Source organism: Camelus ferus, chromosome 11 (genome assembly GCF_009834535.1).
Source record: "Camelus ferus isolate YT-003-E chromosome 11, BCGSAC_Cfer_1.0, whole genome shotgun sequence".
NCBI classification, from domain to species: domain Eukaryota; kingdom Metazoa; phylum Chordata; class Mammalia; order Artiodactyla; family Camelidae; genus Camelus; species Camelus ferus.
This window is the reverse complement of record NC_045706.1, coordinates 8,222,070-8,349,706: the sequence shown is the minus strand read 5'-3', so window position 1 is coordinate 8,349,706 and position 127,637 is coordinate 8,222,070. Positions and strand designations below refer to the sequence as shown.

The 127,637-nt window shown below is 40.8% G+C and overlaps 5 protein-coding genes across 7 annotated transcripts; 3 read left to right on the top strand and 2 right to left on the bottom strand.

The window, feature by feature from the left end:
• Positions 1 to 11,735: 11,735 nt before the first annotated feature.
• Positions 11,736 to 27,652, top strand: LOC116666949 (ATPase PAAT-like). Its single transcript, XM_032490722.1, has 6 exons — positions 11,736 to 12,275; positions 13,046 to 13,249; positions 14,065 to 14,137; positions 16,162 to 16,368; positions 22,490 to 22,944; positions 26,013 to 27,652. The coding sequence occupies exons 1-6, from the start codon at positions 11,893 to 11,895 to the stop codon at positions 26,245 to 26,247; spliced, it is 1,557 nt and encodes a 518-aa protein (XP_032346613.1). The 5' UTR covers positions 11,736 to 11,892; the 3' UTR covers positions 26,248 to 27,652.
• Positions 27,653 to 38,721: 11,069 nt separating this feature from the next.
• On the bottom strand, positions 38,722 to 56,385 carry C11H10orf88 (chromosome 11 C10orf88 homolog). Its single transcript, XM_032490723.1, has 6 exons — positions 56,036 to 56,385; positions 55,062 to 55,265; positions 54,175 to 54,247; positions 51,944 to 52,150; positions 45,370 to 45,824; positions 38,722 to 42,109 (listed from the first exon to the last, which is right to left on the bottom strand). Exons 1-6 carry the CDS (start codon positions 56,197 to 56,199, stop codon positions 41,875 to 41,877), a joined length of 1,338 nt encoding a protein of 445 aa, XP_032346614.1. The 5' UTR covers positions 56,200 to 56,385; the 3' UTR covers positions 38,722 to 41,874.
• An 11,754-nt stretch (positions 56,386 to 68,139) lies between these two features.
• On the top strand, positions 68,140 to 78,288 carry PSTK (phosphoseryl-tRNA kinase). Its single transcript, XM_014562596.2, has 6 exons — positions 68,140 to 68,419; positions 70,603 to 70,894; positions 71,139 to 71,337; positions 74,118 to 74,193; positions 74,734 to 74,827; positions 77,512 to 78,288. The coding sequence occupies exons 1-6, from the start codon at positions 68,210 to 68,212 to the stop codon at positions 77,709 to 77,711; spliced, it is 1,071 nt and encodes a 356-aa protein (XP_014418082.2). The 5' UTR covers positions 68,140 to 68,209; the 3' UTR covers positions 77,712 to 78,288.
• A 555-nt stretch (positions 78,289 to 78,843) lies between these two features.
• On the bottom strand, positions 78,844 to 92,728 carry IKZF5 (IKAROS family zinc finger 5). Of its 3 annotated transcripts, XM_032490720.1 has the most exons (6): positions 92,583 to 92,728; positions 90,907 to 91,055; positions 88,566 to 88,608; positions 86,054 to 86,242; positions 84,189 to 84,371; positions 78,844 to 82,911 (listed from the first exon to the last, which is right to left on the bottom strand). In XM_032490720.1, exons 4-6 carry the CDS (start codon positions 86,184 to 86,186, stop codon positions 81,968 to 81,970), a joined length of 1,260 nt encoding a protein of 419 aa, XP_032346611.1. In that variant the 5' UTR covers positions 86,187 to 86,242; positions 88,566 to 88,608; positions 90,907 to 91,055; positions 92,583 to 92,728; the 3' UTR covers positions 78,844 to 81,967. The 3 variants fall into 3 exon arrangements, with proteins under 3 accessions (XP_032346611.1, XP_014418098.1, XP_032346612.1); XM_014562612.2 differs by lacking the exon at positions 88,566 to 88,608; XM_032490721.1 differs by lacking the exons at positions 88,566 to 88,608; positions 90,907 to 91,055; positions 92,583 to 92,728 and having other exon boundaries at positions 86,058 to 86,191.
• A 145-nt stretch (positions 92,729 to 92,873) lies between these two features.
• Positions 92,874 to 121,408, top strand: ACADSB (acyl-CoA dehydrogenase short/branched chain). Its single transcript, XM_006188720.3, has 11 exons — positions 92,874 to 93,007; positions 104,794 to 104,953; positions 105,158 to 105,258; positions 107,540 to 107,746; positions 108,246 to 108,416; positions 109,124 to 109,249; positions 110,464 to 110,556; positions 113,034 to 113,123; positions 115,604 to 115,741; positions 117,777 to 117,876; positions 118,645 to 121,408. Exons 1-11 carry the CDS (start codon positions 92,966 to 92,968, stop codon positions 118,713 to 118,715), a joined length of 1,299 nt encoding a protein of 432 aa, XP_006188782.1. The 5' UTR covers positions 92,874 to 92,965; the 3' UTR covers positions 118,716 to 121,408.
• The last annotated feature ends 6,229 nt before the right edge of the window (positions 121,409 to 127,637 follow it).

Below are 127,637 nucleotides of genomic sequence, written 5' to 3'. Positions count from 1 at the left end.
AATCAAAAGCAAATTTGGGATTTCAATGAAGCAAAAAGACAGTGATGTGGGAAGGCTGATATCTAAAAATACTCATACATCTAGAAGTCCAATTATAGAAGACTGGTTATGTTTTAGCAACACATACTATTAAGTATGGACTTGCAGCCATCTACCAGGATTTGGATATAGGTTCACTGACTTCAGAATATTATCATACTTTACGGTTGACAAAAGGATTTGAAAAAGCAATTTGAATAGGATATCTGTTCTAAATCAGGTTTCTATAATTTCAAGGTTCTCACACCAGCAAAGCTAATTCCATTAGATGAGGGAATTACTTTAACCACAAAGGGTTATTCCTTGCTGCTCTGATCAAACCATGGGTGAGGCTTTGAACAGCAGGGGAGATACCACCAAAAATGGTGGCATAAGACTTCTGAAAATCTCTCCTCTATAAAAGTAATGAAAAATCTGGCAAAAATTTTTTTTGTCAGAATCAGGTTTTTCTGACTCTGGAAACTAAAAGCCTTCAGCAGCTCAGGAAACATTTATTCAAGAGGAACAACTGAATCTCAGTATGAACAGCAAGCTTTGTGGCATGGCTCCATCATTCATTCACTCTCCAGCTCTGTGGTGGCCTTATTTTCAACAGCCAAGATTCCAATGCAAGCCACCAGAGGGGGCAAAATAGAGGTAGAGCTCTTTCAAAGCCTCATTCCCAAACTGTCACTATCTGACTCTTCTGCTGGTTATCTGGAAGAACTCACTTGCTTTCAAAGCTATCTGCATTTGACCTAACTCAGAGTCCACTCTGCAAAGGCTTCTCCTCAGACAGCTTTTGGCAAAACTTTTGGCAAAAAGATTTAATACCCTGGTTCTCTGAGGCAGTGGGTAATATTTAGGGCAAATGACAGAATAGCCAAAAAGCTTAAAAGAAAAGCGTGTATTAGAGGTCCACAGGGGTTTTGACAGCTCTGAAACATCCTTGGGAGTCTAGAAGTCTACGCACATTTGGAGAACTGTGTGCACACCTAAACTTGTAAGCATGCTCAAGAAAGACATGAGATAGCCCTAGGCATTCAACCCTGGCTGACTCTGAGGCTCTTCCCAAGCAAGAAATGAAGACGAAGGCAGAGTTTTCAACTGTTTGGCTGATACTGCTGAAGGCATGCCCCAGCATGCACACAGGGCCCCTCATGAAAAACTGTAACCTTTGTCCAATCATTAGCTGACTACTAAGCTAATCAGTAGAGACTTCAGGGTCCACACAAAACAAAGAATACACTTTACAGAATTAGCTAAGAAAAGTCACTAAACAACAACTATAACAAGCAGCAACCATAGCGAACCTTGGAGAATGGGAAGATTCTGATTTCCAGAGTTGCCATGTTGTGTTGTTTTTAATGTGTAGTTTTCAATAAAAGAAAATAAAACATGCAAGAAACAAGGAATATGGCCCATAGAAAGAGAGAGGTGGGAAGCACTCAGTAAAAACTTTCCCTGAAGCCCAGACATCGGCCCTACTAGACAATGACTTTAAATTAGTTATTTTAAATAAGTCCAAAGGACACCATGTCTTAAGAACTAAAGGAAAGTATGAAATAATGTCTCCAACAGAGTGTCAATAAAAAGATAAAAATTCTAAAAATTGAAAAAAATTCACTGGAGGAGCTTAACAACAGATTTGAGGAGGCAGGAGAAAGAACCAGTGGACGTGAAGCTAGGTCAAGGGGGCAGGATATAGCTCTAGTGGTAGATTGCGTGCGTGAGGTCCCGGGTTCAATCCCCAGTACTTCCTCTAAACATAAATAAATAAAGAAACCTAACTACCTCCCCCTCGATTAATAAAAATAAATTTAAAAGTTTAAAAAAGAAGACAGGTCAATTGAGATCCAGTCTGAGGAACAGAAAGAGAAAAAAAATGAATAAAAGTGAAAATGGACCTTCCAGTTTCCATTCCAACATGTAAAGAGCTCGGGAATGATCATATCATCCTCAAAACAAGGAGAAAAATGGAAGATTAACAAGTCGTCTTAAGTCAACAGGAGAACTGAAGTCGCAGGGGAAATAGCCATCCCCAAAAGTTGACAGGTGAATGCAGAGAATCACAGGGGCCACCGTGGGGTGGAAGTGGCCTTGGGCAGAAGCACTATTACGGTAACTGAGGAACTGGAGGCTGAATGAGGACTAGCTGGAAGGGGAAAAAAACACTCCTGGGGGCACAGGAGTTTTTTGTTTGTGTTGACAGGGAGGAGCGAACACACTGTCATGTGTTTTACCTCTAGGAGCTCGATTAGGTTCTTACGGTGAAGACTGAAGAAAAAAACCCTCATGCCTTGGTCTCCAGTGACACCACAGTGGAGGCAGCTTTGTTACCGCTGGGAGATAGCAGAAGTCCTGAATTTCTACTCGGCTTCCTCTGATACCACCCCAGCAGTCAGGTGGAATGGTGCCTCATTTCCACCAGGTGAGGGTGGAAGTCCAGACTGCCCAGTGTCTCCACTGACACCACAGGGTTGGGTCAGGGGTGTTACAACCCATGGATAAAGTCTCCGCTCTTCTCAGCCTTCTCTGACACTAACGTCGAGAGAGCGGGGTTGGGGGCACCTCTTCACAGCCTGGTGAGACTGGAAGTCCGTATTCTCCACTTAGTCTGTGCTGTGGGGTGGCAATGAGGCTATAGTTTTTTTCTGTGATGTTTGGCTGGAATATTGCAGATATTTCTGTCCTTTCTAGGCTGCCTGCTTCCTGGTCTGTCGGCTAGAAAACAGCAAGCTTTTGTTGGGCTTTTTTGCCTGTACCCATTGGTGTTTCCAGGTTACCACCTCCTTCAGCTCCAAGCCTGGAGACAGCAGGCAAAACCAAATCTAGGGAATTCACCACCATATTGTTCCTTGGATCTCAAGGTTACTAGCTAGTCTGTTTTCTTCTCTCCATCTCTCAGGGTCTCATGTTTGTTTTATGTGTTCAGGGGTTTTAGTTGCAGTTACTGGGAAGCATGAGGAAAGGAACATCTTCTCCACCTTACCAGAAGCAGAAGTCTCTCATGTAGCAGATTTTGAAATCAGTCCTCTATTTTATGACTGCGGCCACTGTGCCAACCCTGCACATGCCAGACCTTGAGAGTGAATGACTCCTTTAATATTGCACCGCAGGCGCCTCGCGTGTGCCATCTTAGACGGGGCTCTGCCCACATTCCAACAGAACTTATCTTTCCAGCTTCATTTCCTCACATCCCATGTAATTTCACGCCTCTGAGCCTTGGCTAGCTGGCTCTTAAGTCTCTCACCTCCCCTATCTGCTAAAATACTAATCCTGCAAAGCTTCACTTAAGTGCCATCTCCTCTGTAAAAATCTTCACTGATGCCCATCTGCCAATCCTCCATGTTAATTGCTCCTTTTCTCCTGTATCCATGACCTTTACTTGTACCTCTGTGAAAATTTGAACTTCATTTGCCTTAAGTTTTTCCAGTTTCCTGCTTTAACTCTGAACAGACATTCGTCCTGAGTAAAGGAACTGACTATGTTCAGCCTCACTGAACACAATAATTTGAGTTGAATTAGCTGTGGATTTCCTTCTGCTTTTTATCTCACTAAAAAACGTCTTAAAAAATTTTTCCAAGTTTCTTTTCTATTCCTTCTTATTGAAGTAGCAACTATTCTGAGGGACAGGGCCTTGAATGAGCTTAAGAAGACAGGCTATGTTGACTTTTCCGGAAAGAGCTGACCACTTCATCTCTTGGTTTCCTTTTATTCCCGTGGCTACTTTACTGCGGAGTTACTTGATTAGTCTGTACATTGAAAATTTGCTTTTTTCAGGGTGTGAATTTCATGAGGAACTCTGGATCCCCAAGTATCAAAAAGAGAGCCTAGAACCCGTTAGGTGCTAGCACATGTCATGGACAATGACTCAATTACAGATTTTATCAATCTGGTAAGAATTTTCCCCATCTGAGCCTCTAAATTCAGATGAAACAATAAATTTGGGCACAGCAGTAAACCCTGACCAATATTATTTCATTTATTGATAAGAATATTTTATACATTGTTTGTCACCAGGGTTAAACTATTGGCCTTATTACTTCTAATGTGTTTTAGGAATATCTTTCTGAATTGCACTACAGAGGAGCAGGAGGCAACAGCTAAAAACTCTGTTTGGCAGGTGAGGAAACTGAAGCTCAGAGAGCAGGAACGACTCCCTTGGATCACCCAGCACACTGGCAGGGTAGGAACTAGGGCTTGGCTCTGTGGTCTTCCCCTCCAGTCCCCCCTCCTGGGCCCAATGCCCTTCCACCCCACCAGCTTTCTGAAACCCTTTGAAATGATGTGTCGTTTCCTGTTCCCAGCACCCCCCACTCTATTACCCAAAAGCTTTGCTTTTGGCTCTGAGCTGAAAGACAGCTAAGAAATCCAGCCGCACGTCATCAGGGAAAGGGGCGGGTTACTGTTATTGTTGTTTCATCCTAAGTGCTTTCTCACTGGCGAGTCACATGTCGTGACTGGTCAAGACTACTTACTAGGACTGAGGGAACCAGGGGCCACGTGCTCCAGGTGACCAAGGACAAGCGGCAGCTGCGTTCAGAATCAGTGAGCTGAACTTTGTGATGTGATTACAGGGGCTTGCTTTCTCTCTGTGGGAAATTCTTGGCAATTCACACTCACAAGGACTTTCACCCATCCTGTGACTAATACCTGGGTCAGGTGGTTGCAAACACCCTCATACCTGCAAACTGCATCTGTGTGGGCAGAAAGCAGCCCAGATCCCAGGCTACTGGGTGTAATCCTGTGAGCCCCCCTCACGTGGTCCAAGTCCCGTCTCTGTGCCCCTTCCACTGCTCTCTCTCTTCTCTGCTCCCGGGGTTCTCATTTTTACCTTCATATTCCTGCACAGCCAAGGACCTTGCTGTGGCCCTAGCAACTGCCCTGAGAAGAGTTGGGTTCTGCCTCAAAGAGAGGATCTTCCTAACTGAAATCCTATACTCTAAGAGAAATAAAGACTGCAGTGAATAACATGCATTCAGGCTTTATGGAGTGCTCAGGTTTGAAAACAGTTTCTGTGTCTTTGTAAAGCCCAAGCTGAAGACATCTATTTTTTGAGGAACTCAAGGGAAGAGAACATCTGATACATTCCAAGAAGAATTTAGCACCAGAAGAATTTTGTCACATTTGGAAACATCAGATTTCACTTTTTGCTTAGGCTGCTAGGAAACGTCCATCTGAGTTCTCAGATGCTTTTCCTCTTTCATTTCAGGCACCCAGCACAATGATAGTCCTCACTGGAATGTTTACAACCCTTTTTAATCTTCTTTTATTGCAATATAACACTGCAAGATAACTGCCTCAAGTTTCACACTTATATAAGTAAAGGGTATCTCCTACAAAGTAAAAAATACTGGAGGCATAGAAAATTTCTTCAGAATTACACATTTATTGAAAAGTGTACAAATATAAACTTATAAATACTTAAATACTATCTCAGCTCAAACACCAAACAATTCTACTACTGAAAAGTAAAGTATAGTGTTCAAAGATATCCATGCCCGGCATTCCCAGAGTGGAGTCCTCCTCTTTGTCACATGGTGGGAGGGAATCAAGCTCCTCACAGATCCTGCCTGCTTCACACCTCTGGATTGTGCCAGGAGACTCGCGGGGGCAAACTGCCAGCCAGGTGACTCCTGCTGCCAGGTCATTCTGAGGTAGAACCGCCGGGTGCTGGGCGAGTGCACACGCCAACCAGCCACGTCCCTGCGGATCGCATTCCTCTAAGTCAGGCTGCACGGTTTTACTGTTGATGTGATTGCTTTCACCCTCTTTTTCACAATGCTGAAGAAACCAAATACTCAGAGAATTGTACTTGATTTTTCCTTAGTTCATGTGTTACAATCGTCTTGTGGACTCCCTGGGAACGTCAGGGCTGGGACAAATTATACCATGTGCCCCCAGAACTAGATTATACCTCTCTCTACCTGTCTCCAAAATTCCTATCCAATCCTTCCTCACCCAACTTTATTATGACTGTAAAATCAGGTTACAAAGAATCACAGGGAAAAAATTCTAAACTAGGAAGTGGACTACCGCCTTCTCCCCTCATCAGTGTCTTCCCAGCTGGCTGCCCGCTCGGTGCAGGACGTGACAGGGAAGATGCCACAGTTGGCTGTGCCCTGCGCTCAGGGATCTGCCATCTAATGCAAAGGATTAACTCCTACAAAATGTGACAAGACTGATTCTATCAGATCAGTCTCTCACATCTTGGGAGGTTTTCTCCCCAACTCACACGATTCAAGAGACGTAGCAGGATCCCCATCCCATTTCACCTGCACGGACAACCGCTTTGCTCTGGAACGGTGAGAAGTGTTTTGAAAAGAGCTCCAAGTTAATTATGCATTGGCTGGCCTTCAGCCCCTAGTCAGGTGTCCCCCAGAATCTTCAAAGAATTCAGCTTCCCATCTCACGATTTCTAAGGCAACTGGAAAGGAGGAAAAAACTCACTGCTCAAGAAATCTCCACCTCGGGAAAGAGGAGATCCTTTGCAGACTGTCAGTTTCCTCATTCTACAGTGCCTAGGGACACGTCAGCCAATGTGCTGAATTAAACACCTGATAGATAACCTCAATTATTTATAGGGACAGCAAAGCATCACTGACACACAAAGCCACCCAGGCTGAGAATATTCTATTTATTAGCCCACAACCCCAAGCTAGAAGGAAAAAAAGCCAAGATTCTGCACTAACTTGCTTTTGCCTTTTCAAATTCTTATGTTTCTGACCTGAAGCAAAGCATGGCTGCTACAAGGAACGACCCTGCTGAAGCAGAATGCCCACATGTCCCACTGAAAGGGGTACTACTCGCTGGTAACCGTCATGACTCGTGACTTTGCAGTGGCCTATCAGAAACAATCAGCCCAGGGACAGCCACCAGGAAGATATCAATGCCAACTACAACTTGCATCCTAAGGCCAGCAGTCCCACGTTTACACAGGCAGACACCCCAGTGTCTGCTGGCTCGCTCTGTAAATGCTAAAGGTCATGTGTGATTAGCAGCATGCTTCTCTGGAGATCGCATGTGGAAGGTGGCACCCCACTCGAGGGGGGACCATCTACTTTCCTTGGTGCCAATTATGGTCTCCACTTGACAAACAAGATGCAGTGCCCAGCCTGGGGGGAAGGCCCACAAAGCCCTGACCCCACAACTCAATTCCAATGAGAACCACCATTGGACACTTTAGAAAGACCAGAAAACAAAGCATATCCCACTGCCAGTAAGTTAAGGCCTCCGTCTTGTCACCAGGGGGTGCAGCTATCTGGCCGTGTTGGGGAGTCTCCAAGGGCCTCTCCCTCATTTCCTGGGCCGAAATCAGAATTGCAAAAATATCCTCACTGGTCCTGAAGATTCCTTCTCCAACCCCTTCTCCCTGGACATGGCCGCTGCATGTGAAAACAGACGTCACAGTAATTACAGACAGATCTTATCATCAGCCACCGGAAGTGAAAAGGTGTGAAATCAAGGCAGGTGAGAAAGTCACCCTGGGTTGCTGCTTCCTCTCCCTGCTTCCTCCTTCAGCCACTCTGTCCCTCCCTCCACCTTCCACCTCTAAGCACCAGCAGCCACATGATGTCACCAAGCTGCCCAGCCCCCATAGCCAGCCCCTGCCCTGCACTGAGCTCTCCTGCCTGACTCCTCTGGTGAGGCCTTTTTGACCAATCACACCACCATCTTTAGTGCAAGGCAGTTTATCCCCTAGTGCTCCCTGCCTCTGGGGCTGGGTGTGTGCTGAGCTAGAGGGAGCAAATGGGGACCTGCAGCCCCGCAACCTAGGACAGCATGTGCACACTGGTGCATCTCTGCCCTGCCCTCCACAGCCTGGAAAACAATGTTGCCCTTTTGGGTGAGGGGCCAGACAGACCCTTGCTGCAGAGTCTGTGCCAGTTCTCATGCCCCAACATCTCATCCATAAACAAGATGACAGTTACATTAATGAGCAATGGAGGAATCCAAGACCAGGGAGTTTTTGGTGCAATGTATTTTTCCATAAGGTAAAAATTAATTCCTGTATGGATTTTTCCATTCAATGTTTTGTTTCTATTCATTTTAATTCAATGCTAAATGTTTATTGAACTTCTACTATGTGTCAACACTATTTTAAGGTTAGGGTAACAGTGGCACACACACAAAAAATCAGATGGCAGCCTTCTCTCTGTGTCTTTATGTGTTCCTTTCTCTGTGTGTGTCCCAATCTCTCCTTATAAGGCCATCAGTCATGTTGGATGATGGGCGACCCTAATGCCCTCATTTTAACTCAATTACCTCTTTAAAATCTCCAAATACATCACATTCTGAGTCACTGTGGGTTAAGACTTCAACAAGTGAATGCGGAGGACACAATTTAGCCCATAACAAACCTTCTCACTGGTAACTGATCCCCTTTGTCATCTGAAATCCGAAGTGGTTGTCAGGTGAAGTAGCTCTTTTTCTGTGGCTGTCCTGAGACTTTGTCTTGCAATTCCCCTGCCCAGATACTAGTCTTGAGAGGTAGGGCATTTAAATGCACCGTGTGCAGCGATAGGTAAAGCAAAACTTAGCATTTACCCAGTTCCCCCTTCCTTTCCCACATCACCACTTTCACATTCTTAAAGATAGTCCCATGCCCGTGCATTGGACATGTTGGCCCAGAATTTTAATTTTCTGCTCCTTCTGACAGGGTCTCTCCAAATGCCCTCAGAAGACACATTTCCAAGTCAGTTTAGAAGGAAAACTACAAGTAGACAAACCTGAATTCATCTACCTCAGTCACTCTATAACTTTAGCTAAGTGATTTTAACATCACTTGACTTCAGTTTTCTGGTCTGTAAAATGGGGCTATCACAGCCTACTTCATACCACGACATGAGGTTTATAATATTCTGAACATGAAGCGCCTAGCACAGGCCAGGCACACAAGTGTCCAGCAAATGTTAAATGTTCATTTCCTCCTCCCTTGTTCTTCCTATGCTTCTGATCTCCTATTTAAACAGCAAAAACGTTATGTATTGCCTCTAATAACATTACCATTCCAAAATATTTGGAAGTCTCTCTTCTCTTCTATTTCCTAGCTTGAGAGTCAAATGGATGTCACTTCAATAATATTTAACTACTATTAAAATAATGATACAGCTGCTCGCACAGTGTGGTCCCGAGGCCAGCAGCATCAGCAGCAGTCCCGGGAACTTGTTGGACACGCAAAGTCCCAGGCACCAGCTCAGACCTTCTGTCAGAAACTCAGAGGTGGGACCCAGCCATCTGTGTTTCATCAAGCAACCCTAGCTCACTGGAATGCAAGCTTATTTTAAGAACTACTGATCTGTGTTTAAGAACATGGACTCGGGGGGTTCAATCCCCAGTACCTCCACCAAAAGATAAACAAATAAACCTAATTACCACCCCCCCCCAAAATGTAATTAAGTTAAAAAAAAAAAAAAGAACATGGACTCGGGGTTGGGTATAGCTCAGTGGTAGTGCGCATGCTTAGCATACACGAGGTCCTGGGTTCACTCTCCAGCATTCCCATTAAAAAGAAAAAAAGAACACGGACTCTGGAGCCAGGGTGCTTAGATTTGATTCCTCCTCCATTTTTCACTACTATGTGACCGTGTGTTAAGTGACTTCTCTGGTCATCTACCCCAGAGGGTTGTTGACAGGATTAACTGGGGCACTGCTCACGGAGCCCTGAGCAAGTCTCTGTAGTGCCTCACACTGGGATCACCTGGGCACTTACAAAAAACGCTGGAGCCAGAATCCCACTCCAGGAGCTTATGAATGAATTATAAGGTGCTGCCTGGGAATCTGGGGTTTGAAAGCTCCACAGCTGAGTTTGGGAACACCAGTTCTGTGGTTTACAGCTTGCCGCTGGAACTGAACTAGCCGAGTTCTATCCCTGGCCCTTTGTCTTACCAGCTGTGTGGCTCTGGGCAGGTTCTCAAAACCCCCCTATGCTATCTCCCACTTAGTCACTGCCTCCACTGTTATCATGGAGGGTAATAACAACATTGCCTACTTCTTAGAGTCACTGTGAGGATTAAATATATGTAAGAGCCATTGCTGGTCACGCTGTCACCAGTCAGCAAGTATCAGCCATTAACATCACTGTTGTGACTGTTACGGCCACCTACAGGAGCAGCTGAATTCTTTCCATAGAGATTCCCCAACACAGCCAGAATTCACCCACCCTTGTTAGGTGGCAGCCTCTACTTACTGAAAACGGGAAAGATGATTCTCTGCTTTTATTTTCTGGTCTCCCTAGTGCCCACATGCAGTTCTCACTGGGACTGAGTTGTAGAATTAGGGCTTTTAACCCTCCTCCAGCTGGATTTGCCTGGTAGAGACCACAGCTGGCTCTGAGGAGTCAGCAGTGCCCTGCCCCCAGTAAGTGGGGCTCCACCTCCCACATGGGATCCCCACACAACCACTGTATGGCTGGGCCCCTCAAAATGACTGTCCTTTTGTTCTTAGAACAGCTCCTGCTCAACCAGTCCCTGCTTCAGCTACACCCTACTCACGTGACTATCTAATCCTCTTAATCCTAAGGCTTCATCAGTAACTACCTGCACGCTTGCCCCGGTCCCCACAGCTGGCTTCCCTGGTAACTGAGAAGCCAACCTGACATCGATTCCCTCCATAAATGGTAGCCTCCTTCTCACCTGAGTAGTGAGCACTGCTGCTGGGTTCTGCCTGCTGTCTGCCATACGCAGGGGGGTGTTGCTCCAGGACTTTGTTTCAGACTTGTAAGATTCCCTATCCAATAAACGGCTGCCATCTCTGTTGCTATCTCCTGGCTCTTTTTTTGGTTTCGCTCCTGGGCAATTACAAGGTTTGGAGGCCTGCACAGTGCACCATAGCCAACATGCAGCTAATGTTGAAGTGTATTTATCTCCTCACAAAGCCAAGAACCAGAATTCACTTCTTCTTGGAGCCCTTTGGGAGAAAAGCATTTATAATTTCTCTATGTAAAGAAAGGTAAGTTTAGTAGAAGATTCTTTAATTGCATTAAAAATATACTGTAATGAAACGTAACTTGTGATTTGTAACCACCACATATAAAGGTACAACCAATACATGAATGACAGGCCAAATTTACAGAATGCTGACATTACAATTTTATTTTAACATACTCTCCATTTTTTCCACAAGGTGGGGTGCACAGAAAGGGACAGAGAGGCATCATCTACCTCCCGATCCCGCGGGGCATCTAGAAAGTTCCAACGGCTCCCACTTCTCCGACTCACAGGGTAAAGGTCCTTCCAGTCCAGCTCAGCTTCTACTTCAGCACAGACCCGAGGCCGAACTCATACAGCTCTTTCCGGCGCAGGAGGGCAGACCCGGCACAGCGCACTCCCCCTCGGGCCCTGGTCTCTTTCCACCTTCCAGCCAGCGCGGCGGCCCCGGGACTGCGGCCTGGGCGCCCGAGCTCGCCAGTCCCCGCCGCGCAGCCCGGCGGCAGCTGAGAGGGGACAGCTTCCCGGACACCTCCCGCCACCGCCCCACGGCCGCTCGGGGACACCGTCCGAACCCCTTCCTGGGGAAGCCGAACTGCCGGCATCCACCCGACGCCCTCCGAGGAGGAAACGTGAGAGGGGAGCGGGGTGAGGAGTCAAAAGAAAAGCGGACTCCACCGCAGGCCGCCGCCGCGTCCAGGGTCCCGCGAACTCCAGAGGCAGCGAGGGTCGAAGGAGGCCCTTCAGGTCGCGTGGGTCACGACACCACACCTACCTCACGACCGACTCCGCTCACTGGACCAACTTTCCGGGTCTGCCTGGCAACGGGCATCCACACCACCTGCTACTTCTCTGCTGCCAACCTCGAAAAACCACCGGATTCCGCGCGCACCGACTGCTCAAGCGCACAGCCGAGCGGCTGTACGAGGTGCTGTCAGTGCGCATGCTCCGGCCTTTGGCTCTTCCCCCTCACGTTTTGAACCTTTTGACCGCTCTGGCCGCACGCGCATGCGTGTCTACGGTAGCAAGAAGAGGCAAGAAGCTGCAGGTTTGGAGCCTGGGAAGGCGGAAGTCGCTCTGCTCCTTCACCTTCCCTCTGTCTGGCGGAAACTCAAGCACTGGAAGAGGGGTTCCGGGCCTGGCCTGCCCTGGAGGTGGCCGAATGGAGACCGGGATCGTGGTCGGGCCACTGACCGGCCGCCCGTCGCTGGCCTCTTCCTGGGATGCCGCATGCGGAGCCCTGGCCCAGAGGCTCCATCTCACCCGGGCTGATCTCGGCGCCCGGGACGCCGACTGGGAGGAGCTGCTGGCGCCGCCTGACACGAGGTGCGCCGGGCCCGCGGGACTGGGGTTGTGCTCTGAGACAGCCCCGCTGCTGGGGGAGCCGGGAGCGGGTCGGGGGCCGGGAGGGGACAGGGTTTGGGCCCGGGCCCCCAGCTGGGGACGGGTCCGGGCCTGCGGCGAGGGCCAGGGGACAGGGCCCGAGTGTCCGGAGGGCGGGGGCGGGACCGCGGGAACCGGCGGCGACTCCAGTGAGTGTCGGGCGCTGGGGACTCGGGGCAGGTGACCAGGGAACTGGGCCTTTCACACACATCCCCTTGTGCCCGTCTCGTCGGCTTCTGAGGCCCTTGTCAGAAGCAGAATCGTCTCTCTTATATATAGGAAACACACAAAACCCTCCTATCTACCAAAATAGGCGTTTAAAAAAATTGTCGAACGTCTTCATCAGCTTAATCTTGAAAAGGACACACTTTTGGCCTTTATTCCATTCTGCACGCCCCCACCCTCCCATTCTGAACTATTTTGTTATTCACACTAGCTGCTTAGTAAATTTATTTAACTGGAGAGGCAATTACAGAGAGTTCTTAAAATGTAGAAGTCAAGGGGAAAATAGAATGGAGAGCCCTGATGTCTAAAACATCGTTTCTTTAGGAATTCTGTATTGAGCATTTGTTCAATGCGTTGCAAGGCGCTTGGACTCCGCCGAATGCACATGTAAATGAATTGGATAAAATGTCAACCCCTGTGGTCCAATAAGTGGGTTAGTAATAGTGTTCAGCGAACTGTGCGGTGTAATATCTTCATTTTCTTTGCAGCCAGGACCTGGTGGTTTTGAAAAGGAACCTGAACAGCCAAGATGAAAACCCCTGCTTCCTTTACCTGAGATGTGACCCTGGTGGAGGTGAAGAAATCGTTTCTATTGGCATTTTAAGTTCAGCAAGAAATATGGAAGTATACTTAGGAGAGGAGTACTGTGGAACCAGTAGGGGCAAGAATGTTTGTAATGTTCTGGACAACAGGTTTGTGACCTACGCATGTGCAGGTGTTCTTGTGAAGTACTGTTTTGTTTTCTTCAGCTTTTGCATATTTACTGATTCCCTGATATTAGTGTCAGACACAAGGGGAGAGTAGATAAAAACATACCAATGGACATAGAGGTTTAGCCCTTTAGGAATCTTAAAGACAGTCTGGATGAGCCTGGTTGTTTTTATAAATACAGAAATTGAGAGCTAAAGGAGGAGAGGAAAGTTGGTGGACGGTCATAGCTAGTTAGTGCAAGAGTTTTGTTGGTGTAAAGTGCTGATAAATGTTTCTAGTCTGTTTTCTTTAACTCACAGGCATCTGTTTTCCAAAAATGAATTTGCCAGTCAGTCTGGGACTTTGAACATTTTCTTGTAGGAAACCCATACAGATACCGCATGCGCCCAGACTGCACCATACCGGCACATTTAACCCATTATTAGACTTTCTGATTTTTTTTTCTAATTTTTTGTGATGATTCTGTCTGAATCTTTTTTTAATATGAATCAAAATATGAACTGTTTCATAGACTATGCATGTTGAATATAACAGACATGTTACTGAGCTTTGAAACATGCTCTGTGCTACGTGATTATACATTTGATACCTGATTTAATTCTCTTTGTAGCTAGTAAGTGGCAGATGCCATCTTTATACTGAGTGCAATTCGGAAGGAAGCCCCAACTCTTTTTGCCTCACCAGGAAGACTGACTCTAAGGAGCTGAATGTTGCCGTGGAAACCTTTATTTTTAAATGTAACTGTTAAAAGTGATAATGTATGAAATTTTTAATAAACTAACTCTTTTATTTTTAGTGAACATGAAAAGATTATTTTGTACAAAAATTACCTAGAATTGGAGTCTTCCACACATGCTTGTAAAATAAAGGTAAGTCGTTCCCACATTTTAACTAAATTGAAAACTACAGTTGCTCTTCTACTGTATGTACTTCTTTTCTGTTTGTTTGGTAATGTACTTAGTCCCATTTAGTCCCTGGTTTTAGTTCAGAGATACTTAGTACACATGTTAAAAAAAAACTCTTTTCTAAAAAATAATCAACATTCTTCTGTTAAAATCTGACCATTTATTAGCCATAATCATGTCATGTCCTATTGTTAACAGAGATGTATTGTACTTTTCAGCCTTGAGAAACTGAATTAAAAATTTTGTTTCTCTTTATATAAAAGTAAAGTGGCAAGAAAACCACAAGCAGTTTTGGTCCCCAAATATCTAAATAGTTAAAAAGACAGAACACAACTAGAGACGTTTCAGACAAGGGCACCACAAAGTTAAAGGGATTTGGACTTGTGTCTTCAGCATGAAAAGTATCGTTAAGGTGAACTTTAATGATGTCGTCAGGGTCTAGGGAAACGGTGCTGAGCTGGAAATCACAAGCCCTGACTGTTAAATGCGCTCTCTTGCTGACGAGCAGAGGAACCCTGGGCAAGTTTCTTCACCTGTTTGGACCTACTTCATGGGTAATACTAGGGGATGGAAGAAAATAAATCCTTGGATTGATTATTTTTATGTCTACAATTCTGTGCTGATTATTGTTTACAGAAGACCACAGAACTGATTGTCTCAAGATGATGTTTTAGGTGGATATAGTAATAGCTTCCAAAGCCATTTAAATAAAGTGACTCGTTATCCAAGAAACATTTGAGTGCCTGTTGATGCCAGATACTGTTCTGAGCACTAGGAGTTGGCATTTATGAAATAAATTGGAATGAAGGCCTCAACGTTGAGAATATTACAGTGGTCAAGACAGATAATAAGTCAATTCAGTGTGAATAATAGGTGCCACGTTCCCTAGTGAGAAAGGCTTTCAGGTTAAAAAGCAGAAGAGGGACAACATGGAGGTTGGAATGTGGGTGTATGCAACTCATGCGCTATTTCCTTCCGTGTTGCTGAGAGTCACGTCTTTGGGGCCACGCTGAGTTTTTACTGAATGGGTCTGTATTCACCTGCGTCTGTGTGATTTATGGGTTTGCTGTGTCTCTGAAGGTGAATGGTGTGTGTAACTGTGCTGTGGGAGAGCCAGGCCGTGCACAGAGTGTTTCATTTAGGGAAATCCTTGGGTCTGTGTGAGGGCTTCTCCTGGGGCAGCAGTGTGTGAAAGTTAAAAGTAATAGTTACTGCTGCATAGCTTTGAGCATTTACTCAATGATATATACTGGAAATTTTTAACACGTAATCCTCAAAACAACCATGTGAAATCATTTTACTCCTGACTCTGGTTGACATTTACCCAGGGGCATCAAGGCAGAGCCATCACTGAACTCAGGCCTGTCTGCTTCTCAATCCTGTTTTCTTTCCACTCTGCTCCTTTGTTGTCCCTCACCACACATGAAATGTCTTTTGGTTTAGAAGCGTGGACAAGCTGAGGCAGCATAAAGGATTGGAAAAATTCCTGGGATAGAAGCCAGGAAAACTAGGCTCAAAGCTTGACCTTCATTTAATCTTTTGAAAAGTTAGAAAATCATGCTGAATTCATCATTTCTATGGGTAAACTGTTGAGCTCTATTCTGTTATCTTGACTTTTCCTTATGGTTCTAAATTCCAAAATTCTGACTTATATTTAGTATTTCAGCAAACACTGTGAGTGAGATTCTGGACAGTCTTACATTAAATAATGCTATAGCAAGTTTCAGTATGTTAAGATCTCAGATTGGTATAGTTTATCTTTAATTCCTTTACACATAATACTTTATTTTAAAAGGACTTTTAAAACATTACATTATTCTTTGAGTCTTTTTCTGACTGTGAATATTCTAGAGGAAACCTAAAAATGTTCTTGAAGTTAATTTTTAGATCTTGAATGATTCACTCTTCGGAATTAACAAGAAGTGGCCTTAAATGATGATTGTTTTTAATATCATTATTAATTTTGCTGCACTTTTGTATTATAACAGTTGCTCTCCTTTGGGGAAAAGCAGTGTGTGTTCATCAGTAAAGTGGTGGTACACATGAGGCCAGTTTCCACAAATTCCTCCGCAAGCTCTCCTGCTCTAGGATCAAGGATAGACCTGGAGAGGGTCCAAACCATCATGGAGTCCATGGGGTCAAAGTTATCACCTGGAGCTCAGCAGTTGATGAATATGGTTAGATTTCAGCAGCAGGTGAGTAGAAATGGATTTCTTTTCTGATGCCATTAACATTTTTAAATGATGGCTTTTTAAAAGGACATGTGCTGACTTACATTTTTTTCTTTCAACTTATTACTGATTTGAGTGTTACCCTTACGGACTTATGTAAAAACAGCATTTTGTGGACCTACTATCTTTCAAAAGCAATATGTTTGTTACAGACCCCACAGTGTGTCATGAATTCTCTTGCTCATTCATTCAGCAAGTGCTTTTTAAGCACCTTCTCAGAGAATAAAGCACTGTTTTGGTTCCTTTAGGGGCTCAAAGGTCAGTCTGCAGCCTGTCCTTAAGGAGCTTCACGGTGGTGTTGGGTGAGGTAGGGCATCTAAGTGGGGGATGACGAGGGGGACTGGGAAAGCTCATTAGAGGAAGTAGCGTTTTATCTAAACCTTGAAAGAAGAAGGGAGGGTTTGGGCAAGTAGATTTGCAGGATGCCACTGGACAGGTAGAAAACAGCATGGATGAAATCTTCAGTGCTGGAAGGAATGGGCTGTAGGTAGGAAATGAACAGAAGTTCGTTTCTCTGGAGTGGAGAAGGGACGGGGGACTGGGGCGGGATCATAGAGGATTTTGAATGCTGTTTTAAACCTTGTAGGCGTTTTCAACCTAGGTTTGAATAAATTCTAATCCGTTTTTATGCACAGAATGAATCAGTAGGAAAGATGAGTCAGTAGAAGTGGAGGCCACACGAAGGAAAGCAGCTCTCTGTTATTTCCCTCGTCCAGATGAGGGTTAATAAGCCTAGACTTGGACAGAGTAACCTGATGCTGGATTGTGAGATGCGAAAACAGTGGGGCCATTGGGACTTGACGACTAACTTAATGTTGGTATTGTTGGAGAAAAATAGAGTCAAACATGAAACTAAGGTTTTGAAAGTGGTGATACCAATAGTATACCAAGGAGGGACCAAGAGAGGAGGTGACTTTGGGAGGAAAAGGAGTTTAATTTGGGGAGTACTGAGTTTTAGACGTGAATAAAACCTTCCCTGGGATGCTGCTGGGAGCATTTGGAAACACAGGCCAGGGTGGTGGAGTGGAGGGAGGTTTGGGAAGAGCACCCTTTGCGGGTGACAGGCAGGTGGTGAAGGGAGAGACTGGAGCAAAGACCCTAGACAGTAGGTACGTTTGGTAGGAACAGGGAGAGGGAACGAACCAGAGGAGCAGAGACAGCAGTGAATAGAGATTCTCCTTGTTTACAATCTAAATGATAATACTGCTCATATCACAGGATGAATGTGAAAGTTTAAAACAAATAGTACAAATGAAAACCTCATGTAACTTTTGTGAGATTTGCCAATATTAATTCAGTACAAGTGTCGTTGGAGCAGTGGGCAGACATAGGAGACCCAGGAGAGTTGATGATGATTGTGGAAACCATGGAAGGGAGAGTTTCAGAAAGGACAGGGTCCATGCTTTCCTTTCTCTGCCATTATCTCACCTCCTTACCTCAGGAGGTTGCTAACTGGTCCTCGTGCTCCACTGCGGTCCGTCTGCTCAGTGCACCCAGAATGATCTGACAGGGTAAATTGGACTCTTCCTTCCCCTGTGTAAACTCCTTGGCTGCTTCCCATCACACTCAGAATTAAGCCAGATCCTTACTCTGGCATCTGAGACCTGGGCCCTCCTTGTCCCCTCAGCCTCATTGCCTGCCACAGAGACGCCTTGCTCTAGGCATTCTGATGTGTGTGTTCCGCAGACAGCCAGATGTGCTCCTTCCTGGGGGCCTGTGCACTCTTACCTGTTCTCTTTGGCCAGAAACCTCTCCTCCTGACCTTAGTGAGTCTGCCTTTTTCTTGTTATTCCAGTCTCATCTTAAATATTCCCTTTTGAATGAGACATTCTCCAACCATCCAGTTTAAAATATTCGCATTTCACTCAATATCTGTATCATATTTTCATCAGCACTTTCTTCACTATTTTTGTTGTTGTTTATGTATTATTCTGTTTATCTTACTAAAATATAAGCTTTGTGGGAGCAGGAACCTGTCTGTCTTGTGTATGGCTCCTAATAAGTATACAGTATATATGCTCTTTGTATTATCAACCAAGTATTCCTCGGAGATCTTGAGGGGTTGATTTGAATAGTGATGAGGTAGAAAGCAGATTTTGAGGGATTAGATAGTAGATGGGTGGTTGGAATGTGCCGGCAGTCAGGGTGAAGTGGGTTGGTTTCAAGGATCATAGAGATAAGGAGCCTGCCCTTATCAGAATCCCTTGGAATGTTTATAAAGTATAGAACACTGGTCCTCACCCATGACCAGAAACCCTGGGGATGAGATCCAAGAATCAGTTCTTATAAACAGGCAATGCCAGGTGAGTCTTATGCATAGTACATTTTAAGAATAAATGTTTGAGGGGAATGATCCAGTGGAGATAGAAGGAGATTAAAAATTTAAAAACAGAGGAAATACTTGTGTGTGTGCAAGATTTAAGAAGCATTAGAGAGAGTTAATGAATTGAAATCAGTTTATGGGCTGATTTTTATCTTTTAAAAACGACCATGGGGGAAAAAATGACATGGATAAGTAGTTTTTCTTTTTTGCCATGTCTTTAAGTTTTTTCTTTTTGTTTAATTCCCAAAATGATATATTTTCTCTTCACGAGTTTCAGTCAGTTCACAAGTGCATTAGGTAAAATGCAAAAGTGCTTTCCCAGTCTCTTCCTGTTTCTCAGCTTGATGAGTATCCGTCGACTGAAATAAAAATGCACAATGTAAAAGCTGTGAGTTAAGTGTTTTTGGGGGGTCTTACTAAGGACTGTGGCCCTGGAGACAGCCTGTCAGAGAGCTCTGAGAGATTGCTTTGAAGAGGTAGGGGAGGAGCCAGGATATATATGAACTTATGTTTTGCTGGGAAAAGACATGTATAAGCGTCAAAAGAATTCTGTTAAATCACAGAGAACAGACAGCTCAAGTTAATGATTTTAGTGCTTTTCTATGTGTAGGAAGATGCAAGAATCTGACGTCATTTGACATTTTTTCTTAGATACGCACCTTAACTACCCAGGGGCCAGTATATCCAAAGCACAGAATGGTTCCTGTTTGTCTCCATTCTGAATTCTCTTAGGGTGCACTGTCAGTGGACGACTGCCCTGGCTGGAGAGTGACTTGATCCTTGTGGAACCGGAATGGCAGGCAACGTTTTTTTTATCAGTCCTTCTAGAATTTTAATCATGTGGAAACACATAGCAGTCCTCCTACCCAACACATGTATTCTAACCTGCTTCACTGCCCCCACCCCCACCTGTGCTAAATCATTACATATGGGGACACTTGGGGAGCACCCTGAGAAACAGGTGATCCAGTTAAATCTCCTTTAAACATGCTAATAAAGGACCTTTTTCTAGTGGGGAGGCTGTATTTATGGAACGATTCTTACAGGAGATACCTGGCTCTTTAGGATTGATTATTGTTAACAAACCTGGAATCCACGGAATGTCTTTCTGGAAAGGGTCATGTGAGCCCTGTAACCTTCCGTCGAGTATAAAGTAGGGACGTTTTGTGGTGAGAACTGCCCCTTCTGCGGAAGAGGGGTGAGCACACACTCACACTGTGGAGCCTTCGTGTGTCCCTCGGGGCAGGGCCTGTCCTGAAGGGGAAGGAGAGGACCTGGGAGCAGCTTCCTGGGCCCTCCCTGCTTCTCCTGTCCCTTGTGGCTCCTTGTTCTCTAGAAAGTTTTATTTAAGTGATTCCTTATTTACTTGTATTTGAAGTTCAAGTGTGCTGATTGATTTGTTTTTGCTTGAGCAATTCAGAGTAATTGAATAGGAATTCTGTATCAGAGGGCCTAGCAGTGTAGTTGTCATTTAATGTTACCTGAAGGAAAGACGTGCCCCATTTTCTCAAAGAAAATATATTTAGTTATTCAGGATTTACACTGTTTATTTTTCACCTTTGAAATAAAAATATCCTTTTTCCTTGCCCTTTCAAGGTGATACTTGTTCAAATTCTTTATAATTAAAAAGTTAAAGAAAATGCTTTCAGAATTCCTACAAGATGTTCAGAGATAAACACTTTTTTAGAAATCTGGGAGAATATATGCACATATATGAAATCAAGTGTACACATATATAAGTGTATGGACATGATTCTACCTAAATGCTTTCCTTTTTTTAGGCTGCTCTATTTTTTTTTTTTTCACATAACATATGACATGGACCCTAAACAAAGTATGTATGAATTATTTTATACATATTCCTCTGCCTACTTTTAAAAGGGTTTGATGTGCCTTGCAAGGCAACATATGACAGCTCGAGAAAATTAAGAATTGAATAAAGTCAAACAAAAGGAAGCAGAAGAATAGCCACCAGCACCTCAGGTTGGTTGATTTACTGCACTGCCATATAGATTTACCTGTGAATTTATTGATATTTAACACAAAGTGAAAAATAATTACCTTGAGAGCCTTCATCTCAGAAAAATGCCTAATTTTTATAATCAGTGAATTTCTTATAATAACCAAAATATTATGATAAATCAGAAAAAAACAGCAAATGCCTTAATTGCATTGGATTTTTCCAATTAAAATTTCTGCCAAATCAATTGTGATGTACAATTTTAAGGTTAATTTCACTATTTATGTGATTATTGTTTTGTAGAATTTTCAATTTTCTATCAAAGTTTTTTTTGCAGTACTAAAATTACACCACTACCAAAAATAATTGAGTTTTACCTTAATGATTGAGTAAAGCTCCTTTCCACCAAAGGAGAGTTTTCTAACTTTCAAATTTTGTAAATATAATTATACATAGTGATGTTCCCTTAGGAGTAATTTAAAGTTTATTTAAAAATTGCATTTAATAGACGATAGATTTCCTTATAAAGAGAGTTTCTCCAAAGTGCAGTCCAGTGGGAGAAGTTGCATGGTGGCTCTCCTGTCCCGCCCCGCCAACCTCCCTGGCTCTCACTATTCCCTTTCCTGCTGTATTTTCCCTGCAGTGTTTATCACTGTCTCCATCTGTGTGATGTATTGTCGGTCTTTGTTTTCTGTCTCTCCCTGCTCTCTAGATTATAGTATCCACAGATCAGCAATCAGCAATTTTCATTTGTTTTGTTCACTGTCTTATTTTTAGTATCGGAAATAGTACCTAACACAGAGTAGATTTATGGTAAATATTTGATAAATGAATGAGTTTTGGGCTGGCTTAATCCAAGAAAAATTTTTCAGAATATCTAGAAAATTTGTGAACCGTCTTCAGCTAATTTTGAATAATACTTTTGTCAGCCTCTCTCACCAGGTACTGAGCAACAGTGAGAATGAGATGCTGTCCCCTGACAAGTCTCTCTAGCAGAGCTCTATGTTCAGAATTGCTAACGGCTGTCTAGGCTGGGGGCAGATTTGCTTTTCTCCTGTCGAAATACTGGACAGCATAGCAAGAATGTGCCCTGTAGAGGAGACATGTGACCTCCTCTCAGAGGTGAGCCAGGGCTTCTCAGGAAGTCACGCAGCACAGCCGGCTGGGCTGAGGCCACAGAACATAATGGATTATCCTTACAAATTATTAAATCTGAGACAGACAATAGGTGGCTCATTTTAGTCACTGAAAAATGTCACAAGTGTACCCATAGATCATCAGACTCTATGTATGTAACTAGCTAGTGTAACTTCCATGAAAAATGAGTTGCAGAAGATATCCTTAGGTTGGCTTACCACATGTGAAAGTGGACAGGTGACTTTTAGTTGTATGAAAGGTATCAATTATCGTGACTCAGTTGAGAATACTGCATTTTATTACCGTAAATTAAGGAGGCCTTTGTAGTGGAAACATTAAAATATGCCCGTGCAACTTTACGAGGAGTGATATTTATTTCAATATTTTCCTTAGCAAAACTACAGTGAAATGATTAAAAGTCCTGGCTCTGGAGTTAGGTGGCCTGGGGTCCTGGTCCCGGTCCTGCCACTGACTGGTTGTGTACCTTGGCCAAGTCACCTTTAGTCTCGGTCTCCTCAACTTAACAGTGCGACGGTGACGGTAGCCGACTCCGTCTGGATATACTAGGGATCGAGTGAAGGAAGGCGCAGTGCCTGACTGTCAGTCACTCCGGAAGGAGCTGCCCTCATGATTAGTGTTAATATTTCCGTATTTCTCTTGCTTAGAATTGCGTTCCCATTGGAGAGCAGCTTCAGTCGGTTTTGGGAAATTCCGGATACAAGCATATGATTGGACTACACTCCTCATCTACCTCAGGAGCCTTCGCCAAGTCATCCTCCACACCTTTTCCTTTCAGAACTGGATTGACATCCGGAAACGTGACTGAAGACTTCAAAGCTTCCGTTGATAAAAGTGCACAGCCAGCTGGTGGAGGAGCCATCACAAACCTCCAGGAGTGTAAAATTGTGCCACAAAACCATTCTCTTCTTGAGAATGATCTTAAGAAAGCAGTATCTTCTTTCTTACCAAAGAAGGCGAGTGACAGCTCACATATACCCAACTCCGAGCTGCTGCCTCTCCTGCAGAATTTATGTAGCCAAGTGAGCCATCTCCGTGTGGGGCCTACCAGCAAGTGGCAGGAAGGCATCACCGCGCCCGCTGAAGGCACTGCTGGTGTCACGTAAGTACTCAGGGCAAGTGGGGCTCAGCTTTGCTGGGTGGGAGAGGCAGCTGGAGGAGAACAGGTTTTTTCAGAAACTACTGCCTGAAAATGTTTCCAGAGTAATTTTAGGAGCTTTTGCATTTTACCATTAAGACACTTAGAGGAAAGAAATGTTCTGCAGAGTAGAATGTGGAGGAGGTGTGTAAAACTGGAGGCGTGGAGGTGCGGAGCACATCTCAGGCTTTTTGTGGAAGGAGGGTGAGCATCAGGTAAGGGCTGGAGTAGAGTTACATGTGTGGATGGAGAGGAGCTGTGTAACCATATGTCCATGTTTGCCTGATTGTATGAAGTGAGCCTTGTACCAGTGTTTCTTTGTAGATATTGTGTGACGTAGGCCGATTTTGGAGGCATCTACACATTTTTGAGCTCTCAGTTATTTATAGCATATAGGCCCTTACCCCCTGATCGCATAACTTCAGTGTTTTGCCCGCCTGCTTTGAGTGAGGGGTGCCTAAGCGTTAGCATGTTCCCCGTCCTTATGTAGATGTACTGTGTCCAAACATTGCAGTAGACTGGAATTCAGGACTCTGTTCATAGTTCTGGATTAACTCTTTTTTCTTCCTGTTTAAATCTTTAGGCTTAGTTTTTTTCACATGAGTTTTTAAAATGAGGTAGTTTTATTGGTTGAAATTTTCTTAATGTCTCCAACAGCATTGAAATTTGAGGAGTTTAGTACATGATTGGAAAAAAAGGTGGTTCTTATTCTGCATGGAAATGGAAAGGCAGCAGTAGTCTTTAACTGTTCATAGTCTTTATCAATGTTAACTAACGGCTTTAGGATATGGAAGCAAACATAGAAAAACTAAAACAGATTTTAAAACTTCTTCTGGGTCTAGCTGAAGTGGAATATCCCTGTTCTGAAAATCCCTGGACATACTACAGCAAACATACAATGATTCCAAAAGGTGGAAAGAAGTCAGATTGCTTAGGGACTGTGGGGCTTAGCGTTCCTTAGTTTCTAGTTATCTGAGAGTGTCTTTTGTCATAGATGAGTATAGCATTTTGTCAAATAGTTTTTCTTTGGCAATTAATATGAACATACGCATTTTCTCCTATAGTCTGTTGATAGAGTGAATTACATTAGTTTCAAATATTGAACCCACGTTGCATACCTAGAATAAATACCACTTGGTCGTGGGCTATATAATTCTTTTTTATATAATGCTAGATTTGATTTATTAATATTTTGCTGAATATTCTTGCATCTTATTCATTAGAGATACTGTTCTGTATTTTTCTAACACTGTCTTTGTCTGGTTTCATATTAGGGCAATTATACTGGCCTCATAAAATGAGTTCTACATCTTAGAGGAGATATTGTAAAATTTGTGTTAATTCTTCTTAAAATGTCTGGTAGAATTCTCCAACAAAACCAGCTGGGCTTGGATATTTCTTTCCTTGGAACTTTTAAATTACAAATTCAGTTTCTAACACAGGAAAGTTGTCAGTTTTCCCCCATGGATATGCAGGCTTAAAGTAATGCATATTATATCCCAGCACAATACTTTGTAGACATAGACAAGGTTATTTTTAAAAATTATATGAAAAGCAAAAGAGGTAGAATAGCTAAAGCAACCTTTGGAAAAGAGGAATGAAATGGGAGGAATCGCTCTTCCCAATGTCAAGTCTTACACAGGGAGAGTCTCTATCTAAGCCTGTGTAGTGTGGGCAGAGGGAAAGAATCGTAGGTCAACGGAACATAATAAAGGGCCCAGAAATAGACCCACATAAATTTGCTCAACTGATTTTGACAAAGATGCAACAGCAATTCAATAAAAGAATAGTCTTAAACACATGGTGCTGGGGCAATTGGATATCCACTGGGTAAAAAGTAAAACATGACCTAAACTTAGTACCTTATGCAAAAATTAACTGACAATGGATCACGGACTTAAATGTAAAACATAAAGCTATAAAACTTTTCTAATAATATATAGGAGACAATCTTGGAGACCTAAAGACTTCTGAGATATGACACCAAAAGCAGGATAATTGAAAATTTGATATATTGGACACCATAAAAATGTTTATCTTCTGCCCTGTGAAAGAATCTCTTAAGAGGAATAAAATATAAGTTACAAAGTGGGACAGAATATTTGCAAATTACAAATGCAACAAATGGCTTATATCTAAAATATAAAGAGAACTGTCAAAACTCAACATTTTAAAAATCCAGTTAGGACATGGGGAAAAGACATAAAGAGACGTTTTACCCGAGAGGATGTTCCGATAGCAAATCAGCACGTGAAAAGATGATCAACATTGGTCTCGTGGCTGTTAAGGAAACACGTATTAAACCCACAAGATACCACTTTACAGTTACTCACGTGTCTGAAGTAAAAGTTTAAAAAATGGTAGGAATACCAGATACTGATCAGGATGTGGAGAAACTGGATCTTTCATACATCACTGGTGGGGACTAAAAATGGTACAGTCCCTCTAAAATGTATTTTGGCCGTTTCTAATAGCTGAAGATACAGTTACCATGTGAGTCAGCAATTGTATTCCTGGGCATTTATCCCAGAGAAATGAAAACTTCTGTCCACTCTAAAACCTGAGCACAGTTTTTCAGAGGAGGTTCCAGTAATTTGGTAAGGTTGTGTGAATGAAAAAAAACTGTTTAAATTGCACAGTTTCTTGGGGAAGTACGTGGAAGACATACATGGAGAACTTAAAAAAAAAATCAGCATGATCACTCTTGATTTTGAGCTCAGAATCAAAAAGACCTTTTCTAAAGACTTGGTCTTTGAGGCTAGAAATTCTTTCATCTTCATTTTTATATTCTCATTTCAATTGAATGCTTAAATACTTAAAGAATTGAAGAAATACGAATACTTTGGGCATTCAGGATTGTGGTCGTCTGTTGTGTATGTGTTTTAGAACCTGCAAACATGTTGTTAGAAGACCCACAGTGTGGAGACAATTTCAGCAATTTATGTTGGCTGCTGCTTGTACTATAGTTTGGTTGTTTTTGTTATAATATTAGGGATAATTGTTATATTGCTGTTTTTTAAATTTACTTTTAGAGTGGAAGAGCAATCCATTTGTCCACACTTGGAAAAGATTCTTTCTAAAAATATGGAACTGATGGAAAAGAAACTTGCAGACTACATTGATCAGCGCATATGTAAACTCCAGGAGCACACAGATAATAAGATTGCTTTGTTAATGGACTTGCTGCAAAACCCCAACTCCCCACCCTCTGGGATGCCTCTAAGACATTATGACTCTGGAGAAAGACTTTCAAATGGAGAAAGATAAGCACTCAACACATACTATGTACTACAGATATTTATTACATATTTATTACAAAGCCAAAACTCCCCCAAAAGTTGAAGCAACTATTTACTATCATTTGAGGATTAACATTTACTTACATAAAGTGACCTCAGCGTTCATTAACTATATTTGTTGTAAATAGTACTGTACACTAAGAGTTAACATGATAGGGTCGTAAGTTGTTTTTCTGTGCATATTTTTTCCCTTTTATAAGAAATTCACATACACTTCTGGGTTGCTTAAGTGTTCTGGATTTTTAAGGGTCTGATGCAGTTTATTTGTATTACATGTGTGTTTGACCGAAGTACTCTTAATGAAAAGACCTCGTGTTCGGGGGTATAAAAATGTTTAGAGTATTTTTATTGGTATTGTTTCTTTTTCTAATTGATTGTTTGTAATTGACTTGCAATCTTTAATGTCAGGTCACATTACATTTTTAATTGTTTATTTCAGATAAGAAATCAGACGTGATGTTTGGCATGTTTAAAACTGGTTTACATTGTGGCCATGAATTTTATGTTCTTTTACGTGGTAGCTGTGGATAGAAAAGTGAAAATCAGAACTGACCTATTCTTTCTTAGGTTATTACTTAAGATTTAGTGGTTGATGTAAAATGAGAGAAGTCATCTTGTTTTATCATAGTCAACCCAGAAAGTAGAAGGAACTCTCTCCTTTTCTAAGCTAATACAGGTTCTTCTCTCCAGAGCCCGTTTCTTTGTCCTTAAAGTGTGAAATGCTGGGTTCTACACTGAAGGGTTAAGGCATATGAATCAAGGAGACTGCAGTTCTCCCTGGCAGACTTAATTTTCAGAATTTATACCTATTGTATATGTGTTGTATGGTGATATATTTGCATCTAAAAAATAAATGCATCTGTTACCGACCCGGGCCCTTGGATTCTTTAATCAAGAGATTGGTAAGAGGCTAGAAGAGAATTTCAGGCAAGGCATTATTGGGGCTCATGCTGTGGCACAAGGGAACAGAAACAAGAAAGAGGTACCCTTGTTCGCTCCTGCAGAGGAGCTGCTTGGGTCCTTAAAAGGTAACAGCAGGGGCAGGTCGTGGGTTGGGCGGGAGGCGTGGCTTAGGTGGTCTGCCCACCCTCTTGGTGGTGCTGTGTGCTGGGATCAGGAGCAGCCCCCTGCTTTTACTCCAGACACCTCAGAAGTGGCAGCCGTTTTGTAGCCTATGGTTCATCCTTGCCCCAACTGGGCATGCGTGCAGCTATTTTCAGTCACTCATAGTTTGTATTCTGTTGCTTGAGGAGGCAGGAGACATTTGTCCAGTTGCAAGCAGTCTTGTAAAGGGTCCCAGGTCCCGGCCGACCTCACATCCACTCTGGAAACTAGTTGTCTTAAATGAATAAAAATATTTTCTTTTCATCTCATATTTGTTTAAGATGAAAAAGGATGGTTTACACTCATTTAATATTTTGATGAATTCAGTTCTTTAAAGTGAGAACTAGTATAACATTTGCTCATTTATGAATCACTCTGACCTCAGTGACACGAGGACCTGTGTATCACTTTAATCAGTCTTCTCCTAATCTGTTGCTAACATACATAGCCATTAGAGGTAGCATTTGTTTAAGCGCTCAGGAGAAATGTGTCTCACTTAAAGCCGAACACTTTCGTTAATAAATATACAGCTTTTGATGGTTGTGGTCTGTTCTTGATTCACAAACTGCCTTAATACAGTTATAACTAGAACACTTAAGCTATGTTTTATAAAGTGATTACAGTAAATATTCATGATTATAGTCGTAGAAATAATTCAGATAGGCTTTAATTCTTGATCTTCCATTTCTTAATTTTTCCACATTAATAAAGACCTAAGTTATATTTTATATATGTTAGGGATTCACAGGTATTGCTCCTATATTTATAAATTGCTATACATATATATATATATATATAATTGCTTTATAAAGATTTTTATTTCTTAAGAAAATGCTGGCTGAATTTGCTCAAACAGGAGAAGCAGACCTGAGGATGTACAAAATCTCTATTAAATTTTGTTTTGTAACTTTCATCTGCGTGTATGCGGCACGCCCAGGAAATCAAGTCTGGGAAATGGGGGTGGCCAGATGCACCTTCAGAGGGGTCAAGTGACCACTGCAGTTTGAGGTGGCTGCACGGGGTGTGTGGGCGATCAGAACATTAAATCAAGATACAGGTTATGTATTTTAATTTTCACATTGCCTCCCCTTTGAGTGTGAAGTTTAGTGTTTTAGGGCCTAGAATGTGGAACTAGACTAGCTGGGTACTAACTGTGGCCATTCCATTTACAAACTACGACCCGAGACAGCTCTCAGCCTCGCTGTGCGCCAGGGCTCACAGTCCTCAGCCAGCCATCACCTCACTGTCGTCACCCAGAAGCCGCTGACCTCTTTCCAACCGAGGTATTTCAGGTTGGCCAGGGACTTCAGCCACCCTTGTTAGGAGACCAAAGTCTCTGCTTACTGAAGGTGAGAAAAGATGGTTCCTGATACTTTTCCTTCTGGTCTTTCAGTGTCCGGGTGCAGTCCTCACTGGGACTGAGTGTCAGGCTCAGGGCTTTGTGGGTCTCTGTTTCCCACGTGAGATCCCCACGGCCACGCAGCAAAAAGTAAACTGTATTTAGCTCATCACAGAGTAAGCCACCAGGAATTTATTTCCCCAGAGTGAAGTTCGAGGGAGAAAAATATGTACGCTTTCCCTACACAGAGTTCATAAAGGGTAAAAATGTCTTAGGGCCTGAAGAACGATGGTTTTAAAAAAGAAACTAATTGAATGTGAACAAACATACTTCACAATGCAATCTAATGGTTGGTAACTCCACTTGCTGAGATACAAACCTTCTATTTTTCTTTCTTCTCTGTGGCTGATGAGTGATGTCCCTACAAAAATAGCATTTTATAGGTTTTTAACAAAAATAACACCTGTGTTATTTTAGTCAATGAGGTGTGATTGACAAAAATTGTATATATGTAAGTTTATACAACATGATGTTTTAATATAAGTATGCATTGTGAAATGATTACCAAAATCAAGCTGACTAATGTATCTACCACTCACATACCTACCATTTGTGTGTGTGTGTGTAGTGAGAACACGGGATCTACTCACTTGGCAAAATTCAAGTATACAATATGCATTACTATTAACTTCAGTCACCATGCTATACATCAGGTCTCCAGAACTTTTTCACCTTGTAACTGAGCATTTGTACCCTTTGACTGACGTCTCCCCATTTCCCTGGTAGTCACTGTTCTAACTCTCTGTTAACAATAAATTTGACTATTTTGGGTTCTACATATAAGTGAGATTATCCAGCATTTGTCATTCTGTGTCTAGTTTATTTCATTTAGCATAATGTTATCCAAGTTTATCCAGGTCACAAATGGCAGGATTTCCTTCCTGTTTAAGGGTGAATAATGTTCCATATTATGTATATATTACATATTATATATTCTTTTATATACAATCTATTATATATATAATATATATCACATTATTTTATCCATTCATCTGTTGACAGACACATAGGTTGTTTCCATATCTTGACTGCTTTGAGTAATGCTGCAATGAACTTGACAATGCAGATATTTCTTCAAGATTTTATTTTCTTTGGATATACACCCATAGTGGGATTGGTGTATCATATGGTAGTTCTATTTTTAATTTTTTGAGGAACATGTAGACAGTTTTCCCTAATGGTTGTACCAATTTACATTCCTACCAACATTGTACAAGAGTCCCTTGTTTTCCACATCTTGGCCAATGCTTGTTATCTTTTGACTTTCTGATAATAGCAGCACTAACAGGTGTGAGGCAATATCCCATGGTGGCTTTGATTTGCATTTCTCTGATGATGACTAATGTTGAGCACCCTTTCATGTAACTGTTAGCCATTGTATGTAGTATTTAGGAACGTGTCTATTCAGGTCCTTTGCCCGTTTTTTGATTGGGTTGCTGGGGGTTTTTTGCTATTAAATTGTATGAGTTTCTTGTATATTTTGAATATTGATCCCTTACAGAGTGTGTAGTTTGCAAATATTTTTCTCCCATTTCATAGGTTGCCTTTTAATTTTGGTTTGTTTTACTTTATGTGAATAATTTTTTTAGTCTGATACAGTCCTATTGTTTACTTTGCTTTTTTTTTTTTTACCTTTGCTTTGGGTGTCAAATCCAAAAAATGTCAAGACAAATGCCAAGGAACTTACCCCGTGTTTTCTTCTAGGCCTTTATAGTTCCAGGTCTTACATTCAACTCATTAATCCATTTTGAGTTGATTTCTGTGTATGTTGTAAGGTAAGGGTCCAGTTTCATTCTTTAGCAAGTAGATATCCAGTTTTCCCAAAACCATTTTTTGAAGAGACTATACATTCTCCATTGTTTAATCTGGCCTCTTTTGTCAAAAATTAATTGAAAAAAATATATGTTTATGTCCGGGCTATCTATTAGTTTCTTTGGTTTTTATGCTAATACGTTACTGTTTTGATTACAACAGCTTTGTAATATAATTTGAAATCAGGAAGTGTGATGCCTCCAGCTTTGTTCTTTCCCAAGATTACTTTGGGTTTTGGGGACTTTTGGGACTCTGTACAGATTTTAGAATTGTGTTTTCCATTTTTGTGAAAAATGCTGTTAGAATTTTAATAGGGTTTGAATTGAATCTGTATATTGTTTGGGGATAGTATAGACATTTTAACGTAATTAATTCTTCCAGTCTGTGAACATGGGAATATCTTCCATTTATTTATGTCTTCAGTTTCTTTCATCAGCTGGAAACTGCTGTCTTTGTTAGATGCTTAGTTCTATGTTTGTTCGCTGCGCCTCATCCCAGAGGGAGTAGCCGTTTCCTTCATTTCCTATTTATCTTTTTTACCCCTTTTTAGTAAGTAACCACGTGTTACTAGTGAACTCTTTAATTATTACAACTTCTGTCTTACCAGTACGCACTGCATTGCTTGGAAGCGACCCATCATCCTCTCAGGAGAAACATATTTTTACCTTATTTGTCTATAAATTAAGATCTTTCCTCTTCGACATCCCATTGAATCTTCAGAACAACCCTATCCAGTGGGTCCTACTGCCTGTTTCACAGACAAGGAAATGGGGGCTTGGAGGAGTTAGGTGCCACACACCAGGTTAACTGAGGTGGTGTCAGATCCAGACTTGCTGGCTCAGAGCCGCAGAAGATTCAGACGAGGGGGTGTTCACGTAGGAAGGTCGGATCCACCCTCAGTCTAGTGGGGACCCCTAGGAGATTTAAGCCGGAGCTCCATAGGGCAGGATGAAGGTCACATCCCTTAGTGTGGCCTCTCTCTCTCAGCAGAGTTTACTTTCCCAGCCTCACCTCCCTCTGCGTGTCCCACACGTCTGCACCTCTGAGCCTGGGCCGCACCTCTGAGCCTGGGCCGCTTCCTTTGGCTGCTGGGCCTCCCCTCCTCCTCTACCTGCTTAAATGAGGCGCTAATGCCTTCTCTTCAGGGAGCCTCCCCTGAGCCTCTCATCCCACCACCCCCACATTAATTACTCCTTCTGCTGTGTCTCCATGCCCTTTGCTCCTGCTTCTAATGAAACCTGAATTTTGTTTGACCTACAGGTTTCCAGGGTATGATTTCGCTCCCTTAACAGGTACTTGAGTTTAGGAACCAAAGCTTCTGTGTCTGTACACAGAGCCCTCGCTGAGCCCATCATTTTAGATCCAGGAGGTGCTCAGGTGAATCTACACTGAGATGACTTAAGTGGACTTTGTTGGTTCACTTTCATAGTCCTAAACATGCTTTAGTTTGCAACTGCTTTTCACATCCAATCCAACCCTGTTAGGCAGGGTTCTCCAAAGAAGCAGAGCCAGTAAGATATACATAGATATATAAGAGGAGATTTATTATGGGAATTGGCTCACACAATTATAGAGGCTGAGATATGTCACGATACACCTCCTGCAAGCTGGAGAACCAGGAAAGCCTGTAGGATATGATTTAGTCCAAGTCTGAAGACCTGAGAACCAGGGGAACCAGTAGTGTAACTCCCAGTCTGAGGCCAAAGGTCTAAGAACCAGGGGAGGGAGTATGAGGTGGCAGGGGTGCTAGTGTAAGTCCCAGAGTCCAAAAGCCCACGAAACAGGATCTCTGGTGTCTGAGGGCAGAAGATTGATGTCCCAGCTCAAGAACAGAGAGACTAAATTCGCTCCTCCTCTGTCTTTTTGTTCTATTCAGTTCCTAATGGACTGGACGATGCCCACATACATTGGTGAGGACAGAACTTTACTCACTCTGTTGATTCAAATGCTAATCTCTTCTGAAAACACCCTCACAGAAACACCCAGAAATAATGGTTTCCCAGCTATCTGGGCACCCCTTAGCTCAGTAAAGTTGACCCATAAAAGTAACCATCAAAGTCCACCCTTTGTCAATTGGCACCCATACGCATCTTCTTGAACCATACTTAATCTCCAGATAAAGATAGTAATAAGGTCATAATTACACCTAACATGATAACTATTCTGCTTACAACCAAAAACACAGTAGTTCCTTCTCCTGAAGGGGAGGTAAGTCCTTGAGTGATGTTTACTATTTTCCTGATAATCCTGTAACTTAAGTACTATGATGTAAAATTAAATACTAAATGCTGATATAAAGTCAATACATCTTATGGGAATAAGAGAGGAAAGAAAACAGGAAAGAGAAGAAATTTGCTGAATATATGTAAATACGCACAACGTATTCATAACAAATAAGGAGGAAATATTCATGACAAAGTCCTTGTTTCTGTAACTGATTGCATGGTAGCAGCTGGTATTTATAACTACTTTCTACTGCTCATTCTGTAGTCAGCGAACCTTGCTGATGTCACAGAAGCACGACGGGGGGCATGAAAGCCGACAGGCAGGCTGCATTCTTCACAGTGCTGGAGGCTGGGATAAGACACAGTGGTGGAGGTTGTAGTCCCGGTGACCTTGTCTCGATTACTACTGGGTATGGCCACAGCAACGGGGCTTCGGGGCTCTTAAGAATGTCATCTCAGCCTGTCCTCTGAGTGCCCAGAGGCAGAGACACGCACAGTCTGCAGTCTGCAGCGCTGTGCAATCAACCAGCTGAGGGTAAACTCAGTGAGGTCAGGCGACAGCAAAGCAGCACAGAGCCACTCGGCTGAGAACATTCCACTTGTGAGCTCGCAGCCCCAAACCAGGAGGGGAAGAAGCCAGGATTCTACCCTGCCTTTGTCTTCGCAAATCTTCCTGCCAGTTCCCGACCTCCCCCAGGGGGTGGCCACAGGGCAAGGACTGACCCTGCTCAATCCAGAGCCCCAGTGTCCCACTTAGAGGGTGTGAGCCACTCTGACCCACATCACTCACTTTAATGCGCTGGCTACTTTGTAGTAAAGACAAACGACAACACCCATCAGCACAAAGCGGTAGTCAGTAAGCCGCCACCAATGGCATTCATAACCTTGAGGTCAAACATCTTACACACACCTGGGCAGAGAGGCGCAGGCAAGCAGTGAATGTGGCTCCCCTCCCAACACAGCCACTTAGCAACCTTGATGTGCTTCCTTCAGGGGAGAAGTGAACCCAAACCACAGATCCTCATGCGTGTAAAACACAAATGAGTCTTTCTTGCGGGGGGGGGGGGGGGTGGGGTGGCTAAGCTGTCCCAGAGACGGAGAAAAGGGTTTATTTATGAGATGGGACTGAAATGCAAAATCCAGAGAGAAGGAAGGAAAGAAAGTGGGAAGAATTTTTTTCTCCCTTTCACACGCACAAACATGCAGCTGTAAATAACAAACCAGCCTGCACCTGAGCAAATGGTTTTATTCCCAAACACCTGGGTCTTCCTGAAATATTTACTGACAGAGTCAGTATTGACCCCTTGTTGTACATCAAGTTTAAAAATATTATTTTGTGGGAATGATTAAGGGAATGATTTTTTTTCAAAATATGCTGTGTAATGCGCAGACTACACAAACCCATTTTGTGAGTGATTACGTTTTAAGGGAAAAAAGTTTTTAATTCTCCCACTGACAACTGTCATGCCATCTCCCAGTTTAAGGAGATTCTAGGATCCCTTGTTCCTCATTCTGTTTCTCTAGGAGACCCGAGGCCTTTCTGCCCCTTTTTACTCCTAAATCTTCCCAGGAAATCAAGTTCATCTGGAATCAGCCATTTGCTTAATCTAACACAATGAAATTGGGGAACAGTGAGCCAGGAGAGAAGCTTAAACAATTCTACTGCTGAGCATACTTATTACAGTTAAACCATCCAGATCTGGATGAAGGCCACCTGGAAAAAATTTTTTTTTAAAAACCCAAAACTTTAGGGAACAGGATATTTCATCAAACCCGTAAGTTGAGAGAGAGGGATGGAATCACCCCTGTTAGGAGGAATTAAGATTCAAGATTGAAGAGCTCACTTCAGCAGCACAGCCACTGTCCAGCTCCAGCTGCTACACTATCAGGCCACAGGCATCGTGACATCAACTCTCTGGACACCGGCTCTTTCATGGAGTTCTGAATTCTGTTCCACGTGTAGGTATATTTTAGGCCCCATGAAATAGAAATACTATATGGATCACTTAATTCTAAGTCTTTACCTTTTCAAGTTTTATTTCCCTCACATTAAGTTTCAGGATTTGATTGGGAATCAAAAGAAGGTTTAAAATTTCAAATAAAAAATAAGAACAAAAGACAGAAACGTGGGGAGGTTAAAAACACTCTAACACTTAATGGTTCAGTTATAGAAGACTGGTTAGACTTTGTCTTAGCTACACAGTGAAATAATATGGAGTCATTTACTAGGATTCAAGCACATGCTCACCGGAAGATTTTCACACTTTATAGTTAGATAAAAGGATTACAAAAATGAAAGTTGAATAGGATACCTGTTCTAAGTCAGGTGTGTATGATTTAAGGCACTCAGACCCAGCCAGTCTAGGAATATGAGATGAGGAAGCTCCGGCTGTGGACAAGACGGCTTAGATCCGCTCCTCCCTGCTCTTCCTGCAAAGAGTAACTTCATCATTTCGGGAGGAGGAGGGAACAAAGGTCAAACAAAGGAGAACTCTGAAAGTTGGACAGGAACGCAAACTGGTTAGGGACCCTAGGCCCGGATAAGCAATACAGCATCAGGACAGAAGCGGGGGCCTGGTCCTACTGTTTTCCAACTCTGAATCTAGCCAACGAAGGTGGCTCTAGAGGGCTCATTTCCCCTGGATTTATAAGCCCAGGCTAGCCCAGCACGGGTGGCAAGGCAGACAGTGTGGGAGCCCCCTGACAGGAAGAAGCAAGGGGATGTGCTCTTCCCCCTCACTGGTCCTGACACTCCTCCCCTCCACTGAGAGGCAGTGGGGTGGCCAGTTGGCAGCCCAAAGGGGATCCCACCATATCAAGTGTCTTTGTCCTCACTGGCCAGAGGTTCCCTTCTCCCACATAGATGTAGCAGGTGGCTCTAGCCTGGGGAATCACCTTCTGCTCCATCAGGCAGCATGGTTGGGGGCCTAGGAGCCCCAGTAGCACCAGAGAAACTAAACAGATCAAAATAGCACAGTAAAGCCTCTGAATATTAAATTGTCATTGGAACCTTATCCCACAAAAGTAGACCAGGACTTGCATTCAAACCTAAGCAGGGTGACTATCTGATAAAATTAAAGATTTTTCAAAGACCTAGTCTCTTAACATAATAGCAAAAATATCCAGGATTCAATGGAAAATCACCTGTCAGACCAAGAACTAGAGAAGTAATATCTGAATGAGAAAAGACAATGAACTGATGCTAACAGCAAGATGAATGAAATGTTGGAATTATCCAAAAAGCATTTAAAGCAACCATCCTAAAAAGGCTTCAGCAATCAATAAGAAATCTTCTCGAAATAATGAAAATACAGAAATGTCAGTAAAGAAATGGAAGTTATAACAAAAGAACCAAATAGAAATTATACAACTAAAAAGTACATTAACAGAAACACACACACACACACACACACACACACACACACACACACACACACACACACTGGAATACTACTCAGCCATTAAAAAGAATAAAACAATACCATTTTCAGCAACATGGATGGACCTGAAGATCATCATACTAAGTGAAGTAAGCCAGAAAGAGAAATAAAAATGCCATATGATATCACTGATATGTGGAATCTTTAAAAAAGGACACAAGTGAACTTATTTACAAAACAGAGACAGACTCACAGACATAGAAACCAAACTTACGGTTACCAAGGAGAAAGGGGATGGGGAGGGATAAATTGGGAGCTTGGGATTTGCAGATACTAACTACTATATATAAAATAGATAAACAACAAGGTCCTACTGTATAGCACAGGGAACTATATTCAATACCTTGTAATAGCATATAATGGAAAAGAATATGACAAAGAATATATATACACACATATATACATAAGTATATATGTGTATCTGTATATATGTATATATATGTATATCACAGATATATCTGAATCACTATGCTGTACACCAGAAATTAACACAACACTGTACATTGACTATACCTTAATAATAACAATAAAAAAAGAACTACTGCTCAATATAATTGACTTTGCATGTGACTTCCCTATAGCCTACAATAGGATACAGAAGAGGGACTTTCAGCTGTATTGGCATAGTAATGATGCTAAGAAACACATATGTCACTCTTGCTATTTAAGAAGATAGAGGAGAAAGAGAGAGAGAAAAATTTAACATTTGCTGGACATCTCCTATATACCAGGCCTGTGTGAGGCAACTACTATAAACTTCATGTAAGAAAATGAAATAGACTGTGGTATCTCCAATTGTGGAGATGAGAAAACTGAGGCAAGAAAGATAAGAGCCACTCATCCAGAGTTATACAGTAGGAATAACTGGGATGGAAGGAGAATTCAGGTTTGTCTGTCCTTATGCTTTTTCCTTCAAGTCAGCTTGGTAATGTTCTCGGAGAGCACTTGGAGAGAAAAATGTCAAAATGGTAGAAAACTAAAATTCTGGGCTGCTGTCCTATACAGGGCATGAGACTGTCCTTAAGAGTGAGGACCTAGTGATGTAAGAAAAGGAAGGGGCAGCTAGGAAGATTTGCCTTCACTAGGGAGAGGTGGCCATGGAAGAGGAGTTGCTTCACCTTTCAGCAGCCTTGGATTTCAAATGTCAAAGGCGATCAGTTCTAAAGAAGCAGGTTTTCTACCAAATTCCACATGGGCACAGGGAACAGAAAGATGGAAACAAGGAGAAAGACAAGAGTCCTGGACTCCAGGCACATCCTGCCCGCTTACCTGATAGAGTGGTTGGCAGAGTGGTAAAGCTCCTCGAGTCTGTTGCTGCTTCTCTAGAGTGAATAGATGGTGAATAGATGTTGCATGGTTTGACATCCAATTTGGATGCCTTTTATGTCTTTTTCTTGCCTAATTGCTCAGGCTAGAATTCCCAGTTCTATTTTGAATAAAAATAAATGACACTCGGTATAGCATATCATCCTTTCAATATGCTGCTGAATTCATTCTGCTATTTCTTAAGGACTTCTGCATCAATGTTTGTAAGGGACGTTGGTCTGTTGTTTTCTGGTTGGGTCTTTGTCTAGCTTTGGAATCAGGGTAATCCTGGCCACATAGAATGAGTTAGGAAATGTTCCCTCCTCTTCAAGTTTGTCGACAAGTTCAAGAAAAATTGGTATCAGTTCTTTAAATGTTTGGTACAATTCACCAGTGAAGTCGTCAGGTCTAGGGCTTTTCTTTGTTGGGATGTTTTTAATTACTGATTTAATCATCTCACTAGTTATATGTCTATTCAGATTTTCTATTTCTCTGTAATTTAGTCTTGGTAGAGTTCTGTGTTTCTAGGAATTTGCCCACTTCTTCTAGATTATCCAATATTTTTGTCCTATAATCATTCACAGCACTCTCTTGTAATTTTTATTTCTGTACCACCAGTAGCAATATCCCTACTTTCATTTCTAATTTTAGTAACTTGAGTCTTCTTTTTTTCTTAGTCTAGCTAAAGGTTTCCAATTTTGTTGATCTTTTTGAAGAACCAACTTCTGGTTTCATAGAGTAATTACTGATAAGGAAGCATCTCTGTCATTTTGATATTTGTTTTCTATAGTTCTTTCAACTTTTCTATCCCTTATTTCCTGCATTACTGTCTTTTGTGTTCAGTCAATTTTTTGTACTGAAATGTTTAAATTTCTTTCTCATTTCCATTATGTATATTCTCTAGCTCTTTTCTTTGTGGTTACTATGGGGATTTATAATACTAAAGTTGTAATACCCTAATTTTGTGTTTACACCAGTTTAAATTCAATAACATACAAAAACTTTGCTCCTTTACAGCTTCATCCCCACCCCTTTTGGTTTTTGATGTTACAGAATTTTATCTCTATAAATTATGTGCCCCAATACACAAACTAATAATTCTTTTAAATGCATTCATCTCTTAAATTATGTAGAAAACAAGATCTGGAGTTCCAGGCCAAGTTTATGATAATACTGTTTATTAGAATGATAATCGTTTTTTCCCTTTAAGCATATTAGTCTCTTAAATCATGTATAAAACAAACAGTGCAATTACAAACCATTTTTACAATATTTTACAATAATATCAGCTTTTATAATTGTCTTTACCTTTATTGAGGTCTCTATTTATCCACATGGCTTCAAGTTACTGTATACTGTCCTTTTATTTCACTTTGCAGAACTTTCCTGAGCATTGCAGGGCAGGTGTAGTAGTAACAAACTCCCTCAGCTTCTGTTTATCTGGAAATGTGACAATTTCTTCCTCACTTCTGAAGGATAGTTTTGCTGGAAATAGGATTCTCAGTTGTCAAGTTGCTTTTGTTTTTAGTATTTTGAATATATTTCTTGTTTTCAGGCCTCCAAAGCTTCTGATGAGAAGTATTCTAAGAATCTTACTGATTGTCCCCTATATGTGTTGACTTTTTTTTTCTTTTTCTGCTTTGAAGATTCTATCTTTGGTTTTTGAAAGTGTAATTATAATGCATCTTTGCGTGGGTCTCTTTAATTTCAGCTTATTTGCAGTCTGTTAAGCTTCTTGGATGTCTAAATTCATGCCTTTCATCAAATGTGAGAAGTCTAGAGCCATTAATTCTTCAGTTATTCTCTCTGGCCCTTTGTCTCTCTCTTCTCCTTCTGGGATTCCCATGATGTATTTTTTGGTCTGTTTCATGGTATCTCACAGGTCCCTTAGGCTCCATTCACTTTTTTCCCAAATAGAATAATTTCCCTTGTCCTATTTTCAAGTTCATTAATTCTTTCTTTTTCCTGTTTGAATCTGTGTCTGAATTCCTCTAGTGAATTTTTCATTTGTTACTGTACTCTTCAGCTCCAGAATTTTTTTTGGTTCAATTTTAGGTTTTCTATCTTTTTGATATTTCCATTTTGTTTATACATCATTTTCTTCACTTTGTCCACATTGTCCTTTAATTCTTTGAATATCTCTTAAGACAATTGTTTAACGATATTAGTTTAGTATATCTGCCATCAAGTCTTTTCCAACACACACACACACAGGTTGACAGGCACATGGTAGATAAAGAGGCAGATATAATGTAATTCAGATCTTCAGAAGCAGAAGTTGGAAAGATTAATAAGATGAAAGTGAGAAATTAATGTTCATCTGAATTGTTTCTAATACTATAATCATATGTTACTTTTATTATTTTATAAAACATGTGTACTCATTATAATAAAACATTTCTATAACTATAGCCCTACTCACTAGGATTTTAAAGTGTACTTAAATTAATTTTTATAAAGAAGACTATTTGTTTTCTGGTTTACTTTTTAAAAAACATTTTCATTGTTTTCAACAGAAACCTGGACAGTTAATTCATTTGTGCTCTATTTGATAATAAACAGAATGTAATCTACAAAATATATGTGGCATTCTTAAAAGAAAGGGAGAATATTTCTTTTAAAGCACTAAGTTTCATTGTTTCTTAAACCAGTGGATTTTAACTGTACCACCATACTGACACATTAATAATGGCAAGCAAATTAGGAAAAGTATTTAAATTCTAATACATAGGTTTCAGTCTTTTAATTAATTAATGTGAACTCAGAAATAAAGGTTAACAGAATTTTGCTATCTTGTAATAGGTCAAATTCAAAGTCTTATTTCATATTAGTCTGAACTAAAGACTTTATCTCTCTAGAGAGATTTTACCATCTACAAACTGGACAATTCAGTTCAAGAATATTTTGTCATCTCTTTTCAACACTGAACCCTTTATACATTGTTTTGATGTGACCATATTTCTGTTTCAGATGTAATCAAGATGAGCCTTGTAAGATGAATCCTGTAAGGAGGTATTCTTAAATCAACATATTACAACTACTAGGAGCTGTAAAAACAAAGGGTTCAGCTTGCAGTGAGACACATTTCTCCTGAGTGACAAAAGAAATAATATCTTACAGCTATGGATGTTGTGAATGTCCCATAAATTAGAAAAGACTAGAAAAATAGGCAAATTCTCAAATGGCTATAGTGAAGTATGTTCCATTTACTGTGTCACCTTTGAAGTATGATACAAATGAACAAAAAGTATATAAATTAGCCCTCATTTTAAAGAATTGACCAAAATAGTGAATGAGTGTGAAACTCCTCTTCTCATAAAATAAAACATGTTAAGCAAAGATTAGTTGAAAATAAAAATTTCTATTTACTTAGACAAGTAGTTACCAGAGTGGATATACTTATTTTTTTAAATACAAATACATCACCCTTCTACACACACACAATAGTTATAATTTCTAAAATTTCTAAAAATAAGTCTGCCAGAGAGAACTACAATCTCCTTGATTCATATGCCTTAACCCTTCAATGCAGAACCACAGCATTTTACAATGTAAACATACAGAAAAGGGCTCTGAAAAGAGGGACCTGTATCAACTCAGAAAGGAAGAGAGAACCTGATACTTTCTGGGTTGACTGAGATAAAACAAGATGACTTCTCTCATTTTACATTGTCACTAAATCTAAAATAATTATTCTAACAAGGGAAAGGCTGGTTCTGATTTTTTACTTCTCTACCTACTGTTACGCTATACTGGAAAAATAATATTAAAAACCCCAGTGTAAACTAATTTTACATGTGCCAAATACAGCATCTTCTTCATTATCTGGGACAAATAATACAAAATGTAAATCACTGATTTGAATTAAAGGTTCTAAGTCTTAAATATCCAATTCTCCAAAAACAAGTAATTAGAAAAAGAAAAATTATCAAATATTCTAAGCATTATTTTTTATACTTGTAAGACTAAAGCCTTTGTATAAATAAAAAATATACTTCTATGAAATACACATACAACACAAACTAATGAACTGCATTAGAAATTCTTAAAATCTTAAACGCTTAGCCCAGAAGTATACATAAATTTCTGTAAGTGAAAAATATTGCAAACAAAAATAACTTATGACCCTATCATGATACAGTACTGGATTTATGAGTGCAGTAAAAATGAACACTGAGGTCACTTTTTGAAAAAAAATGGTGATTTTTCAAAGAACATCAAATACTTGATTTTTATAAAGTTTTTGGGGGGTTTTGACTTTGTAATAAATATGTAATAAATATCTGTAGTACATAGTACGTGCTGAGTGCTTATCTTTCTCCATTTGAAAGTCTTTCTCCAGAGTCATAATGTCTTAGAGGCATCCCAGAGGGTGGGGAGTTGGGGTGTTGCAGCAAGTCCATTAACAAAGCAATCTTATTATCAATGTGCTCCTGGAGTTTATATATTTGCTGATCAATGTAGTCCGTAAGCTTCTTTTCCATCAGTTCCATATTTTTAGAAAGGATCTTTTCTAAGTAGAAACAAACAGGTTGCTCTTCCATTCTAAACGTAAATTAAAAAAAAATAGTATAAAATTATCCCTAATATTATAACAAAAACAACCAAACTACAGTACAAGCAGCAGCCAACGTAAATTGCTGAAATTTGTCTCCACACTGTGCTTGGTCTCCTTACAACATGTTTCAGGTTCTAAAACACATACACAACAGACGACCACAATCTTGAATGCCCAAAGTATTCGCATTTCTTCAATTCTTTACTTAAGCATTCAATTGAAATGAGAATATAAAAATGAAGATGACAGAATTTCTAGCCTCAAAGAAAAACAAGTCTTTAGAAAAGTTCTTTTTGATTCTGAGCTCAAAATCAAGAGTGATCATGCTGATTTTTTTTTTTAAAGTCTCCATGTCTGTCTTCCAAGTAATTCCCCAAGCAAACATACAATTTAAATAGTTTTTCTCTTTTTTCATTCACACAACCTTATCAAATTACTGGAACCTCCACTGAACAACTGTGCTCAGGTTTTAGAGTGGACAGAAGTTTTCATTTCTCTGGGATAAATGCCCAGAGATACAATTGCTGACTCACATGGTAACTGTATCTTAGCTATTAGAAACGGCCAAAATACATTTTAGAGGGGCTGTACCATTTTTAGTCCCCACCAGTGATGTATGAAAGATCCAGTTTCTCCACATCCTGATCAGTATCTGGTATTCCTACCATTTTTTAAACTTTTACTTCAGACACGTGAGTAACTGTAAAGTGGTATCTTGTGGGTTTAATACGTGTTTCCTTAACAGCCACGAGACCAATGTTGATCATCTTTTCACGTGCTGATTTGCTATCGGAACATCCTCTCGGGTAAAACGTCTCTTTATGTCTTTTCCCCATGTCCTAACTGGATTTTTAAAATGTTGAGTTTTGACAGTTCTCTTTATATTTTAGATATAAGCCATTTGTTGCATTTGTAATTTGCAAATATTCTGTCCCACTTTGTAACTTGTATTTTATTCCTCTTAAGAGATTCTTTCACAGGGCAGAAGATAAACATTTTTATGGTGTCCAATATATCAAATTTTCAATTATCCTGCTTTTGGTGTCATATCTCAGAAGTCTTTAGGTCTCCAAGATTGTCTCCTATATATTATTAGAAAAGTTTTATAGCTTTATGTTTTACATTTAAGTCCATGATCCATTGTCAGTTAATTTTTGCATAAGGTACTAAGTTTAGGTCATGTTTTACTTTTTACCCAGTGGATATCCAATTGCCCCAGCACCATGTGTTTAAGACTATTCTTTTATTGAATTGCTGTTGCATCTTTGTCAAAATCAGTTGAGCAAATTTATGTGGGTCTATTTCTGGGCCCTTTATTATGTTCCGTTGACCTACGATTCTTTCCCTCTGCCCACACTACACAGGCTTAGATAGAGACTCTCCCTGTGTAAGACTTGACATTGGGAAGAGCGATTCCTCCCATTTCATTCCTCTTTTCCAAAGGTTGCTTTAGCTATTCTACCTCTTTTGCTTTTCATATAATTTTTAAAAATAACCTTGTCTATGTCTACAAAGTATTGTGCTGGGATATAATATGCATTACTTTAAGCCTGCATATCCATGGGGGAGAACTGACAACTTTCCTGTGTTAGAAACTGAATTTGTAATTTACAAGTTCCCAGGAAAGAAGTGGGAGGGTATAGCTTAGTGGTAGAGTGCATGAGGTCCTCCTTTCAATCCCCACTACCTCCATTTAAAAAATAAGTAAATCAACAAATGAATAAATAAACCTAGTTACCATTCCCCCAACCCCCCCAAAAAACCAAAAAAACCCACCCTAGTTGAAAAAATAATAACACCATTAAAAAAAAACTTCCCAGGAAAAAAATATCATGGCCCAGCTGGTTTCATTGGAGAATTCTACCAAACATTTTAAGAAGAGTTAACATAAAATATACACAATCTATTCTAAGATGTAGAACTTATTTTATGAGGCCATTATTACCCTAATATAAAACCAAAGACAATGTAAGGAAAATACTGACGAGTATCTCTAATAAATTAGATGCAAAAATATTCAGCAAAATGTTAAGTCAAATACAGCATTGTATAAAAAAGAATTATAGCCCATGAATAAGTGGGATTTATTCTAGGTATGCAGGGTGGGTTCAATATTTGAAATTAATATAATTCACTATATCAACAGACTATAGGATAAAATGCATATGTTCATATTAATTGCCAAAGAAAAAATACTTGACAAAATCCTGTACTCATCTATGACAAAAGACACTCTCAGATAACTAGAAACTAAGGAACGCTAAGCCCCACAGTCCCTAAGCAATCTGACTTCTTTCCACCTTTTGGAATCATTGTATGTTTGCTGTAGTATGTCCAGGGATTTTCAGAACAGGGATATTCCACTTCAGCTAGACCCAGAAGAAGTTTTAAAATCTGTTTTAGTTTTTCTATGTTTGCTTCCATATCCTAAAGCCGTTAGTTAACATTGATAAAGACTATGAACAGTTAAAGACTACTGCTGCCTTTCCATTTCCATGCAGAATAAGAACCACCTTTTTTTCCAATCATGTACTAAACTCCTCAAATTTCAATGCTGTTGGAGACATTAAGAAAATTTCAACCAATAAAACTACCTCATTTTAAAAACTCATGTGAAAAAAACTAAGCCTAAAGATTTAAACAGGAAGAAAAAAGAGTTAATCCAGAACTATGAACAGAGTCCTGAATTCCAGTCTACTGCAATGTTTGGACACAGTACATCTACATAAGGACGGGGAACATGCTAACGCTTAGGCACCCCTCACTCAAAGCAGGCGGGCAAAACACTGAAGTTATGCGATCAGGGGGTAAGGGCCTATATGCTATAAATAACTGAGAGCTCAAAAATGTGTAGATGCCTCCAAAATCGGCCTACGTCACACAATATCTACAAAGAAACACTGGTACAAGGCTCACTTCATACAATCAGGCAAACATGGACATATGGTTACACAGCTCCTCTCCATCCACACATGTAACTCTACTCCAGCCCTTACCTGATGCTCACCCTCCTTCCACAAAAAGCCTGAGATGTGCTCCGCACCTCCACGCCTCCAGTTTTACACACCTCCTCCACATTCTACCCTGCAGAACATTTCTTTCCTCTAAGTGTCTTAATGGTAAAATGCAAAAGCTCCTAAAATTACTCTGGAAACATTTTCAGGCAGTAGTTTCTGAAAAAACCTGTTCTCCTCCAGCTGCCTCTCCCACCCAGCAAAGCTGAGCCCCACTTGCCCTGAGTACTTACGTGACACCAGCAGTGCCTTCAGCGGGCGCGGTGATGCCTTCCTGCCACTTGCTGGTAGGCCCCACACGGAGATGGCTCACTTGGCTACATAAATTCTGCAGGAGAGGCAGCAGCTCGGAGTTGGGTATATGTGAGCTGTCACTCGCCTTCTTTGGTAAGAAAGAAGATACTGCTTTCTTAAGATCATTCTCAAGAAGAGAATGGTTTTGTGGCACAATTTTACACTCCTGGAGGTTTGTGATGGCTCCTCCACCAGCTGGCTGTGCACTTTTATCAACGGAAGCTTTGAAGTCTTCAGTCACGTTTCCGGATGTCAATCCAGTTCTGAAAGGAAAAGGTGTGGAGGATGACTTGGCGAAGGCTCCTGAGGTAGATGAGGAGTGTAGTCCAATCATATGCTTGTATCCGGAATTTCCCAAAACCGACTGAAGCTGCTCTCCAATGGGAACGCAATTCTAAGCAAGAGAAATACGGAAATATTAACACTAATCATGAGGGCAGCTCCTTCCGGAGTGACTGACAGTCAGGCACTGCGCCTTCCTTCACTCGATCCCTAGTATATCCAGACGGAGTCGGCTACCGTCACCGTCGCACTGTTAAGTTGAGGAGACCGAGACTAAAGGTGACTTGGCCAAGGTACACAACCAGTCAGTGGCAGGACCGGGACCAGGACCCCAGGCCACCTAACTCCAGAGCCAGGACTTTTAATCATTTCACTGTAGTTTTGCTAAGGAAAATATTGAAATAAATATCACTCCTCGTAAAGTTGCACGGGCATATTTTAATGTTTCCACTACAAAGGCCTCCTTAATTTACGGTAATAAAATGCAGTATTCTCAACTGAGTCACGATAATTGATACCTTTCATACAACTAAAAGTCACCTGTCCACTTTCACATGTGGTAAGCCAACCTAAGGATATCTTCTGCAACTCATTTTTCATGGAAGTTACACTAGCTAGTTACATACATAGAGTCTGATGATCTATGGGTACACTTGTGACATTTTTCAGTGACTAAAATGAGCCACCTATTGTCTGTCTCAGATTTAATAATTTGTAAGGATAATGTTCTGTGGCCTCAGCCCAGCCGGCTGTGCTGCGTGACTTCCTGAGAAGCCCTGGCTCACCTCTGAGAGGAGGTCACATGTCTCCTCTACAGGGCACATTCTTGCTATGCTGTCCAGTATTTCGACAGGAGAAAAGCAAATCTGCCCCCAGCCTAGACAGCCGTTAGCAATTCTGAACATAGAGCTCTGCTAGAGAGACTTGTCAGGGGACAGCATCTCATTCTCACTGTTGCTCAGTACCTGGTGAGAGAGGCTGACAAAAGTATTATTCAAAATTAGCTGAAGACGGTTCACAAATTTTCTAGATATTCTGAAAAATTTTTCTTGGATTAAGCCAGCCCAAAACTCATTCATTTATCAAATATTTACCATAAATCTACTCTGTGTTAGGTACTATTTCCGATACTAAAAATAAGACAGTGAACAAAACAAATGAAAATTGCTGATTGCTGATCTGTGGATACTATAATCTAGAGAGCAGGGAGAGACAGAAAACAAAGACCGACAATACATCACACAGATGGAGACAGTGATAAACACTGCAGGGAAAATACAGCAGGAAAGGGAATAGTGAGAGCCAGGGAGGTTGGCGGGGCGGGACAGGAGAGCCACCATGCAACTTCTCCCACTGGACTGCACTTTGGAGAAACTCTCTTTATAAGGAAATCTATCGTCTATTAAATGCAATTTTTAAATAAACTTTAAATTACTCCTAAGGGAACATCACTATGTATAATTATATTTACAAAATTTGAAAGTTAGAAAACTCTCCTTTGGTGGAAAGGAGCTTTACTCAATCATTAAGGTAAAACTCAATTATTTTTGGTAGTGGTGTAATTTTAGTACTGCAAAAAAAACTTTGATAGAAAATTGAAAATTCTACAAAACAATAATCACATAAATAGTGAAATTAACCTTAAAATTGTACATCACAATTGATTTGGCAGAAATTTTAATTGGAAAAATCCAATGCAATTAAGGCATTTGCTGTTTTTTTCTGATTTATCATAATATTTTGGTTATTATAAGAAATTCACTGATTATAAAAATTAGGCATTTTTCTGAGATGAAGGCTCTCAAGGTAATTATTTTTCACTTTGTGTTAAATATCAATAAATTCACAGGTAAATCTATATGGCAGTGCAGTAAATCAACCAACCTGAGGTGCTGGTGGCTATTCTTCTGCTTCCTTTTGTTTGACTTTATTCAATTCTTAATTTTCTCGAGCTGTCATATGTTGCCTTGCAAGGCACATCAAACCCTTTTAAAAGTAGGCAGAGGAATATGTATAAAATAATTCATACATACTTTGTTTAGGGTCCATGTCATATGTTATGTGAAAAAAAAAAAAATAGAGCAGCCTAAAAAAAGGAAAGCATTTAGGTAGAATCATGTCCATACACTTATATATGTGTACACTTGATTTCATATATGTGCATATATTCTCCCAGATTTCTAAAAAAGTGTTTATCTCTGAACATCTTGTAGGAATTCTGAAAGCATTTTCTTTAACTTTTTAATTATAAAGAATTTGAACAAGTATCACCTTGAAAGGGCAAGGAAAAAGGATATTTTTATTTCAAAGGTGAAAAATAAACAGTGTAAATCCTGAATAACTAAATATATTTTCTTTGAGAAAATGGGGCACGTCTTTCCTTCAGGTAACATTAAATGACAACTACACTGCTAGGCCCTCTGATACAGAATTCCTATTCAATTACTCTGAATTGCTCAAGCAAAAACAAATCAATCAGCACACTTGAACTTCAAATACAAGTAAATAAGGAATCACTTAAATAAAACTTTCTAGAGAACAAGGAGCCACAAGGGACAGGAGAAGCAGGGAGGGCCCAGGAAGCTGCTCCCAGGTCCTCTCCTTCCCCTTCAGGACAGGCCCTGCCCCGAGGGACACACGAAGGCTCCACAGTGTGAGTGTGTGCTCACCCCTCTTCCGCAGAAGGGGCAGTTCTCACCACAAAACGTCCCTACTTTATACTCGACGGAAGGTTACAGGGCTCACATGACCCTTTCCAGAAAGACATTCCGTGGATTCCAGGTTTGTTAACAATAATCAATCCTAAAGAGCCAGGTATCTCCTGTAAGAATCGTTCCATAAATACAGCCTCCCCACTAGAAAAAGGTCCTTTATTAGCATGTTTAAAGGAGATTTAACTGGATCACCTGTTTCTCAGGGTGCTCCCCAAGTGTCCCCATATGTAATGATTTAGCACAGGTGGGGATGGGGGCAGTGAAGCAGGTTAGAATACATGTGTTGGGTAGGAGGACTGCTATGTGTTTCCACATGATTAAAATTCTAGAAGGACTGATAAAAAAAACGTTGCCTGCCATTCCGGTTCCACAAGGATCAAGTCACTCTCCAGCCAGGGCAGTCGTCCACTGACAGTGCACCCTAAGAGAATTCAGAATGGAGACAAACAGGAACCATTCTGTGCTTTGGATATACTGGCCCCTGGGTAGTTAAGGTGCGTATCTAAGAAAAAATGTCAAATGACGTCAGATTCTTGCATCTTCCTACACATAGAAAAGCACTAAAATCATTAACTTGAGCTGTCTGTTCTCTGTGATTTAACAGAATTCTTTTGACGCTTATACATGTCTTTTCCCAGCAAAACATAAGTTCATATATATCCTGGCTCCTCCCCTACCTCTTCAAAGCAATCTCTCAGAGCTCTCTGACAGGCTGTCTCCAGGGCCACAGTCCTTAGTAAGACCCCCCAAAAACACTTAACTCACAGCTTTTACATTGTGCATTTTTATTTCAGTCGACGGATACTCATCAAGCTGAGAAACAGGAAGAGACTGGGAAAGCACTTTTGCATTTTACCTAATGCACTTGTGAACTGACTGAAACTCGTGAAGAGAAAATATATCATTTTGGGAATTAAACAAAAAGAAAAAACTTAAAGACATGGCAAAAAAGAAAAACTACTTATCCATGTCATTTTTTCCCCCATGGTCGTTTTTAAAAGATAAAAATCAGCCCATAAACTGATTTCAATTCATTAACTCTCTCTAATGCTTCTTAAATCTTGCACACACACAAGTATTTCCTCTGTTTTTAAATTTTTAATCTCCTTCTATCTCCACTGGATCATTCCCCTCAAACATTTATTCTTAAAATGTACTATGCATAAGACTCACCTGGCATTGCCTGTTTATAAGAACTGATTCTTGGATCTCATCCCCAGGGTTTCTGGTCATGGGTGAGGACCAGTGTTCTATACTTTATAAACATTCCAAGGGATTCTGATAAGGGCAGGCTCCTTATCTCTATGATCCTTGAAACCAACCCACTTCACCCTGACTGCCGGCACATTCCAACCACCCATCTACTATCTAATCCCTCAAAATCTGCTTTCTACCTCATCACTATTCAAATCAACCCCTCAAGATCTCCGAGGAATACTTGGTTGATAATACAAAGAGCATATATACTGTATACTTATTAGGAGCCATACACAAGACAGACAGGTTCCTGCTCCCACAAAGCTTATATTTTAGTAAGATAAACAGAATAATACATAAACAACAACAAAAATAGTGAAGAAAGTGCTGATGAAAATATGATACAGATATTGAGTGAAATGCGAATATTTTAAACTGGATGGTTGGAGAATGTCTCATTCAAAAGGGAATATTTAAGATGAGACTGGAATAACAAGAAAAAGGCAGACTCACTAAGGTCAGGAGGAGAGGTTTCTGGCCAAAGAGAACAGGTAAGAGTGCACAGGCCCCCAGGAAGGAGCACATCTGGCTGTCTGCGGAACACACACATCAGAATGCCTAGAGCAAGGCGTCTCTGTGGCAGGCAATGAGGCTGAGGGGACAAGGAGGGCCCAGGTCTCAGATGCCAGAGTAAGGATCTGGCTTAATTCTGAGTGTGATGGGAAGCAGCCAAGGAGTTTACACAGGGGAAGGAAGAGTCCAATTTACCCTGTCAGATCATTCTGGGTGCACTGAGCAGACGGACCGCAGTGGAGCACGAGGACCAGTTAGCAACCTCCTGAGGTAAGGAGGTAAGATGATGGCAGCAGAGAAAGGAAAGCATGGACCCTGTCCTTTCTGAAACTCTCCCTTCCATGGTTTCCACAATCATCATCAACTCCTTTGGGTCTCCTATGTCTGCCCACTGCTCCAATGACACTTGTACTGAATTAATATTGGCAAATCTCACAAAAGTCACATGAGGTTTTCATTTGTACTATTTGTTTTAAACTTTCACATTCATCCTGTGATATGAGCAGTATTATCATTTAGATTGTAAACAAGGAGAATCTCTATTCACTGCTGTCTCTGCTCCTCTGGTTCATTCTCTCTCCCTGTATGCTTACCAAACGTATCTACATCTAGGGTCTTTGCTCCACTCTCTCCCTTCACCACCTGCCTGTCACCCACGAGGGGTGCTCTTCCCAAACCTCCCTCCATTCCACCACCCCGGCCAGTGTTTCCAAATGCTCCCAGCAGCATCCCAGGGAAGGTTTTATTCACATCTAAAATTCAGTACTCCCCAAATTAAACTCCTTTTCCTCCCAAAGTCACCTCCTTTCTTGGGTCCCTCCTTGGTATACTATTGGCATCACCACTTTCAAAACCTTAGTTTCATGTTTGACTCTATTTTTCTCCAACAATACCAACATTAAGTTAGTCGTCAAGTCCCAATGGCCCCACTGTTTTCGCATCTCACAATCCAGCATCAGGTTACTCTGTCCAAGTCTAGGCTTATTAACCCTCATCTGGACGAGGGAAATAACAGAGAGCTGCTTTCCTTCGTGTGGCCTCCACTTCTACTGACTCATCTTTCCTACTGATTCATTCTGTGCATAAAAACGGATTAGAATTTATTCAAACCTAGGTTGAAAACGCCTACAAGGTTTAAAACAGCATTCAAAATCCTCTATGATCCCGCCCCAGTCCCCCGTCCCTTCTCCACTCCAGAGAAACGAACTTCTGTTCATTTCCTACCTACAGCCCATTCCTTCCAGCACTGAAGATTTCATCCATGCTGTTTTCTACCTGTCCAGTGGCATCCTGCAAATCTACTTGCCCAAACCCTCCCTTCTTCTTTCAAGGTTTAGATAAAACGCTACTTCCTCTAATGAGCTTTCCCAGTCCCCCTCGTCATCCCCCACTTAGATGCCCTACCTCACCCAACACCACCGTGAAGCTCCTTAAGGACAGGCTGCAGACTGACCTTTGAGCCCCTAAAGGAACCAAAACAGTGCTTTATTCTCTGAGAAGGTGCTTAAAAAGCACTTGCTGAATGAATGAGCAAGAGAATTCATGACACACTGTGGGGTCTGTAACAAACATATTGCTTTTGAAAGATAGTAGGTCCACAAAATGCTGTTTTTACATAAGTCCGTAAGGGTAACACTCAAATCAGTAATAAGTTGAAAGAAAAAAATGTAAGTCAGCACATGTCCTTTTAAAAAGCCATCATTTAAAAATGTTAATGGCATCAGAAAAGAAATCCATTTCTACTCACCTGCTGCTGAAATCTAACCATATTCATCAACTGCTGAGCTCCAGGTGATAACTTTGACCCCATGGACTCCATGATGGTTTGGACCCTCTCCAGGTCTATCCTTGATCCTAGAGCAGGAGAGCTTGCGGAGGAATTTGTGGAAACTGGCCTCATGTGTACCACCACTTTACTGATGAACACACACTGCTTTTCCCCAAAGGAGAGCAACTGTTATAATACAAAAGTGCAGCAAAATTAATAATGATATTAAAAACAATCATCATTTAAGGCCACTTCTTGTTAATTTCGAAGAGTGAATCATTCAAGATCTAAAAATTAACTTCAAGAACATTTTTAGGTTTCCTCTAGAATATTCACAGTCAGAAAAAGACTCAAAGAATAATGTAATGTTTTAAAAGTCCTTTTAAAATAAAGTATTATGTGTAAAGGAATTAAAGATAAACTATACCAATCTGAGATCTTAACATACTGAAACTTGCTATAGCATTATTTAATGTAAGACTGTCCAGAATCTCACTCACAGTGTTTGCTGAAATACTAAATATAAGTCAGAATTTTGGAATTTAGAACCATAAGGAAAAGTCAAGATAACAGAATAGAGCTCAACAGTTTACCCATAGAAATGATGAATTCAGCATGATTTTCTAACTTTTCAAAAGATTAAATGAAGGTCAAGCTTTGAGCCTAGTTTTCCTGGCTTCTATCCCAGGAATTTTTCCAATCCTTTATGCTGCCTCAGCTTGTCCACGCTTCTAAACCAAAAGACATTTCATGTGTGGTGAGGGACAACAAAGGAGCAGAGTGGAAAGAAAACAGGATTGAGAAGCAGACAGGCCTGAGTTCAGTGATGGCTCTGCCTTGATGCCCCTGGGTAAATGTCAACCAGAGTCAGGAGTAAAATGATTTCACATGGTTGTTTTGAGGATTACGTGTTAAAAATTTCCAGTATATATCATTGAGTAAATGCTCAAAGCTATGCAGCAGTAACTATTACTTTTAACTTTCACACACTGCTGCCCCAGGAGAAGCCCTCACACAGACCCAAGGATTTCCCTAAATGAAACACTCTGTGCACGGCCTGGCTCTCCCACAGCACAGTTACACACACCATTCACCTTCAGAGACACAGCAAACCCATAAATCACACAGACGCAGGTGAATACAGACCCATTCAGTAAAAACTCAGCGTGGCCCCAAAGACGTGACTCTCAGCAACACGGAAGGAAATAGCGCATGAGTTGCATACACCCACATTCCAACCTCCATGTTGTCCCTCTTCTGCTTTTTAACCTGAAAGCCTTTCTCACTAGGGAACGTGGCACCTATTATTCACACTGAATTGACTTATTATCTGTCTTGACCACTGTAATATTCTCAACGTTGAGGCCTTCATTCCAATTTATTTCATAAATGCCAACTCCTAGTGCTCAGAACAGTATCTGGCATCAACAGGCACTCAAATGTTTCTTGGATAACGAGTCACTTTATTTAAATGGCTTTGGAAGCTATTACTATATCCACCTAAAACATCATCTTGAGACAATCAGTTCTGTGGTCTTCTGTAAACAATAATCAGCACAGAATTGTAGAAATAAAAATAATCAATCCAAGGATTTATTTTCTTCCATCCCCTAGTATTACCCATGAAGTAGGTCCAAACAGGTGAAGAAACTTGCCCAGGGTTCCTCTGCTCGTCAGCAAGAGAGCGCATTTAACAGTCAGGGCTTGTGATTTCCAGCTCAGCACCGTTTCCCTAGACCCTGACGACATCATTAAAGTTCACCTTAACGATACTTTTCATGCTGAAGACACAAGTCCAAATCCCTTTAACTTTGTGGTGCCCTTGTCTGAAACGTCTCTAGTTGTGTTCTGTCTTTTTAACTATTTAGATATTTGGGGACCAAAACTGCTTGTGGTTTTCTTGCCACTTTACTTTTATATAAAGAGAAACAAAATTTTTAATTCAGTTTCTCAAGGCTGAAAAGTACAATACATCTCTGTTAACAATAGGACATGACATGATTATGGCTAATAAATGGTCAGATTTTAACAGAAGAATGTTGATTATTTTTTAGAAAAGAGTTTTTTTTTAACATGTGTACTAAGTATCTCTGAACTAAAACCAGGGACTAAATGGGACTAAGTACATTACCAAACAAACAGAAAAGAAGTACATACAGTAGAAGAGCAACTGTAGTTTTCAATTTAGTTAAAATGTGGGAACGACTTACCTTTATTTTACAAGCATGTGTGGAAGACTCCAATTCTAGGTAATTTTTGTACAAAATAATCTTTTCATGTTCACTAAAAATAAAAGAGTTAGTTTATTAAAAATTTCATACATTATCACTTTTAACAGTTACATTTAAAAATAAAGGTTTCCACGGCAACATTCAGCTCCTTAGAGTCAGTCTTCCTGGTGAGGCAAAAAGAGTTGGGGCTTCCTTCCGAATTGCACTCAGTATAAAGATGGCATCTGCCACTTACTAGCTACAAAGAGAATTAAATCAGGTATCAAATGTATAATCACGTACCACAGAGCATGTTTCAAAGCTCAGTAACATGTCTGTTATATTCAACATGCATAGTCTATGAAACAGTTCATATTTCGATTCATATTAAAAAAAGATTCAGACAGAATCATCACAAAAAATCAGAAAAAAAATCAGAAAGTCTAATAATGGGTTAAATGTGCCGGTATGGTGCAGTCTGGGCGCATGCGGTATCTGTATGGGTTTCCTACAAGAAAATGTTCAAAGTCCCAGACTGACTGGCAAATTCATTTTTGGAAAACAGATGCCTGTGAGTTAAAGAAAACAGACTAGAAACATTTATCAGCACTTTACACCAACAAAACTCTTGCACTAACTAGCTATGACCGTCCACCAACTTTCCTCTCCTCCTTTAGCTCTCAATTTCTGTATTTATAAAAACAACCAGGCTCATCCAGACTGTCTTTAAGATTCCTAAAGGGCTAAACCTCTATGTCCATTGGTATGTTTTTATCTACTCTCCCCTTGTGTCTGACACTAATATCAGGGAATCAGTAAATATGCAAAAGCTGAAGAAAACAAAACAGTACTTCACAAGAACACCTGCACATGCGTAGGTCACAAACCTGTTGTCCAGAACATTACAAACATTCTTGCCCCTACTGGTTCCACAGTACTCCTCTCCTAAGTATACTTCCATATTTCTTGCTGAACTTAAAATGCCAATAGAAACGATTTCTTCACCTCCACCAGGGTCACATCTCAGGTAAAGGAAGCAGGGGTTTTCATCTTGGCTGTTCAGGTTCCTTTTCAAAACCACCAGGTCCTGGCTGCAAAGAAAATGAAGATATTACACCGCACAGTTCGCTGAACACTATTACTAACCCACTTATTGGACCACAGGGGTTGACATTTTATCCAATTCATTTACATGTGCATTCGGCGGAGTCCAAGCGCCTTGCAACGCATTGAACAAATGCTCAATACAGAATTCCTAAAGAAACGATGTTTTAGACATCAGGGCTCTCCATTCTATTTTCCCCTTGACTTCTACATTTTAAGAACTCTCTGTAATTGCCTCTCCAGTTAAATAAATTTACTAAGCAGCTAGTGTGAGTAACAAAATAGTTCAGAATGGGAGGGTGGGGGCGTGCAGAATGGAATAAAGGCCAAAAGTGTGTCCTTTTCAAGATTAAGCTGATGAAGACGTTCGACAATTTTTTTAAACGCCTATTTTGGTAGATAGGAGGGTTTTGTGTGTTTCCTATATATAAGAGAGACGATTCTGCTTCTGACAAGGGCCTCAGAAGCCGACGAGACGGGCACAAGGGGATGTGTGTGAAAGGCCCAGTTCCCTGGTCACCTGCCCCGAGTCCCCAGCGCCCGACACTCACTGGAGTCGCCGCCGGTTCCCGCGGTCCCGCCCCCGCCCTCCGGACACTCGGGCCCTGTCCCCTGGCCCTCGCCGCAGGCCCGGACCCGTCCCCAGCTGGGGGCCCGGGCCCAAATCCTGTCCCCTCCCGGCCCCCGACCCGCTCCCGGCTCCCCCAGCAGCGGGGCTGTCTCAGAGCACAACCCCAGTCCCGCGGGCCCGGCGCACCTCGTGTCAGGCGGCGCCAGCAGCTCCTCCCAGTCGGCGTCCCGGGCGCCGAGATCAGCCCAGGTGAGATGCAGCCTCTGGGCCAGGGCTCCGCATGCGGCATCCCAGGAAGAGGCCAGCGACGGGCGGCCGGTCAGCGGCCCGTCCACGGTTCCGGTCTCCATTCGGCCACCTCCAGGGCAGGCCAGGCCCGGAACCCCTCTTCCAGTGCTTGAGTTTCCGCCAGACAGACGGAAGGTGAAGAAGTTTGAGCCTTCTCGGGCTCCAGGCCCAAACTTAAGAGCTGCGGCTTCTCGCCTTGGTATGGAGAGACTAGGTGCCGCAGACACGCATGCGCATACCGGCCCGATTTGGCAAAAGGGTTCAAAACGTGAGGGGAAGAGCCAAAGGCCGGAGCATGCGCACTGACAGCACCTCGTCCAGCCGCTCGGCTGTGCGCAGGCGCGGTGGGTGCTCGCGGGAACCCGGTGGATTTTCGAGATTGGCAGCAGAGAAATAGCAGGTGGTGTGGATGCCCGTTGCGGGTACGACCGGGAGAGTTGGTCCAGTGAGCGGAGTCGGTCGTGAGGTGGGTTTGGTGTCGTGGTCCACGCGACCTAAAGGGCCTCCTCCCGACCCTCGCTGTCCCTGGAGTGCGCGAGTCTCGGGACGCGGCCGCGGCTTGCAGTTAAATCGTTTTCTCTTTTGACTCCTCCCCCCTCTCCCCTCTCACGTTCCCTCCTCGGAGGGTGTCGGGTGGATGCCGGCAGTTCGGCTTCTCCAGGAAGGGGTCGGACGGTGTCCCCGAGCGGCCGTGGAGCGGTGGCGGGAGGTGTCCGGGAAGCTGTGGGTGCCCGTGACGTCCCCTCTCAGGTGCCGCCGGGCTGCGCGGCGGGAACCGGCGAGCTCGGGCGCCCAGGCCGCAGTCCCGGGGCCGCCGCGCCGTCTGCCCTCCTGCCCCGGGAAGAGCGGGGTGAGCGCAGCCTCCGGTCTGTGCTGAAGTAGAAGCTGAGCTGGCCTGGAAGACCTTTACCCTGTGAGTCGAAGAAGTGGGAGCCGTTGGAACTTCCTAGATGCCCCGCGGGATCGGGAGGTAGATCCCCGACCCCACCACCCATCCTCCTTTGAAAAGGCTTGTGCCGATGATTTTTCCATCTTTTGTAAGAAAAAAGGTAGTTAGAAAAGTGGAATGTCAGAGTTCGGGATTTGCAGAGACATACAACTGTATATAAAATAGATAAACAGCAAGGTACTTGTCTATTCAATACCTTGAAATAGCATCTAATGAAAAAGAATATGAAAAGGAATATATATATACATACATATATATGAATGAATCATTATGCTGTACACCAGAAATTAACACAACATTGTAAACCGACTATACTTCAATTTTAAAAAAGTGCAATATCAAAAGTTTCGAAAGCCTTGATTGTAAAGGTTCTAATTTGCAAAGATTTTTTTGAATACTCCAGACTCATTCTCAGTTCTCTCCATCATTGGTACTGCTTTCCTATAGGTCCTGCTTCCTGTGGTCATAAATTAACTTTCATTCACGTTAACATCTTTAGACAGCCCAAGGAAAATAGGCTCTTCTTCAGAAACACCCATCTGCACTTTAAGGAGTGAGCTCAATATTATCAGCAGGATTTTGACTTTCTTGAATAGGGCTGAATGACCAGCAGCCAGTAAACTAGACTTCTGTGGTCTCCCCCTTTCTTTCACACAGCCAGTAAATCACCAGGGCCTGGCTTTCTTAAAGGAAACCTATCTTTCTTCGTTTCTGCTGCTTCTGTTCTCAAGCAGTAGCTTTCATCTGAACAGTTCCAGGAGCTTCTTTACAGTCATTAGCCTTCATTCTCAGTCACTTCCATTCCTTCCTCCCCACTGCCCTGTGCTCCCTCTGGTGCTTGTTTCTTGACTGAGCACAGCCTTTTGTACCTTGGCTCCTGCTTACCTCCCTGCCCTCCACCTCCCCCATCTTTGCACCCTCTTTTCCCACCAGCTAGAATGCCTGTTCTTTCGGAACAGGGAAAATCCTGTTCATTCAAAGCCAAGCAGATCTCCACTCTGCTACAGCATCAAACTCATTCCTCTGGACTACACTTACACTTCTTAGGTATGTCAAAGAAAAACTAGAACTGGACAGGAAAAACATTTTGTTCAGAACTATACAGTAGAGGAAAAGACCTTAGTATACACCCAGGCTCCATTCTGAATACAGCATGGCCGAGTGGGAATTTGTAGCCAAGGAGCAGGGTGGGGGTCAGTGGATAGAAAATTGCTAATGAGAAACATCAAGGGTCAAGAGGATTGTGGCTAAACCAACCTAAAAGAATTCTTGCTGATGACAGGCCAGGGTTATCAGACATCACCTAGGGGATGATGGAGGGTGAGGAAGCTGATTAGATATCAAGGGTGATCAGACTTGAAGGAGGGGCATCTTGCTAAACTGACTTAGCAGTGTTCTTGTTAAAACTAGATTTTACAAGGAAGTACACAAATGAGCCTAGGAGAAGTTTCAGGAGCCTGAATAACGTTAGACCAAGCAGGAATCTTTGTCAGGTATTAATGATTCCCTTATGATTTCACACTTTATCAGTATACATATTTGTGTTCCCTACTATCTGTAGGCTTGCTGAGATTAGTAATTATTTTATGCCTGGTAATTATTTTATTTATAGCTTTGTTGTATGGAATTGATAGATTGGTGAGAGTTGGTGGCATCTTTATCACAAAATAAGAGACAAATAAAATAGATAACAACAAGGACCTAATGTAACAGGGAACTACATTCAATATCTTGTAATAACTTACAATGAAAAAGAATATGAAAAAGAATATATGTATAAATGAATCACTATGCTGTACACCATAAACTAACACAACATTATAAATCTATTATACTTCAATTTAAAAAAAACTTAGAAAACAAGAGATACAGAAAAAGGCAAAACTAAAAAGTAGTAAGTTCAAGCTTATGCTTTTTTTCTTCAAGGCTAGGGTGGTGGTGGTTCAGAGCTGACCTCAATTTTAATATGATAAATTACTCTTGTGAATTGTAATTGATTTTTTTTGCTCCATTTTCCTCCTTGATACAAATCATAAAATATATGTTGGAAACTTCCCAACAATATTGTGAGGGTGAACTATGCAATTTTTTTAGTCACTTAAAGTTTATTACAACTTAATATGCAAGAGCTCCATATGCTCTTTAGGAGCATATTTCAAATCTGTTTTCAGAATATGAGCCAGTAATATTTGAAAGGTATGTTTTATAAAGAAGTGACTTGTGGCATTAATTTTCTTGGGCCCATTCATTTAGCAATATGACAATTTCGATGCTGACAATCTTAATTTTAAGTAGAATGAGTTCTTACCCTATTTGCCCTGCCTTTTACCCAGGAGTATACTTCCTAGCAAGGTGGTTATGGAACTTAACTTTCCTCCCAGCTAGCAGCACTTGAGTTGTACCTCCTCTCCTCGCTTCCCTTTCTTTCTGGTCCTGGCAAGCCCCATGGTTGCCTGGAATTCCTTCTCACCCTGCCTCAGTGCTGGGCCTGCAATTAAGAAGTGGGAGAGAAAGTAACATCCCTCCTTGTTTTCCTCAGCTTCATTCCTAGCTGCTCTCCAGCCCCACCTCATTTATAACCTCTGTCCTGGTTAGCAGCATTGTTGGACAGGAAACAGTTTTCAATACAGCCTGGCTTCAACCTTTCTGAAGAAATGACGAAATGATGGGAAAGCTCTTTGATTTATAGCTGAATCTGTGCCCACATCCCTGATTATCATCTAGGTGACAACTTCTTATCCTAAAGCTATTTTGCAGTAAAGGTTAACTTGGTAAGTGTAGGAGGTTCAAAACTTGCTCACGTTCCAAAGACCTGGCTCCTGACCAGCTCCTAGTCATATCCTCTAAGCTGCTGGAATATCCTGCTTGATAAAATTTTCTTTATAACAAGGGACCTTGGGTTGCAGTAACAATGTGATATATGATGAGGGCCACACTCTGTTATTTTGGTCTCTTAAGAGGCTAAAGATTAAGTAACTCATGTCAGCACATGGGTGCTCCATGCCTACATGACTGACCCCCAATAAAAACCCTGGACACCAAGACTCAAATGAGCTTCCTTGGTTGGCAGTTCTCTGTACGTGTTGTCACGCATCCTTGCTGGGAAAATTAAATGTTGTCCACGCAACTCCACTAGGAGAGGACAACTGGAAGCTTGCACCTGGTCTCTCTTGGATTCTGCCCCATGAGCCTTTGCTTTGCTAATGTTAATCAGTATCCTTGCCTGTGTAAGAATCTGTTATAAGGCACACACAGGTAGCAACAAGACACGAGAAGAATTGGATGGCCGTTCTTCCATTAGTAACAGTGGTTAATTCTAAGTGGCGAGAGTAGTTGAGTTTTATTAGGGGAGGGTGTGTGCAGCTTTTAAAAAAAAAAGCCCTACCCTACTGCTACGTGCGTTTCTTCCCTGTCTCTGGCCACCGTCACTACCCTAGAGTCTTAGTAAAGAGGACAATTAAAATTAGGGAATAAGATTTCTTTAAAAATACAAATATAGGTATTAGGGGTAAGGGAGGTAGGAGGCACGTGACCATGTCTTATTGCTAACTGCATGCCTTTGATCCTTCAAAACACTTTGGTTTCAGAACCTCTTTACATCCTTAAACTATTCGGAATTGCAAAGAGCTTTTGTTTATATAGGTTTTATCTTCCAAGTTAAAAAAAAATTAACAGCCTTATTCTGCTTGGATCTACAGTAATGTACACTAATGTGAATGAATCCAGTAAAAAGAATGGACTGAAAAGGTAACCAGCATGAATAACATGGTATCTATAGAAAAATCCACTCCAGCTGCAGAATGCCTGGTTTAAAAGAACTTTCATAATGGACCCATTTTGTGGGATTGTTTTCTCCTGCATTCTTGGGGACTTAGATTGTTTACCTAGAGTTTTAAAGTCTAGGTGAACCAATTCTTGGTAAGTTAACAATGAAACAGGGTAGCAACCAAGCTAAATCAACTATAGGATGTGTTTTGTTACTTTTTGCTATGTTTTTGTGACACTTGTACATTCTGAAGAACTGAGCAAAAATTTTACAGAATATTTCACAACTCATTTTGAATATTGTGGGGTTTTTTCTTAATAAAAATTACCCATCTTTGTGTAAAATTGTGGAATTTTGAGGTATGTTTATTAAAGTCCCTCCAGGAATATGCTGTACTGTTAGACTGCAGGTTAAGGGGAAGCTGTAGAATCTTTTCTACCAGTTTTACCTTTGATAGTTGTGCTTTTATATACAACATAATGTGAACAGGCAATGTAAATTTTTTTAATTTATAGTTATATTAATCTCTGTGCTGTGTACATTTTCTCACTTTCTCTCAAGTAAATTATGAGTTTTTAAACAGATGTCTTTATTTATGTGTGAATCCCCAGCATTTAACACAATATTTGGTACACAAATATCAAGTGAACATTAAATGGATAACTTCACAGTGTTAAATACAAGGCTCATTTATTAGACTGTTGAAGGATTTGATTGTTTTAAACATCTTTATAATGATTTTAAACATATAACACAATGATGGAAGTAAGGAAACAGAAATTCATTGGAAATCTCTAGGAATTGCTTTCTTCTGAGAAAATTGTTCTGGAAGCTTAAGAAACCAAGCAATTGGTGGGAGGGTAACAGCTCGGTAGTAGGTGCATGCTGAGTATGCCCAAGGTCCTGGGTTCAATCCCCAGTATGTATGTATGTATGTGTGTATGTGTAAATAAATAAGCATGATCCAACAATAAAAAGAAAACAAATAAAGGAAACCAAGCAATTGACATCTGTTTCATCATTGTCGCTATTGGCCAGAGGTTGGTAGCATTCAGATCCTCTCTGTCTTAGCAGGACTTCTTGTAGCTTTGATCTTTCCTTGGACACTTCGGCCGTTCTTAGGGTGAGCAAGGTGGGTGACCGTTCTGGGTCTGAGCGCTCACTTTCAGCGCATCAGGGCATTTACTTTGCTTCCTGCCTCACAACCAGGAGCAAAATCATCTTTGGGAATCAGAAAAACACTAGACAGTGTAAAATTTGTTCAAGACTTGGTAACATTTGATTATCTGGCTCATGTTTTAGGCTATCTTTGTTAGGTTTTTTTAAAGAAGATTAGAAGAAAAAACTGGTGCTGGTGACTTGATTCAACTGGAAATGACATTGATGGTGAGTATAGAAAAGGAGCCGATAAATTTATAATTTTACACTGGCCTGAATTTTAGAGGAGGAGTTACTGAAATGGGTAAGAACAAGACCTCACTGGAGAGTAAATTAAGGAAGTTCATTTTCACAGGCCTGTGAGTGGGTGGCAGCCAAGGAGACCAGCGTTTATAAATATAAATTTCTGCTAGGCTACTTGCTTAATCCTCTCAGCAAGTAGAAGTGAGATTTTGGAGAGGCTGTGAGCAATGTCATGCTGGCAAAACTGTGTCTGGGTTAAGGTAAAGCAGTTCAGGTTCCTTTTAAAAGTGAAAATCTATCTGCTCTCTTAGCGCAGCAGGCAGCGTGTCAGTCTCATAAAATTGAAAATCTGTTTGTGACTAGAAAGGGGTTCCAGAAGGCTTGGCTGTGGAATTAGTGAAGAGAAGATGGGTAAAGTGGTGAGGAATGAGGTTTTATGGCCATTGTTGTGATTAAGAAATTCTGGGCTTTGGCAGCTAGACTGTTGGCCATTTCTGTTAGTGATTAAAGACCTTAAGTGCTGAGTTAAAGTTACCAGAGGAGAAAGGCTACTTCTGAAGATACTGGGGACATCAGACGGTTGAATCTCAGATTTTCTAAGTCCCCTTTTGAGGACTTCATTCATTATACAGATCAGGAAACTTAAAGCCAGAGTTGTCGCACATTGCTCTTTCTACTCAACTCGCTTCCAGGTGAATCCAGTTCCCCGTAAGGAGAGCAGGTCTGGAACAAGCAGCTGGATCAAAGTAAACTGAAAGCTCTCATGAGAACAGAATGAACAGCCTCCAACATGGGAAGATTTAGCCAAGGCTAAATTGGAACTGGATGCTGGGTCCCTTCTGCAGCCCATGTGGTAGGCAGGAGACCTAGGCGAGGCCAGCGTCCCACACAATTGCCTGTGCCCCTGAGTGGCAGAGCTGATAGGAGAGGACCAGTAAGCTGAGGTTAGTCAAGCGGTCTCACCCCAAGTTCAAAGCAGAGTGACTGCTCTAGCATGATTACTGCCCAGCCTCCTCTTCTGAGGACCAGAAGGGTCAGAATGATGACAGCTGAGACTGTACTTGGTGACACTGCCCACGTGACTGAACCAATCTAATGTAATAGTGACTTAAATCGAGTTTAACACTAAGTCCTAAACAGGAGTGACCTGAGTGCCTTCAGGTTATGTGTTTATATGTGAGGGAAAATGATCATGAATGTCTCTTGAGATTGGTTCACTTGACTGCATAAATTCTGGAGAGAAGGCAGCAACTCAGAGTCAGGTATATGTGAGTTGTCACTTGCTTTCTTTGGTAAGAAAGAAGTTACTGCATTCTAAGATCATTCTCAAGAAGAGAATAATTTTGCAGCACAGTTTTAAACTCTGGAAGGTTTGTAATACTTCCGCCACTGAACTACAGCCAGGCGTAGCTTCCTTCCCTATGGTGAAGTGGATAGTCCTGGGGCTGAGGGAAGAAGGGAGTGTGTGGAGCAGGACATAGTTCCCATACCCAAGTGGTCTGGGCCCCATTATTAGACCCAAATCCACCACCTGGACTCTGTCAAATACTCTTTTATCTCTGGGACTAAATGCAATGGTGCCATGTTGACACCCTGCTAATTTAAGAGAACCACATATTTAGTAAATATCTCATATTATTGTCCTTTTCTGGGCCTCAGGTGAGACTGAGGTCTGTGAAGAAAGCTTTACAAATTCAAGGTTATACCCTAATTATGGCTGGATGCCAACATCACATGCTTATTTTTGAACCTGTTCTTAAAAAAGCATATCTTTTTAGATAGTGGACACCTAAACTTGAAGTTACAATAGTTCATTTTGAAATTCTGAAATATAAAACAATATGAAATTTTTTAAAATCATTTTTTTCCAAAATACGTTGTTTAAAAAGATAACTGGTCCCAGATAACTGGTGAGTTCTACCAAACATTCAAAGAGGAAATTATAGCAATTATTTTCAGTCTCTGAGAAGATAGAAACAGAGGGAATATTCCCCAACTCATTCTATGAGACCAGCATTACCCTAATACCAAAATCAGACAGATATTATGAGAAAAGAACAAAAAAAGACCAATATTTCTCATGAAAACTTATGCAAAAATCCAGGTTCCTTTTAACAAAATATTAGCAAAATGAATCCAACAATGTATAAAAAGAGTTAGACACCATGACCAAGAGGGATTTATTCCAGGCATGTAAAGCTGGTTCAATATTTGAAAATTGAGTAATGTAATTCATCATACCAACAGGTTAAAGAAGAAAAATCACATAATTGTACTGTAGTTACAGAAAAAGCATTTGATAAAATCCAATACCCATTCATGATAAAAAAAAAAAAAAAACCTCTTAGCAAACTAGGAATAGGGGGAACTTCAACTTGATAAAGAACATCTACCAAAAACCTACAGCTACCATCATACTTAACGGTGAGAACCTAGAAGACTTCCCACAAAGATCAGGAACAAAGCAAGGATATCTCCTCTCACCACTCCTTTGCAGCATCTTACTGGAAGCTCTAGCTAATGCAGTAAGACAAAGGATATGAAAGGTACACAGATTAAGGAGGAAGAAATTAAACTGGTTTTGTTTTTGATGACATGACTGCCTATGTAGAAAATACAAAAGAATCAACCAAAACTAACTGGAACTAATAAGTGATTATGGCAAGGTTGCAGGATGCAAGGTTAACATACAAAGTCAACTGCTTTCCTAACATTAGCAATGAACAAGTGAAATTTTAAATTTAAAACACAATATGCTTTACATTACACCCTAAAAATGAAATACTTGGTATAAACCTAACAAAAATTGTCAAGATCTATTTGAGGAAAACTACAAAACTGATGAATGAAATCAAAGAATAAATAAATGAAAAGAGATATTCTATGTTAATGGATAGACAGCCTTAATATTGTCAAGATGTCACTTCTTCCCAACTTGAACTACAGGTTCAACACAATCTCAATCAAAAGCCCAGAAAGTGCTTTTGTAAATATCAACAATATTATTTTTAGGTTTATATGGAGAGGCAAAAGACCCAAAATAGCTAACACAATATTGAAGAGAAAGAGCAGTCAGAAGACTGACACTACCCAACTTAACTGTAATGCTACAGCAATCAAGGCAGTGTGGTAGGGAAAAGAACAGACGAGTAGATCAATGGACAAAATGGCCGAGAAATAGACCCACACAAATATAGTCAACTGATCTTTGATAAAGAAGCAAAGGCAATGCAATGGAGGGAAAAAGTCTTCAACAAATGGAGGTGGAACAAACTGGATACCATATGTTTAAAATATATATAGATAGATACAGGATTTTTATCTTTCACAAAAATTAATTCAAATTTAATCACAGACAAATGCTAAATGTATAACTATAAAACTTACAGACGATAACATTTAAAAAATCTAGATAACTTCAGGCTTGGTGATGACATTTAAGATAGAACTTTAAAGACATGATCCATGAAAGAAGTAACTGGTAAGCTGGACTTCATTAAAAGGAAAAATTTCCACTCTGCCAAAGGTAATTCCAAGAGAACAAGAAGAAAAGCCACAGACTGGGAGAAAATATTTACAAAAGATATATAAAGAACTATTATCCAAAAATACAAACACTCTTACAACTCAACTGTAAGAAAATGAACCCAGTTTAAAAGTGGGCCAAAGATCTGAACAAAAACATCACCAAAGAAGAGTCAGCCCTCACTATCTGTGGGGTAATTGATTCCAGGACCCCTGTGCATACCAAAATCTGCAGATGCACAAGTCCTTTATCTAAAATGACATACTATATTTGCATATAACTTATGAACAACTCCTGTATACTTTAAATCATCTCTAGATTACTTATAATACTTCATACGGTTAAATGCTATGTAAATAGTTGTAAATACAATGTGAAAGCTATACAAATAATTGCCAGCAGGAGCAAATTCAAGTTTTGCTTTTGAAACTTTTCTGGAATTTTTTTCCAAATATTTTAAATCTGCAGTTGGTTGAATCTGCAAGTGTGGAACCCACAGATACAGCAGGCTGACTGTGTACAGATGACAAGTAAACATAGGAAAAGATGCTCAACATCATGTATTATTAGGGAAGTGAAAACCACAGTAACATGAGATACCACTACCCACCTATCAGAATATTTAAAACCTAAAGCTGACACCACCAAGTGCTGACAAGAATATGAAACAACAGATATTCTCATTCCCTGCTGGTGGCAATGCAAAATGGTACAGCGACTTTGGAAGGCAGTCTGGCAGCGTCTTACAAAACTAAACATACTCTTACCATAAGATCCAGTAATCACGCTCCTTGGTATTTACCCAAATAAGTCAAGAACTTATGTCCATGCAAAAATCTGCATTCATGTTTATAGTAACTATTCACAATTGCCAAAACTTCAAAGCAATCAAGTCACCTTTCAATAGGTGAATGGATAAATAAACTGTGATTCATCAAGGCAATGGAATATCCTTCAGTGCTAAAAAGAAACAAGCTATCAAGCTATAAAAAGACATAAATGAAAGAAGCAAGTCTGAAAAGGCTGTATGATTTCAACGATATGACATTCTGGAAAAGGCAAAACAATGGAGGCAGCAAAAACATCAGCAGTCTCCAGGTAGGGAGAGAACAGATTTTTTTTTTTTAGGGCAGTGAAACTATTCTGTATGACACTATAATGGTAGATACATGTCATCATACATTTGCCAAAACTCATGGAATGTTAACACCAAGAGTAAACCCAGTATAAACTATGGCCTTTGGGAGATAATGATGAGTAGTTCATTGGTTGTAACAAATGTACCACACTGGATGTTGCCAGTGGAAGAGACTGTGGGGTTGGGGGGCAGAGGTATATGTAAACACTCTGTACTTTCTACTCAGTTTTGCTGTGAACTTGAAACTGCTCTTAAAAAAATAGCCTACAAGTAAACAAACAAAATAATCATGTTTAAACAAGAAAAAAAAAAGGTTGCCTAGGAAAGGGGGAGGAAATCAGTGTGAGTGTACATGAGTGATGAAAAAGAATAATAAATTAAGGAGAGGTATCTCGCACTGGGCCTATGATAATAAAATGACATGAAATGAAAAGTATGTTTAACTCAATGCTCACTTTCAATCCAAGAGAAAGAAAACAGATAATGTACTGTGTACCTGCTGCGTAACCACATCCCCACAAAAGGAATTCGTTTTATACTTCTCCACAACTTAGTATTTCTTTTTAACACTAAAACACCTAGTGTGCGCTGCATGAATGCGCTGGAATTGAAGTCTAGGGTCGTTCCTTTCCTGCCCTTACTCCCTCAGGCTTGCTGCCGGCAAAGTATGTTACTGCGCGCTAACGGGGCGTTTGCCGTTCCACCCATCACATCTGAGTGGGGCAGAGGAGCGCAGTTGTTGGACTGTCAGCTTCGCCTCCTCTGATTACCCGTAACTGACCTTCCAAAGACCGCTGGAGGAAGAGGCTCAAAGTCTCTCTTGCGATTTTCCTGGGCAGGGGACTTCATCATTATAAAAACAAACAAACAAACAAACAAAAACAAAAAACAAAACAAAACAAAAAAACAAAAATACCAACCCAACCCAAACAAAACCGAGACGCAGATCCTAATGGTTTGCAAGTGTCGGCAGGAAAGCTGATTCTAATTGAAGATTAAGTCCAAGTCTCTGACCCTCTAGGAAACGTCCAGGTTTTAGGAAACGCATCGCCGTGGACTCCCCAGCCTAGAGGACTCGTCTCATAGGAAGCTCAGCATCAGCGGTTCTGGTGACCAAGGGGACGACCTCAAAAACCACGACCACGCCAGGTTTTTGGATTGGAAGACTCTCCCCCATTCCTCCATTGCGGCACCAGGCGGCGCAACAGAGCGGTGGGAGATTCTGCGCGTGCGCCACAGGCGGACAGTTCCGGAGACACCGTTCCCAGCCGTCGCGTGTCTCCCTCAGCGGCATGAAGGCCGGCGAGGACGCCAGAGGAGTTCGCAGCGAGGGGCCGCGGAAGCTGGGCCTCTGCGTCCTCTGTGGACTGCCCGCAGCAGGAAAATCCACCTTGGCGCGTGCCCTCAGCCACCGGTTACGGCAGGAGCGGGGCTGGGCCGTGGGCCTCGTCGCCTATGATGACGTCATGCCGGACGCGTTCTTCGAGGAGGCGAACCCATTGGTCAGTGCGGAGGGGGCGGGGCCTAGATTGTAGGCGCAAAGGGAAACGTGCCAGCTCCGCTGTAGAAGCGCTGAATAACACCCAGTGTGGGACGTGGGTCCCTGATCGAGGAGAGACAGCTGTTCGAGGAGAGTGGAGCTGGTTTAACGCAGAATGAGTCGATTAGAAATATAAAACAAGTACAAACAACCACCAGTATAGGGTTCCGTTCTGAAGTCAGCGTGCAAAGTGGAACCCCCCCTCCCCCCGCCTCCAGTCAAATATCCTCTTAAAAGTCCTTTGGGAAGATTGTTCTGAAAAGAGGGGCAGAATCTTCAAAAATTCCTAAACAGTCAGTTAAACATCCAGCCAGACGAATCTAGGTTTTGTGGAGCTTTAAGTCATGCGGTTTAGGGGACCCTTTTTAAGAAAAAGAATATAGGGCGCGGGGAGATACAGCTCAATGGTAGAGCGTATGTTTACCAAGTACGAGGTCCTAGGTTCAATTCCCAGTATCTCCATTTTGAAAAAAATAAGTAAATAAACCTACTTACCTACCCCCACCGCCCCCCCCCCCAAAAAAGGATACAAAACTGTAAGTAGCAGAGTACTTACTAGGGTCCCTCCCATGACAATAGATCCTGTACAAATGAAGGGCTTGGCCTCTGAAGCTTATGTTCATTCATCTCAGGGTAAACCTGCCTCTGCCAGCAAAGGAAAAGATGGCTGTTTCTCAGTAGACCACCAGATAAGGTAAATAGGCTTTGACTGAGGGATCCACTTGGTGTTCCAAGTACATACTTCTCTTTAAGCCCCCAGATCACCCTCAGTGGAGTGAGATGCATCCCCTTGGAGAAGCTAGTGAAAACAGACTTCTGGGGGAAGAATAGATTCACGTTGCCCATCTCATGCTCACTCTAGAGAAAATACTCTTTGATTGATGTATTCTGAAGGTTTTAGTTATTTTTGTCATTTAGTGCCAAATATAGATGAATTCACATAAATAAAATACAAATATGTGATTCCATTCTATAAGTACATATGCAAAAATACAGTACATTTGGTGTGTGGAAAAATTTTGAACTTTGCCAGCAAAGTTATGTATTTCCCCATTCTTAGTAAATGGTGAGGGTCCTGGTGGCACCGGCTTTACTTGGGTGATAGTATTTTCACCACCCTGGAGAAAGCTGGAAGTGGTTGATAGGGATTGTTGTATTTGCTGGCTTTTCCCCTCACTTTTCTTACTATATTTTTTCCACTCTCCCCCTACAGACCAAGGCCATGGGATCCATCCGATCACTCTTAGTAGGATATCTCACCTTTTAGGAAGTGATCTGTGTTTCCTTTTGAGGGGGTTTTGTTATTGTATTTGTTGTATGTGCTGTAATCTCAGTTATGTATTGAGGCATGGACAGGAAGGACAGGGGTCCTGATCGCCTGTCCTTGTGTTTTCTCTCCAACCTTGACCTCATAACTGTATTAGTGTTCTCCACAGCCCTTGAGCAATGCGAGATTACTTGTAATTTCAAGCTATTTATTCTCTTCCCCTCCACCTGCTTCCTCTATCTTTCCCTATCCCGTTCCAATCCTGTTGTTGACCCAGGGCCCTGTCCGCTGATCCTCTTTCTGTCCACTTATACTCTTTCTGTCCACAACTTTTCTCATTTCAAGGGCAAATGAGCATTGCTGTATCTTAGCCAGACTATTTTGTTTTGGCAGGATATTGACTTTGGTTTCTCCTTTCTCCTGGATGGTAACAGCTTTTCATTCTTTCATCTATTCACTTACTCAGTCATTTCATAAACGTTCCTGGAGTAACTATTAGGTGCCAGACCCCCTGCTGCAGACTGGGTATACAAGAGACTGTTGATCTAGTGAGAACATAGAGATGCCTAAACAATGTAAACCCTGGTAGAGTGGAGGCCCAATATTCACAGAACAGGATGTCATGATAGACAAGGGAGGATCTGAGCTGCTTTCTGCATGGTTGAGTCTGAGAAGAGTTCACAGAGGACTGACATCACTGAGCAGCTTTCCAGGCAGAGGGAATGGTGTATACAAAGACATGGAGGAGGAGGAAACAAGTTGTGTCTAGAGAACTCCAAATGGTTCTGAAACTATCATATTGGGCAGGGTGGCAGTTAGCCATGACCACCCTACTGGCCAAAGCCAAATATAAAGTGCAGTTCTGTGATCTTTTGCAGCCATCCCAGTGGAAATTGCTTCGACAGGAACTGTTAAAGTACCTGGAGAACTTCTTGCTGGCCGTCATTAACGGGTGTCAGATGTCTGCCCCACCCAACAGGACTGAAGCCATGTGGGAAGATTTTATAACCTCCTTGAAGGATCAAGATCTCATATCTTCTGCAGCACCTGAGGCCCCGTCACACTACCTCTTAACGAAGACTGCTGTTTCCAGACCTTTGTTTCTGATTTTAGATGACAACTTTTATTATCAAAGTATGAGATATGAAGTCTATCAGCTGGCTCGGAAATGTAATCAAAACATTTTTTTTCTTATACATGGAGACATTTGTTCACATACCAAAATCACTACTGTCTTTAGTGAGAATTTAATTGGAGTAGGAGGTTTATGTGGATTTACTTAATGTTCAGAGCTACATGTTCAGTATTACGAATGGTCTTTCCTGCTCCAGGCGGGATAATTTGTCTAATATGTTTATTTCACATTTTGGGAAAAATAGTTCGCTACTCATTTTTGGTTTTGAATTGTTTTCAGATTCATTAGGTTTTTGCCAGGTCTTTTTAGACTGTTCTCTGGAGACCTGTTTACAGAGGAATGGCCAGAGACCCCAGCCACTGCCTGCCGAGACCATCCACCTGATGGGAAGTAAGATAGAAAGGCCCAACCCTGAGAAAAACGCTTGGGAACACAACAGCCTCACACTTCAGAGTCCAGCCTGTTCTTCAGAGGCCAGGTATCCTACTCAAGGTGTCTTTCACCGGGTTCCTGGCTGCGCCAGGTGCTGTGCCGAATGCTTTACCTGTGTCCACTTGGTTGACCTTCACACCAGCCCTGGAGAGAGATTACTATTTCCCCTTGTATAGAAGAGGAAACTGAGCGAGGAAGTTTAGTTTGCCCAGAGTCAGTGGGACTGTAAGTGACAGATGAGATGTGAACCTAGGTTTGTTTGCAAATGTGTACTGTTGTTAAAATTCTTCTGTTTCCCAGAGGTTGGAGCAGGGAGTTCAGAGTAGGACACATCTCTGGTACTCTTGCTAAAGGAGCGTTGTCCAAATAGGTTGCCCAGTAACTTTCTTGTAGAAGGGAAAGCTATAGAGTTGGGACCAAGTCCTAACTTTGCCTTAAACTTCGCTCTGGTTACCCTGCTTGTAGCCATGGGCTTGTGGCTATGGGGTCTAATGCATTTCATTCATGAAATAGGTCTTGAGAGTTCTGGAGTTCTGGAAAGTTCTAGTTCAGCACATTTATTTTTTGTTTTTTGGTCTTTTTTGTGAGGAGAGGGAGTAATTAGGCTTATTTATTTGATGGTGATACTGGGGATTGAACCCAGGACCTTGTGCGTGCTAGACACACATTCTACCACTGAGCTATACCCTCCCCCCACCTCAGCACATTTCTAATAGAAATCTCACTGATGATGGATGTGTTCTGTTTGCACCACCCGGTATGGTAGCTGTTAGCCACATGTGACTGATCCTCGAGCACTTGAAATATAGCCAGCGCAACTTACCACCGACCTGAGTTTTAAATCTTATTTAAATTACTTACATAGCCGCATGTGGCTAGTGGATGCCGTAGAGGACAGTGCCATTCTAGAGCAATTGCCCCACAGTTCCTTGGTTCCTGCCTAACTGTTGTTCAGAAGGGATCAGCAGTTTTTAAAAGGCTAATTTTTTAAGTTCATTCCTCAAAATGTTTAGTTCCCAGGATACAGGTTCCATGCATCTTATAAGAGGTACTTTAACATACTAAAGAAAAAAAAGAAACAAATTGAAATAACTATTGTTTATAGGGTATAGGAAGGAAGCTACTGCTGAGGTTTCTAATTGTAACTTCTCATAATATCTTGAAACTTTGAGCAGGCAGGTACGCAGCCAACTGATTGCTGCTCTTTCTGGAATACTTAACATGTTTGGCTGTGGAAGTGAATGGCTGGTTGAGGCATTGAGATCCTCCACGGGAGCCACATAAGGTTCTCATCAAAGCCTTCAGACCAGTGAGGGCCAGCGCTTGCAGGGAGCCTCGGGTGTGAGCTTTGCCAGTGCCGACCCTGAGCATAATCTGCAGTTTTGTCTTGGGTCTTAAGGACTTGGTCACCTGTCCTCCCATATCCAAACAGTCACAGCATAACAGTGAAGGGGTAGTCTGAAGTCTGGTGGCCCCGTGTTGGAAGTTGAAAGATGATGTGACAAATATACCCTTCCCAGCTTCCGTGAAGTAATGCTGCTAACACCACCGGCACCATGGCTGCTGCCGCTACCGCTGCAACCGCTGCGGCTACTACTGGCAGCAGCTGCTGAGCAGATAATATGTCCTGGGCATGTTCTGAACACTTTATAACCTCATTCAGTCCTCGCAACAATCCTCTGAGGGGAGATAGAATTACCCCCCTTTTATGATAGGATACCGGAGGCCCAGGTAAGTCAAGTAACAAATCCAGGTAGTAAGTGGCAGAGCCAAGATTTGGACCCAGGGCAGCCTGCCTCACTCTAGAACCTGGGCTCTTTTCTGTGTGAGAAAAATCATCTTAAGGTTGAGAGTCAACTCAGTGAGTTCACTGGCTTTAATTTTTTTCAGGGCTACCGCCTGTATTCTGTGTGAAATTCTAACTCCTTAACACAGCTTACACAGTCTACCCTGATGAACCCCCCCAGCCTCACATCCCACCACTCTCTCCTTGCTCCTTTTCAACCAGACTGGCCTCCTCTGTTCCCTGAACACAAGAAGCTGCTTCTTGTCTCAGGGCCCTTGTGTTTGCTGCCCGCTCTACCTTCCCACATATTTAAGCCTGGCTGGCTTCCTGACTGTCCTGACTCAAGTGAAGAATGTTAACTAGACTGCCCTGTCACTCTCTTATGTCATCATTTTGTTTACTGTCTTCACTCACCAATCTACTTGTCGCTGTCTGAAATTATTCTTCTTTGCTTATTTGATTAATTCTCTGTCTCTTTCCATTACATGATCAGGCTTAGAGAGGATAGGGATCTTGCTACACCCCCAGCTTAGCACACAGTTGCACGTACATAGTTGTGCAATATTTTACACATATGAAGATATGCAGTAAATATTTGTTAAATGAATGAATGAATTCCACCTCAACCCTCGATGACCCCTTGTCCAGTGGGGAATGTTGTAAATTCACATCCAGTAAATGAGCAGAAGCCAGAAGATAAAGACTGAGCGTCCTTTAGGGAACATAAAGTTCTAGGAGGCTGAAGTTCAGCACTTACTGAGGGAAGAGAGAGGATGTCTTTTCAAAGCTTACTGATATGAGTCTGAGGAAATGAATATTTCTTCCATGAGGGGATTTTTGAGGGGCTTATTATTTGTTTTGAGCTTTTACACTTGAATTTTGCAAGTAGAAGTTGGCTTCCAAGTCACTTTGTTTTTCCCCTTCTGTTTAGGATTCTGGATATAACACTTTTATTCCTCTAGAATTATATTCATAAACACAAATTCTTTAAAAACAAATGTGTAATATTAGGATTTATTTTATCCTACCTTCTCTTGTAGCCTGAAGTTGACTGATTTATTGCTTACTGCTTTGGAAAATCCAATAAAATACGTGGAGGACAATGTGGAACAAAAGGTAAGTCATCCAGTTTAGATGTAGTATAAATGAGAAGGAACTTTCTGTAGAAGATCTTTTTGAGCTGAGTGTAAAATATGAGTAACATATGAGAGATGCTTTGTCACTGCCTCGACGTCTCACCAGCATTCAGCCTCTACCCTGGATGCAGTGGTGCTCGGTGGCAGCTTGCACTGGCTGGTTAAAGCCGGTTGCTAAATTTTAGGAAGTGTTGGAGAGCCTGTTGACATTATGTTGGCAGCTTGTAGTGGGCAAGGATGGGAATATTTACACTGTAGAAATTGGCAAGCACTATAGATAGGTATCGAATTTTGTTTTTCTCTGAGAGCCCGTTCTTAGACATTTGCCAGCATACTGCCTACGTGGAACCCAAGTTACAACAGGATGTATTTTATTTGGACCATCTCCCAGAGAAGAATAACTGAAACAGAAAAGCCACTTTCACTTTTCTTTTAGTCTCTTCACATATGCATCACCTACACTTTAGCCATTTCTTTTATAAAATAGGTAACTGTTCCAATAACCATGTCTATTACCTAGGAAACAGACAGAATTATTTGTTCAACTAATATTCTTCATCAAGTCGATCAGACACTCCGAAGAGCTGTCTCTCAGACAATGAAGGAAGCAAAAGGTATGGTGGGTAGTTAAGATTCTGTTCACTGCTACTCTTGTTCCTGGGACGCGGGTTGTTTATTTGCTTTCACTCATAAAATTTACATTAGGTTTTCAGTTAAAATATTGCAACTTGGTTATATAGCACTAGAACTTCTACCTCTGGAACCAGGTATTCATCCATTCAGTAGGTTTTTATTGAGTGGCTACTCTGTACTAGTCTTTATTCTAGATACTGGGGAGCGGGGAGGGAGTAGAACGTCATAGTGAGGAAACAGACAAATAAATAAACATGTGGACATATGCTGTTGCCCTGAAGAAGAATGAAGCAGGGGAGGGCAGTGTAGAGTGATGGGAGGGCTTATTTGTTAAAGGGCAATCAGGAAGACTTCTCAGAGGAAATGCCATTTAAGCAGAGATGTTAAATGAAATGAAACAGCAAGCCATGCTGCTGTCTGGAGGGTCACTCCAGGCCATGGACACATCAAGTGCAAAAGCCCACAGGTAAAGTTGTCTGGTATGTTCTAGAACAGAAAAGAAGCCAGTGAGTCTGGGGGGGTAAAGTAAGCAGTGCGAGAGGCAGTCAGAGGCCAGATGTAAATGCAGCAGGGCATCTGAACAAGCACAGCGCACTGCCAGTCTGAACTTGGATGTGGTAATTAGAGTTTTATAAAACAATTTAAGTTTTAAACATTGAACTCCTTGCTATATTTAAAATTTGATTCAAAAAATAACAGCTTAACATTTCTTGAACTCCTTTTATATGCTCAATGCCTTGTAAATATTGTTTATATTCTTTAGAATCCTACAAGGTAAGTGTAATTTTACAGATGGGAAAATGGAGGGAATCAAGTAACTTGCCCCAGGCTGAACAGCTGCTAAATACTTGGGGCTCAGACTTAAGTCTGATTCTAGTCTGTGCTTTCTGTTGTGCTCCCCAGCATCACCAATATTTATTATTGCTACCTTTTCAAAAACTTCGAACATCAGGAAAAGAAACAATGCCCTAACCATATTGTGCTTTTCAACCTTTACCATGATCTGTAAATAGATTTTGTTCTGTAACCTAACGTGTAGCCCAGTACTTGAACGTAGTCGTGCACAGAAACAAGTTGTGCAAAACTCCCACGTGTTTAATGAACTCTACTGTGTTCTCTGTGATCCCATCTTAGAAAAACACTGGTTGCAACTTGCGATTCCCTTATGAGTTACAATCTATAGCCTGAAGAATAGGATTGGAACAAAAATGGTTTCATAATCAGAATTTTAAAAATAGGTGTAGGAAACATGAAAGGAAAAGGGAAGAGAGCTCTGCTCAAATCGCTCTTGACTCTTCCTACCCATTAAAAAAAATTTTTTGAGTGGAGGTGATACTAGATTCTAGAACTGCACTTAAATTAAAAATTCTGTTCTCCTTCCATCAAGGAAGTGCAACAACAACCTGCAGAATGGAAGATACTCGCAAGCCATGTATCTCATAAGGGACCTGTATCCAAAATATATAAAGGACTCTCACCATCAATAATAAAGACAAATAACCCAATTTTAAAAGTGGGCAAAGAATCTGGAGTATCTCCAGGGGAGATATACAAATGGCCAATCACCACATGAAAACATGGTTGGCATCATTAGTCATCCAGGGAACGCAAATGTAAACTACAGTGAAATACCCTTGCGCACCCACTAGGCCAGCTAGAACCCAGAAAGTCCAAGTGTTAGTGAGGATGTGCAGAAATCAGAACCCACATGCACTGCTGACGGGGATGTAAAACAGCGCAGTTGCCTTGCAAAACAGCCTTAGCAGTTCCTCAGATGATTAACTATAGTTACTTTGAGACCTAGAAATAAAAATACATATTCATATAAAAATTTGTACAAAAATGCTTATAGCAATTATTCCTAGTAGCCAAAAAGTAGAAGCAACCCAAATGTCTATCAGCTGACAAATGGATAAAAACAAAATGTGGTCTATCCATACAATGGATTATTCAGCCATAGAAACAAAGTACTGTGTGGATGAACCTTGAAAACACATGCAAAGTGAAAGAAGCCAGGCATGAAAGGCCATATGTCATGAGTCCAGTCATGTGAAATGTCCAGAACAGGGGAATCTAGGAGACACAAAATAGATCAGTGGTTGCGTAGGGACTGGGGCAGGGAGAGGGGGAATGGAGCAGGTGATAGCTAAAGGGTACAGGTTTTTGAGATGATAAGAATGTTCTCAAATTGTGGTAATCATTGAGAATATCTGTGAATATACTGAAACCACTGAATTGTTGTTGAAACAGATAAATTGTATATAATGTGAATTCTCTAAGTGTTCAACAAAAAAACTTGGTTCTCAGTCACACAACCCACATGGCTAGTGACTGCTGGATTAAATGGGGCAGATATAGAACATTTCCATCATTGTAGAAAGTAATGCTGGACAACTGTTCTAACTTCAGCTTCAAATCCAAACTATCATTTTCTAGCACTGCTTTTTTGCCTGACAGCCTGTTAATTCAATAAGATTGTTAAGTCAACTATTTTATGTCAACAAAAAAATCCCTTTCCAGTTTGTCTTTTCTGCTCACTTATTACACCAACTCAATTGTGATTGATTATGATTTGTCTGAAGTAATCAGATTAATTTCCTGGTGTTATCAGACAGTCCAGCTTGATTTAATTTACACAAATAATTTGGGAATATCTTTATTTTAGATGAACAACTGCTTCCTTACAAGTTGAAGCTTCTAGCAGAAGAACTTAACAAGCTGAAAGCGGAGTTTTTGGAAGACCTAAGACAAGGAAACAAAAAGTACCTGTGCTTTCGTGAAACCATTGACTTATCAGATGTTATTTCTTTTTTTCATTATGAAAAAGATAACATTGTACAGAAATATTTTTCAAAGCAGCATTAAAACTTCTGAATTTCCAATCAAATACATATTTTGGTTAAGATTTTGCAAACTAATGAGAACAATGCTGTAGCACTGGATGTTTGCTAGGCCAATGAAGTGAATTGCCAAGACCTATTTAAAAAAAAAATTATTCCAAAAGATCCATTTGTCATAACAGAAATTACTTCAGTCAGTCACTTGTCAGATGTGACATGCATAATTAAGCATCAGAAGCAGCCTTCCTCATTTATGTGCCAGAACACCTGGAGGGTGGGTGCGGGGCAGGGGTCACATCCTAAATAAAGAGAAGCAGCTAGGAAGGAGACAAGATGCTGATAATGGAACTGTTTTTGTTTTTAACTATGCAACAGATCTCATGAGTGAGGCATTCCACAAATCCAAACCAATGTAGCCATAAGACCTTTTTAAAAAAATTAGTATCTTACAAACTGGAAAATTACTAAAAAACTCATTATGGACTTACCATATGATCCAGCAATCCCATTCCTGGGTATATATCCAGAGGGAACCTTAATTCAAAAAGACACATGCACCCCAACGTTCATAGCAGCACTATGTACAATAGCCAAGACATGGAAACAACCTAAATGTCCATCGACACATGACTGGATAAAGAAGCTGTGGTATATTTATACAATGGGATACTACTCAGCCATAAAAAATAATAAAGTAATGCCATTTGCAGCAACATGGATGAACCTGGACAATGTCATTCTAAGTGAAGTGGGCCAGAAAGAGAAAGAAATCACTTATATGTGAAATCTTTAAAAAAAAAAAAAAAAAAAGACAAACTTATTTACAAAATAGAAACAGACTCACAGACATAGAAAACAAACTTATGGTTACGGGGGGGAGGGGAGGAAGGGGGTGAGAATTCAAGATTTGCAGATACTAGTATATATAAAATGGATAAACGAGTTTATACTGTATAGCACAGGGACCCATATTCAATATCTTGTAACTTATGGTGAAAAAGAATATGAAAACAAACATACGTATGTTTCTATATGACTGAAGTATTGTGTTGTACCCCAGAAATTGACACATTGTAAACTGATTATACTTCAATTAAAAAAATATATATATATATAAAACTAATTGGATCCTAGTTTTAAAAAAAAAATCGAGATCATTAGAAAGTGTTATTTTTTATTCACATATTACAAAAGCAAAGCTTCATTCACAATATGATCTACATACTAGTTATTTCAGCATTGAACTGCTTTCTGGAATCCCTAAACAATATAGTGTGTTTTGCAACCATACTCAAGTTTTATGTTTTACATACAAAATATGTTCTTTACATCAAAGTACATATTAACAAAAACAAGTTCTAGAAATCATATACCCTCTAAGACTATTTAATGAAAAGTCCTTAGCAGGGAATTTTTTAAAAAATAGTACATCCATTTGATAAATATTTTTGTAGAACTTAAATGAGGTTTATCTCTGAACATTTTTTTTTAAAGTAATATTCCCTTTGTCAGACAATTCTGCAGATGAATGGCAAACACTTATTTCTAAAATGAAATAGCACTGGAATATATCCAGTGAAATTTTTTTCAAAGTAAAAGTCTAGCCTTTACTTAAACTTCAAGAAGTTGTAGCTCCATACTATATTAGTAAAATCTGAAATAAAATTATTCCCTGTTAATCTCTTCACAGTTTCTTAAAAAAATATTAGTGGAGATAAATTATCTACCAACTTTAAAAATCTAAACTTATGTTCACTGAACAAAAATAAATTTAGTTTCAGAACATTGCCTGTTAACAACAAAGTATTATAAATAGTACATGTTAAACTTTTATCAACTCATTTCTATAAAATATTTGATTAAAAATAAAATGGGAGAAACATACTCAATACTTAATGGAAGATAACTAACATCTTTCCAATACAGAATTTAACTCACAGAAAATTTAAATAAAATCCTAAATATTTTTAAAAATAGAACACTAAAAAAGTTTTTAAGGTAGATTTGCTTCAAAAACTTTAGTGCATTTAGAATTAACTGTAGCTTTCAAGCACTGATACCTTTGGAATACCAACTGTGCTCTTTTAAGTCATAGGAATTTTAAAATTATACATTCTAGTCTGTAATTACAAAATTATTTAAACTAAAATGCACTTTCAAAACACCTATCTTTAGTTGTTGGGAAAAAATGTATTTGTCACTATTTGGCCCAGAATATACAGCTAATAAACTGATTTTAACATGAGAGTTCTTCCTTTTTGTTTAATGAAAACCTTCGTTTTCTATTTTGTGGTATTGCTTTTATTTGAATAAAATAGAAGAAAAAAAATAACTGCAAAAGCTTCCAAATGACAGCAGCCTGTTTCTGTCTGGCAATAAATATACACTTGGACCAAATTACACATTTGGGAATGGCTGCAGTAAAACTAACCTGAGCAGCAAGCACTCTAGGCGACAGAGCAGAACAGACTGCAGGCTTTACATTCACAACCTCAGACCCACTAGGAGAGGGTTGTAGTTGTTTGGAGAAACTCCTTGATGCTGCTCTTTGAACAATGCAGTGGAGGCCAGTTTAGACTGGATATTAAACCACAAGAATTCATTTTAATGGCTTTCTAGCATTTGGAAGGGAGGGCAGAAGTTCCACTAACTTGGCACTTGGGGGGTTTTGTGGACATTTACCATCAGTATTTCCCTTTCATTTACTGTAAGTGCAGAGGTCCTTCTTAGTTAATGCTTAATGGTTAGACTATTCTCTTTTAAAAAGCCAATTAGTAACACTTTCAAGATTTGAACCAAATTAAAAAAACAAAATTTTTGCAAAGTACACAGAAACCAACAGTTAGTAACAATATATTTTATTGTTTGACCAAGCTGTCCTCGGAGTAAGCTAGTTATTACACAATATAAAAACAGCCTCCTAGTCAAAATTATTTATCTAGATTTATATAGCAAGTTTTATTTTTTTAAACAAATTATATATCATGTTTAACTGCATTTTTATATCTGTTTTTATGCTTTTTATCCTCTTCTACTAAGGCGACGATCCAATCAGTTTCCATACAGTTTCCTTGTTATACATGAAAGGCTAGTAAAACTGCAAATAGGCATTACAACTTGAATTCACAGAAAATATTTTAAATAGCCAGTTTTGAAGAGGAGACCAGAATTCATTTGGACATATGTTCTCATTTTTGTAAATGCTACTTCACCGTCACCTTTTCCCATGTATTTCTATAGCTATCTTTTCTTGAAAGTTATGGGCAATAAATGGGATAGAAGGCAGGAAAAGGAAGCCTCAGATTTTTTTGTAAAGACTACATTTGCTAGGATGGATGACTTCCACTGTACCTCTTTGGTCATCAAAGGAATAGAAGAAATAAGATTCTCCATAGTTATCAACCTCATGTGTTACACAGAATGAAGATTCAGATGAAAGATTCAAAGTAAAAGAAAAAAGGCATCTTCATAGATAATCCTAATAGTTCTAGAGTTCTCACATATTTACCTGTGGTTTTTAAAATAAATTACAAGTATAATAAAAAGAATCTAAAAGAAAATTGATGTGTCTTTAAACTAGAAATTGAATAAGCAGGTATTTTAAATTCCACTTTCAATTTAAAGTCTTAAGTTTTTTTTTCAGAACTTCTACCTCATATTTTTATAACTTTAATTTTAAAAGAATTAAATGTTCTCCATTTCCCCTTGTGGAAAAAAGAAAGATTTACTATACTGAAATTGCTCTACTGTTATCAGTTGAAATTAAACTACTGATTCAGCTAAGCTATGTTAACTAAATAGTTTTCCATTAAGGGCAATTTTAAAAGCAATTCTACTAAACACTGAAATAAGCTGTAACAGATTTTTTTGTAAGAGAAAGTAATTTATTCTACCATTTTGAAATTATGGCAAAAATAACATCTAGCTGCAATGTAGATACTGAAATATGAAATACCAAGAGTATCTATCGGTCTGGAAGTTTTCATGGATCATAAATGCAAAATTATGACTGCACTCCAATTCTCAAATGTCTAAATGAAAGGAAAAAAAGACACCAATGGGTCCAACTGTTCTAATACATAAATGACCTTGACCAGGCTTTTATGGGGAAAAAGAAATTTTGTTTCCACTGTCAAATTTATACTCTATAATGTATAAACTTCAAATTAGCAGACACCTTATTAAGGATGAGTCCCCCACCCCTCTCCCCCAGAAAAACAACGGTAAACTACAAAACACAAAAAGGCAAAACCAAGTAAAGCTAAATGTGATTGTTTTCAATCAGTGTTGGTTATGCTGCCCTCTTGCAAAATGACAGGCAAAATCATACTTGTTTTTACATTTGCATCCACATATGTTACACTGAAAAGGATTTTCATACCCATGACATCCCATATGAATAGTGTAAAGGATATTGTCGGCAAAGTACATGTCACAGTGCTGGCAGTGGTGCAGAAGCTGCGGGTCCTGGACTGGCAGGGTTGGAGCTGGAGTGCTTGGCTGGCTGTTTCCTATGCTAGGAGTACTCGTGTGGGCACTGGGCTCACTGCTTGGACCTGCCACCGGACTATAGTTCCTCTGACTGTGTGATGGCCGAGGTTCAGGGCTTGTGGGAGAGGAGCTCTGAGGAATACTTGTAGACACGGCGGAAACGACTGCCTGGGCAGAGGGCTGCTGCATCATGAAGGGCTTCTCATCAGGGCAGGGAACTACATCAGGCGACGCGGGGTTTTGGTTTTCAGGTGGCAAACTGGACAGCTGTCCTGCTAGAGTTGAGAGCTGGTTTAGAGGGTTTTCAACCATGAGTTCCTGGGGGTCCCTTGGCAGGCCACCCGCTGGTGTGGTTTTTGCCATGCTTTCGTAGGAGTCCGTCTGGATATTCGGGATTTCATGGGTAAAATCGTTCAGGTAGTCTGGCTTCTGAACCACCATGGAAGGCGGGCTGAGGTTGATCAGCGCTCTTCTGCTGTAGCCCAGATTGCTGGTTTTTTTCTGCAAAACCCCCCACATTTTCTTGCTGCTTAAGGAAGACCTAGTACCTTTAATTGGTACCATTTTATGCTTGCGCCTTCGATGGTGGGACAGGTTACTTCGGTCACTGCAGCGGAAGGAACACAGTTCACATTTGTATGGTTTTTCTCCTGTATGGGAACGCATATGGGCTTCCAGATGACGCTCATAAGCAGATGCAAATGGACATAAGTGACATCTATGAGGTTTCTCACCTGTTTCAAAAGAAAAATGGGGGAGAAACTTCAAGAGTTGCTCATTTATGAAAGGTTTCATGTTTTGTCCATTCATTAGATTTAGAAGTTGATCAAAATAAAATGCTTTTCCGAAATGCATGTTTGCACAAACGATTATTAAACTTTGTTAAGAAACTTGCAAACTTAAAGCTTAAGAACTCATCAGGAACATTCTGAGATGTACAGATATATTCCATTAGTCAATACAGTATAAAAACTGTTATGGCTTCAACTGGAATTTGGAGAAAGAAGATACAGCACAACTGACAATAATACTCCCTGCATAATGGTATTATCAAAGTTATACCCCAGAGTTATATGGTCACGTACACATCTACACATGAACACTTATTCACAAGCACACAAATACTTCTCAGGAAAAAAAATACAAAAACCCTTTTTTTAAAAAAAGTCCTTATATTAGACAGAAAGCTCAAAGTTGAAACAGGCTTCCTAGTTCAAGTATAAGTTATGCAAAATGTCCTCTCACAATGGCCAGTACTTCACTTCTGCCTTCCTCCTCTCCTCTTCAGTTGCCAGAGGGACAATTTTAGTGCACTCAGTTGGAGATGGCCCAAATATGTAAAATAAACAATGGGAATATGAGATTTGGAGTCATTCATTCATTCATTCAACAAATAAGTACTGAGTACCTACTATGTGTCAGATGCTCTGCTAGGCTCTGGGGGCACAGATGGCCCTGACACAATCCCTGTCCTCAAGGTTTTCAGGTCACCAGAACACAGCACGGGAAGCACTGTGACGAGGCAGCACAGGAAGCTGTGCGGCAGGCAGGAGGGACACCTGACCTGGCCTTGGGCCAGGGCAGGGCGTAGTTAGGAAGGTTGCAGAGGAATGGCTAAGGTGAGATCTGAGGGTTAGCAGCGTAGTCTGCAACTGTATAGAAAAATTCCCTGGTCTGCAACTAAAACATACTCAGTAAGGATAAAGATAAAAACATTTTATCGCTTCATACTGTCTTCAGCATTGACTTACCCAACCCGAGAAGCAGACAGATGTCGAGATTATTTAGATCAAGAAGGAAGATGGCTAAGGAAGGGGAAGCTCTACAAGGGGCCCCAATTCTTTGTATGCTGTTGTGCTACTGCTTTGTAAAAGTGGAGTCACTTGTCCATTTAGTCAAACCTTAACACCAATCTTCACTTTTAAATTATCACAACTATTTATATTACTTGCCCTCCTTGGCCCCTTTCCTGCCCACAAAGAAATGCCTTCTCCAGCCGCCTCTCTGTTACCTGTGTGGATTCTAATGTGTTCAATGAGCCGGGCGGTTCCTTTGCTGGCATAGTTGCAGTACCGACACTTGAGCTTCCCATCAAAGGTCCTTTCAAACCCGTCTACTAACATTCCTGAGTTTTCATCCAGGGAAACTTCAACAGATGGGTGATCAAGTCCATTTTGATCACCATCTGTTCCAGCTATAAACAAAGTATAGCAAAAGAAATTATGCATCTCAGAGTCAACTCAATTTAGCAATTTAGTCTTGAATGGTAGAAAATCTTTCATAAATTGACAGTTCACTTAGCACAAAAGTTAAATTCATAAAATTACAGACTTTCCGAACTGAGCTTAATTTTATAAAAACACAGCATTATATTCTGTTTTTCAAAGCCTTTTATAGGGGGATCTCAAATTACTAGCATATAAATTATATCACTCCTTAACATGCTTTTGAGGAAGAAAACAGGATCTTATCTTTATTTGACAGGTAAGGAGACAAAGGGGAAAAAATAGTGATGGCAGACACACTTATTTAAGATTCCAGCCACTTCTACAAATATAATGGGCAATCATGATAATCTTCCCAAATCCTAACTCTATTTAATCTAAAGCAATTATTGTTGAGTTTTGTACTATTCCACTCAGCTTACACATGTTCCGGATTCTGGGTTGCATTTAGGATCTTAAAATTCTAATTAAGCACATAAAGGAGAATATTGTATCTGATACCTCTGAATGCTAGAACTGTAAGAATTTCAGAGCACAGAAATGTTTGGCTGTTTGCTTTTAATCTAATCCACTCTGTCTTTGTATAGATAAAGAAACTGAAGAGGCAAGTACTCATGACCTGGAAAACCAACAGATGGTGGGGACTACAGCCCTGGCCTCTTGAATCTCAGTCCAGGAATCTGCATACCAGAGTATTTGGAGGGAAATTTTTATTCCTACAGTTTGATGGGAAAAGCACTTCTACTCCATCCTCAGGAGGTAGCAGTGTAGGCTTACAAGGAGTATAAGGTCTTAGATCAGCTAGGTCAAGAGTTAGCAAACTTTTCCTTTAAGGGTCTGAGAGGCTTTGTGGGCCACGTGGTCTGTATAACAGCTACTCAACTCTGCTGCTGTCATTCAGAAACAGCTATGGGGAAAACGGAAATACACATGGCTGTTTTAATAAAACTTTATTTATGGATGTGGAAATCTGGATTTCATGTAATCTCCATGTGTCAATGACATCCTTCTTTTGGTGTTTTCCCAACCATTTTTAAATGTAGAAATGACTCTTTGTTTGCAGGTCATATAAAAACAGCAGTCTAGATGGGGTCTGTGGGCTGCAGTTTGCTTCCTAAGTTCAGGAACAGATTCCAGCCTGCGTGTGGTAAGCAAACTAGACAGTCTGTCTGCAGCAGGCTCAAGTAGGTCACTGCTTTTCTCTATTCTAGTTTCTCTCCCTAGGTGAGTAAACATGGTCAGCCCTCTGCATTTTAAAAGAAGAAAGGAAACAAAAAGCCCTGTTTTGTCTCAGATCTAATTCAGATCCTAAAGGCCAAATCCCTGGTGTGATAAAGCTGGACCCACTTTGGGATCCTTGTGTCTACCATTAGCTAACAGAATCTGGAGGACAGGAAGGGTGTTTAGAATCCCTAACCTTCCCACAAGACCACAATGCCTCTCTGGACCACGTGAGGCCCTTAGGGAGCTTTACTCTCCCTCAGCAAAAGCCTGGCATGTTTTAAAGAGAAAAAAAACTGCCCGTATCTTTCTAGGAAAAATGGTACGATTCACATTAGTGAATAGTGAGCTTCACACTATGGATAATTAAACACAAACATTAATGCATTTATAAAAAGTTGATTATTTAACAGTATTAAGTTGAGTCTACCTCCCTGAAGAGCCTCTGCTTCTTTGTCCCCACTAACTGATCCGGAAATCATGTTCACGTGATGCGTCTGCTGAGTCAGGTACTCCTGGAAATCCTTCACAAAGTCCAAAGGTTCTGGTTTCTTTTCACCCATCTTTGTTTTTTATTTTTTTTTGTTTTGTTTTTTTCAGAGTTTACAGTTCGTTATGCCTACAGTGGAAAAAATGAAATTATTTTACACTATTTAGGAAAATACAGTACGTATTAAAACAACATGACAAAGATTATTATGTGCCAGGCACTACAAGGGGACACGGTCCCTGCCTTTAAATATCTTATAATTTTCCTGGTGAATTAAAGACGACATACATAAACTGGTGAACAATAATATTTAAATGTGTACTCGTGAGGGCTTCACAACCCTGACTTCTGAAACTGCTGGGCCACAGGGTATGCACACAGTCAGCTTTAGATAATGCCAAAGAGTTTTTCAAAGTGATTATACCAATCTACACTTCCACCAGTTGGTGAACAAGAGCTCTGTTGCTCCACATCCTCACCAACACTCAGGTATTTTTTTGCCTTTTCCATTTTAGCCATCCTGGGTGATGGTGGTATCACACTGGTTTTAGTTTGTATTTCTTAATAACTAATTAAGCTGTGTACTTTTAATGTTAATTAGCCACTTACATACCCTCCATTTCATACCCAGTGATGTATCTGTTCAAGTCTTCTGCTCATTTTTCTATTACGTTGTCCATCATGTTCCAATTAATATAAAAGTTCTTTATAAATATTCTGGATATAAGTTCTTTATCAGCTATGTGTATTTTAAGTATCTTCTCCCACTCTTTAGCTGCCTTTTCACTTTTGTAATGGTAAATTCTGATGAACAGAATTTCTTAATAAAAATTTACCCATTTTCCCCCTCACATTTAGAGTTGTCCGTGTCCTTGCCTATCTTACTAGAAGACGTTCTCCTGTATTTTCTTCTAAAAGCTTTATAATTTTTTAATCTTCCATATTTTTATCTGAAATTGAGCTTTGTGTATGGTGAGTTAAGAGTTAAAATATACTTTTTTCCAAGGAGATAGCTAACTGTCCAAGCAATATGCATTTGATAAACCAGACCTTTTCCACCAGACTTTCTATCACCTTTCTAAATCAGGTGATTATATATGTGATTCTATTTCTGGATTGTCTGTTCTGTTTCAATGGTCTACTTTCGTGCATCCTCACACTAACACCACCAGTGTCAATAATAAAAATCTTAGTATCTCAGTAATCTAATCCTGCCAGTTATGTTTTTCTTCTTCAAGAATGTTTAGACTACTTTGGGTCCTTTTCAACCTAAATTTTTCAGTGGCAAGAACTGTGGGGTTGTGGAAATGAGAGGAAAGCACATTTTCCAATTAACATAAGCTTGATCAATGTTTTAAGAACCCAAACTTCTACTTTAATTGACTTTCCTAGAAATCTAATGGAAATAGACCAACCCTTGACCGTGTAGCTACTATAAATTGTTGTACTACGTAATGCAGCAAGAGCCTGAGGAGCTCAGAAGGAGCGCAGGGCTGGTGCTGGTTTCCCTGGTTTGCTGGTCCCAGACTGATAGAGATATATATGGCTTATGGTATGTTCTCAGATAAGGGTAGCTATTTCTGCAGCTAAAAGTGGTTATAACTGGGATTGTGAAACTCCTCAGTGTCCCAGATTCTAAGGTTTTTCCTTTTTTCTATCACTGACTGAACACCTTATGTCATTTTATGTAGCTGTTCCTTAGTTGCAATGAAAGGAACATGATCCACCTTAGTCTCATTCATGTATCCCAATCTGCAATTTCCCAAATCAATTTGTGATTTCCCAAATTCATCTCTTATTTTACTCTTTTAGAATTCCTCTTTAAATCACTTGGTCTAGCCTGGCTCAGCTTTCTCAATTTTAAAAATTATTGCTGGTTTCTAAACAAGTTTGTTTCAGTTGTTTTTTCCCATTTTACCATATTTACTTGAAGTGCTTCTCTATGTTTCCTAATCATTGTATTAATATTTGTTTTGTGACTTGTGTAGTTGATTCTGCTGTTTGTCCTTTAAAATATGCTCTTTGGTTAGGAAAAAAGTGAGCCAATCAGCAATTATCAAGAATAAAATAAAAAAATCAAGAACAATCTATAACATTATATTTTAAACCAAAAAAAAAAAAAAAAAAAAAAAACCCCAAACCCTCAAAACATACAGGGATGGGGAGCAACATATAAGAATACATAAAAAGGTAAGAAATATAGCCGATAAAGATGTAGAATGTACTCCAGGAAGACAGAGGAAAACAAAGAAGAGAAATGCTTTTTTAAAAAAGTGATCAAGAAATTTCTAGAATTAAAGATCCCTTTCAATCTAGTCTGTAAGGGATCACAGAGTGCAAAATAGAATATATAATAATAAAAATAAACTTAGACATATTACTGTGAAATTTAACAATCTCAAAGACAGAGGATAATATAAAACTTTCTAGAGAGAAAAGCCAACCCACTCACATTAGAAAAACAATCAAGTAACGAGTATCAGTGGCAACACCGGCTGCAAGAAAACAACAGAGTAATTATTTATTCAAACTTAGAATGTTTGGGTAAAGGATAGCTTCCAAAAATCTACATCACAATGGAGAAAATTTAGATGCATTCCCTTTAGAATCAAGACAAAAATGCTATTCAACACAGTATTGCAGGTAGACGTCCCACCTATAATATAAAAAGGAAAAAAGTAATAAAAGGTAAAAGGATTGGGAGATATAGAAAAAAAAAAAAGTAGGATCTGGGAAGTTGTTTTTTAAATTATAAAAGCTGTAAGGCCCTACAGACTATCTGTGTTCTAAAAGCTGTAATTTAGAAAGAAGTCCTGGTATTTCATTGCAACTGAGCATCACTTAATCAGTTCAAATGAAAACTGACATTGTCACTGTAAAATATCTGAATATACTTCGATAGGCTTCAATAAGCAAGATAAATCTTACCAAATCCTGATTAGAAAGCAAAACACTGCTACAGTACATGTGACTAAGCAGAAAAAAATTCACAAGATTACCATTAAGCAGAAGAAACTGGTATTTTTATACATGCATCTCAAGTTTTAAGAACACAAATGAACCTAATCACAGAGGACGACTGGCATATTTTGACAGTCTTGGCTGTTATCACACTGTCACATTATAAATTTCACTGTGTTCTCTGCTATAAATTTTGTGTTGATTTTCAATCATAACGCGTGATGGACTTGAAAAAAAACAAACGATGCCAATGAAAAAAGAAAAGATAACACTGTAAACATGAGAGAAATTCTATTCTTAGAGTTTTAAATATATTGGTATGGTTTATAACTGCAAACATTCTGCAATGATTTAAAAATTGTCATTCCATCCCTAAGCATTTTTATGTCCACTTCACCTACATCACCTCTGTCCTACCCCCATTCCCCCACTTCCACACATAGCATTACAGGCCCTTGCAGAGCTCTAGTCTACAGAACAGATGAGCATGAATGAAAGATGCCTAAATCTGAATGGAGTCTCTGGTTCAAAACCCAGCTTTCTCCATCTCAAGTCAGTATTTCTAAGGACAATAAACAGAAAAATAATTAACTCGGAAACCACAGAAGACTTCTCAATATAAAAAAATTAAGATTCTGTATCCAAACCATCTTCCTGTCTTTAATAAAGTAATCAGCCTCAGGACTGAACGTTCAATCTAAGAACTCCACAAATTAACTGACTTCTGGAGATGCCACTGAGACACTGATATATTCTGCAAAAGTTTTTAAATTTAACATAAAAATCTACTTTAGGAAGCAGCCAACTATAATGCTCTCATTTCCATACTTTATGATTATCACTTTTTATGATACAGCAGAATTTCTGAGCCCTCCCTGTGATTACTCTGATTAAAGTTGAGCTTGGTTTAGTATGGTATTCCACGGGGTATATATACATGTCTATACAGAAACTGGCTAGAATGCACCTAAATTATTTTTATGCCAACAGCTCTCCCAAATTATCCATTACAAAGCTCACAAATTAGGTTCTTTCAAAACAATCAGAGGCTACCCATGCAAATGAAGGAAAGCATCACTTGAGAAATAAGCTCTGATATCCGAAAAGGATACAAAAACCTCTTTATCTTCAACCTTCCTTGGTTTCTGATATTCAAGTCCTCGGATCTTCTGTAGTCTCATAAATGGGAAGTGGCTGATGAATACATACACCCCCTCTCTTAACCAGGAGCTAACAACTTAAAATAGAGGCATCATGATGCAAATTAGAAGACAACCATATCTATGAAACAGAGGTACTATAAGAACCAGAAGAGGCTCTTTAAGCTACCTTCCTCCCTAAGTTTATCTTTTTTATAAGGTATGGGAGATTTTGAGACCAACATGATTAGGGAATAGTAGGATCTACTTTATTCACCTACCATTTCTGAGAAGGGTTATTAAACATCAAGTAGTTGACTTAGCAACTAACTTCATTATACAGTTAGTTAGCTTGGGGTTTCGGCAGTCCTACACACATAAAGTGATTGCAGTTCAATAGATGTGTTTACTTTTATAGCATAATTATGGTCACTAAATGATTTACTTAGCCACAGAACACATATCAATGGAGAAGTCTGATAAATACAGCTTGGTTTGTACAGAGAATAACAAGCACCTTCAAAAAGAATTAGAACACATTTCCTCTGATTACAGGACTGTCAAAAACCAAATTCTTTGAAGGCAAAAAGCAACATTATGAGGCTTGGAGAAGTCAGAAAACATAATATAAAAGTAAAACAACATAAATAAATACAAGTTAGAAGAAATAAATGAGGAGTTACACAATCTAACCTTTTCACCCCAAATCAGTTCCTCCTTTTTCTTGCCACTCCAACATTGATGAAATGTAGAGTAATAGAAATTTACTCTGGAGACACACCAAGGGGCTCCAAAAGGCCATGGAGGGAATTTCAACTAAAATTGAAAAGCCATACAGCAGTCTGCAAAGAAAAACACACCACGAATCAAAACCTTCGTGACAAAAAATTAGCATCTACAAGTTTAACAAGCTAATAAACCAACTTGCGCCAATCTTACCATTAACAGGAAAGAAAATTATGCTAACAGATAATCAGTGAACAAAGCAGCAGGTTCACTTCAGCAAAAGCTCCTAAAATAATCACCAAAGAGTAACACACACTGGTGTGACTATCTTCCCCCAACCCAGGTGGATTTCTTAAGATTTCATTTTTGACAAAAATTTTAATGTCTTTCTAAATTCAAGTTATTAATTTCAAGTGTCCATAGTACACTTCTAAATGGCTCAGGCTTAGTATTGCTGAACAGCAATAGTTGCATAAAAACAATGTTGAGCCTATCCCCAAAGGGAAACATTTGTGGGAAAGGGTTTAAAAAAGAAAACCCACCACGCACGCCCAGTACGGGCGCATCTGATCCCTATCTTTATTATGCTCTCTATTGCAACCCAAAACACTTAGGGTTTTCTGGGAAACACGTTGGGCCCCTAGAGACCAAAACCACCAAACGTCTCAATTCGCTGTAACGAGTTCCCAAGATTATATTACCCTGTAGCTAGGATAAATGCACGACATAAGTTAAAATTAAAGGGAATTTTAAAAATTGTTAGTCCAGACGTTTAAAAAGTTGCTCTAAAGAAGTTGTGTTTCTTCTAAACTGAAGTTGTTTAGATCTCACAATGTAAAGCTCTTTTATTTCTTCCCCCACTTATCACTCTTCTTTTGGGTCTGAACGGCACACTAAGCGGACACTAAACGGGCCACGTGGTTAGTGGCAGCTGGAACTGGTTTCACTTCAATTCAGATTCACAGTTAACGAGCACTTACTGGGTGCGTCGCTTGGCTACTCACACTCCGGACAGTTTATTAAAAGACTTAAATCCTTCACGAATCTGAACAGTTCTTGGCTGTAAAGTACCCCCCCGAAACCTCACATCTCCCCCAAATTAAGACTGCACAAGCAGTACAAACGGATCCAGGAAGGATCGTTAGATAAAAGCCAGAGGTTTTAAAAGTCCTCCCAATGAGCAGTCCGGGAACTGGCGTCGGGGCGGCATTCTCAACAGGATTTGGAGACATTCCTCACCAAGATTCGGAACACCTAGGAGACCCTCGCCTAGCCTGATCCCCTGGCTCCGGGCCCAGATGAAGACGCAAAGCTCGGGGACCCCTCTCACAACCACCTGTCAGAGCGAAAGGCAACTCCCTACCAGGGAGCCTCCTAGGACCTCCCCGACGGCGACGCCCCCGCAGGCACCGCTCCCTCAGGGTTCCCGTGGCTGGACACCGTACCCTCCGCGCTCTGGCCAGGAAGGTCCTGGGTCATGACCCTGCCGACCGACCGACCACGCCCGACCCTCCGCTAGGGCTGAGTCCCGGGCGGAGTCAGCCGGCCCGTCGCGAACACCCGGCTCTCACCTCCCGCCGCTCCTTCTTAAACCCTCTGCTCAGCCGTGTCACCGCCATCCGAGCGGGTAACTTGCGACTTACCACCTGACAGCCGCACCGAGTAACCCCCACCGCCTTGTTCAACGCCGCTGCTGTAGCCGTCGCCGTGGCCGCCTTCGTCACCGCCGCCGCCGCCATGTTTGTTGTGTCTCCTGCTCCCTTCCCGCCCCACTGCCTTTCCCAACTCTCGCGTGAGCAGGGCGTAAGGCGAAAGCGGGGAGCGGGCTGCATGTCTCTCTTGGGGTTCCGTAGGTACGAGGGGGCGGGACAAGGGGGGTGTTTTGTGGGGTGGAGGTGGAGTGGGCGGGGCTGTCATCTCGCCCCGCCCCACCCCGCCCCGTCGCTTCTCAGGCGTTGGCCTGCGGCCCAGAGGCTTCCAGTAACAAGAGCGCGGCGTCTGTGGCGACACCTGTTCTGGGGCGCTAATGGAGGGACCTGCGGTTCGGCTGCTGCGCTGCAGCGTGCTGGTGAGTGCGTTCGCGGAGGGCGTCCTGGGGGTGCCGGACGACCTTGGCCCCGGCGGAGGAGTCTTTTCCTAACGAGACCCGGGCGTCCGCTCCACGTCCTGGCAGGCGCTTACTTCCCTCCGTCGGATCGCTCTTAGACCCTTCACCGCGGACGGGCCACGATCCCGACCTGTCTACAGGTCTCTGGCCTAACCGGCCTTAGTTTCTGTATGGAGGCCTGGGAGTGGCGTGGCAGCTGGTGAGCAGGGAGCTGGGGGCTGGTCTAGAAGCTTTTTTGGTGGAGAAGTCAGTCACCTTCCGTGCAGAGCCACAGCTGCAAGATACCCTTTACAGGCCGTTGGGCCCTAGGAGCCACCGAGTCTCGAATCTGGAGGCATTTTGTAGCGAGAGATGTCACCTCTCCCATACTGTCTTTCCCCAATGATTACATTTCACCGCCCAGCCGCCCCTCCAAAAGATTGTTAAAACAGTCTTACTCTGCGCAGTGTTTCCCTGGCCTCCCTTTTGCGACCCTTCTCCAAAGTTAGGAAGGGACTTCGGAGTTGGTAGGACTTAGCCGCGGGAAAGAGGGTTTCCTCCGCGCCTTATCTCATGGCTGGGATTTGAGCATCTTGCGTGGACAGGCTCACCACGGCACAGGGGAACCCATTCCTATTCCACTTCCTAGAACTTGAACTGAAACCTGCTTGCCAGGAGTATCCAGAAGTTGTACTTAGTTTTGCTCTCCTTACCTACACAACCTGTTGATTCTTGGCCAGCTCTTGAGTCAGGTTTTCATTACATCGAACATTCACCCCTTGCTCTTTCTAGAACTCCACAGATTTGGATACACTCCCGTTTGTTGATACACTTTGTTGGGAACTTTCCCACTGCTGGCTGTTTACTTTTTATATTTCTTGACATTTGTCTTAAATGAGTTAAAGGTTCGCAGCTGCTTCAGTCTGATGCCCAGAGGCAGGGCTCTTTTTGTTTCATTAGAGATAATTAATGTTATTTGGTTGTTGTACAATCTTGGGGTATTAAGGGAATTTGTAAAATTATAATAGTGTATTAGCCCGAAGAAATAGATTTTTATGGTTATTGCTTAACACTATTTCATAATTGCTGTGTAAGGATTTAGCAAAGTTCACCGCATTTCACAATTTGAGTCTTTGCTTTTAGAGCCAGCATTTATTCACCACACACTGTGTGGCAGGTGTGATCCTTTTGCTCTACTGTACCATCTCCTTTAAGTCTCACAGCCATCGTAAAAAGTAGTTTAATCTTTCAGATGCAGAGGCTGATGCTGAAAAAGATGAAGTGACTTACTCCAAGTCACTCGCCTAGAAGGTGATAGAGCTGGTGTTCTAACTCTGGTCTGAGTCTAAAACGTAACCTTTATGCACTACTGCCTCCCCTTCCTCAGAGATCTCGCAGACCTATTTTGTTTGGATTTGTTGGTTTTATTATGGCTTTCCATCCTGCAAGTAATTTTTAGAGCTCTTTTACATAAGTTAGCAAATGAGATCCACAGAATGTTGCCTGTAGCATGGTGATTTAGAACGTGGGTTCTGTAGACGATTGCTCGGGTTTGATCCCAGGCTCTGACACTTCCTAGTCTTACACTCTTAGGCTGGTTACTTAACCACTTTGGGTCTCAGTTTCTTGATCTGTAAAATGGGGAGAATAAGAATATCTATACCACAGGGTTGTTGTGAGGATTAAATTAATTCGTATATCCGTGTGAGGCACTTAAAATAGTGCCCAGCATAGACTCAGCTGTCGTGAAGTTGTGCCTGAGGTATTGCCAACGCTAAATAAATAGCTTGGACAGATGCTCTTATATAGGAGGTGGGGTTTGAACTGAACGGCTTAGGTTGAGGTAAAGCAGCAGAGGGGTGTAGATTCCAGGCCGAAGAGATGTGTGAGCAAAGGTGTAGAGTTAGGAATATACGCTGCTTGTTTTAGGAATATTTATGCCAGGATAGCTGATGAGGTGAGTTTGCAGAGGCATGGAAGGAATACAATTGGCAAGACCTTAGGTCTTTGCTTTTTCCTGTAGCAGTGAGTGTAGCCCAAACAGAGTTGCCCACAGTCACGGATAAGAGCCCTTTTTGTTTACTAAATACAAGCATTTATAACACTTTCGTTACCAAGCCCCTTGCAGATTCTTGAACAGCAGTACTGTAGAAAGTGTCCACAAGACTCTTGAGCAAGCAAAGCTTTTTATTAAAAGAGATACCTTGTGCACAAGGGAGAAGGCGGGGTGGGGGGGGGAGTGCCAGCTCTCCAAGAAGAAGGGGTGAGTTGCTTTTATAACAAAAGGACCAAAGGGTTTGTCTCAGGATCACTGATCATTTCTAGAAATCATCAAACTTTGATCAGCAGGTGGCTCCATGGAGGCTCCTGGGAATAGGGAGTGTTTCTGTGAGGGAAAAGAAAGGTAGGAGAAGTTTTTGCAAGAAAGCACAGGAGCAGACAGGGTTAAATTTATAGTAGAGCTTCTAGTCTTGTGCAAATAAGTGGACCCCTTAGTGTAACAGAGGTAAAATGAATTATTTATTCCTGCGAACCTGTTTTTATCCTCCTGGACTCAGGCCCCAGCGCCTTACCATTCACCGTCCTTTTCCGAAAAGGCTGTGCTCTTACCTTCCTCTCTCATTATCACTCATCAGTACAGAAATGACAGCATTTCTTTGCAAATGCAAATTTATCTGTTTACCATCCTTCTTTCCCTCTGGTACCTGGAAGACCAGCTGTGAAGATCTTCTCTGGCAGCCTTAAGATTTTTTCTTCTTTCAGGATCCTTAAATACTAGCCCTTAAATCACACTGTCTTGATTACTTTTTTCCTAAGTGCTAGACCAGGGTTTCTCAATTTTGGCACTACTGACATTGGAGGCCAAATAATTCACAGCTGTGGGAGACTGTCTTGTGCATTGTAGGATGTTTGGCACCCCGATTTGTGACAACCAAGAGTTTCCCAGACATTGTCGAATGTCCCCTTGAGGCAAAATTGGCCCAGTTGAGTACCGCTGGTGTAGACCTGTACTGATGTGTGCTCCAGGAGGCTGGGAAAAGGTGCCTGTTCTCCTTACAACCTGGTAGAAAACGCTCTCTCAACCTATTTGCCACATCCAATTTGTTGACTGTAGAAACTGATCTTCAGGATTCCCCCAGGAGTCATTGAGATTCTGAGGTGCTGTTTGCCAAAGGGCTTTACAAGATAAATAGTCAGTAGCTTGCAGAAAGAACTCAAAAGCACAGATCCCACTTAGACCATTTCAGAAGTTCACCTGTGGGGTGACAAGGCCCTCAGCTAGGGTGATACCGCTGATGGTTAGAGAGGATGATGTACTAATAAAGGAAGATTTGAGAAGAGTTGGTAATTACCTTGAGGTGGAGGAATTACATGGACTCCACATTTTCATTTCCACTGACTGGGTCAGTGATGGGCAAAGATGGGAATGTCTGGAGGAAAAGCAGTTTAGGGGGGACAGAAGGAAAATTATTAATTTTGTTTTAGACTTTAGACTTTAAAAAGTGTCAGTAAAACTTACTACTGGAGAGTTTTGGAAGCCGGGCAGGAAGATGATCTGGAAACCAGCAGAAGAATAAGAACTAGAGATACAGGTGATCGCCAAAGCCACAAATGAGAATGGGACACCTGAGGGAGTGAAGGTACAAAAGAGTGCAAGTCTCAGCCTTTAGAGCACATTACAGAACATTCTGGGTGAATGCTGAGTGAAGGCAAAGCAACAGGAGAATAAGTGGAGGATATCACAGGAGACTTCATGACAAACATGCTTTATTCAGAATTGGGGCAAAAGAAGGGAAGCGATGTTTAAGTCCAGTCAGAAAAAAAGTACAAGCAGAGTTTGTGCCATGTAGAGTAAAGGGAACAACCCAAGGAAAGCAGAGGCACGTGTTTTTGAGAAGTGCAAGATACAGCCCAGTAAGCCTGGGCCAGTTTATGGAGATACTGGATTGTAAACTGATGGATGGTGTAGACTCAGTCCACCGTCCATTTAACAGTGGGGAACTGCATTATGTTCCAGTGCTCCCTTCACCTGGCCCCTGCAGGCATTGGAATACGCAAATCCTGGTCTGGAACTAGGTGTCCTGACTTCTATTTTAACTGTTCTTTCTGCTACCAATCTGATTTCCCTGAAAAGGGGGGTGAGTCAGAGAAATTCCCAGTACCTGGTGATGTGTTGGACCCAGGTAATTAGCACAATTGAAAAAGTAGTAAATTCATTAATAATCTCATCTTTTAAGATTTCTCTGGAAACAGAGGGAATTTAGTCTCTGGTTTTATTTTTTGTTTACTGATAGTTTGGGAAAGAACTTGCTGAGTTGGCCAACGTCATACAGAAGGCAAACAGGTCTTCTTTATTTGGTCCCCACCAAAGGGTGAGAAAACCTGCAACCCCACCAAGGGGTACAAAAAACCTGCGACCTGTGAACAGAGCACTCACTGGTAACTCTTGTTCAGGGGTGCAAAACCCGTGATCTGAAAAGGGAGTGCCGCCCGCCACTCCCTCCTATGGATGCAATGAGGCCATGTGCCCTGAGGGCAATCAGGGAGGGCCAGGCTGCAAATTTTTAAAGGGGAACTCCCGGAGTCCCCTAATTTGGGCCCCCTTTTGCAGTTCCAACATCCTGGAACCAGACCAACACCAGGTAGAGAGGTGGAATTGGGCTCAAAGAGCCATGGAGGGGAAGCTCACCCAATCAGATTGCCAGTTACTTGCCACGTGGTCTTAATTTGGATGTCTGAGTGGTCACCTTGGTGGATCTTCTCGAGTCCGAAGAGATAGAAGAGATAGAGCGATAGAGGAGAGAATGAGAAAAGATCAAGGGGAGAAAAGCCTTGGGCTCGGTGGGCTCTTTCATGGCTAGGGTGTGGTTAGCCTTGGGGCTGTCATGGCATCTGTGGGTGTGTTATTTGATCACAGTGTTACAACGAGCATATAATGAAGCTCAAGGTCTACTAGAAATTAAACCTCTTAATCCTCAAGGCCAACTGGGAGGTGAATCTTCCACCATTTTGGTTGCTGTCATTCCTTGAGTGGCGGTGCCCTGCCCCCTTCCCTCTTGTCTCAAATTGGCCCCACAAAGTTCTAATGTTGTGATATATAATGATGTTAAAAAACACAAAATTCAGCTGAGTAAATTTGAAGATCTAACTGGCTTTATTATCCATTGGGCAGTCTAGTAAACAGAAGGTCATTCCTAGGAGTTGGACAAAATGGAAAGTTTTTTAAAAGCAAGAGGGTTGGGCAAGGAAGTGATTAGGAGAAGAAAGGGCCGTTTGAGGCCAGGAGGTCTGGGAGGAGGAAGTTGTCACCAGTTTTTTTATCTGGCACTTTGCATCTTTGTTGGGTTGGGGTGGAGAGGGCCCACGTGTCAGATTATCCCTTTAGTGCTGACCAGAAAATGCCAAAACTGGTTGACTAAGATTCCAACAACAAGCCAGGAGGATCAGAACTGCAGTTAGGTCAGTATTTGTTCTAGATTTGGTGTCATGCACTTTAGCACAAGTGATGCCATTTTGGACCTGTGGTTTTTCTCTTCAGCAATAAATATATATTTTGGTCTTTCTCCACAGTTCCTGACTCACAGTTCCTAAAACTTTGGAATTTCCTAAGCAATAAGAGCAATGGGAGCATCTTCTGTTGTAATATTTGGTCTCTGGTCCTCAGTTTCTGAAATCACTTCAGAGCCATAAAGATTAAGTGGGTGTTTTGTCATTCACAGCAAGCCCCTTTCAACCACCCTGAGTTTCTGTTAATGTGGGGACTTTTGGAAGCACCTGAGAATGGGGCCTGGTTGCCAGGGGAATGAACCATGTGATTGGAGAGCTAGAACTTTGAGTCCCACCCCTCCCCCCAACCTCCTGGAGGGGAGGGGAGCTGGAGGTTGAATCTGGTCACTGGCCAGCAATTTAATCAATCCATGCCTATGTAATGAAGCCCCCAGAAAAATCTAAAAGGACAGAGTTCAGAGCTCCCCAGTTGGTGAACACATTGAGGTGCTGTGAGAGTGGTTTTCTTGGAAAGAACAAGGAAGCTTTGAGCCCTGTCCCCATATCTTGCCCTACACATCTCTTCACCTTGTTACCCAAAAAACTGAGTGTGCCTCTTGGTGAGTGTCAAGACAAAAAAAAACAACCTGGATCTGGAGAAGAAAAGATTTATTATTTGCTGTAAGTAAGGAGAACTCCAGGGATCTTTCCCAAAGTGATGTCTGCCCAGAAGCAAAATTGGGGAAGTTTTAAACTAAGGGTATGTGTATATTCAGGAAGGGGCTTGAGCAGAGGAGAATTCAGCATAGAATCGGGGCAGAAGTCCAAGCTTTAGTTGACTGGAGTCACGGGGGTCAGAAAAGGTCAGCAGCTTCCTCCACCTGGGTCGGGACCTTAGTTCCTGCAGAACAACTCAAAGATGTGGGTCAGATTGTTATGTACATCCCTTGAGGAGAATCTAGGACTGTGTTATCACCGAGCTGTGGTTTCTTGACTCCTTTTCCTTTGCTCCTGCACTCCCTCACTTCCGTTAAGATCATTAATTACTGAGACCTGTTCTAGGGTAAGCACTGTAGCCAGCCTTAGATCACAGAATGGCTTAGGTCAAAATGGCTTTTCTTATGTCAAGAAAGCCATGCCTGGTTCTTTCTCTCCAGGGTCCCCCATCTTGTCTGCTGACAGTCTGGCTGTTCCTGAGTAGTATCTGTCGACTGAAATAAAATCACACAACGTGAGAGTTGTGAGTTAAGTTTTATTTGGGGCAAAATGTGGACTATAGCCCAGGAGACAGCATTTCAGATAGCTCTGCATGACTGCTCCGAAGAGGTGGGGGCGGGTGAAATGTCAGTATTATATATGATTTTAGTCGAGGGGGCATGTGCAGTCAAGCACGCATTTAGGCAGACGCTTGCTGCTAGTCACAGGAGCAGATGTCATCGTTAATAATTTCAGTGCTTTTCTAGTGAAGAGTCGCAAAAATCTGGGCTCATAAAAAATCTGAAAATCTCTATGTGAAGACCTGACCTACCAGGTTTTCCAGAGCACGGAACGCCTAGTTCCTGATCTCTACCCTGAACTCCTTCAGGGCGTGTTGAAGTTCGGCAGCCGCAGCAGCTCATGACCTAATCCTTATAGAAGCAGATGGCAAGTGCCAATTTTTAGTTGGCATATCCTTTTGTAACAAAGCAATAATCCCCAAAGTAAAATGTCCTAAGTTCTGTGAGCTTCTCTACCAAATTAAATGAACCCAAGGAGAAGGTTCTGGGAACTTTTGATCTATAGCCAGTGGGTCTGAAGCACAGGTGACAACCTGGGCTTGCCGTTGGTATGAGGGGGTCTGGTGTGTAGGCAGTCTTGTGAAGCTGAGTCCTTAACCAGTCGGGTCTGGAGCTGTCTCCAGGTAGATAGTGTCAGAATTGAGTTGGACTGTAGGACGCCCAGGTGGTGCTGGAAAGTTGCTTGTTGGTGTGGGGAAGATCCTCCCTTGTTGGACTTGGCCACAGAATCATTACCAGTGAATCACCCAGCCACACTGAGAAGCTGCGTGGGGAAGGAAGAACTTTCAGAAACAGTGTTTTGACTGAGCGCCGTAAGGCTAAAGGCAGGATTGGACACAAGCACTGTGCTCTGATGGATCTGAGTCTCACAGAGGTATGTATATGTGTACTAAGTTTCAAAAAGTAAGTTCACCTTAGACGGTGAGTCATAGCCAGGCTTCTCATTGTTAGAAGTTACCAATAAGAAAAGTCAGCTAGAATGAGCCCTGTGAACTCTGGTGCTGGAATGGAGTCAAACCATGAAAAAACAAACCACATTCACAGACCCACACAATGGGAAGAGCCAGCGGGGCACACGTGGTGGGAACCAATGCAAATCAGGATGTGGGATGAAGCCCTCGTGTTCTGTCAGAACGTGTCCTCTAGAAAAGCCTGGGTAGGTTTTTGCAGTTTAGTACAACTTCTCTCCTGTGTCTTCCTTTTTACCTTTCATACATAGGTTTTTTTTTCCTTTTTTTTGTTTTCGTTTTTTGTTGTTGTTTTGGTTTTTCCCCCCTTTTCTATTTATTTATTTATTCATTCATTCATACATATGAAAGCTTCTCGATTTGAAGCACTTTAAGAATGTTTGGAGCAACATTAGCTGGAACAGAACAGAGAAGGGTTATGATGAATATAACGGCTAGGCTTGATGAGTTTGGCAGAAGATTCACCAGAACGCTCAGTAGTCAGGCATGCTGAACCTTTTTTTGTGCCGTGGGTGAAAAGTAGACAGCAATCTAGACAAGTTTATAGACCTTTTCTCAAGTTTTAAAATGTGTAAGGTAAAATGTATAGGACTACAAAGGAAATCAGTTACCATAAAAGTTATAAAAATATTTTAAATTGTGCTATAGGAATATGTGCTTCTGAAGTAAGACTTGGCAGGAGCTGGAATAGTGGCTGTAATTTGGAAGTAGCGATGAGCACCAGCACTATTTCAGCTGTCGTTTGATGATTGCTGTGATTTCTTTCAACACCGCTGTCACTTGTTCCCTACATGCATAACTGGAGGGAATGCCATGTTTCAGTCAGAGGCCAGTGAAATAAAAATATATTTCCCCCTCATCCAGATTCATGAACTTTTGCTGTTTTATCCACAAGGGTCTGCAGACCCCAGGTTTGATCGTCAGTACTTCTAAGTGCAACAGAACTCTGGGCAGTTGAGTAAGAAACAGATCAGACTCAAACTTCGAAAAGTATTTGGCAAGGCATAAATAACCATTATTCCATTCAAGTAGCAATTGCTGCTCTATACAAAAAAATGTGATGATGTGGTGCAATGGGTTATAACTGTGGAAAATCATTTTGATGGAGTGGGCACCAAAGCTGCAGAGGCTGAGGTCAACACTGAAGGGCAGGGGACAGTTGAAAATCATTGAAACCTTGGTCTGGGTGGTTAAAGGCAAGGCAAGGAAACATTTCCTTTATTAAAAACTGTCATGTTAAAGGGAAATTATTTTTCTGCCAAAAAGAATAGGTGCTGTCTTTCAATGCTTTGGTTAAAAGTGGATTCCATTCACTTAGCATAGATAGCCACTGTGTTTTACGATGAGCATCTTCCCTAGGCTCACCCCACACTTGTGTTCCACGTCGTACTGTGTAAAGGACATCTGCCTGTTATCTTGTGTCTAAAGTAACTGCTGTGTGTTGAACAGTCATACACTTTGTCAGTAGTGATACTGAGACTAAGGAGGTCACAGTTGTGTCAGCAGGGGAAAATGGGTATTGTAAGACCCACTGGCTTCTTAAGTTTCTCAGTGGTGGGCGTTCTGCTAAAGATAAACTTCGGTACAAAGGTGTTACATCGACTAAGAGACACAAAGCATTCTGCAGTGGGTTTAGTGAAGTAAATCTCCCCTAGAAGTAAGAAATGTGGGCAGTGTATTGCAGCTTTTGAAATGTAATAGACAAGTTTTGTGAGCTTTTGTGGAGATTGGTTAACCCGCTCTTTCATTCATTCAAATTATCTATCTATCTACCTACCTACCTACCTACCTACCTGTTTATCTATCTACCTATATAAAGGGCCTCATCCAAGACTCCATCACCAGCCAGGGAGGAAAATCACACCCACACTTCTCTTCCTTCTCCAGAACTCCATTCCTCTTCCCATTCTTTCTTTGTTCTTGCTGCTCCGGATCACTCTCTCCCCTGTGGTTTCTTAGCTACACCTGCCGCCCCCAGCCCCTTCACGCTTGGGTTTCTTACCCCTCTGCTCTTTGTCCTTCTTTTTAATTCTTGCTGTCTGTCTCATCAGGAAGAAGACAGTACTTCGTGTCTCCCCTTCCTCCTTTCCAGTCTAAAGTTTTCACATCCCAGCTGTCTTTTAATGAGAAAAAAGTGTTCCATGCAAATTTGCGCTGAACTGTCTCCTAATTCTCAAAACAAAATCAACTAGAAAAAATGAGATAATACACGTTTTCTTCTGACTGGCCAGTGTTTCTTTTTCTCAGGTGAATCAGGAGCAGAATACATCTACTCTTAGGCACAAAACTGCAAAGATTGACTGATACATAGGAGAGATTAACGGTGGTTTCAAACGTGGTGACTCTTGTTTCTTTTTTCCTCTTTTTATCCATAAACTTTTCTGTGTACTCTCAGGACTATTGAGAAAATGTACTGCAGTGTATTACTCCATTTGCTTTTTAATCCTGCAAAACTTGGCTTTGTTTCTTGCCTGTTCCATGACTTAGGCCTTGTATATATACCATCAGCTTCTCAGGAGCTGAACTTTGTCCCTGCACATGCTCTCAGGCATTTGGCAGATGCTCAGTATATTCTGTTAATTTTTTGGGGGTAAAAGGAAAGCACTAATTTCTTGAACAAGTTTATTGAGGTATAATTTACATACCAATACAGTTCATTCTTTTTGAGACTATAATACAGTGGTTTTCAGTAAATTTGCAGAGAGGTGCAACCACCACCACCGTCGTTTTGGAACATTTCCATCACCCCAGAAAGATCCTGGTACCCTTTTGCAGTCACTCCTCACTCTCACTCTCAGCGCCTGCAGCCACTGCTGTGCTTTCTGTCTCTGTGGACTTGTCTGTACTGGAAATTTCGAATAAACAGTTTCATACAATATATGGTCTTTTGTGGCCAACTTCTTTCACTTAGCAGTTTTTTTTTTTTTTGGTTTTGGTTTATGTTCAGGAAAAGACTTAATTCTTCATTTGTTTCCCTTGTACTAGAATTCTACAAAATAAAATTGGTAACAAGCTTTTGAAATTGGGTGATTTCTCTTTTCAACAAAATTGTAGCAAATCCATTGCTGATTTGAATTGTCAAGTTGAGGATTTGGGACACTCCAATAAGGAGACACACTAATGACAAGAATAGTTAGCTTTGCAATTTAACTACGTTACAGCTGCAACTGCTTCTGTTACAATCACTACTACTGTATTCTTAGGGGTCAGAGTAGTGATAGTCATTACCCTTTATTGAGCTCTTACTCTGTGGTGGGCACTGGCTGAACCCTTTATGTGAATTGCTTGATTAAGCCTTAGAAAACTCCAAAAGATTATTATTCACATTTTACAGGGAAGGAAACTAAGTCTGAGAGATTTTACCTGAGAGGTTAAAAACCACTTGCCCAAGATCACATAGTCAATAGATACCAGATGCTAGGGTTTGAAACTAACTAGTTCTTTCGGACTCTTTTCTTAACCCGTGTGCTGCCCTGTCTCTTACTAATGAGAAGCTGAAAAAAACAAAAGCACAGCTGCTTGCAGCCACTCCGGGCAGGCAGGGCGCTCTGCAGCCTGCCCCACGGCAGAACGCCCCTCACGGTGGTCAGTCAGCCCTGTTGTTGTCAGGTTTCCCTATCCAAGAAAGCGGAGAAATGGGACATTTTAAGAACGAGTTCCACCTAGAAAGTTTGTACTTCCTTGAAGGTAAAAGTAAATTATCTGAGAAATTTGTTTAGAACAGCTCATTGCCGGATACAGGAGATAGATATTAACAAGCCAGCTTGTTTTGGTTTTTGTTTTTAATGGAGGTATTGGGGGTTGAACCCAGTGCATGCTAAGCATTGCTCTACCACTGAGCTATACCCTCCCTGCAACAAGTCAATTTGTATTTTTGATCACAAGATAGTGAATTTTAAAATGTGCCGCTTTAATCTCTTGTTTTGGTGAAAGAAGTTATAAGAATGGGTTATAGTTATTCCCAAGGAGTCTGATGTTTCAGTACTTTACTTACCTTATGTGTATGTGTTCCCTATTCACTGGGGACTGTTCACAGCTAAGAAGAAACTTCCCAACTTGCCTGTCTTCTTGGAAAAATCCTCCTCGTGTCCTAAAATCTTCCCAGTCAGAAGCTCTACTCAGAACGACAAACAATAAACTGTCCTACACTCCCCTGCAAACATTTACAGATGAGGAGATAATGATCAAGGACACAGGTGGGTAATCTTCTCAGTTTCGCCTTATCAGTCCTCTGGTCATGACTTAGGTCATATGAAATCCCATGCCGTGTGACACGAGTGGTGGCTGTGTTCATCGAAGTTTGTGAATGGAATTTTTGACATTAATTTTAAAACATTTTTTTGAAAAACTAATACATGTCACTAATAAAAGAAAGACTTATTCGTATTTTTCCCCCACAGTTAAAAAATTTGCCCAGGAACAAATTGCTCCTTTGGTTTCAAAAATGGATGAAAAAGGAAAAATGGAAAAATCGATAATACAAGGATTATTTCAACAAGGGGTATGTAATTAATGCTTCTTCCAATTTCAAACTTTTATAAATACTTTCCAGTGTTAAAATGTATGAATACTTTTAAATTTAGAAATTTATATTTAGGCCTATAATTAACTCTTCATTTCCTAGTCAAAATAATCTATATTCTCTTTTAGATTGAGATCCTTGTTAAAGATTTTTTAAATTGAATTAGTATGTTAAATTAGAAATACTGTGCTTTTTAAGTAAAAGGTTAGAAGCAAGAGTGATTTCCTGAGAGCAGTGGTATCAAACCAGGGGCTGTTTTGTCTCCCACGGGACATTTGGTAATGTCTGGAAACGTTGGTTGTCTAAACTGGATGTGCTATTGGCATCTAGTGGGGTAGAGGTGGGGAATGTTGCTGAACACCCTGCAGTGCCCAGGACAGCCTACCAAGACAGAATTACCCACCTTACTAACGCCAAGGTTAAGAAACCCCACCTTAGTAAGGCTTCGCACTAGAGCATCTAATCTGATACCTATGTATGTGGACATCTCAGAAGCAAAAGGCAGTATCTGAATTCCACGTTAACCAGGGCAACCAATTTCCAACTTTTTAAAAGCCCTTTAATGGAAGCACGATATATATAAAGTGGATAAAAGTAGGAATGTTCTGGCTGTGGGTAGAGGGAGAGGTCATCAGCATAGGAGCTCCAAGGAGAGCATTTCAAAATCACTGTGCTCTCCCATCTCCCCCCTCTCTGTACGTGTGAAGTGATGCTTAATTTTTATTTGTAATCCTAGGGATATCCCAGAACTAATAGCTCCTGTTCAGAGGCATTGGCTTAAATCTTGTCCTTGTTTGAAAAGTAGCTTTTTCGATTTAAATGTTTCATTTCTTACTGTTTTAAAGAGCCCAGCTTTTTAAACATACCACGTATAGTCGTGATTTTTCCAACCTTCTCAACAAGAAAACTCTTGGGGAAATGGAATCTTATGTGGACCCACAGTGGGTCACACAGCATTTCTGAGTCCACTTCTCAGCCAGGTTTCATCTTCTCTGTGTGCAGAACCCCCAGGCTTCCCTGAGAGGTCTTGGGGTACCCCAGTTTGAATACCGTTCTCCTAAGGGGGTAGTGCTCGCAGTGGGGGTCATCTGCAGCAGCGAGTTGCCGGCCAGTTCCACCCCCTGCTCCTGCTGGGATGGAGCGTCCCCGAGAGAATCTGCTTTATTGCACATCCTGCACATCCTGTATCAACCACGTGTGATTCCTGACCTCTGTTGTCCCACTTCTGTGGAGGTCGCCTTCCGTAATAGCTGACAAAGACAGTGTATCCAATGTGGGAGAAATTGATGCCTTTTTTCGGGAAGCAGTGTCTTCAGATGACTACTAAAGATGTTACAGTCAGATGTTGTCAGGGCTTTCTCAGTCTTCAGGCACACCCCCACCCTTGAATTCTTCCTCTTAGAACATCATTCATTTCTGGTTCTCTCAGCATTTCAGTCCTCCTCCTTTGTGGTTCCACCTTCATAGCAGCGCAGCTTCCCATCAGCTTTTAAAACATAGCTGCCACACCCAGGCTTCAGCACAGTGGGATTCCATAGTGTCTGGAGAGAATAGAAATAGTATGCTTTTATCCAATAACAGTTTTGGGTCTTGAATTACATGTACACATGTGCTTTTTTATGAAATGAGGATACTTAAAAATGGAGTATTATGGACATTTCACGTTCCAGACTTAGGGCTAATTACTGAACAGTCAGACAGTTACTGGAAAGGCTTGCCAGAATTTGGCCATGTTCACCCGACACTTTGGGCCTTGGCCTAGTGTGATTCTAGGAAACACCACAAAATGTGGTCTGCTGACCATCTGGACTTGCTAAAATGGCCCCAAAGAAGAGGTCATTCAGCTATTATCTGCGCTGAAAGGGTCAAGGTAGGGGAGCCTGAGTTGAGTAGAAGAGATTGTGCCAAATGAAATTGGACATCCCACTGCTTTCTTCAGTTTCCTTATTACATATTTTCTCATTATTCCATTCCGTCATCCTTCAAAACATTTTACCTCTCGTTTTTGTTTTTTAGATCCCAAAAGGAAACAAATGATAGCTCTAGCATGTACTTTTATCCTTTCCAAATTTAGTTTCTGTTATAGATTTTGTTGTTACCTATAAAAGAGGAAAAGAGCTGTACCAAATTAAAATAAGATATACAAACAATTTAAAAATTAAGAACGTATGTGGTTACAGATTGTTTCTTAACTTCTTGCAGGAAATTTTCCCACATAAAAATAGCTTTCTTCATCTACGTTTCCTTGTTTTTCCTGTAGCTGATGGGTATTGGAGTTGACACAAAATATGGAGGAACAGGAGCTTCCTTTTTCTCCTGTATGCTGGTGATCGAGGAGTTAGCCAAAGTTGACGCGTCTGTAGCTCTGATGTGTGACATCCAGAACTCGTTAATTAACATGATGATTGGAAAACTTGGAACAGAAGAGCAGAAGGCTACCTATTTGCCCAAGCTAGTTACGGAACAAGTGAGTAGAGATGAGTTGTTGAAATGGATCTGATCTTTTCTAAATTTAGGGTGTTTTCAGGAGAAAAGCAGCTGCATTGTTGGCTGTTCTATCCAGGACCACAGCACAGCACCATTAATTACTCAAGCCATGCTCAATAAATTAATGCTGCTAGAATTAATGTTCTGCGTCTCATTTGCAACTCGAGAATTTAGAGAATAATCATCAGACAATAAAATTGTTTCTTTTTTTGTGCCAATTATATATTCTAATACCTTCGTTGGTAGTTTCATTTACATTGAGATGTCTTTCTACTGCCTAGGTCTTTAAATCTGCCTTAGACGAATAGTAGGGTATATTTTGGAGAATAAGACTGTCAGAATACCATCACTATTGTGATAAGTACAGACTTTTGGAAGTAGCTAAAGGCTTGATTTACAAATGTTTGTTTTGCTGTGAGTATTTGTTATGCAGAGTATAAATATAGTGATAATTTGGAATTTTTTCCCTGCACATGCAGGTAGGAAGTTTCTGCCTGTCAGAGGCTGGAGCGGGTAGTGATTCATTTGCTTTGAAGACCAGAGCTGATAAAAAGGGAAATTATTATGTCATCAATGGGTCAAAGATGTGGATTAGCAATGCCGAGGATGCTGGACTCTTCCTGGTGATGGCAAATGTGGACCCTTCCCTTGTAAGTTTGAAAAAAAAAAAAGCTGCTTCCCATTTCCCTCATCTTTTCTCTTCATTTCTTTTTCCTACTTCCATTTCCTTTTTAGGACTTAGTCTTAAATTCTTCATTGTCCTCAGCACTACGAAGATTAGACCACTGACATCTTTCTATGTTCTTATTTACTAATCACCTAAAACAAATATTGCTGACATAATTATTCGTTACATGGAAGACCATTAATCTCCTAATCTGTTATATAGGAAGCTAGCCTTGAATTTTATAGAATTTCAGATTTTCTGTTTAATAATGAAGAACATAAGTGCCTATTTAATACATTTTTAAGAATACTTAGTTGTATAACAAAATGGTAAAGACACCTTTTGTCTTTTCACTAGTGTAACATTTAATGAATTAAAATTTGAAGCTTTAAAATACGTGATTAAATTAGATTAAAAACATGAAATTCTTATTACCAGGTATACTTTAGTGTCACTTAATAACGTTAATAGCCACAACGGTTTCTGAAAAAATAAAATAAATCATTAGTTTCTGGATTTTGAATTTAAGCCCCTCCCATCATTCTTACTTCATAGTACACATGTTGCAGTTCTGAGTTCATTAATATTTACTGCTAAAGTCCATTTTTAGTTTTCTATTTACTTTGACGTCTTTGGAAACAGGGATCTTGTCAGTCCAAGTGGTGATAGAATTTAAAATCTTCATTTCAGGGGTATAGAGGAATTACCTGCTTCTTGGTAGATCGTGATACTGAGGGCTTTCATATCGGGAAATCGGAGAACAAAATGGGAATCAGAGCGTCTTCTACCTGTCCTTTAACGTTTGAAAATGTCAAGGTAAGTATCTTAGAATTTCCAGGAAAAGACTGATGTCAAATAGGCTTTGCCTGGAACTACAGGTGTGTGAGAAAGTATTAGGCGTGCCTAGGAGAGTACTTTGTAAAACTCCTGAACAATGTTCTTAGGTTGGGTCATGACCAAAGTTTGGCCACAAGAGTTTAGGCAAAGTCTGGTAACCTTTCTGCCCAGCAGCTGGCCTCAAGAGCCACTCTGAGAATTAATCTCGTAATTTATAAACTTGATGCTTGTGCACCAGACTCTGTTTCTGAGGAGGAAGTGTGAGGTTGGCACACTGAGGCCACAAGGTGGCGACGTTGCTCAGCGAGAGTGGAAGACGACCAGCCGCATCCAGTTCAGGGCTGAGAATGTTAAAAAAAAAAACAACAAAACGAGGTTATGTTAAAACCAGAAGGCTTATACTTTAGGCCTTTACACTTTACATAGACAGGACAGGATGTGATGGATTTTCTATCACCCAGTGGAACGTGATCTTTTCACTTATTGGTGATTGTGTGTGTGCTCATGGGGTGTCCTTATGGACATCATGTGAGCCCCACTACTTCACCCCCACTGACTGTCTCTCTTCCCGTTTTCCTTTTTCTTTCTCCATTCTACCCATTCTCCCTCCCAACTGCCCACATTATAAAGCTAAGTATTTTTTTTATTATTTCTAGTCTAGATTTTTTTTAAAGTATGAATGAACATTTTAACGTATTTCTTCTCTCCTCCTCTCTCCTCCCTTGTGCACACATGCATATGTACCCCCACACGCCTCAGCTGATTTCTGTGTGGGTAATAGTCTCAACAGAAGGAAGGTTTACTACCCTTGCTTTAGCAAGTACTTACGTATTTTCTGTAATTCCTAATATCTTATCTCACATTATAGCATACAAATAAGAGTTGGGCGGGTGGGTGTTATTTGTTTATGTGACTAACTGTATGAGAGTCCCTTTTTCTAGATTCATTCATTCATTCGGCACATGTCTGTGCTGGGCTCTGGAGGATGCCGTGGTGAACCTATCCCTCGGAGAGCATGTGGGAAACGGTTTAGAGGGAGACAGAGAAATAGCAGACAATTTCCTCAGAACTTAATAAATACTATGCTGGAGTAATGTCACACAAATTAGGGCTATATGTGCATTTAAAAATATACAATCAAAGTGAATTGTATCAAATTAAATTGAGAAATAACTGCACATTTTCCTTTTCAGGTTCCAGAAGCCAATATCCTGGGACAAGTTGGCCAAGGCTATAAGTATGCCATAGGGAGTCTTAATGAGGGCAGGATAGGAATTGCTGCACAGGTTAGTCACATTCAGCCCTTTAACTTGATTCTTCCACAGTGTGAGTCAATTAAAATGTAAAAAGGAAAAAAAAATGCAGTGAAACCAGCGGGTGTTTGGAAGCTTGCAAACACAAGATGGCGTCCTTCCCTTCCAGGAGGTAAAAGAATAGCTTCTGGCTGTGATTTTTTTAAAATTCCACTTTGGTTGGTTATATGCTGTCCCGAGAACCAAACAATGGCTTAGTGGTAACAGGTTTTTGCTTTGAGACCATTAAAGTATTATCTAATCCCTGGATCAAAAACTTCTAAAATATATTATAAATTAAATGTTGTGTTTTTTAAATCAACTTTTCAAAGCATATAGTTCATTTTGAAACTTTTAAAATTAAGAATGAATAATGTTCTACTATGTAGTAAGTCTATAGATAATGAAAGATTTGCTGCTTAGTGTTTGGCATGTGAAAATCAGACAATTGTGACACTCGAAATAGTGATAGTTACATAACATGAGAACTATTTAGTTTTATACCAAATTTGCCCTTTATATAGTATATTAAAATTTTCTATTAGGTATTAACTGTTATTTTCTACATTAAAAAAATGAGTAAGTTCTTTGGGTTTTTTTATGGACTATGTCATTTTTGTAGATGCATATGTCTACATACACGGGTAGATGTATGTTTGTTTTTAATCAGTGAGTATCCAAAATTCAAAGACTTAATAGATTTTTGAGAATGTTGCATATATTAGCTATTGGAATAGTTAAATTATAGTTTTACTCTAGATTTTTCTTACTCCTGTTAATTTGCTAACAAAATACTCTTCGATCAAAACTGAACCCATGTTTTCCACAAAGCTAGAAATAAAACAAAACAAAAAGGTTTTCCACAATGCTAGGTGAAGAGAATTGGCTTGTCTCTTCTTTTTAAAGTTTTTCTATGATTCAATTAGGTCAGATGCAGCATTAAAAATTACAGTGCCAAAACCTCCTTCTTCCCAGACATATAAATACTATAGATGTTCTAGCAGTAAATACATAGTCTAGACTTCAGTTACTCCAGGTTGTCTGATAACCCAATTGAAAGTTAAGGTCAGAAAATAAAGTTTAAAAAAGTGAAGGTTTGATAGTTATTATTTCTTGATTAATACTGTGGATACCTTTTAGAAAAAGAGGCACATATAAGTGTGAACTGAAGGCATCTGTCCTTGAAACTATAGTTGAAAAGAAGTTAGTTTTTCTGTATTTATACTGAAAACATTTTACAGGGATGGAGAAGCCTGTTTTTGGTTGACAACTGATAATTTCAATTTTCATGTCAATACTCCATATTATTAACTGTAGTTATAAGGGTATAGTGACATCACCTTCCCTCATAGCCAAAAGTGCAGGGAGTCCCTGCCTCACTTGTATTTGCTTTTTGGGTTTTGTTTTGTTTTAGTTTGAGTTTTTGTCCTTTAATTTTTAGCATAATATTCTCTTCTCCAGAAAGTTCAAAATAGAAGGCTAAAGAAGAAGTTGAACACTAAAGAAATACTGATAAGTTTGTGGGTATTACCCCCCCCAAAGCTTTAACTACTGATTTTGTTTTTCTTTTCCTAAAATCTACATGGTTTGACATGATTAGATAGTGATTTAATAGCTACCTAATGTTGAAATTTAGAAACAATTTCTGAGCTTGACTAATTCAATAGATACGGAGTTGGTTAACAATGTGACAGTCCAGCTAAAATTGTCACCACATCCTGATTTGTTCTTCAAATGTATAAAGTGTTGTTTTTACCAGATGCTCTGTATCAGTTGTTTTCAACTCTAGCTGTGCGTTAAATCATTAAGGAGTTGTTAGAATGCTGATTCTTAGGACACACTCACCCCCCTACACACATACATACCCAGCCCCCCGTGCCGAAGGTTTGGATTCAATTCTTAGACCCCCACATTGGCATTTTTTTATTGAGTTCCCCAGATAATTCTAATGTGCTGCCAGGATTGAGAAACACTGCTCTTTTATGTTCTGATGCCCTGTCCACCAAAGTTCTTATTAATCCTGATCATATGCAAATGGGCAGGAAGGTAGAAGGTTAAGAAGTGACCTTCCACACTTGACTTCTAGAAGGACTAGAGGGACCTACCTGACAGTCTTTGAGGCCAGTTCTGAGCAAAATTTCCAAGGCTCGCTTTGTGCCTGGAGAATCAAGCTTAAAGGAGAAGAGTTCTAAAAAGTGTGCTTGTAAGCACAGCCATGCCAGGAGAGGTACCTCCAAGCTGCAATCAAATATCCTCATCTTCATAGGAAATCACTAATTTTCTCCCAATTACTAGAAGTTAGGTTCTATAAATGCAGTGAGTGAAGGTCATTAACATACACCTCACTTTGTTGGTATCTCTGTTCTTTCTCTACCTCAACTTTTCGGTTTGCCTGTAAAAAGAATGTATGACTTGAATAATTAGAAAGTATAAACTTATAACAAATAAGAAATTCTAATTTTTTTTAACAGATGCTGGGACTGGCTCAAGGATGTTTTGACTACACTATTCCATATATTAAAGAAAGGGTACAATTTGGCCAAAGAATATTTGATTTTCAGGTATGGAATTATTAGCATCTTTCTACTGTGCTGTATTCTCCCACCTTCCTGTTAATGAAGAGTTTTGTTATAAAGCTGTGGAAAGAATCCCCGTGGGGATTTTAATGGGAGAGGAAGGAATAGGCCTCAGGGTGTGTACCTGTGACTTCCTTGACTTTCTCCACGGGCAGAACAGTTGTCCTTGAGGCCGGGCTATGTTATGATTCAGAGTATCATGCTGAGCACTTGGGCGCTGCCTCCTCACTGCTTCCAAGTTCCAGGGCATGGGGTCTGCAGTCCGACTGCCTGAGTTCAAATCCTGCTTCTTGTCTTACCAGCTTTAGGCCTTGAGGTTTTGAGGGAGGCTTCTGATCTCCTTTGTACAAGGGAACCAGCGTTTCCCTGTATGTACGGGATCGGGGGTTGGGAGTGAGGGAAGAGGGATCAGGTGCATGAATAGGTATGATTATGACACTTATCAGGATGCCTAGGGTGGGTAATTAAAAGAAAACTATTACTTTTATGTATCTATGTGAAGCTTTGATGAAAGTTAGTAGAATTTTTCCTAACTACTTTATTGCATTAGAGTGATTTGGTTTTTGCTTTGTGTTTGATTGTTCGTTTTTTATTCGCATAGCTGTATCAAGTGTGTTCTTGTGTCAGGCCTTGTGTTTATAACCTAGTTAGGAAATCTTTATTCAGAAATGGTGAGTCCTCGTAGGGCCAGACGTGCCAGAGTCACTTTTCTCCCTCTCCTGGTGCCTAGTATTGTAAGTAGACTAAATGACAGATGGTAACTGTCAGTTTAATTCAAAAGAACGTACTTTTTGAAAATAATTAGAATTTCTGCATTCCACACAAGAAGTCATAAACAATTTCTAGAATGGTGATACTGTGTTTTAGAACAGTGATTGTTCTTGAAATAGACAAATTAACTGATGGGGCGTATTCTGTTCTAGAACAGTGATTGTCTATTCTTGAAATAGACAAATTGACAGAAAGACCAGGATTAGACTCATGTGTAGATGGCAGTTTGATGTGTAATGTATAACAATGATGGTGTTGCAGATCACAGAGTGGAAATTTTCTCTCCTTGTGGAAAAAATGAAATTGGATCCCTACCTCATGCCATACACAGAAAATAGATTTCATAAGTTTTAAAGGTATAATGTAAAAAGCAAAATTTTAAGTTTTAGGAGAAAATATAGGGGAATGTCTTTATGACCTCATGTTTAGGCAAGGATTTTGAAAACAACAGCCAGAAAGGACTAATCATAAAAGATAGTAAGATTGGTGAATTTGGTTACCAACTTTCTTTTCCTCAAATGATGCCATAAAGTAAACAGACAAATCATAAGGAGGACGGAGTTTGCTCTACATATGGGTTAGTGGGTATTCAGTTTATTATTTTGCTTCATAACCTATATACATGTAGCATCATCTTTTTTGTGTGTATCGAATACTGCAAAAAGTGAAGAGTCCTATTAGGATATTTGCGAGCAATCTGTTTTTCTCCAGCTTATCCCTCTTTTTGTTTAGAGAAGGCCATCTCTGAGATTACTGAGTAATTGCCTTGAGGTACCCTGACTTAGCATTCATCACACAACATCATAATTATTTAACAGTCTGTTCTCCCTGCTGGACTAGATAAGCCATGAGAACAAGGAACTCTGACTGTGAGTTTCAATGTGGTGTCTCCATTACTCAAGCCAGCACCTGGCGTATAGTAGGAACTCAGTAAATATCCAGGGAGATGGATATGTAGACACATTTTAGGTTATAATACACTTAATTATGCCTGTATTTCCAGGAAATTGTTTATAACTATAAACTGTTAATATTCATATTCTCACTAATTCACTCATTTTTTTCTAACATTTAATGTGTGCCTAATCACCATCTAAAATTTCAAAATGGCAACTGTTTCTTGAGTTTTTTCTTTTAAACAGTTATTCTTGTGTCTTCTGCAACCCTAAAGAAACTGCTACCTGTTCATAGAAATTTCAGTGGAGTCACTTTAATAAAGCTAAAGAAAACTGAAATGTCCAATATCCCTTCATTACTTTGCAGCTTACAATTTTAATGCCTTGAGGCTGTGTGCAGAATTAAGGTTTTCTTAATTAAAGCAAATAAGAAATATCTTTGAATTTTTGCTTTGCTGGGATTTAGTTCAAGCTTAATTTTGATCGTAAAACAGGCTGATAATTATTAAGTATAGCAGTTAATTTCTAAACCTGATTTTGTGATCATTTTTGTGATCATTTATTTTTTAAATCTTGACAGTTATAAACATGAATTTGAAAATTTTCTAAGAAGGAATACATGTACTATCATTTTATTTTAGATTGCAGATTTTAAACCATTTTTACAAAATGAATGTGAATTTGGTGGGGTGGATATATTTCTAATCTGTCAGTAGTGTTCCATATCCAGGCAGGACTTTGATGATGAGCTGTGTTTTGGGAAACCATAATTTTCTAACTTGGGCCTGAATATTACAGGGGCTCCAACACCAAGTGGCTCATATGGCCACCCATCTGGAAGCAGCAAGATTGCTAACGTACAATGCTGCTAGGCTTTTGGAAGCTGGAAGGCCATTCATTAAAGAAGCATCTATGGCCAAATACTATGCATCAGAGGTAAAAAAAAAAAAAAAAGTAATTCAGTCTCTTTTTTAAGATATTTATTAACCTTTTGATTTAGGAGTGTTGGTTGAGCATTTGTTTTTCAAGTAAAATAACATGGACCTTCCAGTTCCTACACCAGAAATGCAAAAAAGTAAGGCTGCCGTAGGAAGATGCTTTAATTCTGTGAGATCTGTGTTTTCATGTGATCTTAAGTGGAAACCAAGTCTCCAGCTCAGGTCAAACAGCCACCCTGAATCCCTGCACGAGCCTCATCTGAACGACAGCGTTGTAGCCATGATTTCAAGTTGGGGCAGTGAGTGCTGTGGAGATAATGTGAAATAAAACACACCAGGATGAGGCTGTCTGTGCGTTTAGTGCTTCCTGCTCATACTTGTACATTCTGTATGTGACACTTTGGACTTTGGCTGAAACTTGGCCTCATCCTGGGGCTGCTGTTTCCCAGCCTCGGCAGTGTATCTTGCTCATTCCGTGGCTTCAGATACTCATTTAACCTCTTCAGTGCCCAGATTTCATCCTCTGCCTCAGCCTCCCTCCTGAGTTCCAGGCCAAGAGATCCGGTTTCTGCTGTGCTCCTCACCCCACTGCACCAGTCATGGACCAGAGTCCTCCCAGAGCCCTCCGTTCCCTCGGTCCCCACGATCCGACCCCTAAATGTTTCCTGAATTTAAGTTTTCCTCTCCCTTGGTACTACTGCCTGTCTAGTCCAAGCTGCATAGTCTCTTTACCAAACCACTGCAGCCACCTTCTAATCTCTTGTTGGTCCCTGTCTCTTCTTCCAATCCAATGTCCCTTTTCAGGGTGTCCATGAGGCCATGCCACTCTCCAGCCTTAAACCCTTCAGCGGCTTCTCATAGCACACGGGACCTTTTTATTAGTTTCTTATTGCTGCTTTTAACAAATTGCCAAAATTTTAGTGGCCTGAAACAGTACAATTCTGTATCTCACAGTGCTGGAGGTCAGAGGTCTGAAGTGAGTCTCACTGGGATAACATTAAAGTGTCAGCGGAGCTGCCTTTCTGGAGGCTCTAGGGGAGAATCCATTTCCTTTTCTTTACCAGCTTCTAGAGCCTACTTACTTACTTTGACTTATAGCCCCTCCTCCATCATCAGAGCCAACAGTGCAGTGTGTTCAGATCTGACTGCTTCCTGTTTCCGTGGTCACATCCCTTCTCTGCCTCCCTCTTTCCCTTATGAGGACCTTGTGATTACAGGGGACCTGCCCACATAGTCCAGGAGCATCTCCCCATCTCAAGGTCCATAACTCAGTCACATCTGCAAATCCCTGTGCTGTGAAGTAACAAAGATTTTTACTTTCTGGGGATTATCCTGGGGTCCCCTTTGGGCACCAGTACATTATTCAAACTGCTCACAGTCACATACAGCCCACCTGTCCCTACGTTCCCCTTTCACAGCTCACCCTAATCCCCGCCCATCGGCCCTCGGGCCCTTGAGGTTGGTGAACCCAGAATCCCCTTGAAGCCTTTCCACATGTCAATCCTCAGCTTAAAATGTCCCCTAACTCACCCTTTAGTTCTCAGCTAAGCTGAAATTTCCTCCCTTAGCCCCCATGTAAATCATGTCAGCTTTCCTAGCAAGCTCTTTTTGCCCCATAGAGGTTTTCAGTTTCTGTGACTGTGGTTCAATGTCTGTCTCTTCTGAATAACCACCAGGACCCAAAGGGCAGTGACTGGCCACCCCCCACTATTGTGTGCCCAGTGGCTGGCAGAGTGGGTGGTGTAAGAAAGCCCTTGGTTAATATTTGCTGAATAAATGATACCTGTCAACAAATTTATGAGTCTAAACAAATATCCTAATTTTCTTAAGAAAATAAGAATTTTGTGAGTTAATGGCATATTTGACATAAATGATGTAGAGAATGGGACTAAAGATGCTAATTTATAGAATAACTTCAATCCTTCCAATTGCCAATAACAGTGAATCCATGTAACTAAGAATATTCCACAAGAGTGTTTGTAATACATGAGTTACGTGGTTTCAGCGTGTGACTTGCTGCTTGTTTTTGGTAGATTGCAGGCCTGGTAACTAATAAATGCATCGAGTGGATGGGAGGAGTGGGCTACATCAAAACTTACCCCGTGGAAAAATACTTCCGAGATGCAAAGATTGGTAAATAGATTTTCTTTACATTTGTTTTCTTTTATTTGACTCTGTGGATGTTTTAGGCTGTTGTATTTGTTTGATTTTTTTTTTTATTACTGGTGCCCAAGCAAAGGCAGCTTTAATCTCTTCAGTTACTATGCTTATTGGCTCTCCTCTTCTTGTGGTTGGGTTTTTCCCCAACTTCTTCCTTCAAAAAAATAGATTTTTATTTTAAAAAAGTTAAAATTGCCTTCTTAAATGCTTAAAGGCCTTTTAAAGGCTTTTCAGTAAGACCACAGCAAAATCTGTCTTAATTTTTCTTTTACTAAAAATGTTCATTTTTTTCAAAGATTTTTTTAAACTGAAGTATAGTTGATTTACATAATGTTAATATTTTGATCAGTTTAATGCTGTTCTGTGAAGGTCAGCTCTAATTTTAGAAGCTGAGAGCCTAATCAAGTCCCGCTGCACCACCACCAGGTGAGAGGAGGGAAACACAGCAGTGGTGAGAGGGCCCTGTCCTGCGGAGCCATCCCGGCTTGTGCATTGATAGTTTAGGAACGGAAATACTTCAGCTGTTTAATACTGACCCTGGAAATCTGTAAACCAAATAGAAAATTGTTATTTCTCAGGCAAAATTACTCTGTCAAATAGCACCATATTCGGGGGACACTGGACAATGGTCCTGGTAACAGTTACAGTAAAGGCAGAGGTCATGTTTGTGGAGCTGTTCCTTATATAGATCCTTAGCTATGGCTCCACTCCTAATTGTTTCTTTCCTCCCTTTTGTTTAAGGTACAATATATGAAGGGGCTTCAAATATCCAGCTGAACACCATTGCAAAGTGTATCGACAGAGAATACTGACAGCCATGCGGGCGGCCCCCCCCCCCCCCCCCCGATGTCTGTGGTGTAAAGTGTTAAGTACTGTGCCTTGCTGGGGGTGGACGCCTCCGTGACAGTGAACGACTTTATTTAGGCCCCTCCATCTTGGATCTTGAGGTAGACCTTTTCTGTTTTTTCTTTCTCATCTGCTTAACTTAGGCACAGGCAGTCATTTTTAGAATTTGGGAAGAAATACATCCGTGTTTTCTCTAAAACTTTTAAAAATTCTATATGCATTGTCATTCTAGCTTCAGGGTGCACGGAAGCTTCGCTCTGTGTCAGTGTTACAGACATGGCCGTGTTATATTCCCACCGTTGTGCATCAGTCAGATGTTTGTGGTGGTTGGCGGTTCTATAGGACAGAGTCAATTCTAAGTTGTTATACTGGGTAGAAACTGATAAAAATTTATTTAGAAAAATCTAGAAGTTTTAGTTCTAAATTTTGGAGAATGAGCAGAAAATGAGGGTATAACTCTGTGGTTCATATAATTGAAGAAAACATTATTTTACAAAAGGAAAGCGATATAATTTGTTACTATAATTGACCTGTATGAAAGATGTGTTTCATGGTTTCAACAGATCATTTTAAAAACAAGTCTCTCTATATTAATTTTCAAGTATAAAGTTTAAATATTTTGGTTTAATAATCAAAATATATTCAATATTGTAATATTCATTTTATCAACGATACAGTTTCTATATTTAAATGGAATACTGTTTTCTCAAACTTAGTTATTGGGCTCTATCATGAATAGTAATTCAGAAATTATATTTTGGTTCATTGATTCTCAAGAGGAAGTGTCTTGCCCCCATAAAGAAGTATATGGAAATCTTGTAAGGAATGGGGGCTGGGGGGGTTGTGCAGTTTGAAAAGGATATTTGGTAATATAGAAATGACAAAAATAAATCTGTGGTTTTTCAGTCAAATTATAGAAGGGCAAAGCTCAGCAAAATATATAGCTGGTGATGCCATTTCTTCAGTATGGGGGATTCGCAATCAGAAGAAAAGAACCCACAGGGTACTGGCCCTGAGTCCCGTCTGGACGGAGGTGGACAATAAATTTTCTAAAAAGGGGGCACAGGTTAGAGACATTGAATAATGTGTTTAGGCTCATACAGTTGCTTAAAGTCATCACTACTGTTGAATAGGAAGCATGTTAGTACTTTAATGAAAGGGTAATGTTTATTAAAAAACTTGACATTTTCAAAGTAATTTTGCTTTGCACATTCATGTTTATTGAATTGGGTTAATTTCTATAATGCAAATCATAGTTAGATATTCAGAATTGTGTAAATGCAATTGAAAAAGGAATTACTTTAAAATATTAAGAAGAAATATGGACAAATTTAGACCTTGCATCAGAAGAGATAAAGTCTGCTTGACTCTCAGGTAGGGAGCTGATGGAAACCACTCATTCAGTCTTTCAGAACAAAAAGACAGTAATCCAATAAGGAAAGTAGGGGATAGATGAAATGCCCTAAAGCAGGGCTTGGACATCTTTAATTTCTGTGATTATGTGAGAATTAGGTGAACTTTTCAGATAATGAAGTGGAAGCCAACTTTAGTAAAAAGAACCCCAGCTTCCTCCCCTGCAGTTGCAAACATGTGAGACCACAGCAAACCTCGTGTTCAGATGAGCAGCATGAAGGAGGCTCCCATGCACATCTGGACCTTGAATTTATATTCACATTGATACAGTTCTAATTGTGTTTATATTTTTTATTCATGTTCATAATAACAGTTGAAAATTAATAAAAGTTCTCCTGTTAATGAGTAGTGTTATTGTACCATTTACCAAAGAGGATGCGAGTTTTCCCTGTAGTTCTTCCATCATAGCTTCTCTTAATAACCGTGACTCTGGGAGTCTGTAAAAACTCTCTGGAGTTCGTGTCTAGTGGAGGACAAGCTTGTTTACCTCTGGAAGCCTGTCATTATTGTCTGTCAGTTTGAGGACAGGGCTGCCACAAGCTCAGAAGGAAGAGACTTGAACACAAGCACCAAGTCGTATTTGTGTCGTCAGAGCTGGACTCAACTGCCCAGTTAGTATTGTTAGAAATTTCATTTTACAACACAAAAATGAGTCAGTGCCAAAGATTTTAGAATAATGGAAAGTTAAATCTAGAAAGACTGTAGAGAACCACCCAGCCAACTCTCTCATTTTAGAAGTGAAGGATTTATGTAGCCACACTGCTTGCCCAAGGTCATCCATCCAGGGACAAGGAGAAGACAAGGATCCAAGTGTGCTGGCTCCCGATTCAGTGCGCTTCCTACTATTTAATGTCTCTGTTCAACAAATTTTGGATTTCATCCTTGTTATATTTCAGTACTCCTACCGATTTATTTTAGGTTTAGCTGAGAAAGAATTAACATTTCAGAAGTGTTAAGATTGATCAGTGTCATTACTTACATATATTAATCACCTGCCAAATACACTAGCTCTCCTAGGATGAAGCTCGTGTGTCAGATGTAAAGATTGTTTGATCATTTGGCCTTATGGTTATGATGTGTTTTAATAAATATACTAGTTATGTCCTTGCTGACCTATTTTTGCTGAACTTTCATAAAGTGAATCTTTTGTTGTGATGGCACATATCAGACTAATCGGTGTTACAGAGTCAGTATTCTGTGAAGAATAAAAAAATAAAGCAGTAACTGGAGACTTTTGCTACTCTGACAAAGCAGAAGTATTTGTTATACGTACAGAAGAAGTAGAAAAGTCATGGGCTCCTCCTGCAAGGTAGATACAGCAGCTTTGTTTACCAGGCTGGCGGCTTGCCTCTCAGGTAAGCCAATTTTCTTCGTTTTCAGGGAAGCAGTGTTAATGTAGACCAAGTTTAAATTCTTGATGCTAAATAAAGTTTTACCAGAGGACCCTCTTTTTTTTTTCTTTTAAGCAAAATAAGCATCTCTTCACTAGAGAGGTCCCCTCTTTTGAGCACATCTTCACGGTGTAGCTGTTACCTAGCTGATTGTTACGCCTGTGCCTTATGGTAGGACTTTGGGAAATTTTATATTGTTGCACCTTTTGTTCAGTGATAATGCTATCATCTGACGTCATAAGAGATTGCAGCCCATCTGTTCCCCCTTATTTCCTACATTCTTTTAGAAAACTAGGTATCAGTCCCTGTTTCTGTTTGTCATTCAGTGACATGTGCTGAGCAGTCACTGTGACCAGCGGTCCAAGATGCTGTGGGCTCCAGGCTGCTGTGCGAAGATGAGTAAGACCAGATGCTTATCAAAATGTATTTTGTCAGGTGTCTTTATTCAGTTCTCATTGGTGCATCCAACAGGCAGCTCACCGTATAAAGGAAAAAACCTACCTGCTTGGGAGTTTGTCTTTTTTTTTTTCTTTAAAGAAATGGTAAATCAAATACAATAAGGTAGGAATATAGCCAAACACTGTAGTACTTAGAGATATAAATGGGTTAAACTCATCTATTAAAAATAAAAAGGATATTAAGATGGAAACAAAAGGAAAATTTAAGTTCCAGCTACATAAAGTTAGAAACACCTAAAAAAGCAACACAGGAAAGAGAAGGAAAAACCCACACAAATGCTACTAAAAGGAAAGCAGGAGTAGCGATGTTAATATCAAACTGAATTAAAGGCAGAAAGAATTTTAAAGGACAAAAAAGGGTATCTCATAATGAAACAGGAAGACTTCACCAAGAAGTTCCAATATTCATGAAGTTTATGTCCCTAACAGGTGGGAACTGTATACAGCAAAACAAATAATAGAAATGCAGTGAGAAACAGTGACAAAGCTGTAATCACAGTCTCTGACCTAGAAATCAGCAAGTCCCGGAGGAAATGGTAAGAACGGACAGGATTTGGGCAGCATAATTAACACATTTGATACATACAGAGAGAAAACGTTTTCTTTTCAAATGCAAATGAATTGTCTGATTTAGAATTTTGCCACAAAGGAAACTTCTACAATTCCAAAAAGACAGACTTACAGGCAGTATTCACCTTACACAATGATAAGTAAATAACAAAAAGATAGGATGCAAAAAGCTAACCGTAACTTTAAATAACCTTAGTTAATTAGAAAAATATAAATTACAAATTGTCGGCAAAAGTGTGGGAAACTCGACTGTCTGGCCAGCGCCTCTGGAAGGATGGACAGGAAGGCATGTCAGGGGTTCTCAGGGCAGCTTAGTTTGTAGTAGTGAAAAATTAGAAATGGCCAGGTAGGAGGATAAATAAGTCAGGGGCATACACGTTACACTATCCCGCGCGGCAGTTCAAAAGAAGAACCATGCTCTGAGATTAAATCATCACCAAGTTATATTGTTTAAGAAAATAACAAATCACATAATATCTGTGCAGAGCAGCACAGATCTATATATTTCTGTAAGTCTAAGCATGTGTATAAATTCTTAGAATAAACTTGGAAAGGATGGTCACACTAATGAGTGCCCTGGAGGCCTGGGTCTGGGGGTCAGAAGGCAGCCACGGAGGTGAGGCCATTGGCATCATCCACACTGTTTGAATTTTTATAATTTTACAATATCATGTAATTGTCATAAAATAAAAGCTACATGTAGGGTTACTGAAAAATTTCCCTTTTGTGCATCACTTTCCCTTTAACTGATTTTTTTTTTTTTGCTTTTCTCAAATAGCCACAGCCATGTAGGCAGCTCCGTTCAGTCACACGAGAGACTAGACTCCCGCACAGAGAGGACCAAAAAGGGATCTGACGCCTGATCCCTTGAAGGTTTGACCTCTGTGGATAAATAGCACTGACCACGTTGAAATACCTGCCCACACAAAGCGGTGTAACGTCTTGCTTTGCCGAGTGGGTGCTTTCACACTTGGGTACAGGCTGGACCATCTGCATGGCCTTGAGATTAGCATCTTGTCTTTAGTTGTGATTTGATTTTACGGGATTTGGTGTGAGTTATTCAAAGATAGTATTTTCTTGGACAGGAAAGAAGAAAGTTCAAAACCTCTACTCAGGTCCAAGGACCCAGGTTTAAATTGGGTGGGCAAAACTGGGGCCTGTGGGCCAGATCCGACCCACTGCCTGTTGCTGTTATGATCTGCAAAGTAAGGATTTTTTTTTTACACTTTAAATGGTACATAAATATGTACATAATTGTGCCTCTTGCCCACAAAGCCTAAAATATTTATGATCTGGCCCTTTTGGGAAGTTTGCCCACCCTTGATTAAATTACTGCTTCTTAAATCAGATTTCACTGAAGTTGGTAAGTCAGTCTGTTTGGGTATCACACTAAAAAAACAAGAGAGGATCTCCTCTAGGAACTTGGTCATTATTCTCTCTTAGTTTTGTGTGTCGCCTGTCTACCCGATTGGCTTCCTCCTTCAATCTGCAGAAGTGTTCATCTCCCCAACATTAAAGAATGAGCCTCTGCTCCACAGCGCTACCTCCCCAGTAACCCCTCGTCCTCAGGCTGCTGCTTTAATCTCTCTTTATTTGGCATTCACTTTTGTCAGTGGATGTAAACAGTGTTCTTAAAAGTTACTGTTTCACCCTTAATTGGTGACTGATTATATCCATTCCAGGCATCCTGGAATTTCAGATACCCTTCTCCTAAGGCCCTCTTGCTTCCTTTGCTTTTTGGCCAAATACCTCCTACCTTTGGCTGACCCTTCGGGTTTCTTTTCCCTTAAGTGGAAATTCTACCATTTATCAAGATTCCACCATTGCCCCCTTCTGTCCTCTATACTAGTGTCCTCACTGTGCTTTAAAATAACTTTGAGAGCTGTAACTAAGTGCAGACACTGGAATACCACCCCCAGAATGCCTAGTCGTTTATTTTCAGATCTGCCCGGCAGGATGCCCCGCAGGCTCTTGGAAATTTTTGTCTAAAGTGCAGGAGGATTAAGGTGAGGGGTGGAGACCTGGGAGTCTCACGTAGTCACTGGGGACTTAAAGACAGGTGGAGGTCTCGGGAAGACTGGAACAGCCTTCTCCTGGGCCTTCTGCCCCCAGTTACCTGAGGTCCTTGCAGATTTCCTGATTTACCAGCCGGATGACTGGGCCTGGGGCCTGGACTCTGTCTGTGTCAAAATCCCCCAGAGCATTTTCATCACACATGGAAACTTGAGTGTTCAGATGCTTCCAGCCCCAAAGTCCATGTTCCTTTTCAGTGTCCCCAGCGCCCCAGTATAGCAGGACCAACTCACCAACCCTGAACTCCCCAAACACCCACCTAATACAGGGGGGAGCTGAAAGAGGGGTGGGCACCTTCCTCTACCTCCTACCAAGTCCAGGAGTGCCTCGCTCATCACAGGTGACCCAGTCACTCTGCTGAGGTGCTGTTGAGGGGCTGGCTCTGCACCAGCTTAATGCACCTGGTTCTGCGGAACCAAAAGCTATTAAGGGCAAAGTGTTCGTTGCAGTCCTCCCCAAAATAGGAGGCCCAGTGGGTCTCATGTGAATGAGATTTTACCTTTATTAGTGAGAGACTTAATGAAGATACTGCTGCGAAGATAAATCCCTTTAGATCCGGTGTTTTAAAATCTAATAATTTCTGAGTACCCCCAACACCTTGAAGCCTTAAACACAATAAAGTAGTACCAGAGTTGTAAGGAGGGTTGGGGAGTGCGAAGGGAGCACATCTGGTTGAGTGGTTGGTCGCTGAGTCTTGCTTTATTTGCACAGGGTCATACGGCAGAAACCTATCGTCGTATAATGTACGTACAGTTCCTTTGCACATTAATAATCCGTCTTTTCAGCCCAATTGATTTTTCCAAGTAGACAAAAGCTAAGGATATGCTTATTGATTGCTGCAGAGCTCATTTTTAAGTGTATTTTGTAATAAAGGGCGTATTGAGACTGAAACAACCCTTGTCCAATGGGCAAGAAGTCTTGGGATTGCTCAGATGGATAAGTGCCAATGTTAAAACAGTGGCCAGACATAGAAAGGCCTGGATATTTTTTTTTTTTAACACTACGTTAAAAATGTAGGCTCTGTTCCTCTACTGTCAGGTTCTCACAAGATAAGACGCCATGTGGTGTGGGCACCCATGCTGTCTCGGATAGCACGTCTCACCTCAGCTGACCCTCAGTTTATGCAAATGTGGGCCTCATTCCAGCAGACTTCCAGGTCTGAAGTTTCTCCCGGGCCTCCACAATCCAGGGCAGCTTTCAGAAGAAGAAAAATTCCAAAACCAGTTTACTTCATCATCTCTGACTGCTAATACAGATGATGGAGAAGCTGAGTCCAGATCAAATACCACAGTGCTTGGCACCGGCCCCTCAGAGGAAAGAGTTACACGTGATAGTGCAAAAGTCAGAATATTCCACAGGCACGTGAAAGGAATATCTCTTCAAAGGAAATCCTCATGCCTCCTTGTTAACGTCCAGAAGAAAGTGCTGTCAGGGTGGGTGGGTGGGTTAGTTGGTTGGCCAGTTTGGTTTTCAGGCTTTTATTTCTCTGAAGACTCATTTCCCTTGTCTTGAAAATGTCCTGCGCCCTTAATGTGTAACATTTCTTGGTCCCTAGTTCCTCCATCTCCACTTCCCGAGTTGGTGGCTTGTTTATGGTAGTTTCAGCATGTCCTGTGTAGGAGGGAACACCAGCCCCGCCAGCAACTCTGCAAACATCCCCTGAAGGCGAGCCAGCCGGGCCCCGAAGTCCCTGGGCCTGGGCTCAGCCTGCCACTGGAGGCCCAGCTGTGGTCCTATTGTTTTAACCAGTAACTGCTTGTTTGATTCATAAAAAGGGTGAAATTGCAGGGATTTAAACTTTCTCATGCTATGGATTTGATGAGAATGGTTTTCATACACATTTTCATGGTTTTGATCTGTAATTAAATCTTCATTAAATAATGTGTAATGTCTTGTCTTTTTTTTTTTTTTAATGGAGGTACTGGAGATTGAACCCAGGACCTCGTGCATGCTAAGCATGTGCTCTGCCACTGAGCTACACCCTTCGCCCTGTATAGTGTCTTTTTTGTGCTCATTTGATACCATGGAGTTTTAAAAATTTAAACGGACCACCTCTCTGAAGATTTTCTATTTCTTGTTTCTAGCTTTTCTGTTTGCTAATCTCTACTTCTTTACCTTCTACATGAGCTCATGTGTAATCACTATAATCCACAAAATTTAAAAAAAAATTTTATTTGAAATGTACAAAAGAATGCATTTTCATAAAAAAGTTAATTGAAGTCAATACAAAAATTTAAGATTTAATTCTTCTGTTTTTAAAAGTTGTTTTTCTTTTAAAATATGCAAAATTATTAATGTTAAAAGGCAAAATAAAATTCTAACTATAAATTTTGAACGTTAAAGTTATTTAAACTCAATTTTTAACTTTTGAGATTTGGAATAGTTATTAAGTACTTCTTAATAAAAGAGACTGCTCACAAGTCTAGCATTCCGTGTCCATTAGCTGACATAATGAATTGGTGTCACATGCCATGCATGTTACATCCAGACCTACAGACATAATCCAAGTTAAAAGACATGTGAATTATTAATAGGACAAAATGTCAGCCATCATGTAAAACTGTTGGAAAGCTCTGCCAATTCATGGAAACTTCTGGAACTGCCGATTGGAACTGCCCATTGGAATGCAAAGAAGAGCCAGCAAAGGGAAGTTCGGTGCTTTGGGAAATGATCATTGCATTTGATTAATTGCAAATTGACTTAGTCATTGCAAATGATCAATGCAAATCTGCTGCATTCTTGTTACCCAAGAGGAAGGATTGGACGAGCTAGGGAATTTATCTTTTCCCTAAGCAAATCCTCCTCACCTCTAAAGCAGCATCTTGCTCTGATGCTGTCTTTCTCTGATGCTGTCCATGTCAGGATGCAGGCTCCTTTAAAAGGGTTTCAGGCATTAGGGCAGAGGAGATGGAGACGCCTTCCTTGGCTTAAAAGGTGTTAGTCATGAGAGTGCACAGTCAGGGCTCAGATCACACTGGGCCAG

What these genes read in the sequence shown, in the direction of transcription:
- PSTK (XM_014562596.2), top strand. Translation starts at nt 68,210, where the DNA reads ATGAAGGCCGGCGAGGACGCCAGAGGAGTTCGCAGCGAGGGGCCGCGG. An exon ending in TCGAGGAGGCGAACCCATTG is followed by an intron (nt 68,420 to 70,602) that starts GTCAGTGCGGAG and finishes GATCTTTTGCAG; the next exon opens with CCATCCCAGTGGAAATTGCT. An exon ending in GACAATGAAGGAAGCAAAAG is followed by an intron (nt 74,828 to 77,511) that starts GTATGGTGGGTA and finishes TCTTTATTTTAG; the next exon opens with ATGAACAACTGCTTCCTTAC.
- IKZF5 (XM_032490720.1), bottom strand. Translation starts at nt 86,186, where the DNA reads ATGGGTGAAAAGAAACCAGAACCTTTGGACTTTGTGAAGGATTTCCAG. An exon ending in AGCAGAGGCTCTTCAGGGAG is followed by an intron (nt 84,372 to 86,053) that starts GTAGACTCAACT and finishes CTTTGTTTATAG; the next exon opens with CTGGAACAGATGGTGATCAA. An exon ending in ACACATTAGAATCCACACAG is followed by an intron (nt 82,912 to 84,188) that starts GTAACAGAGAGG and finishes CTTTTGAAACAG; the next exon opens with GTGAGAAACCTCATAGATGT.
- C11H10orf88 (XM_032490723.1), bottom strand. Translation starts at nt 56,199, where the DNA reads ATGGAGACCGGAACCGTGGACGGGCCGCTGACCGGCCGCCCGTCGCTG. An exon ending in TGTAATGTTCTGGACAACAG is followed by an intron (nt 54,248 to 55,061) that starts GTTTGTGACCTA and finishes TTTTATTTTTAG; the next exon opens with TGAACATGAAAAGATTATTT. An exon ending in TGGTTAGATTTCAGCAGCAG is followed by an intron (nt 45,825 to 51,943) that starts GTGAGTAGAAAT and finishes TCTCTTGCTTAG; the next exon opens with AATTGCGTTCCCATTGGAGA.
- ACADSB (XM_006188720.3), top strand. Translation starts at nt 92,966, where the DNA reads ATGGAGGGACCTGCGGTTCGGCTGCTGCGCTGCAGCGTGCTG. An exon ending in CAAATGTGGACCCTTCCCTT is followed by an intron (nt 108,417 to 109,123) that starts GTAAGTTTGAAA and finishes TCTTCATTTCAG; the next exon opens with GGGTATAGAGGAATTACCTG. An exon ending in CCAAATACTATGCATCAGAG is followed by an intron (nt 115,742 to 117,776) that starts GTAAAAAAAAAA and finishes TGTTTTTGGTAG; the next exon opens with ATTGCAGGCCTGGTAACTAA.
- LOC116666949 (XM_032490722.1), top strand. Translation starts at nt 11,893, where the DNA reads ATGCTCCGGCCTTTGGCTCTTCCCCCTCACGTTTTGAACCTTTTGACC. An exon ending in TGGTTAGATTTCAGCAGCAG is followed by an intron (nt 16,369 to 22,489) that starts GTGAGTAGAAAT and finishes TCTCTTGCTTAG; the next exon opens with AATTGCGTTCCCATTGGAGA. An exon ending in GAAGGCACTGCTGGTGTCAC is followed by an intron (nt 22,945 to 26,012) that starts GTAAGTACTCAG and finishes ATTTACTTTTAG; the next exon opens with AGTGGAAGAGCAATCCATTT.